This window comes from Microcebus murinus, chromosome 16 (genome assembly GCF_040939455.1).
Source record: "Microcebus murinus isolate Inina chromosome 16, M.murinus_Inina_mat1.0, whole genome shotgun sequence".
NCBI lineage: Eukaryota > Metazoa > Chordata > Mammalia > Primates > Cheirogaleidae > Microcebus > Microcebus murinus.
The window spans coordinates 59,774,992-59,912,985 of NC_134119.1; the positions used below are offsets into that span (position 1 = coordinate 59,774,992).

The following is a 137,994-nucleotide window of genomic DNA, read 5'->3' on the forward strand; positions in this document are numbered from 1 at the left end:
TTCCTTATTTCATACAAGTACAGGGAAAGGGCAGTTCCAAATTGTTTCATCAAATCAGAAATGCCAAGGACACAGATAATTCCAATCTGTTCCCTATGCCAATCTCAGCCTCTTAACACTCTGGTAGCAAAATGGCCAGAGTTCCACGTATCACACAGACATATATCCTGTATCTAAGAAGACCATTTCCTCCTATTTTGTTAGTATAGAAAATTTAACAAGTCCATTTTCAGTGGACTTTCAAAAGTCCACTTTTGCTCAGATCTTCTGTGTCCAGGACTATTATACATATGATAAGATGAAAAGCAAGCTAGGAGAGCAAGCGCCTAGTATTTTATAAACTTAGGTGAGCAGCAGGCAAAGGGAGAATGGTTAACACTAATGGACAGGCAACCAAGTATCTGATAATACAATATGGCATTATTTCTGTAAAATCTCCTCCATTTCTATACTTACATACGTTTTCTCATTCACAATGCTTGAATTTTTCCTTTATAAGAGTCCAATCTTTTTCATTCCAAAAAGTTTTCCAAAGTTTTGTGTTTTGCTTTTGCCTTGCATTAATTTTGTTAGAGCTTCTATGCATACTAGAATTGAATACTTATTCATTCACTCTGTCATTCCTTTGATCAAATATTTACTCAGAATCTGCTAGGAATAAGCAATGTACCAGGTGTTATGTAGTCAGAGTGAATCCCAGTCCTTAATCATTCCTGTTTTCTACACATATTAAAAGTTAGTTTTTGGCTGGGTGTGGTGGCTAATGCCTGTAATGCTAGTACTCTGGGAGGCTGAGGCGGGAGGATTGCTTAAAGTCAGGAGTTCAAGACCAGCCTGAGCAAGAGCAAGACCCCATCTCTACTAAAAATAGAAAGAAACTATCCAGACAACTAAAAATATATATATAAAAAAATTAGCCGGGCATGGTGGCACATGCCTATAGTCCCAGCTACTTGGGAAGCTGAGGTAGAACAATTGCTTGAGCCCAGGAGTTTGAGGTTGCTGTGAGCTAGGTTGAGGTCACAGCACTCTAGCCCAGGCAACAAAGCCAGACTGTCTCAGAAAAAAAAAAAAATTTAGTTTTTCCTCAGAGTATACTTTTGTTCACATACTACAAATATCGACATATGTAGTACTGTCTTTGTCATTCATTCCTAATGGCAATTTGCCTTGACTTTCTTTTTAATATGAAAATTATTTATACTGGTAGCTTTTAAATTTCCTAGTAGAGAAATGGATTTTGGCTAAGGCTGGGTTATTTTCTAACTCTCTATAACACACATCAGATATTATGACATATCTCGTTTTTTAAGGTTTTAATAATCTAAATCTCCCTCCTGACCTCATGGCAACTCACCTTTTTTCTACTGGATTTCTTCATATTATGAATCCCATGATAAAGAAGAGCTACGAATGAAAGCTGTGTAGTTTTAAATTTCTCCAGAAGGAATTATTATACCTAACATTCAAAAAACAACAAAAAGAGAGATAATACAAGATGTTTCTATAGTCACTGCACATATAAGGCCTTCTCATATGACCTCTAATTATGTACAATTATGAAAATAATGAAGAATAATAAAGGCAGCTCTCACTTTGCACACTTTCAATACTAGCTACTGTTCTAAATAATATAAATGTATTTAACCCTCATAATATGCAAGTATTACTAATTTATAAATGAGAAAATATAGATATTGTTAAGTAATTTGCCCTATAAGAAATGAGTTATAATGGTGGAGGTGAATATTTAACCAATTAAACATTAGTTAAATCTTTTCCTATGTTGATTCAGTTCAGGTTAATTATAAGAATCAGCTTGCAAATATTGAACAAGATTTGAGTAGAACAGAAAAATATGCTGCACTTTTAACAGTAATATAGGATTCTTCAAGTACCACTTGTCAGATGAACTGGTAGCTAAGGAAAATTGATGTCACATATATATGGCATTAATATTATGAATCCTCTGATTTCCCCTAAGGGTAATAACTCTGATATTGAAAAAGGTCTGAAAAGTTAATTTATCTAACACATTCACTGCTCTCCTAAGCTTCTCCCCATTATGAATTCCCTAAGGTTGACCTGGCCACTGAAAAGGCCTTCTCACTTTTCTTACATTCATGGAGTTTCCAATTTTTCACCAATTGAACTTATGTCTAATAAATTCAGAAACACAAATAAATGCCTCCTAATTCCTAACATTTATGAGGTTTCTCATCAGTAACATATGTCAAATCAATTCTGGCCTGTAAATAAAGGTCTTTCAGGCCTTATATCTATAGTGTGAATTCTGATATTTAGTAAATTGTTACACTCAAATGCTTTCCATGTTCCTTATAATCATGTTTGTTTTCTTTCAAACTACTATGAATTTTCTGATGTCAACAAAATTCTGAGCCTTCCCACATTTCATTATTCACTCCTCTGTCCTGTATGAATTCTTTGATGTTGAGTAAGGTGTGAACCACGAATAAAGGCCTTACCACATTGCTTACATTTATAGGGTTTCTCACCAGTGTGAATTTTCTGATGTCGACTAAGTTCTGAGCCACGACCAAAAGCCTTCCCACATTCCTTACACTCATAGGGTTTTTCACCACTATGACTTCTCTCATGATGAGTAAGTTCTGATCTTCGGATAAAAGCCTTCCCACATTCCTTACATTTATGGGGTCTCTCACCAGTGTGAACTTTTTGATGTCGAACAAGTTCTGTGCTACAAGTAAAGGCCTTTCCACATTCCTTACATTCATAAGGTTTCTCACCAGCATGAGCTCTCTGATGTCGAGTCAGTTCTGAACCACGAGGAAAGGCCTTCCCACATTCCTTACACTTATAGGGTTTCTCACCAGTATGAACACTCTGATGTCGAATAAGATGTGAATCGGAGATAAACGTTTTCCCGCATTCCTTACATTTATGGGGTTTCTCACCAGTATGAATTCTTTGATGTAGACTCAACTGAGAGGCACAACTATATACTTTCCCACATTCCTTACATTCATAGCGTCTTTCACCAGTATGAATTATCTGATGAAGACTAAGTTGTGTGTCATAACGAAAAGCTTTCCCACATTCCTTACATTTATGGGGTTTCTCACCAGTATGGATTCTCTGATGTCGAAAAAGGTGTGAAGGACGGGTAAAGGCCTTCCCACATTCCTTACACTCATAGTATTTTTTATCGCTATGAATTCTCAGATGTAGATTAAGTTGTGTGGTAGACGGAAAAGCTTTCCCACACTCCTTACATTTATATGGTTTCTCACCTATATGCATCCTTTGATGTTGACTAAGTTGTGAACTAGAATGAAAGGCCTTCCCACATTCCTTACACTCATGAGGTTCCTCAATGCTCTGAGGTTGAGTAATTCCAGAGTCACGAATAAAGGCACATTTCTTATTTTCATTACAGTTTTTGCTTTGATGACGTCTCTGATGCTTAATCAAGTCTGATCTACTATTAAAGATTTTCCCACATTCTCCACACTCAGAATTCTTTTCCTCATTATGAATTTTTTCATGTTGAGTAGGATGTGACTGGCACCTGAAAGTGTTCTTACATTTCTTATAGTCACAGGATTTCTTTCCAGTTTCATTTCTCTGATCTTCTCTATGGGCTGTGCACTGAATCGACGTGGACCTTTCTCCAGAGGTTATTACAGCTTGTCTGAAATGTCCCTTCTGATACTCTTGTTGTCTCTCCACTGGGCATTTGATTTTTCTGTTATTTCTGTTATTTCTGACCTGATGCAATGATTTAATTTCATAACTGTCCTCTTTTGGAGATAAATTCTTGGTTTCTCTTCCAGACTCCCAGTCTGTAAGGTAACAAGAAAGAACACAAGAGGCATTTTCAACATTGCAGGAGAAAAAAGTTTCTAACACACAAATGACAAATTAAAAATTGTGAATAAATTAAACAACTCTTTTTTTTTTATTGAGACAGAGTCTTGCTTTGTTGTCCAGACTAGAGTGAGTGCCATGGCGTCAGCCTAGCTCACAGCAACCTCAAACTCCTGGGCTCAAGCAATCCTGCTGCCTCAGCCTCCCAAGTAGCTGGGACTACAGGCATGTGCCACCATGCCCAGCTAATTTTTTCTCTATATATATTAGTTGGCCAATTAATTTCTTTCTATTTATAGTAGAGACGGGGTCTCATTCTTGCTCAGGCTGGTTTTGAACTCCTGACCTCGAGCAATCGGCCTGCCTTGGCCTCCCAGAGTGCTAGGATTACAGGCGTGAGCCACTGCACCTAGCCAAATTAAACAACTCTTAACACTACACTGCAATTTGGGAAAAAAAAGAAGGGAAGAGGGAATGAGAATAGAGAAAAAGAAAGCACAAAAAGGCAGTGATTTTTCACCTCTGGTGAGAATCAGAATCAGATGGGAAACATTCAAATTACAAAGTCCAGGAAACATCCAAAACTAACTAAATAAAAATCTAAAAGACTAAGACATTTACAACAGCAAATCCTCTTATTTCCATTGTCAAACTTTATGCAGATTTTCACTTCTCCTTTCTACCTGTATTTCCACCATCTTGTCCAAAGTCATCTCTCACCAATACTAACCTAACTGGTCTCTCTTTTTCCACCGTTGCACTCCTAATATTCCATACCCAACACAATAGCCAGCGTGTACTTGTCAAAATAAGTAAGAGCATGTCATTTTTCTGTTCAAAATCCTCCACTGGATCTCCCTCTCATTAAGAGTAAAAGTCAAAGTCCTTAACTGGTCTAAAAGGCCTTCCATAAACTTGTCTTTCTGACCTTGTTTCCTATCTTCTCCCATTAGCTGACTTTCCTCCAGCTCCCTGACTACTGGATGTTCTTCACACTCGCAAAGCACACCCCTCCTTCAGAATCTTTGTTTGCAAGTATCTTCCCTAAGATATTAATATGGCTCATTTAATTACTCCATTCAGACCTTTATTCAAATGCCAACTTACAAGACCACACTTTACAGAATAGGACCCTACTCACTCTACTTACCCTATTTTTCCATAGCACACCTATCATCACATCATCTTATCTATTTTCCCAACATTATAAAAATTTTCAAACATACAGAAAAAGAACTTTCATATTCCCACTACCCAGGTTCTATAACAAACACCTGACTCTATTTGTCTTATCAAATATCTATCCACCAATCAATCCATATTGCAGACATTTGTGTACTTCACTTCTAAACTCAACAGATTATGTTATTCTTTAAGTTATTTACTTTTGTATTGTCTGTCTGCCCTTCACTGATGCCTTCGTAAAGTAAATACTCAAATAACCATGTTTCATGAATGAATAGCCATTGGTACTTTTGTTACTCTCCCTCAATGACTCTCAGGCAACTGGAAGTGTGAGCCTCACTGTCTAAATCAGTGCCCTCCCCCTGCACTATTTGGAAGGTGGCATTTTAGTGACCCCTCCTGCACAATCCGTCATCACAGATGTCTAGAGCCTGATGCTGGTTGCAGCTGAGCCATCACAGCACTGAACCCTACACTTACAAAGTGCTGCATGAGAATAAAATGAAATTTTCTGGTATTGGTAATCTGGGTGAATAAACTTACATCTTAACTCATATACTGGCTTCTTGACTCAATTAACTGATCAGACCCATTTCCTCTTCAGAGCCTTTGCAATACTTGCTCTTCTATCTAGCTTGAAACGTCCTCCCTGCTGGATCTTTATATAATGCCCTTCTCCCCTTTCTTCAGGTATTCTTGTTCCAATGTCACTTCCTCAACACAATCCAATATGCCATAACTAAAGGGAGCACCTGCTTGGCTCTAGCAGACTGTTGCCCTCAGGAATGTGGGCCCAGTGTTCTGACATAGTCTTTTTTTCCTCCTGGAAGAAACTCTAAAGTTGGATTATTGTGTGAAATCTCTGGATTTTTAAATGTTGGCAACCAATACTTCAAATCATGCAGGCCAAACTAAAAAACATAGCTGAGTAGATGTGGCCAACAGGCAATTTATAATCTCAAAACTGAGCATAGGTTTTATAGCCCAAGAGCTTGAGATAGAGACTCTTGTTCTTTGTAATTAAGAGAGAATATGAGGTCACTGGATGCCATGGGGGAGGGTAAAGAATGTTAAAAGCAAACTCTGTGCTTGGCAACTTTGTTACCTGAACAGCACCCCTCCATACTATTAGGATAGACCTTTGCCACCGTTTCTTAAAATGCTGTAAGGCAAAACTTTCAATCTTTCCTACCTCTTCTTTATTTACCATCCTACTCCCATTATAACAGCTGGGAAGTAAATAAAAAATATTTAGGTTGTACAATTTGGAAACATGGCTATTCTTTTGTATATAATAAGGATAAAAATAGTCTACTTTAAGGATATGATAAGCAGCTTTACTGCTATTGCCTTCAAATGTTTTGAGCTAATGCTATTAAAAACAATGTGACCAACAGGGGAAAATTTTAGAAGAAAAAAAGTATATTTCATTCCAAATGAGGACTTTAGAGAGAAGAAGTTTATGGGAAAATATAGAACTACTCAGATTAAAACAAAAGACTTAAAACAAAACAAAACGAGAAACATTTCAAATCAAGAGTCTAACTGGCCCGGGCGTGGTGGCTCACGCCTGTAATCCCAGCACTCTGGGAGGCCGAGGCCAGCAGATTGCTTGAGGTCAGGAGTTCGAAACCAGCCGGAGCGAGACCCCAACTCTACTAAAAATAGAAAGAAATTAATTGACCAACTAAAAACATATATACAAAAAATTAGCCGGACATGGTGGCACATGCCTATAGTCCCACCTACTTGGGAGGCTGAGGCAGTAGGATCACTTGAGTTCAGGAGATTGAGGTTGCTGTGAGCGAGGCTGATACCACAGCACTCACTCTATCCTGGGCAACAAAGCAAGACTCTGTCTCAAAAAAAAAAAAAAAGAGTCTAACTGTACCGCTTAAGGAACCAGATAATGAAGAGCGAACAAAACTCAAAGCTTTGAGAAAGAGGGAAATAATAAAGATTACAGTAGAGATGAACAAAATAGGGAAGAGAAAAACGACAGAAGCAAATCAATGAGACCAAAAGCTGGTTCTTAAAAATCAGGAACAAAAACGTGGATTCACTATTGACCTTACAGAAATAAAAAGGGTTATAAGGAGCTACTATAAACAATACTACATGCCAACAAGTTAGATAACTTAAACAAAGATGAGCAAATTCCTAAAAAGACACAAAACTACCAAAACCGACTCAAGAGAAAATATAACATCTCAATAAACCAATAACAAATAAAGAAACTGAATTCGTAGCCAAAAATCTTCCCACAAAGAAAAGCCCAGGACCAAATGACCTCACTGCTGAATTCTACCATTTAATGAAAACTTAAAACAAATCCTTCACAAACACTTCCAAAAGACAGAAGAGAAAGAAACATTTTCCATCTAATTCTGAGGCCAATTTTACCGACTTCAAAACCAGACAAAGCAAAGATATCACGAGAAAATTACAGACCAATATACCTTATGAATACAGATGCAAAAAACCTCAACAAATAAAACCGAACCAAATCCAGCAACATAGAAAAAGAATTATATAATACAATCAGGTGAAATTCATCCCAGAAACAAAAGATTACTTTAACATTCAAAAACTTATATAGGCTGGGCACAGTGGCTCACGCCTGTAATCCTAGCACTCTGCAAAGCCGAGGCGGGCAGATTGCTCGAGGTCAGGAGTTGGACGCCAGCCTGAGCAAGAGCGAGACCCCATCTCTACTATAAATAGAAAGAAATTAATTGGCCAACTAATATATATAGAAGAAATTAGCGGGGCATAGTGGCACATGCCTGTAGTCCTAGCTACTCAGGAGGCTGAGGCAGCAGGATTGCCTGAGCCCAGGAGTTTGAGGTTGCTGTGAGCTAGGCTGATGCCACGGCACTCACTCTAGCCTGGGCAACACACTGAGACTCTGTCTCAAAAAAAAAAAAAAAAAAACTTATCACTGTGTACATCAAAATTATTACAACAAAGGACAAAAACCACATGATATCTTAATAGTTGGAGAAAAAGTTATTGAAAAAAGTACTCTAAAATCCTTTCATAACAAAAGCACTCAACAAACTAGGAAAAAAAAAGGGAACCTGTATATAAATGTTCATAGCAGCACTATTCCTAACAGCCTAAAAGTAGAAACAACCCATATGCCTTTCAATGATGAAGGGATAAATAAAAATGTGGTATATTTATACCACGAATACTATTTGCCAATATAAAAAATGAGGTACTGATATTTACAATATGAATGAAACTTGAAAACATTCTGCTAAGTGGAAGAACTTACATATTATATGTGGTATCATTAATATAAAATGCCAGAATAGGCACATTTATACAGACAGAAAGTAGATTAGTGGTTGCCTAGGACTGGGTTGTGAGGAGTGACTACTAATGGATATAGGGTTTCATTTTGAGGTGATGAAAATGTTCTAAAATTAGCCTGTTGTGATGGTTGCACAATTTTATAAATATTCTAAAAACCACTGAGGTATGTACTTTAAATGGATGAATTTTACGATATGTGAATTACATCTCAATAAAGCTGTTTTAAAAAGTTAGGACAAAACTGGACCCCAAGTTCAAGTCACAGGGAGGGAGGAAAGCACTTGCTATCTCAAATGAGATGGAAATATGATACAAGGGTAGTCAGAGAGTGGTAAATGGAGTGAAATTTTAGAGCCCTGTGCTGAAACATGCTCAACTTTCTTACCCAGTTATCAGTCCTTATTAGGGTGCTTTCCTACCAACATCTCAGAAGTGTTGCCTTCTCATGGGCCAGCTAGGCAACTTAATACAAGTCACCATAGCCTCCCCAATATGATTCATTCTCACTCACCTGGACACCATTCTTTTGTCTCCTTCCTCTTAACCATCCAGGGTTCTTTCCCCTGCTCCAATAAGGAGATCACACTTGGCTTACTGTCAGAAAGTCCTGCTCAAGAAAAAAAAGGAACAAGGTTATGGTGTAGGTGTCAAAATTAAAATCCAGCCCTGATGATTAAGAAAGAGGGCCAGGCCCAGTGGCTCACGCCTGTAATTGTAGCACTCTGGGAGGCAGAGGTGGGCAGATTGTTCGAGGTCAGGAGTTCAAAACCAGCCTGACCAAGAGTGAGACCCTGTGTCCACTATAACTAGAAAGAAATTAATTGGCCAACTAATATATATATATATACACACAGAAAAAATTAGCCGGGCATGATGGCGTATGCCTGTAGTCCCAGCTACTCGGGACACTGAGGCAGAAGGATCGCTTGAGCCCAGGAGTTTGAGGTTGCTGTGAGCTAGGCTGATGTCACTGCACTAACTCTAACCTGGGCAACAAAGTGACACTCTGTTGAAAGGAAGGAAAGGGAGGGAGGGAGGGAGGGAAAGGAAGGAAAGGAAGGAAAGGAAGGAAAGGAAGGAAAGGAAGGAAAGGAAGGAAGGAAGGAAGGAAGGAAGGAAGGAAGGAAGGAAGGAAGGAAGGAAGGAAGGAAGAAAGGAAGAAAGAAAGAAAGAAAGAAAGAAAGAAAGAAAGAAAGAAAGAAAGAAAGAAAGAAAGAAAGAAAGAAAGAAAGAAAGAAAGAAAGAAAGAAAGAAAGAAAGAAAGAAAAGAAAGAGGAGCAAGTAGATTAAGAACAAATGAGGAAAATAAAGATGTCCAATGGAACAGCCCATTTCCAACTTCACAAAAGACAAACAATTCTTTGGTGAGCAAGAATCTCTAACTCAACCAGGTACTTGAAAAGCACTTATGAAAAAGTCATAATAGGCCGGGTGTGGTGGCTCACGCCTGTAATCCTAGCACTCTGGAAGGTCGAGGAGGGCTGACTGTTCCAGGTGAGGAGTTCGAAACCAGCCTGAGCAAGAGCGAGACCCCATCTCTACTATAAATAGAAAGAAATTAATTGGCCAACTAATATATATAGAAAAAATTAACTGGGCATGGTGGCGCATGCCTGTAGTCCCAGCTACTCAGGAGGCTGAGGCAGGAGGATCACTTGAGCCCAGGAGTTTGAGGTTGCTGTGAGCTAGGCTGACGCCACAGCATTCACTCTAGCCGTGGCAACAAAGCAAGACTCTATCTCAAAAAAAAAAAAAAGAAAAACTCATAATAAAGAACATAAGAATTCCAGAAGGCTAATTCTGAATTTGGGGGTGGGGGGTTAGATAAACAAACTTACCCAGTGAGATCAGGTTATTGTAATTTTCCAACATTACATCTCGGTATAAATCCTTCTGAGTACAGTACAAGGATTCCCACTCCTTTTGAGAGAAGTAAATGGCAACATCTTTGAACTTCAGGCCCTGAAACCACAAGTAAATATACTATTTGTGAAATTAATGGACAAAATCTTAAGACAATAGAAGAGTAAATGGAAAGAGCAATTCAGTAGGGGAGCTTCACTGGGAAAGCAGGTTGTGCTGTACTGTTCAACATGGATGGGTCAGAAAGGAAACAAGGGTGATCACAGTCAAGTGCCCACATGGTTCTTGAGCATGCCTACTCCTGCAGGTTAACTCTGGGCACTTCCACCATCCACCAGGTTTAGAGAGTAAGTCCGGATAAGTGGTGCTTCCCAATTAAATGAAACTGCGCATGTAAGCACATGTAGCACCCTACATCCTATGTTCAGCACAGAATGTTTCTCAATGCTTCCTCCCAATTCGTCCATTCAAGAAATTAAATCATAACCACTTTTCCATGTCTCCACAAATTCTTTTTTTTTTTTTTTTTTTGAGAGTCTCACTTTGTTGCCTAGGCTAGTGTGAGTGCCATGGCGTCAGCCTAGCTCACAGCAACCTCAAACTCGTGGGCTCAGGCAATCTTGCTGCCTTAGCCTCTCCAGTAGCTGGGACTACAGGGATGCACCACCATGCCCGGCTAATTTTTTCTATATATATGTTAGTTGGCTAATTAATTTCTTTCTATTTATAGTAGAGCCAGGGTCTTGCTCTTGCTCAGGCTGGTTTCAAACTCCTGACCTCGAGCAATCTGCCCCCCCTCGGCCTCCCAGAGAGCTAGGATTACAGGCGTGAGCCACTGCGCCTGGCCCACAAATTCTTAAACAGACACCACTTTTACTGGCTGTGTGACACCTCATCTTAAGTATTCAATGTCTTACGTTGCAGCACTAGTCTGGAGGAGTTCTCTAAGACTCTTTTGCAGTTATAACAGTCATTATTTCTCAATGATTTATAAATCTGGCGTATTGTTCCTGTAACCACAAATTTTCCTTAACTATGCTATTCCCCTTGTTACCAAGCTACCAGATCTGATGGAGAAAGCTCCAGACTCACAAAGACAAGCACACCCAACACAAGTTCCAAATGGACCCACTTATTGGTATCCATCTGGCACAGACTCCTTGGGAATATCCAATAATTCCATACACCCCATCTATCATATCCCTATTATATCTCCAGTCCTAAAAACCTTAGAGAGCTAGAGATACTGGCAGATACTGAGACTGAAACAAGTCAACATCAATTACCTTCTTGTCTAATTGGAAAACCCAAATTTGCAACATGTGATTGCCACTAAGCCACTCACACTTCATGAAATCACAGCTCTCAGAAGGGAGATGTAAAATTTCCAGCAAGAGTCAATTTTCCTACTCCACTGGTACTCTTGGTAGAAGGATATGTACTTAAGAAATGCTAAGTGGTTTGCTGTTGAATACCTAAATACTTATTGGAGAACACTTAAGGGACAGCAGCCTTTGGTAGCATCACTGACTGGAATGAGAAGAACTGGGGAGGAAGTTCCTAGACAGAGGTAGGAAAAATATACTTTCAAATCTTCTTAAAAAAAAGAATGCATTCCGAAACTGATCAGCCAATTCTAAAATTTGTATGAAAAAGCTAAAGGCCAGGAATAATTAAAAGACATTCCTAGAGAACAAGATACTATGGTGGAGGGACATGACTTACCAAATATCAAACATTACTACAAAGCTGTCTTTAATTAAGACAATGTGGTTTTAGTGCAGGAATAGACAAATGGATTAGAAAGGAGAGCCCAGAACAGACCAATGTATACATAGGGAAACTTAATTTATGACAGAATTGGGCACTCAAGTACAAAGGGGAAAGGATGACAGTGTAGTAAGGAATTTGGCCTCCAAAGAGAGTCTGGCCTTTGTCCTGGCTCCTGGGAAGTAACCACTAAGCACCTGGAACTTCCTAGGTGATAGGAATGTCTTTGTTACTTATGGTGGACCCCTAAGGCCACATCTGTTAGCTTATGCTAATGCAATGACTCTGGCTATGCCAGAAAGACCAACCATGTAATCTGTCTTGGGGCTTTGGGCTTCCAGGCAAGGAGGGAGGGAAAATGCTGGAAACTGAGTTTAAGCACACAGAAAATGATTCAATTAACCCTTTGCACTCGGATGTCAAGTGTGACTCGACACGGTTAGCATGGGTAGCAGCTCATATGTGGAGCCACACTGGACACGTAGTTTCACCGAGGAGGGAAGGGAGATTTTTGTCTATTTTTCCAGTATCTTGTTTTCATTAGCATGAAAAGACAAGTAAAATGTAAATGCAGAGATGGTACACTAACTTCCAGGGGTAGATTATTATCCACTAACTTAGAGCAACGTTTAGATGGAAAGCTCCATATAATCACACCTCACCTTAACAAAAAGCACAAAGATTGTGTTGTTTGTTCTAACAGAAAAATCAAAGGAGGAAGAAGAGAGACGATTTATATTTGCAAAACATGTGAATGTAAACCAGGTCTTCATGTGGGTGAATGTTTCAAAAAATATCACACCATGAAAAATTATAGAGATTAAAATTACTCTTTGAATGTATCAATAATTTGAAATATTAAAAAAATCCAAATAAATAAGCTTGTATGGAAAGAAACTCCAGTTTTTTTTTTTTGTTTTTTTGTTTTTTTTTTTTTTTTGAGACAGAGTCTCGCTTTGTTGCCCAGGCTAGAGTGAGTGCCGTGGCGTCAGCCTAGCTCACAGCAACCTCAAACTCCTGGGCTCGAGTGATCCTTCTGCCTCAGCTTCCCGGGTAGCTGGGACTACAGGCATGCGCCACCATGCCCGGCTAATTTTTTATATATATATCAGTTGGCCAATTAATTTCTTTCTATTTATAGTAGAGACGGGGTCTCGCTCTTGCTCAGGCTGGTTTCGAACTCCTGACCTTGAGCAATCCGCCCGCCTCGGCCTCCCAAGAGCTAGGATTACAGGCGTGAGCCACAGCGCCCGGCCTGAAACTCCAGTTTTTTATTCTACTGCCACGCTTTGTAAAATCTGGGGTATTTAAAAAATTAAATCCCGAGTAGAATAAAGGAATTGAGAAAAAAACAAGTGAGTGCAAAGGGTTAATCATTCCTATATAATGAAGCCTCAATCAAAACTGTGGACGATTGCTAGGGGCTGATTCTGGTGTTATGCCTTATACTAATCATTCACTATAGGCTGTAATGTACATGTGCTGCATGATGCTGCAGTAGTCAGCATTTTCTTCAGACACGGTTGCTGCCCTGTGACTTGATAAGGGGCCTGAGTTGTTGCACATAAGCAAATGCTTCCAACTCTCACATGGAGGGCCCCTGTGGTAGGAGTCTGGAGGCCATGAGAACAAGAATAAGAAGAACTCTCCCAAGAACTGGCCCCCGATTGATGGTTGGTAGTCAATGACGGGTAAGACTCCCCATGGGGGGGGGGGGCGACCTAAAACAGGCACAACTGTGGGGGCCAGGAAGAAGTCACTGCCTGGGATTGAGACCAAGAAGCATTTCAAATGGCTGCATTGTTTTATGTTGCCTATCTCAGCCTTGGCTTTTGAGCTCTGTCCGGCACCTTAACTTCAGTAACCGTTATAGGTCTGAGACCATGAGAAATTGTTCCCTTCTGATACAACTCTGGAATTGGCTGATATCGCTGCTATGCTCAGATGCTCACGTACAAGGAACTAACCTTGGGTCTGGGGGGTATAAAAATAAAGCGACCGGTGCGTGTCTGTGTCGTTATTTTATGTTCTATGTCACCCCTGTCCTGTAATCGGGCCACAACAGACGCTGAAGCTTGGATGCATGTCCCTGGTTGACAATACTCTATGTATATTGCTACACACCAATACTGGGAGAGTAACATATCCAATGGACAATGGAAGCTTCATGTCTGGAACCTCCCCAGTTGCCACCCTATCCATCTCTTTTCTTTGCTGATTTGAATGTATCTTTTCCCTGTTACAAATGTGACCCTGAATATAATAGCTTTCAGTAAATTTTGTAAGTCTTTCTACTGGATTATTACACCTGAGGGTGGTTTGTGGAAAGCCCTGAATTTGTAGCTAGCTGGTCTGAAGTAAGATTGGTCATGGGAACCTCTGAACTTAGAGCTGATGTCTGAAGTGATGGGCAGCTTTGTGGGAACTATTCCCTCAGTCTGTGCAGTTTGCCTAATGTTTGCAATGAATGGCCTTTTCAATAAATGATCCTGGGATATTAGTTCTCCATATGGAAAAAGTGAAATTAGACCCCTAACATACACCACACCCTAGAATTAATTCCAAATGAATTGAAGAGTTAAACATAAGAGGCAAAACAATATCATTTATAGAAAGCAATAGAGAAAAATCTTTACACTTACAAAATATGAATAAATTAGTAAAGGAAAATAATCTTAAATTTGATGCCATTAAAATTGAGAACTTCTACCATTATTTAAAAGTTACGGGGCGGAGCAAGATGGCGGATGAATAACACCGCCAGACAGAGTGTCTCTGCAGAAAAGACAGATTCTAGCAGAAATTAGAGGAAAGAAGCAAGAAGACGAGCATACAGCGGACAAGGGCCAGAAGGAGGGGTACCTGAGACCCCGGGAGACTCCACGGGAGGAGGCTGCGGAGAACTGGAGGCTGAGACCACCGGAGCAGCCTGGAGACCAGCAGCAAGGGTAGGTGGATTTGCTGTTTCCCCTCCCCTGCATTGGGACTGCTGGTGGGCTCCCCAGCGGGTGGAGAGACCTGCGGACACCAGCCCAGAGACCGCCGCCGCCTGCCAACGGTGAGCCTGTAGCAGACGTGGCACCAGGTTCCCAAGTTCCTCCGGGCACCTCCGGGTGCACAGACCCGAGCCGCGCGGCAGGCGCCATATTGCCTCCTCCTCCCCTTCCCCGACCCTACCCGCGGCTGCCCAGAGAGACAATACAGCCACCAGCCGGAGGCACCTCCAGGGAACGGGACCTTCCCGTTTGGGACCCCGCCCGCCCTCCCAGGTGCTGCTGGCACCGTGTTCCCAGGAGAACGGTGCCAACTCAGAGGGGATTAATAAAATGTGGTATATGTATACCATGGAGTACTATTCAGCTCTAAGAAACAATGGTGATATAGCACATCTTATATTTTCCTGGTTAGAGCTGGAACCCATACTACTAAGTGAAGTATCCCAAGAATGGAGAAACAAGCACCAGATATATTCTCCAACAAACTGGTATTAACTGAGTAGCACCTAAGTGGACACATAGGTACTACAGTAATAGGGTATTGGGCAGGTGGGAGGGGGAGGGGGCGGGTGTATACATACATAATGAATGAGATGTGCACCATCTGGGGATGGTCATGATGGAGACTCAGACTTTTGGGGGGAGGGGGGAAAATGGGCATTTATTGAAACCTTAAAATCTGTACCCCCACAATATGCCGAAATAAAAAATAAATAAATAAAATAAAAACAACAACAACAACAAAAAATTACAAGTCGGTTGGGTGCAGTGGTTCATGCCTGTAATCCTAGCACTCTAGGAGGCTGAGGCGAGCGGATTGCTCGAAGTCAGGAGTTTGAAACCAGCCTGAGCAAGAGTGAGACCCCGTCTCTACTATAAATAGAAAGAAATTAATTGGCCAACTAATATATATAGAAAAAATTAGCTGGGCATGGTGGCGCATGCCTGTAGTCCCAGCTACTCAGGAGGCTGAGGCAGGAGGATCACTTGAGCCCAGGAGTTTGAGGCTGCTGTGAGCTAGGCTGACGCCACAACACTCACTCTAGCCTGGGCAACAAAGCGAGACTCTTTCTCAAAAAAAAAAAAAAAAAAAAAAAAAGAAGTTACAAGTCAAGCCATAAACTAAAAAAGCATGTACAGCACACATAACTGACAAAAGAGGACAATCTACAATATTTAAGAATGCCTATACCTAGCTCTCTGGGAGGCCAAGGCAGGTAGATTGCTCAAGGTCAGGAGTTCAAAACCAACCTGAGCAAGAGCGAGACCCCGTCTCTACTATAAATAGAAAGAAATTAATTGGCCAACTAATATATATAGAAAAAATTAGCCAGGCATAGTGGCACATGCCTATAGTCCCAGCTACTTGGGAGGCTGAGGAAGTAGGATTGCTTGCACCCAGGAGTTTGAGGTTGCTGTGAGCTAGGCTGATGCTATAGCACTCACTCTAGCCTGGGCAACAAAGTGAGACTCTGCCTTAAAAAAAAAAAAAAAAAAAAGAATGCCTACAAAATATTAAAGGGAACAAAAAAACTGGAAATATAAACATCAATAGAAAAATTAGAAAATTACGTAAGTGGTAATTCAGTCAGGCTAAGAAAGCATGAATGCTAATAGGTATGAAAGGGGGTTCAACCTCATTTAGCACCAAAATATGCAAATTTAAAATCAAAATAATGTATCAATTCATACCCACCAAGTGGTTAAAAATTTAAAAGTTTAACAATACCAAGTGTTGGTGAGGAAGTGAAGTTACAGGAATTGTAAATGGGTATAAACACTTTAGAAAACAATTAGGCAGTGTCATGTAAGGTTGAAAATGCACATACCCTGTGTCCTAGCAATTCTATTTCTAGTTACATACTTAGAGAAATTTTTGCACATGACAACAACAGTTAAAGAATGTTCACAATAATGTATGCAATATAAATAAGAAAATACATATACAATGGATGGGTATACAATAGGATAAGTTCACAATTATGAATGAATCTCCTGAACATATGCTGAGAGACTAGCAATGAAGTTGTAGGAGAATCCTAATATGATTTCCTTATATCAAATTTTAAAAAGAAAATAAATACATGTGCTTAAAACTGAAAAGAAAAGCAAAGGAACAAAATTCAGAATAATACTTACCTCTGAAGGTTAAAGGAGACAACTGGATTGGGATGATCACAGCACACTTGGAGTTTCTAACAATAGTTAACACTCTAGTTCTTTTTTTTTATTATTTTTTTAGACGGAACCTCGCTTTGTTGCCCAGGCTAGAGTGAGTGCCATGGCGTCAGCCTAGCTCACAGCAACCTCAAACTCCTGGGCTCAAGCAATCTTCCTGTCTCAGCCTTCCGAGTAGCTGTGACTACAGGCATGCACCACCATGCCTGGCTAATTTTTTCTATATATATTAGTTGGCCAATTAATTTCTTTCTATTTATAGTAGAGACGGGGTCTCGCTCTTGCTCAGGCTGGTTTCGAACTCCTGACGTTGAGCAATTCCACCCACCTTGGCCTCCCAGAGTGTTAGGATTACAGGCGTGAGCCACCGTGCCCGGCCAACACTCTAGTTATTAAACATGGTGTTCAGTCATTCTTTATACCTTATCCACTTTCTATTATTGAATATTTAATAAAAGCAGTTTTAAAAAGACAGAAATTTGTAAGCAAAAAAGCTGCTACATGTGACACTGGAGGGGACAACAAAGAAATTAGTGAGACTGAAGAACCTTATTCTACTCAACTTCCCTGCCAAATCACTGAGGCATGTACACTGTCAAGAATGTTCTGAGAGGGCCGCGAGTTGGCTCACGCCTGTAATCCTAGCTCTCTGGGAGGCCGAGGCGGGCGGATTGTTTCAGCTCAAGAGTTCGAAACCAGCCTGACCAAGAGCGAGACCCCGTCTCTACTATAAATAGAAAGAAATTAACTTGCCAACTAATATATATAGAAAAAATTAGCCGGGCATGGTGGTGCATGCCTGTTGTTCCAGCTACTCGGGAGGCTGAGGCAGGAAGAGTGCTTGAGCCCAGGAGTCTGAGGTTTCTGTGAGCTAGGCTGACGCCACGGCACTCTAGCCAGGGCAACAGAGTGAGACTCTGTTTAGAAAAAAAAAACAGAATGTTCTGAGAATTAACAAAATCCAAAGTGGAAATTCTACATCAGATGAGACAACGTACACAAAACAGACAGCCCTGGGGCTAGTTTAGGACAACTGCTCCATACACGCAGTTTCTTTCTCTTTCCCTTTCTCCAAATCACTAATGTAAACCTTTTGGATGGATTCCTGAAATAAGGTAGTGTCCTGAAAACCAAGAAGTTCTTTCAAGAAAGTGGCAAATGCAACTTACCGCCATGATTTGATGCACAACAATTCTTCTTTCCTCTTCTTCTGGGTTCTTAGAGAAAGAAAAAGGTGGAAAAAGGTTAAGAAACCATAAGACAACAGTCCCTTTCTAAAACCGGAGGAGGCCAAGTCAGAAAAAATCCCTGCCCCACCCCAGGCACTAAGAGGGAGGCCAAAGAAGCCTGCAACCCCATTTTCCTCTGCCATCCTCACAAAGAAAAGCAGGCGACCTTAGGGGCCCAAAAAGGAGTCCTGGGAGAGACTCCCAGATTGTATGTAGCCTTCTTCCTTAAGAGCCCGACTTGGGGAACTTCCAGGCCCAGCATCTTATGCTGAGCCCAAGTCTGTGGCTCCAAGACACAGCCTAAGTGGACCCACTTGTCAAGGTCCCACACTCCTCTGTCCTTTAGGCTGGGGGCATCTCTATAGGAATAGATCCCGGAATGCTATGGGGTGAAAAACACAGAGAAGTGGAATCAGCAGAGGCTCCCCAGCTACAAACTCTAGAACGACCCCTACCCCCCAACACACACCACAGGTAGCTCCCAGGGGAACACAAGTCAAGGCCCTGGAGACTCAGTGGAGGCGGCTGTGTGCATTCCGGCTGGACTTGAAAATGCAATGGGAGCTGCAAAGGCTCGCGACGTGCGCAGCTGGGGTTTTAGCTAGACGACCCGGACCGCGGCAGACCCCGCCCCGAAAAATGTACGAGGGCCTCTCAGCTCTCCCAAAGGCAGAGTCGAGGACAAGCCACATGGGGGACTCTTTTCTAATCTCTGTCAGTCACCCACACACAGCCACAGCGAGTCCCACTGAGCCAGGAAACCCACCACGGCCCCGCAGGCACTGGGCGCCGCACATCCGGCGCCGGGCCCACAATCCACGTCCAGGGAGTGTCCTTGTAAGAAGACACACAGCCCGCTCCCGCGCCACTCTCGCTCGCCGCCCCCGCGCCGCCCGGCCGGAGCGGGCAGAGCCGGCCGGACGCCCCCTCCGGCCCCGGGGCGCAGCCCGCACGCCGCCTTCGCGGCCGCGCGGCGCCGACACGCCCGAGAGCCGCCTGCATTTTAACTCCCGACCAACCCCGGGGCGCCTCCCTGTCCACTTCTGCGGGGTCCCTGCACTCGGGTCTGGCCGAGCGCGGCGCAAACCAGGGAGCCCGCCCGCCCGCACGCCACGTCCCGCTCCGCCGATTACCTCAGGCCGCACACCCGGTGAAGCCCCCTGGGAAGCGCAGTCCCGGGCGGGGGAGAAACACCCAGGCCGGCGCCGGCGCGGCCGTCTTTTCCGCTCAGGGTCGAGTCCGGGTCCAAGCCCTGCCTGAGCAAGTCCGGTCCAGCCCGCCCGGCCGCGCCCGAGCCTCCGCCAGGACCGGCCCAGAGAGTGACCCGCGGCCGCCGAGGGAGGAAAAGGGTGGTGGGCCGTGGGGGTTTCTGGGAAATGCGGCCCAGACGGGGGAGGGGCGGGCGGGCGGGCGGGCGGGCAGCGGCCTGGACTTCCCGCGTCCGCCGCCGCGTCCGCGCGGGGAGGGGCCCGGGACCTCAGAGAACTGCGGCTGGGAGCCAGGGAGAAGGCCGTTCGGAGTTCCCGCCGCCAGGGGCCGCGCACGACGACTCCCTGCCACGTCACGCGCCTCAGCCCTCGGCGCCACAATCCCGTTAACGCCCGGAGGCCAAGTCTGGGCTGGGAATTCCTGTCCCAGTACGGGGATCCGCTGGGAAGTGCGGTCTGCAGTTTCGGGAACGCGGTGACAACCACCACCTTGGGCTCCGGATAGGGAACAAGGGACTGGAGGAGGTTAAAGAGGGATAAGGCGGGGTCTGGGGTGGAAGGAATGGAATATGAGTGTAGTGGGATGCTATTAATATGTCATTACTTTAAGTTTAGGTTGCAGGATATTTAATGACAGAAATATGTTCGAGAAGTACTTTAGCTGGAAAAAGTATTACTAAACTCTATATACTATGTAATACTGTTCAGAATTTTTATAAACAAACACGGAAAGATAGGCACTTGGGTAACAATATCTGTAAAGTTACACTAACATCTGTTAACAGTAGTTGATTCTGGAATATGCAATTGTGAGTGACTTTTTTCTTTTCAGTTTAAGAGTATTATATACCCTTCTGGTTTGGCCATTATCATTTCCTTTATGTGAAACATTACATATTAAATTTTGTCAGCTATAAAATGAATATGTCTAGTTGCTATTATGTGCAACTCTGTAACTACAGTAGAGGAAAAGTAGATTTTTTCCCCTAAAATTTATTTATTTTATTTATTTATTTTTGAGACATTGTGTCACTTTGTTGCCCAGGCTAGAGTGAGTGCCGTCGGGTCAGCCTAGCTCACAGCAACCTCAAACTCCCGGGCTCAAGCAATCCTACTGCCTCAGCCTCCCTAGTAGCTGGGACTACAGGCATGAGCCACCATGCCCAGCTAATTTTTTCTCTCTATATATTAGTTGGCCAATTAATTTCTTTCTATTTATAGTAGAGACAGGGTCTCGCTCTTGCTCAGGCTGGTTTACTCCTGACCTCGAGCAATCTGCCCGCCTTGGCCTCCCAGAGTGCTAGGGTTACAGGCGTGAGCCACCGCGCCCAGCCCCCCTAAAATTTAAATTACTGATTTCTACTAAGAAGTAGAAAACCTGAACAGAATAACCTTAATAAAATTTAAAGATATTTAAAAACATGTACAATTAAAAAGGTACTGTACCCAGATGGTTATAGCTGAGTCTTAGCTAATTTTTAGACTAATAATGATTATTCAATTAATTTATATCCAATTTATGCTCTAATGAATTTTGTCTAGCTAGCATAAAACCCAATAAAGACAGGCCAAAAGATGAGTATTAATCAGTTTCAATTGTGGTTATACATACAAAAATTCCAATAAAAGGCTGATTTAAATAATGCATAAAATTGGCTCATGCCTGTAATCCTAGCACTCTGGGAGGCTGAGGCGGGCAGACTGCTTGAGGTCAGGAGTTCGAAATCAGCCTGAGCAAGAGCGAAACCCGTCTCTACTATAAATAGAAAGAAATTAATTGGCCAACTAATATATATAGAAAAAATTACCTGGGCATGGTGGCGCATGCCTGTAGTCCCAGCTACTCAGGAGGCTGAGTCAGCAGGATTGCTTTAGCCCGGGAGTTTGAGGTTGCTGTGAGCTAGGCTGATGCCATGGCACTCATTCTAGCCTGGGCAACAAAGTGAGACTCTGTCTCAAAAAAAAAAAAAAAAATACCAATAATACATAAAATTTGTACAATGAATTATGTTGACAGATTTTCTAATATTGGAAGAATATTAAGAACTCTAATGATAAAATGCATTGCATCAACAAATTAAAGGAGAAAAAAATTCATCCATCAAATGATGCCAACAAGATGATGTGGTAGACAAAATAATGCCCCTGCCCCGCAAGATGTCCAAATCCTAATCCCCAGAACATGTGAATATATCTTACATGGCAAAAGAGACTTTGTAGGTATGCTTCAATGAAGGATCTTGTGAGATGGGAAGATTCTCCTGGATTATCTGAGTAGGCCTCACAAGGGTCCTTATGGGAGGAAAGTGGGAGGGTCAGAGAAGAGATCTGACAGCAGAAGCAGAGGTTGGAATGATGTGCTTTGAAGATGGAGAAGGGGCTATGAGCAAAGGCATGCTGGCAGCTTTTAGAAGCTGGAAAAGGCAAGGAAATAGATTCTTCCTTAGACCCACAGAGGGAATATAGTTCTACTAACACCTGGATTTTAGCCCTCAGGACCCATTTTGGAGTCTGATGATGAAATCTTCCCTCAGAGCAGGAAAAGGTGGGCATGACCTGTTATTCATCAGAAAGCCATGTCCTTGATAAGTTTGTCCTTCCTCTTTACTTGAGATACTTTTCATCCTCCCCCAGTTAGGATATAGAAATGCTTACATTCCTTCTCCTGAAACTTCCTCTCTTAAAGAAACAAATTCCCTAGTCTGTTCCAGTGGGGTCTTTGGGTACATCCCAAGGAGCTCAGTGCCCTCCCACATTTATTTCTCCTTATGTGGCAGAGTGGAGTCACCCCATAGGCACATTTACTTCAGTTGTTTGAGAAATTTTAAATCTCCAGAAGCACAGAAAGAATCGTATAAAGAACTCCCACATGTGCCTGTCCCCTAGATACACTAATTGTTAACAATTTGCCACTTTGATTTCTCTGTCTCTTTCATTTAAAAATAAATTCAAGTATCATTATATGCACTACTAAATACGTCAGCATGTATCTCTTAAGAACAAGGGTATTCTGTGAGTCCATGGTTGTGATGCTGGCAGAGGCATTATGGGCAAGAAAAGAAAATCTATCCAGAATATTTGTCTATAGTTGTAAGGACGAATCTCTGTCTCATTCATGATAAAAGAGGCCTAATGTAACTGGCCTTCTACCACATGGCCAGCTGGTTCCATAAAGGAATGATGCCACATCAGGGACTCAATGCTGGTGTGTCTGCTGTTGACAAAAATTAAGGGGGAAAGTACTGTGCCAGCTGATTGTTATTATACTTATTAAGAAACAAAATGTTTTCAAACACCCCAAATATTTCTGCTTACATCTCATTGGCCAGATTTATGACACATGGTTCTCCTCACATGGTGGAAGGCAGAAGGGCAAAGAGACAAAAGGGGGGCCAAACTTGCTCTTTTATAAGAGCATTAATCCTACCTGTGAGGATGGAGCTCTCACCACCTAATCATCTCAAAAAGGTCCCACCTCTTAATACTATTACAATGGCAGTTAAATTTCAATGTGAGTTTCGGAGGGAATACACACTCAAACCATAACAATGACTAAAGACTCCCAGGACAGTAGGATAACATTACATCCTTAATGTAAATTTGATGCCCACTTGTACAAGTCTTTGTATAGATATAAGTCCCTCCTATAGCACTTGTATATTCCCAAAGATTAAAGACCAGTGCCTAAGTAGGACAGTGCAGAGGATGATTTATTTATTCCTCTTCCACCTCTAACATCATAGGCAACAGTCACCCCATGGGACATGCCTTGTCATCTGCTGCAAGCTCAAAATAATGAAGGTGGATACCTCCCACCTTCACTTCAATAAAAATCAGACAGGCTCATCAGATGCCTCATATTTCAGATAACACTTATGGCTTATTTTCTGCATTCAATGTTTGTCTCTTTGAGGAATGCCTAGACACAGCAGAAATGGAGCTCGCACTCTGGACACAGGAGATATTATAAAGTTATTATCTAACACGCAAGAAGAAAGTAATATTTCACAAAGGTTCTGAGGCTAATATAACAAATTTGTATGTGACTTTGACCTAATGCATGAAAGGTTATCATCAATGATAAGAAAAAACTCTTTAATAGGGCACCAGACATAGCATGGCCCTCTGCCAAGCACATTTAACAGAAACTATATTGGGAGTATTTCATAAAATGGCTGTTCATGCTGCTGTCAGTTGTTAAATTTAGTTAGAGGAGAAACAGCAGCTGGTTATATGGTAACACTAAAATGTCTTTAGGACACAGTCGTTAATTATGCTCCAGAAGCAGCTGCCGAAGCTTTGGGATGGCTTTTGCACTGGCATTCTACCCAAATCCTTGTGCAGCTGACATTCATCTGTATTTGTATCTAAAGTTATCAGTCAAAATGACATGCCACTGTAGTTAATATTTACATGGCTTATCAAGCTAAGAAAAATGAAACTACTGAGACTGAATTGATGGCATTAAAAATTAAGAATTTTCATAAACATATGCCTCCTATACTGCCCAGCCATCTAATCCTAGGTATTTATCGAAGGGAAATGAAAATACAAAATGTTAATACAAATGTTAATACAAAAACTTGTACATTGATGTTCATGGTAGCCTTATTTAATAGCCTCCAAATTGGAAACAACCCAACTATTCATCAGCAGGTGACTGGATAAACAAATTGTGGTACTATTATTCAGCCACAGCTTGCCTGGATCCAGCGTGGGTAGCATAGTGAGACACTGTCTCTAAAAACAAACAAAAACAAAACACAATCCCCCCCTCAAAAAAACTTCCAAGACATACAACATGGATGATTCTTACAATAGCTGAGCAAACGAAGCCACATACTAAAGATACTGTATGATTCCATTTATATAAAGTTATAGAACAGGCAAAATTAATCTATGGAGAGAGAAATCAGAAGAGTAGTGATTTCAGAATGGGGATGGTAGTTGTTATCTTGGAAGGAGCCAAGGGAACTTTCTAGGGGAATGGAAATATTCCATTTTTTGATCTGAGAGGTGGATACCTGGGTATACATATATGTAAAAATTTATCAAAATGCACATTTATACTTTACCATATGTAAACTTACTTCAGTTTTTAAAAAGAGAAATAGAAGTAGTAAAAGAAAGAAAAAACTTTATAGTCATTAAGGAAGTAGGTGGGGAAATTTCAGAGACATGGGTCAGAAATAGAAGGAAAAGAAGTAATGATGGGCAAACACTTAATATCTGTGGACTAATCAAGGGCCTACAAATATATTTAAGACCCAAAAAAGAGTTTTTTTAGAGCTCTAGTTTCTGTTCTGGCATGTAAAGAGCTTGGACGTCATCACTCTGAACAAATAAGTATAAAGCTGAACAAACTGAAAAAAATCAACAACTCTTCTTAGAACTGTCAGAATAGTGAGGTCCCAGAGCAAACTGCCACCCCTGAAATTGGAGAGACAGAGAAGCAGATATGAGAATTACAACTTACAGGAGCAGGAATCCATGAACAGAAACCTCCCTGGACACCAATACTGAGGTAGGAAAACCTGAACTATCATTGATGAACTGCTGAAGGCTCAGTGTGGACAAGTCTGGTAGTTAAAAACTTTTAGCATTTCTTTTTGATTCTTTATGTCAGAGCCTCCATCCCTTTGCTTACATTATTTGTCCTTACATATTGTCTGCATTTTACACTGGTGTCCTTAACGTGTTAATAAGTTATTTAAAATTTTCCATCTAATTCTAAAATCTATGTCATATCTGATTCTGATGCCTGCATTGTCTCTTCAAACTGTGTTTTTCCTTGCCTTTTAGTATGTCTTCTAATTTTTTATTGAAAGCTGAAGATGATGCATCAGGTAATATAAACTGAGGCAAATAGGCCAGTATGAGATTTTATATTAACCTGGCTAGTAGCTGGATTGGGTTTAATGGCTGTTGTCGCTGTAGATGCCAGAGGCTTTAGTTTCCTCAAGTGTCCTTGGTCTCACCCCTTCCTTCCCTCACATCTTCTGCCATTGTCTTTGGGTTTCCTTGAGATATTCTTAAATAGAGTCTGTGTCTTGTAGCTCTTTTGGTTGTAACTCACTGTCCTATTGTTGATGTTGTGGTATGATGTGGGGAAGGAAAGTATGCTATAACCTTATAATTAAACCTTTTCTTATAGTGGGCCTGAGTCCCTGTAATGTGACCTTCAGAAGTATTTCTCATTCTTTGTTTTCTCTCCCTATTGGTGATACAGGAAGGCTAGAGGGAGTTGGTGTTGGTAAATTGCCCTTTCCTCAAGAAGATAACGCTCTGGTAATGTCATTGACCTAGGAGAGCAGGCCTTTGTTATAGAGAACACTGTATTTCAACAGGTTACTTTTCCCTTCTCCCTGCCAAAAAAATGAGGGAATTTTTCTGGATTTTCACCTTGAGAAACTGATAGGATTCCCAGAGGTAAAACCCATAAAGTACAGAGGCCCCCTCTAAGGCTAGGTCTCCAGTCTCTCACACTCAAGCTAATTCATGCTCACTCTTGAGCAACTCATCAAAATAATCATTTAGGTGTTCACAGCAGTTTACGGCTCCAATGGCTTTTGCTCCACTTAAAGTGATCTCAGCTGTTATCTGTATTTTCCCGTATCTCTGGAATTGAAGGTAGCAGATTGTCCTGTGACCTCAATTCTCTGTTGGGTCTAAGTCATTGATTTTCAGTCCTTTTTCCCCTCCTTGTTGTAAAGATGGGAGTGATGACTGCCAAGCTCTTTAAATGTCAGAGCCCAAACCAGAAGTCCTGGATCTTTAAATATTCAAAATTTAATTAAAAAAAAAAAGCCATAGGCTGGCTGCCACGGCTCATGCCTGTAATCCTAGCTCTCTGGGAGGCCGAGGTGGGAGGATCACTCAAGGTCAGGAGTTCAAAACCAGCCTGAGCAAGAGTGAGACCCTGTCTCTACTAAAAATAGAGAGAAATTAATTGGTCAACGAAAAATATATATAAAAAATTAGCCGAGCATGGTGGCACATGCCTGTAGTCCCAGCTACTCAGGAGGCTGAGGCAGGAGGATCGCTTGAGCCCAGGAGTTTGAGGTTGCTGTGAGTGAGGCTGATGCCATGGCACTCTAGACCAGGCAACACTGAGACACTCTGTCTTAAAAAAAAAAAAAAAGCCATTATAAAAGTCATTATATTTCACATCCTCCACCAGCACTGAATGAGTACTCATTTACTTGCATTTACTTACTCAGAGCTGGATGTTGTAAATTTTGTAACTTCCACCTAGCTCTACAGTTTTATTTGGCCATGCTACTAAGTTTTAGCAGGTAGGATGTGAAGGAAATTAATGTGTACAACTTCAAGTAAAGCAAATTGATCTGATTCCTTGCACCCTTCTCCACTTGGCTCCTTGGGATGTATGTGATGGCATGCCATCCAGGGTAATGTGAATAAGGTCACCACACTAGGGGTGACGGAAAACAAGAAAGAGAACCTGTCCCCCTAGTGGTCTAATTGCAGACTATTAAATGAGAGGATAGAACAATTCGTTTTTATTTTATATTAAGGCACTTTTTTTTGCTATAATCCTATGAAATAAATCTGTATGTCAAAAATTAGCCTTGTTGGCCGGGCGAGGTGGCTCACGCCTGTAATCCTAGCTCTGTGGGAGGCCGAGGCGGGCGGATTGCTCGAGGTCAGGAGTTCGAAACCAGCCTGAGCAAGAGCGAGACCCCGTCTCTACTATAAATAGAAAGAAATTAATTGGCCAACTAAAAATATATATACAAAAAATTAGCCGGGCATGGTGGCGAATGCCTGTAGTCCCAGCTACTTGGGAGGCTGAGGCAGCAGGATTGCTTGAGCCCAGGAGTTTGAGGTTGCTGTGAGCTAGGCTGACGCCATGGCACTCACTCTAGCCTGGGCAACAAAGCGAGACTCTGTCTCAAAAAAAAAAAAAAAAAAAAAAAAAAAAAAAAAATTAGCCTTGTATTTGACAATACTGGAATACGTTAAATCAAGCCCACTTCAATACTCTGTTTTTAGTATTTTCATGGCCTTTTAAAATCCTGTAAGTCAATTTTGCCCGTCTTCTCCACTGCCAAATTTGTTTCTATTTACCCATATATTTAACATTGTCCTTATCCATCTTTCCTTCTTGTTTCTCAAGTCTCCCATCTGGGATGACTTATGTTATAAATAGTATGTCAATGCTTCCCCTCAGCAACCCCTCTTCTCAATGCCTCTTTAGTCCCTGGACATCAAGTTTTTTAATAAACCAAGCCAAATGTCAAAATAGCAGTTCTTAAATAGTCTTGGAGTCCCTAAGGATATCTGAGGCCAAAATTATTCATAATTTATAATTTAATAATGTTAAGACTGTATTTCCCTTTTCATTCTCATTCTCTCAGGAGTATAAGATGGAGTTTCCCAATCTACTTGACATGTGACACTGCTACAGACTGAATATAGAAGCAGAGATGAAAACTTAGCTGTCTTCCATGAACACATTGAGGGTATTTTCAAAATTATATAACGACACTCTTATTAAATATTTTTTGTTTTGTGAACAATTATTTTTCATAAAATATATTATTCATCTTAACATATAATGAGTTTATTAGTTTCAAATGAATTACAAATATTCTCGACAATTTTTGAGTTTGAGAACTGCTGTTGGAAAACGCCCCACTGTTTTAGGTCAGTGGGGAAAAAAGAATCTGAGATGGAAATTTATGGTAGGGTTTACTAGGGAGAGCTCTTGGGAATATCACCAGTAAGAAAATGAGGGAAGGAGACTTGGATGGAAGCAGAAATTGAATCGTGATGCAGTTGCAATTTGTTTCTTGGAGAGCTCTAAAGCTGGCATGATTCTTCAGAGTTGTCCTAAATTGAGGCGGGGCAGGTTGCCTTTAGCGAGCCAGTATAACCTTGCATAAGGCAGCTCCCTTCATCCAAGAGCAATTCCTGTAGAGGAACTTACTGTTAGTTGTCAGTAGTCAAGATTCTCAGTAGTTGGCAGCACATTTGTCTCAATCCTAGTAGTGGAATCTTGACAAGTCTGAAGCATAGCTTACGCTCCAGAGTTCCCCCAGGAATCAGGATGAAATAACCCATGACAGAACTATGCCTACAATCACATCCTTGACTTATTCCTCTTTCTTACCCTGATTCCTCCATGCCCTTATCCTTCTTACTGCGAGCACTTCCTTAATAAATCACTTGCATAGTAATCCTCATCTCAAGGTCTGCTTCGGGGAAACCACCAAAAAGAAAGTCTATTAATAGATCTTGATATCAGTCCCCAAATTTTCTTTAAAATATTTCTCCCCAGTCTCCTGCATTTTTATCAAATGGTCCACCACCCAGCCAGTTGCTCTCCATAAAACCATAGGAGTTATCCTTTATCTCTTTCTTCTACATCTTTCGTAGGAACAATTTTATTGAGTCACCTCCAAAATATATCTCAAATCTATCAATTTGTATTTCTGTGGCTCCAGTCTAAGCCACTATCAATATGTTTTATTCTGTGTCTTCCAAGGTCACTCAAAGAAATCAGATCTTAAGAAGTCTGAAATCTAGAATGGAATCTCTCTGAGCAGTTCCTGTGTGTCCTGGTAAAGAGGAATTTACTTTGATTTGATTAATGATTTTGTCAGATGTTAACTCAGTCACTTATACCTATCTTATTATATCCACCCCTTAGAACATAGGGAAAAATGAATTTATAGTGATCATCTGCTTGCTGACACACGATCAGTAAAATACCCTTCTTAGTCTTCAGATTCACGTTTATTCTCAGGCATTTTATCTCACCCGATAAGCTCAGCCAGTCTTACTTGGGTCAGAGAGAGGCCAAAAAACAAAACAAAACAAAACAACACAAACAAACAAAAAAACCCTAAGGTCCTTATGAAACTTATGCAAAATTTTAAATTTCTCTGCTGATTCCAAAGGTACATACAGAAAGGGGCAGAAAATTTAAAGAATGAAGTATGGGCTAGATAAAGAAATATGGAGAAGAAAATCACAAAGAAAGACAACAGTTTAGGCAAAAAATAACGTCTTATAAATATTTACATAGGGTTTCTTGTGTAGATAACACATGAAATTTGAAAACTATTTTTTTAAAAAAGGTCCACAAATTAGGTATGCTGGCAAAACTGTATTTAACACAAAATCTATTTAAGAAGAGACTATAAAATGACAATATTCATTTAGATATTTAAGTTTTGGTAAACTATAATTTTTGTTTTCATTAAAATTAGCCTCTATTTATTACAAGTCACTGTCAATCTTCAAAGATACCTAATAACAATCAAAATTGATACAGTCATGGTTGTGTTTTTTAACTTTGGTTTCAGAAAAATTTACTGTTGTGAAATCAACTTTGAACAAGTGCAGTTAATGTTCAAACATAAAAGCTAAAGATCCTTTTTGACTAACTCTCAATTCTTATCTTCTTCTTAAAAAGGCATTAGTGATTTTTCTATATATCAAATATTGTAGAGATGACATGATAAAAAATTACCCAAGTCGGGGCTGACTCTTGTATTGTTATAGAGAATGAGACTCATTTAGAGGAACTCCATTATTACTGCTCAGGGTGCACCAACCAAAACTAGATACGTTGTATAAGTCAAGGGGTGTGAAAAGAAAAAAATAGACTGTAGATTAAAACTGAAACAACTTTCTACAATTGTTGTGGCCATCTCAGGAAACAAAATTTCTCATTTTAAAATACCATAATAACAATAACCTTAATGCCTATGCTGGTTGTATGGAAAATCATAGGACAAGAAAACTAATATTTCAAAGTCAATTTCTCAAGTAAATTTTATCCTCTCTCTAAAGAGTCTAAACATATTGCTAACTAGTTAGCTATAAACCTAAAAAATTTGTAGCCAAATAATGCTAGACACACAAAGAGGTAGGGACCATGATTAGACCATCATGCCTTGAACTAGTAAATAAAAATATATTTCATTTGTTACACTGGCATCTGATTCTTAAATGTTTAATAATTAAATATTTATTTGAATCTAGGACATCAATTGAAAGATGAGTCCAATTTTAGAAATGTTAAAATGTAAAAAAAGCACCACAGAATTGATAAAACATGCTAATTTCATGTTATACAGTAAACAGGATTATTGTAATTACTAATTTTCTGGAAATTTTTTTTTTTTTTTTATTTTTTTTATTTTTTTTTGAGACAGAGTCTTGCTTTGTTGCCTAGGCTAGAGTGAGTGCCGTGGCGTCAGCCTAGCTCACAGCAACCTCAAACTCCTGGGCTCAAGCGATCCTTCTGTCTCAGCCTCCCGAGTAGCTGGGACTACAGACATGAGCCACCATGCCCGGCTAATTTTTTCTATATATATTAGTTGGCCAATTAGTTTCTTTCTATTTATAGTAGAGACGGGGTCTCGCTCTTGCTCAGGCTGGTTTCGAACTCCCGACCTCGAGCAATCCACCCGCCTCGGCCTCCCAGAGAGCTAGGATTACAGGCGTGAGCCACCGCGCCCGGCCATTTCTGGAAATTTTTTGATGAAATAGTTTAGCAACTGATATGAGATCAATCAATTGTAACATTTCTTTTTATGGGCATGAACTTCCCCAGGCCCACTATGTTTGAGAAATAACTAGAAAAACATTATTACAACAAGACATTCATATTATCATTGTGTATCATTACCTTTTATGATTTTATATGATACCATTCTTTTTTAAGGCATAAAAATTACAAATAAAGCTAAAGGTCCCCTTTAACCAAAACCCGCAAACTCAATCTCCAGCCAGAGACAACACTATCAATAATTTGGTATGTATCCTTCTATTCCATTTAAATAGTTTTTACAGACATATTTCAATAATAGAAACATTATTCTTCATAAGAAGTGTTCTTCATAAATGCTTTCATCCCAATTTACAAGAATATCATTATACAATATTTCATTTATACCTTGATTTTTTCCACTCAACATTGTTTTAGATAACTATTCATGTTATATAATATGGATCTATTTCATTTCTTTTAACTGCTGTATACTAGTATATCATTTGAATATATCATATTTTATTCATCCATTATCCCACTGGTGAATATTCAGGTTGTTTTCAATTCATATATATATATAAATAATTTTTTCTTTTCCTTTTTATATAGATAGGATCTCACTATATTGTCCAGGCTGTTTCAGACTCCTGAGCTCAAGTGTTTCAGCCTCCCAATTAGTTGGGACTACAGCTACCGGCATGAACCACTGCACCCAGCTACATATATATTTTTGATTTTCTATAGTATATATACCCAGAAGTGGAATTGTAAGGTCTTTTAGTCTTTAAAAGATGCTTCTTTGCCTCAAGGTCACAAACAATACCCTCTATTTTCTCTCAATGGTTTCAGAATTTGGCTTTTCACATTGTCATATTCAAATCCATTAGAATATTATTTCTTTACATGTTGTAAGGTTGTATGTAATTTTATTTTATTTCCCTCAGTATGGAGAGTCAAATACTCCAATAATTTTTATTGACTAGGTCATGTCATTATTTTCCTACTAACTTATGATGATGTCAGGTCTTACACATACCAAGTTGACAGGTCTGTTTCTAAGCACTCTATTCTTTTAACATATGCTTATGTAGCTACTGATGCACTTATACCACACATGTGTTAATGACTTTAACTTTCTGTGTGTAGTATATGGTGAGGGTCTCTCCTCTGTTCTTTTCCGAAATTGGCTCAGCAATCCATATACTTCTATTTCACATAAATTTTAGAATCATTTTGTAAAGATCTTATAACATTATTGTTAGATTTTGTTTCGAACTTCATTCACTCTACAGATTTTTATTTATTTTATATATTTTTTCTTGCTTATTTTTTTAGTGACTTATTTGCTTCAGATCTACAGATTTTTAGAATGGAGATTTTTATGATACCAAGCTTCTTTAACTATTTATATGGTATTTTTCTTCATTTATTTAAGTCTGACAACCTTCAACAAAGTATTACAATTTTTCCATAAAGATTTTATTCATTTTTTTTTAGATTACACCAAGATATTTTAAGTAAAACAATGCTGAATTTAAGACAAGGCCTTCCTTCACTTAGTACACTCGTCGTTTCTCACCTGTATGACCTCTCTTATGTATAGAAAGGGATGCTCTTTGAGAGAATGCTTTCCCACATTCATTACATTCAAAGGGTTTTTCACCAGTATGACTTCTCATATGTATAATAAGTAATGAGCATTGAGAAAAGGCTTTTCCACATTTATTACATTCATAAGGTTTCTCCCCTGTATGACTTCTTACATGAAGAGTAAGAGATGAGATTCGAGAGAAAGCTTTACCACATTCATTACATTTAAATGGTTTCTCTCCAGTGTGAATTTTTTCATGCTCAAGAAGATTTTGTCTCTGACTGAAAGCTTTTCCACACTGATTACAATGATAGGGTTTCTCTCCAGTATGAATTTTCTCATGTTCAGTGAGATTTGATTTCTGACTAAAGGCTTTCCCACACACTGTACATGCATAGGGTTTCTCACCAGTATGAATTCTTTGGTGTCGAATGAGGTTGGACATCTGTATAAAGGCTTTCCCGCACTCACTGCATTCATAAGGTTTCTCTCCAGTATGAATTTTCTGGTGTGTAATAAGATTTTCTTTCCGGCTGAAGGCTTTTCCACATTCATTACATTCATATGGTTTCTCAGCTGTATGATTTCTCATATGTACAGTAAGGGATGAACTTTGAGAGAAAGCTTTCCCACATTCACTACATACATAGGGTTTCTCACCAGTATGACTTCTCATATGTATAATAAATACTGAGCATTGAGAGAAAGCTTTTCCACATTTATTACATTTATAGGGTTTCTCCCCTGTGTGACTTCTCATATGTAGAGTAACAGATGACATTCGAGAAAAAGCTCTACCACATTCATTACATGCATAAGGTTTCTCCCCAGTATGAATTTTCTCATGCTCAATGAGATTTTGCTTCTGGCTGAAGGACTTCCCACATTCCTTACATTCATAGGGTTTTTCTCCAGTGTGAATTCTCTCATGTTCAATAAGATTTGATTTCTGGCTGAAGGCTTTCCAACAATCCTTACATGCATAAGGTTTCTCCCCAGTGTGAATTCTTTGGTGTCTAATAAGGTTTGACATCTGAATGAAAGCTTTTCCACATTCATTACATTTATATGGTTTTTCCCCAGTATGAATTTTCTGATGTGTAATAAGATTTTCCTTCCTGCTGAAGGCTTTTCCACACTCCTTACATTCATAAGGTTTCTCTCCAGCATGAATTCTCTCATGTCTCATGAGGTCAAATTTATGACTGAAGTCTTGTCCACACTGACCACACTTAAAGGGGGATACAACATAGGACGAACAATAGTAAAATGGTTTTTCATAATCATTACATTCATAATTTTTCTCTCTTACACAGCCTTTCTCATAACTATTTAGGCCTAAATTATGTTCCAAACTCTTATCAAGTGAGTCACATTCATAGAAGTTTTGTCTCGAAGTAACAATGTCTGAGCTCAGAGGAAATATTTTTGCAACTTTTTTACATTCAATTACTTTTTCCTTAATCAGGGTTTTCTTGGAGATGGGTGTGAATTTTCTCACAAGTGTTTCCTGTTGCTTCTTGATCTGTTCATCAACTTCCCAAACTTCTAAAATGGAGGACCAAAAATTATTATTTATAAATTTTTCTACCACTATACTATTAATAACATTTCAGAAATTTGCTAGTGTAGGGTTTAATCTTTGATGTTGGCCATAGTCAACCAATATAAAAGAAATCTAACCAAAATGTTTCTAAGGTTTGAGAAGTTAACTACTATAGAAAACATCATAGGCCCAAGTAGCTTTGACTGAATTTAAAAGTGTTCTTGTACATTGTAGAAATCAGCAAAATAAATAATTAAAACAAAACAGTAAACATAAAAATGAGTGGATAGGGAGTCAAATGACTAGAGAATAAAGTTAATATTTGTGATTAAACACACTGGATTGAATGCATATGTTTATTTCTCCTTCTTCCTAAAATTCCTTTAAAATTAATAGTAAAGAATAAAGGATCAAATCCACAAGAAAAAGGATACAGAATTGTAAATAGGTTATCAAGGGATTTCAATAAAACACTCCAAGATGGAAGGCATTTAGGGAACTAATAACTAGATAGCAACACTAAAAAGTTAAAGCAAAAGCCAATATGGGCCTGGCGTGGTGGCTCATGCCTGTAATCCTAGCACTCTGGGAGGCCAAGGTGGGCGGATTGCTCGAGGTCCGGAGTTTGAAACCAGCCTGAGCAAGAGTAGGACCCAGTCTCTACTATAAATAGAAAGAAATTAATTGGCCAACTAATATATATATATATAAAAAAAAAATCAGCCGGGCATGGTGGCGCATGCCTGTAGTCCCAGCTACTCAGGAGGCTGAGGCAGCAGGATCGCTTGAGTCCAGGAGTTTGACACCATGGCACTCACTCTAGCCTGGACAACAAAGCAAGACTCTGTCTCAAAAAAAAAAAAAAAAAAAAAAAGCCAATATGCACCAAAGTGACTTGGCCCAAAATCACTGCAAAAGCTCAAGAATTAGAGGATTCAGGTACTTAAAGATAGGGACAAACATGTACAAGACAAGGATGTTCCCTCTCATCATTGCTTTTCCATGTTGCACTGTAAGTCCTAGCTAATGCAGTAAGATAAAAAAAAAAAAAAAGGAAATAAAAGGTATAAAGATTAGGAAAGAACCAAAAACCTAAAACTGTCTATGTTCACTGATGACACAAACTTTATGTAGAAAATCCAAGAATCAACAACAATTGAACTAATAAGTCAAAGGCTGGCAAGGATGTGGAGCAATAGGAACTTTCATTCATTGTTCGTAGAAACACAAAATGTTACAGCCACTTTGGAAGACAGTTTGGTAGTTTCCTTCAAAATATAAACATACTCATATTGTATCATTCAGCAATCATGCTCCTTGGTATTGACTCCAATGAGTTAAAATCTTATGTTCCTACAAAAACTGTTATAGTAGCTTTATTTATAACTGCCAAAACATGGAAGATATCTTTCAGTAGGTGAATGGATAAATGATGGCACATCTAGACAATGGGATACTAGTCCATGTTACAAACAAATTATCAAGCCATGAAAACACACTGAAGAATCTTAAATCATATTGCTAAGTGAAAGAAGCCAATCGGAAAAGGCTACCCACTATATGATTCCAAACATACTGGAAACAGAAAAACCATGGAGATAGTAAAAACATCAATGGTTGTCAGAAGTTACAGGAGAAGGAGGAATAAATAGGAGGAACACAGATTTAAGGCAATGAAACTATTCTGTATGATACTATTCATGTCAAAACCCATAGAATGTACAACACCAAGAGAGAACCCTAGTGTAAACTATGGACTTTGAGTGGTAATGATGTATCAGGGTAGGTTCCTCGATTTTAACAAATACACCCCTGTGGTGCAAGATGTTGATAGTGGGGGAGGCTGTGCATATGTTGTAGCAGGGGGGTACAAGGGGCCTCTGTACTTTATGCTTGATTATGCTGTGAACCTAAAACTGACCTAAAAAATAAAGCTTATTAATTAAAAAATCTGGGCACAGTGGCCCCACTGGAAGTCCCAGCTACTGGGGTGGCTTGCTCAAATCCAGGAATTTGAGACCAGCCTGAACAGCACAGTGAGACCATGCCTCAAAAACAAAAGAAAACAAAAACAGTAGGGTAAGAGTGGGGCTAAAAAGAAAAGTATTAATTTAAAGCCTGAATAAGGAACAGTTAGACCGTAAGGCAGGTATTATGGATCTGCTTAAGTAACATCTATTCCAATTTCCCACTGTTTCCATCTTGCAAAGGCTAAGGCAGTTAAAACTACATTTCCTAGACATAACTAAATGTAAGGTTCTCATGTGATTCAGATTCACCATGCACTCACACGACATTTTAATTTAGAATTAAATTAGGAGAAGAGAGTGGGCATTTTGCTTATGACATTACAACAATTTGCTTATGACATTATAACAGTAGTGGCAAGGTTCTAGAGCCCACAGCTATAGAAGCATCCTCCTGGTTCAGCCAAAAGCAACTTCTTGATCATACTGGAGAACAAACTCCCCCTAGAAGCTTACTTTTGTGTAGAGCTTTGTGATCAGATTCCTCGAAGCTTACCTTGTAGTTTGTCTCTTCAGTGCTCCCAAAGATTCTGTAAGCCACTTAATATCTTCATATAAATTCCTTCCTTCTTAAATTAGCAGCTAGTATACTCTTCTCTCTACAACTAAACCTTGAACAATATACCACTACCCCAATTCACACAGGAAGTGGCCATGTCTCCACAATGCAAGCAGGAAAAGGACAGCTTACCTTCTAGAGAAAATGAACCAGAGAAGCTCTACACTTAGAAACAAATGAAGCAGATGTAGAGGAAACATCTCATACTAACTAAAAAGGTAAAAATTATGTGAATGTTTATACATTAAATAGTGAAGAGACTTCCAATCCCTATCTGTTGCTTAGCCTCATGAATACTGACACTTACCTCCAGGTAGAAAAGATATAATAAGATTAAAAGATAAAAGACCTATAGATACTGGCATTTGAAACTACACACAAAACCTCTGTGATCTGATTCAATCATTCCATAATACAGTCCACTAGTCAAAACAGCGTAACAAATTTCTTTGTGAAATAGAACATCTTTTTAATTTCCCTTTTATCACTTCATGAGGTAAACAAATGACACTGATGGATTCCTTATTTAAACAAAGATTTTGAGAGTATCATTTAAATTAAAAATACATACAAAACCAACAAAACTGAAAAATAAGGCAGGTAAAACTCTAAGAATGATAAGAAGTTATAGAAGGATATGTAATTAATAGTTATTTTTTGGCTCAGTAATAAATAGTATGCCAACAATCATAACAAAGTAAACAGTGAAATTAAACTAGCCAAAATTTGTGATATAGCTATCTTCAGAAAAAAAGGAAAGGAGAAGTGGTGGTGGTGTTATAACAGTACTAAACCTCATCTTCCATTTAAATCAAGTTGATAAAAATTGGAAAATTATTAAATAGCAGTATATTCAGGGAAGTCTAGCTTCTACCCTTTCCTACACTGATTCCTCCTTTGCCCTACATGTAACCATTTTTATTACTTCTTAAGTTATCCTTCCACTATTTAAAACAACATAAACATATATACACGTACATATACAACATACATTTATTATATATAACATACACACACATATATATCATATATACAGTTGACCCTTGAACACAGAGATTGGGAATGCGACCCCCCCCACATTTGAAAAATCACATATAACATAACTATTAATAGCCTACCGATAACATACAACTAACACATATTTTGTATGTTGTATTATATACTGTATTCTTACAAGAAAGTAAGCTAGAGAAAAAAATATTAAGAAAATAGGCCAGGTGTAGTGGCTCACACCTATAATCCCAGCACTTTAAGAGACCAAGGCAGTAGGATTACTTGAGGCCAGGAGTTGAAAACCAGCTTGAGCAACATAGTAAGATCTCATCTCTACAAAAAAATAGAAAAATTAGCGGGGCCTATTGATGCATGCCAGTAGTCCCAGCTACTTAGGAGGCTGAGGTAAGATTGCTTGGGCCCAGGATTTTGAGGATGCAGTGAGCTATAAGGACGCCACTGCACTATAGCCTGGGCAACACAGTGAGACTCTGTCTCAAAAAAGAAAAAGAAAATGATAAGGAAGAGAATATATGTTTACTATTCCTTAAGTGGAAGTGGATCATCATAGAGATCTTCATTGTCATCATCTTCACAATGAGTAGGCTGAGGAAGAGGAGGGGCTTGATCTTGTCTTAGGGGTGGCAGAGGCAGAAAAAAATCAGCATATAACATGGAGCTCAAACTCATGTTGTTCAAGGGTCAACTTTATTACATACCTTTAAATATATATACCTCCAAAAACACATACACACATTTCTGACTCTTTTTTTATCCTAAAGGTAGCATATTCTAAACACTGTTCTGCACATTGATTTTTTTCACTTATAGATCTTGAATGGAACCACGATTTATAGTTTTCTTTCCAATTCTTAAAGTACTAACTTTGTTCTCTTGTCTAATACTTATATATATACTTAACAAGAAATATACAAAAGCTACAAAAGGAAGCCCTTAGAATGCTCCATTTCTGAAGGATACAAAAGTAGATTATGGAGATCTGAACAAAGACAGAGTAAATTTTTTTTTTTTTGAGACAGAGTCCCATTTTGTTGCCAGGGCTAGAGTGCCCGGCATCAGCCTAGGTCACAGCAACCTCAAACTCCTGAGCTTAAGTGATCCTTCTGCCTCAGTCTCCCGAGTAGCTGGGACTACAGGCATGTGCCACCATGCCTGGCTAATTTTTCTGTATATTTTTAGCTGTCCAATTAATTTCTTTCTATTTTTAGTAGCGATAGGGTCTCGCTCTTGTTCAGGCTGAGCTCAAACTCCTGAGCTCAAACAATCCACCCGCCTTGGCCTCCCAGAGTGCTAGGATTACAGGCATGAGCCACCGTGCCCAGCCTCAGAGTACATTCTTGGATAGAAAACTTTGGCATTATAAGGATGTCAAATCTCTGAAACTTAATCTATACATCTGGCACAATCACATTAAAATTTGTAACAGGTTTATCTCTGGGAGTAGACAGTTAAGTCTAAAATTCATATAGTAAAATGAACACTGAAGAATACCCAGGATAAGTCTAAAAAACAAGCATATGCAACAAAAGAAAGGAAGGGATTTAGTGTCAAGGAAAAGAGGAGACTTGCTTTTCAGTGTATCTTTTGGAGTATTTAGGGTTTTTTTGTTTTGTTTTTTTTTTTTTTTTGAGACAGAGTCTCACTTTGTTGCCCAGGCTAGAGTGAGTGCCGTGGCGTCAGCCTGGCTCACAGCAACCTCAATCTCCAGGGCTCAGCGATCCTCCTGCCTCAGCCTCCCGAGTAGCTGGGACTACAGGCATGCACCACCATGCCCGGCTAATTTTTTGTATAATATTTTTAGTTGGTCAATTAATTTATTTCTATTTTTGGTAGAGACGGGGTCTCGCTCAGGCTGGTTTCGAACTCCTGACCTTGAGCAATCCGCCTGCCTCAGCCTCCCAAAGTGCTAGGATTACAGGCGTGAGCCACCACGCCCGGCCTAGGTTTTTAACTAAGTATGCATATACTATATTTTCAAATAAAGGAATGGAAGGTGGCAATAATCAAGAAGGAGATACCATGAGATTTCTCAGTCAGAAACTTTTAAACTTCTAAGGCATGGGATTGTGAGAGTGGTGAAATACAATGGGAAATAAGACTGTTGTTACCAACTGTAATTTGACGTTTTTCGAAATGGAAGGAAAGAAATTAAAAGGAAGCTAAGTGTGAAATAGATATGTTTTTAAAATACTCCACAACCATGAAATACTGAAGGAAATATAAGAAAAGTATAAGGAAATAAAACCATGATTATAAAAAAAAAGAGAGCCCAAGGATTACCGAGAGGGATAATAAATCCTGAAAGTAAAGCTGCAAATGGATTAGTGAAGGTTATCATCCTGAAATCGGATAGAGCTACTGGCCCTCCAAAATTTGAAAAAGGAAAATATCTGCAATACAGAAAGAATATCTAGAAATGTCACAGTAATCCAAGGCATTGCATACCATTTGTCACTCTAGAAGACTAGGCCTTTAAGAAAATCTTGGAAAACATGAAATGGTCTCAACCCTTCACTGAACAACTGTCACGTGGTTTTCTCAGTGCTGTTTTTCACTTTTTTTTTTGAGACAGAGTCTCACTGTGTTGCCTGGGCTAGAGTGCTGTGGCGTCAGCCTAGCTCACAACAACCTTAAACTCCTGGGCTCAAGCAATCCTTCTGCCTTAGCCTCCCGAGTAGCTGGGACTACAGGCATGCGCCACCATGCCCAGCTAATTTTTTCTATATATTTTTAGTTTGCCAATTAATTTCTTTCTATTTTTAGTAGAGATGGGGTCTCCCTCTTGCTCAGGCTGGTCTCAAACTCTGGACCTTGAGCTATCCTCCCACCTCGGCCTCCCAGAGAGCTAGGATTACAGGCAAGAGCCACCGTGGCCGGCCTGTTTTTCACTTTTTTACCTGGACAGTGCCTCCCAAACATTTCTTCCTCCAACACCCATGGCTCCTCTTCTTGCTCTAATTTAAATATCACATCAGGTTTGGTGACTTGACAGCCTATTATAGGAAACAGCAAAGGACTTGGATGTTAATGCTGGAGACAACCATCCACATCTTGAGCTGAGGCCAAGTTGAGGGCTTATGAAGGAGGAGAATGAACTCACACAATGACACAAAGTAATGAGCCTTTACCCTAAGACTGGAGCACATATAATCATGTGAAGAAAGTAAAGATTCAACTCATCTGGCAAGTTACAGTTTTCACATATTTCTGAAATAGAAAGGAATTCTCTGTTAAATTACAAAGCTACTCTTACCCACTGTGACTAGGTTGCTATAGTTCTCTAGCATCACATCCCGGTACAAGTTCCTCTGAGCAGGTTTCATTTGCTGCCACTCCTCCTGGGTGAAGTCCACAGCAACGTCTTTAAATGTCACTGTGACCTGTAAAAACAGAGGAATTCCTGATTAATTTGAAGTCATCAAAGTTAGGCATTATGAACAAAACACGTAAGAACTTGTTTAGCTAGTATTCAGGGGTCAGAATTCATTAAAAACTATTTATCAGGTATTCGTATCTACCAAGTTTTATATTATACTGTGGGGGAAAATAAACCATAGTAGAAATATACTGTAAGAATATGTTAATTATTGAATTAGTAATCATTATGCAGGAAGCTGCAGACAGTGGTTACTGATTTTTACTGGGCTGCGACAGAGATGAAGAGTTGAAAGACTCAGAGGTAAATGGCTCAGAATCTGCCCAGGTGGTTGTAGGATCTAGGGAGATGGGGAACATGGCATAGAAGAGAAGAAAAATAAGGCAGGAGAAAGGACAGATATGAAAATTTGAACATGCAAAGTTTGAGGGAAATAGACTTCACTAAGATAATCTAGGCAAGTAACTATACAAACAACAACAAAATCAAGAAAAGAGGAGAAAGGAATCAGTATCCAGAGTGGGCATAGTATATAACCTAAATGTTCAATTTTCAACAAAAAATTACCAGACAGGCAAATAGTAAGGAAAGGGAAACCCATACAATAGGGAGAAAGCAGACAACAGAAACTGCTTGTGAGAGGGCCTAGATGTCTGGTTTAACACACTAAAACTTCAAAGCTGCCACTATAGATACAGAACTCAAGGAAGTCATGATTAGGGAAGACATGAGAACAATGTTTCATCAAATAAAGAATACTGATACAGAGATAGAAGTCATAAAAAATTGTGCAATTTTAAAGTACAATAATCAAAGTGAAAAATTCACCAGATGGGCTTAGATCTGAACTGGCAGAAGAAAGCAGCAGCAAACTTGAAGACAGATTGATAGGGATAATGGAATTCAAAGGACAAAGAGAAAAAAGAATAAGGAAAAATAAACAAGTCTCAGAGAAATGTAGAATACCATTAAGTGCACCAATATATAAAAGGGGGAGGATATCAGAAGGAGAAGAGAAAGAAAAAGATTTAAAAGAATTCAAAGAAAAAATGGCTTAATATTTCCCAAACTTGATGAAAAACAATAATCTATACCTCCAATGAACTCCAAGTAAAAGAGACCCACACTCAGATATATCATAGCAAAAATGCTGAACGCTAGAGTCAAAGAGAAAATCCTGAATACAAAGGTGGAATGAAGCAAATGACGGTAGATTCAAGAGAATTTGAACATCAAAAACATGGTGAATAAGAAGGTTAATATAACAAATGTTATAAATATATATTTGCTCTTATTTTCTCTTCTCTGCTTCTTTACTAGATATAACACTATATGCAGTAATAATTATAACAAGTTGAATTTGTTACATGTATAACACTACTAGTACAAAATGGAAGAAGAGGGAATAGAGCTACATAAGCGTAACATTTCTGTAAACAATGCGGTATAACAACTACTTACATAGCATTTACATTGTATTAAGTAATCTAGAGATGATTTAAAGCACACAGGAGGATGTGTGTTGGCTATATGCAAATACTATACCATTTTATATATGGGACTTGAGCATCCATGGATTTTGGTATGGGGGGGGGGAGGCTGGAAACATTCCTCCACAGATACTAATGGATGACTGAACACTTTTGTAGAGGATTTTTCTAACCGCTGTGTATTCTATTCACATATAAATAAGAGCTGTCATAGAATATATTTACATCCAGATTCTAGAATGAGTTTGAGCTTGCATGGCATAGAATGCAAGCAGTCCATTTCTATTTGATAGTCCAGGGGTCTTCAAACTTTTTAAACAGGGGGCCAGTTTACCGGTCCTCAGATGGTTGGAGGGCCATTGGAGAGTGCCATGCACAATCCACACATGGGCACTGTGGACCCGGGACGAGTGGGCTGCTAAGCAGGACAGGCAGCGGCAGCAAAAACACCCGGCGGGCCAGATAAACATCCTCAGCCGGCTACATGTGGCCTGAGGGCTGTAGTTTGAGGACCTCTGGGCCCTCTAAACCAAAATATCTGGCTCTGGTATCTATAAGAAACTGCAGAAACTTTTTGATAGCTATGAGTGTCCCACTTACAGATCACAACTCCTTTGACACAATTTCCAGCTTTTTACTCTGTAAAGAAAATGCATGTGTATACTAATGATGTGGAATTTACTCATAAAAGATGGTCATTAACCTCAAATTCAAAATATGCCTGAAAAATATATCTGCAAATCTGAATTGTCAGTTTCTTTGTGAAATTATTTTTAAATATTTATTGTCCACCTACATTTCTTCCAATTACTTCTTCATGTTCTTCACCCAATTTTCTATTTTCTTAATTATTGGTTTTTAAGAATTGTTCATATTATTTCTGCTATATGTACATTCCAAAAACTGTTCCCAGCTTTGTCTTTTTACAGTTTTCATAGTGGTTTACTTGAAGAAAAAGATTAATTTTATAAACCCAAATCAGGCAACCTTCTCTTTCATCTTCTAAGATACATGTTAAACTGAAAAAGGAGGCCAATGAATACAGAAAACACATCCAAAGACTGTATCAAGCAGTTAAGATTATACAGCTAATAATGATTAACAATACCTATCATTTAAAGAGCACTTACTATGTGCATTAACCCTCTCAACATTCCTATGGGATAAGTACCATTATTATCCCCATTTAGAGATGATACAACTGAGGCACAAAGAGATTAAGGAACTTGTCCATAGTCATGCACTTCTATATATCGCTGAGTCAAGATTTGAATGCAAGTCTGTCCAGGGCCAGAGAACCACCATACCAACAGGAGAAATAACTGGATAAACCACATGATCATATGGTCAAAAGATGTGTGTTTCATGATAGGAAACACATGAGTTCAGGAAAAAAAGGCAGTGAAGTAGAAAGTGTTCAAAACACTGGAGTGTGACTTACTTCAGAAGTAGAAACAAAAAGAATCAAGGGCAGATGAGAATAATTTGGTAAAGACGATGAAAGAACACTGCATCTTCTAAGACATAAAGAAGATGTAAAAGCTATGGATACCAGAACTACAAGACTTTGCCATAGAATATTAGCATAATTTAGCTTAACATGTATTGAAAGCTCAAGTGAAGACAATATATATGTAGGATCATTTGAAAGACATATGTTCCATTTATTCTCCTAGAAAATTTCATCTTTTGATCTTCGGGAAAGACTCATAAAAACTAAGCTTAAAATTATAAGAATTATAGAATTACAGTTGTCCCTCAGTATTCATGGGGGATTGGTTCCAGGACTCTACACAGATACCAAAATCCACAGATGCTCAAGTCCCTTGTATAAAATGATGTAGTATTTGCATATAACCAATGCGCATCCTACCATATACTTTAAATCATTTCTAGATTACTTATAATACCTAATACAATGTAAATAGTTATACTGTATTGTTTAGGGGAAAATGACAAGAAAAAAGTCTGTACATGTTCAGCATAGATGTGACCATCCATTTCAATATTTTTGGTCCCCAGTTGGTTGAATATATGGATGCAGAACCCATGTATATGGAGGGCTGACTGTATTTTAAAATTTCTCTTTGGCTAGGTGCCAATGAAAAGGTTTTTCTTGGCCGGGAGCTGTGGCTCACGCCTGTAATCCTAGCATTCTGGGAGGCCAACACAGGCGGATTGCTCGAGGTCAGGAGTTCAAAATCAGCCTGAGCAAGATTGAGACCCCGTCTCTAGTATAAATAGAAAGAAATTAATTGGCTAACTAATATATATAGAAAAAATTAGCTGGACATGGTGGCACAGGCCTGTAGTCCCAGCTACTCTGGAGGCTGAGGCAGTAGGATTGCTTGAGTCCAGGAGTTTGAGGTTGCTGTGAGCTAGGCTGACGCCACGGCACTCACTCTAGCCTAGGCAACAAAGCAAGACTCTGTCTCAAAAAAAATAAATAAATAAAAAGAAAAGGTTTTTCTTTCCTTAAATAGTTTTAACTTTTTTTCCTCATAAATAGTACAAATTATGAAATAAACTTTTGTGTCCCAGTTTACTCTGACTCTTCAGATCATATTCAAATTTGAACTCAACTTTACTAATTTTTATGTACTTGCCTTTTGCATTGTATAGCCATATCCCAAATTTTCCTTAGTTTTAATTTTCTATCTGTATTTTTCCTCACTTTGATTTTTGTTGATTTGGTTTTTCTAACTTAACTGGTAAGTTATAGTAACACACTGTAACTGTATTTCAAAATAATGCTGAAAACAAATAAATACTTAAAACGTACAAGAGATCTGGTTGTATCCTCTTCTTCCTCAGAAAGGTCATAGTTCTGAGAACACCAAGCTGAAGGAAAAGAAACAGAACAGATTTGCTTCAAGAGTTCCAGAAAAAGAAATACAGATATGTTCAGTACCAGGTGGTTATAAGACCCCATACAGATGAATGATCCTAAGAGCCATGAGAAATGTTAATAACCATCTAGTTACAGAGACACTGAAATGTTAACTAATTTAATTATATGGGGTATGACAGAGATTTCTGAAGGGCTAAGTAGAGGGTACTCAATGAATCTATTGGCAATATAGTATTTTACTAGGGTTTTGCTGTTTTATTCCTAATAAGAAATTTATTTTAAGTACATAATAATAAGCACCAGAAACATTTAAGGATTACGATGGCCTTAAAAATATTTTTAAGTTGGGCAAAGTGGTGCATGTCTCTAGTCTCAGCTACTTGGCAGGCTGAGGTAGGAAGATTGCTCGAATAGAGAAGTTCAAGGCCACAAGATCCCATCTCAAAAAAAACAAAAAGATATTTTTTATCATAAAGAATTTAGAAAAAAACCTTGATCAGAGACTGGTTATAGGCAGTGTGGAATATTCATATGGTAGAATGAGATACAGTCATAACTTTAATGACATTTTTATTACAAACCTGATTTTTTACTCCCCCAAATTCAGGGCCTTCTGGTTAAATATGGATGATAGAATACCTGCATTTATTTCTGCTCTCTCCCAAACCCAACCACAATGTCAGTAAAAGAACCAAGGAAGCTAAAATTCACAAGAACAAAGAATATAGAAGACTTCAGCACATAAGTGATGTCAGCAAAATGTTGGAAGCTATAGAGCAGACAGATGAGTGGTATCTAACTTAACCAGAAACAGCTGAAGCTTAAGTGAGGGTAAAGGGAGGGCAGGAAAGCCATGTCAGGACTCCAGTAAGGCTCAGTAATGGAAGTCCATCTGAAGTCAGGAGTTTACAAGTAGGGCTGAAAAACAGGGAACTGAATGTAAAATGTTTTAAGAAGATGTTAAGACCACATGATACCTTCTTTCACCTCACATTGTATGGTGATATTTCCCTCACAATGGCAACAGAAAATAAAGAGATTTTTTTCTCTAGATATACTGAATGAGATAGGCTATGGATTCAGGCATACCAGACCCAGATAAAGGTGGAGTCAAAGCAATGTAGAGAAAAAGAATGAAGTGAAAGTTCTCATACTGTAAAATAAGTTGCCCCCTCCCCCACCCACTTCCTTTGTTTGCCTCCCAAAATGCAGGAGTTTTGTACTCCTCAAGCAACATTTAGAACTTCTTGCTGGGAAAATTAGCTAGCCCAAAAGAAAATGCCTATAGATCTAGACATTTGGTCAACCTTCAACCTCCAATAAAACACCACATCAGAAAGAAGAACAAGGAGAAGAGTATATTGGCGTGCAGATAACAAGAAAGGAGTTAGGTAGTAAAAGAGAGCTAAATCCTTACCTTCATCGTCAAAAAACAACAGAAAATATCTAAACCTGAGAAATCAAGCATTAACAGTATAAGGATGTCATTCATAAAAACAGCATTCAATACCAGAATATCCAGACAAAAATGTTCAAAGTGGTTGCCTCTGGGGAACAAAAATAGAGGATGAGGAGGGATGGAATAGGAAACTTTTGTTTGTAGTTATATATTAATAACAGCATTTAAAAATATATTTATTCCACAGATGTAGTCAATCGGAAAAAAGAAAAATGAAAAAAAATAAAATAAAATAAAAAAATAAAAATATATTTAAATGTGTCCTTTTAAAAAAATAGAAATATCTAAAAGTTTATTTTAAAGAGTCAAGTTAATAAAATAAAAAACAGGCCGGGCGCTGTGGCTCACGCCTGTAATCCTAGCTCTTGGGAGGCCGAGGCGGGCGGATTGCTCAAGGTCAGGAGTTCAAAACCAGCCTGAGCAAGAGCGAGACCCCGTCTCTACTATAAATAGAAAGAAATTAATTGGCCAACTGATATATATATAAAAAATTAGCCGGGCATGGTGGCGCATGCCTGTAGTCCCAGCTACTCGGGAGGCTGAGGCAGAAGGATCACTCAAGCCCAGGAGTTTGAGGTTGCTGTGAGCTAGGCTGACGCCACGGCACTCACTCTAGCCTGGACAACAAAGTGAGACTCTGTCTCAAAAAAAAAAAAAATAAATAAAAAATAAAAAACAAATATCTACCTCGCACAGTCAATAACACCCATGTGAACTTTCTTGGTGGGAGTACTGAATTTCCTAACTCTTTTATATTGTGCCTAAACATATAGCCTTTTCTCCTAAGCTCTGCCCACCTCTGAGCCACCTCACCTCTCCTTTCCAACATCTGGGTCAAATGCTCCATTGTCACACAGCTATTGCTGATCTCTGAAAGTTGAGAAGTCATTCACACCTTCCCCGCTCTGGATAGAAGGAGAAGCGTCAAGATAAACTCCAGGTGTAGCAACTCCAGGATCCACTCTTTCCCAGGACTCTCCAGCCTCTGAGGCAGGTCTCAGTTCAGAAGGTGTCCTTCCATGATAGATTCTGTTCCTCAGGCTTCTTTCTACTCAAACCAAAGATCTGTTTTATCCTTGTGGAGCCAGGATCTGTAGGGTAGGACATAAATCCAATTTACCTGATGTCTTACTCACTCATTGGCTCCCTGTGGTAACCCCCCAGTGATCATGGGCTTCTGGTATTCATGCCTTTTGTAGGCACCCCACACTGAATAGGTTTGACCCATATAACCAATAGAATATTGCAGAAATGTTGGTGTGTGACTTCTAAGATTAAGTCATAGAAGACATTGAGGCTTCTGTGTTTAACATTTTTGGACCATGTACTTTGAGAGAAGTCAGCTGCCACACCATGAAGACATTCACCTAGCACTACGGAGTGGCCTCCTATCGACTAACTTGCCAGCCATCTTGGAAACAACTTCTCCGGCCCCAGTCCAGCTTTCTGACGACTGCAGCCTTGAGGACATCTTGACTGCAACTTCATGAGATATCCAAGCCAAAATACCCAGCTAAGTCACTCCCCACAGAAACCGTAAAATAATGTTTACTGTTGTTTAAACCACTAAGTTTTCAGGCAATTTATTACACAGTAATAGATAACTAAAACAGCCCCCAAACACTAATTTTCATTGCTTGTAACTCATACTCTCTGAAGTCACTGACCAGAGATGCTAAACACAGAGACTAGCAGAATTCTGGAGGAAAACTCAAGGACTCAGCAATCCATCCCAAGCTGAACAAAGCATTCAACAGAAACACCAAGAGTCTAGAAACAAATGATGTTCACCTATCTGCTCTTCAAATATTCTCTATGAGTAAAAAGGTGTAGGCTCAATGCAGTGAAAGATATAAAGTCAAAAAACACTCAGATTTGCAGCAATTCAAGATGTGGAGCAAAAGAGAGCTTCATTTAAAGTCCAACTATTACATTTCCTATATTAGGTAGCTTGGTAACTGAAGGAGAAAGAGCTGCAATTTAGAATTCCAAGACTCTTCATTTGAAATAAGAATTATGTCCATGTCATAATGATATTGGATGAGTAAAAGAAATGGCTATTAAGTAAGTTAAGATATATTAATTTACCAACTGCTATGAGCCTTTACTGAGCAAAGGGTAAAAAAAGATTCATAAGAAAGGAAATCTTTGCCCTACATGATAGAACAGAAATAATAAAATAGAAAACATTAAATTATAATAAATTTTTTAAAGTGCTATGCTTGGGATATACTCCTAATACCACTCATATAGTTATTATTTTTTTTCATGATGATTACCACCTTCTGACAAACTATGTTGTACAGTCATGCATCACTTAGTGATGGGGATATGTTCTTAGAAATGTGTCATTAGAGAATTTCAATGTTGTACAAACATGATAGAGTGTACTTACACAAACCTAGATGGCACAGACTACTATACATCTAAGCTATATGGTATAGCCTATTGCTCCTAGGCTACAAAACTATACAGCATGTTACTTTACTGCATACTGCAGACAACTGTAACACCACTCTCAGTATTTCTACATCTAAATATATCTAAACATACATAACGTATAATAAAAGTACAGAATAAAAGATAAAAAGTGGGCCGGGCGCGGTGGCTCACGCCTGTAATCCTAGCTCTCTGGGAGGCCGAGGCGGGCGGATTGCTCGAGGTCAGGAGTTCGAAACCAGCCTGAGCAAGAGCGAGACCCCGTCTCTACTATAAATAGAAAGAAACTAATTGGCCAACTAATATATATAGAAAAAATTAGCCGGGCATGGTGGCGCATGTCTGTAGTCCCAGCTACTTGGGAGGCTGAGACAGAAGGATCGCTTGAGCCCAGGAGTTTGAGGTTGCTGTGAGCTAGGCTGACGCCACGGCACTCACTCTAGCCTGGGCAACAAAGTGAGACTCTGTCTCAAAAAAAAAAAAAAAAAAAGATAAAAAGTGGTACGCCTGCATAGGGCACTTACCATGAATGGAGCCTGCAAGACTGAAACTGGGTGAGTCAGTGAGTGAGTAGTGAGTGAATGTAAAGCCTAGGACATTACGATACACTACTGGAGACTTTATAAACACTATACACACTTAAGCTATGCTAAATTTATAAAAATATATTTTTCACTCTTTAATAATAAATTAGCCTTAGCTTACTGTAACTTTTATACTTTATAAACTTTTAAATTTTTGATTATTTTGTGATAACAGAGCTAAAACACACTGTAAAGCTGTACAAAAATATTTTCTTTGTTATATCCTTATTATATAAGCTTTCTTCAATTTAAGTTTTTTTTAGTTTTAAACATTTTTGTTAAAAACTAAGACACACATGCATACATATTAGTGTAGGTCCATACAGTGTGAGGATGACCAATACCACTGTCTTTAACCTCCATATCTTGTCTCCGCTGTAACATCTCTTAGTACAGTGCATTACTCACATATTTGCAGTGATGCTAGTATAAACAAACCTACTTTGTTGCCAGTCATGTAAAAGTGTAGCATGTAAAATTATGTACAGTACATAATACTTAAAAATGATAATACAGCCTGGTGTGGTGCTCACTCCTGTAATTCGAGTACTCTGAGTGACCGAGGCAGGAGATCACTTGAGTTCAGGAGTTTGAGACCGCCCTGAGCAAGAGCAACGTTAACTGTAAAACATTCTCAGGCAGGCCTTTCAGGAGGTATTCCAGAAGACAGTGTTATTGTCATAGAATATGATAGTTCTATGCAGTTTATTGTCCCTGAAAACCTTCCCGTGGACAAGATATGGGAGGATATGTGTAGGTTATGTGCAAATACTACTATACCATTTTACATAAGGGACTTGAGCATCTGTGGATTTTAGTATCTGTGAAGGGTCCTGGCACCAAGGGACAACTATATATAGAACAAATGAGCTACCACTACTAATTTGGGGATTTAAAACTAGAAGAAAGTAATACATTAGACAAGAATAACATAGAAATTAGTGTGTAGTTTGCAGTTCAAGTGTTTTAAAGTCTTATTCATGTTTGGATTTTGTTAAATATGCATGTTAAAAATTCAAGAATAAAAGCAGAAATCAAATTAGCAGAGAAAGAAAAAGGGATAAAGTGAACCTGCACAAAGGTATAATATATATATTAAAAGGTATAATGTATACAACTATTATATATCAATAAAAGTTTCATTAAAAAGGTATAAGATCACGCCTGTAATCCTAGCACTCTGGGAGGCCGAGGTGGGCGGATTGCTCAAGGCTGGGAGTTCGAAACCAGCCTGAGCGAGACCCCGTCTCTACTAAAAATAGAAAGAAATGAATTGACCAACTAAAAATATATATACAAAAAATTAGCCGGGCATGGTGGTGCATGCCTGTAGTCCCAGCTACTTGGGAGGCTGAGGCAGGAGGATCACTTGAGCCCAGGAGTTTGAGGTTGCTGTGAGCTAGGCTGACGCCACGGCACTCACTCTAGCCTGGGCAACAAAGTGAGACCCTGTCTCAAAAAAAAAAAGGTATAAGAGGAGGAGGGGTGGCAAGGGCAATATATGTAACCTTAACAACATTTTTACCCCCATAATATGATGAAATAAGAATTTTAAAAAGGTGTAAGAAATAAAAAGTAATAGAAAATAAAACATTTTATCACCAATCACGATAAATGCAACTAAATTAAACTCACCTATTAAAATAAGTCAAGCAGGATAAAAGGGTAACAAACCCAGGAATATGCTCTTTATAAAAACAGATCTGAAACATAAAGACACAAAGGAAAGTGGTTAGAAAATTAAATTATTGACAAATACACTAACAAAACCTGAAAAGCAATATTATCAGACAAAAGAGAACTTGGACTAAAAGGCACTCAGGAGGATAAAGAGGCATGTTTCTTAGTGTGGTAGATTGGAATTTTGGTCCCAATTCCTCACCCCACTCTAATAGGTTTATATTAACACATTAACACTCATTGCCAGGTAACTTTGCCTTGCCCTTCAACTGTGGATATAATTGATATTAGCCATGTGATTTGTTCTGGTTAACATAATATTAATCTATTTGAAAGCAGAGGTTTTAAGGGTGTTTGCATGATCTGTCCTGTGCTCTGTTGATCCATTATTAAGAAAATGCCCTGGTAATTACTGTCCTTTTGGCTTCAGCCCCTGAAAGAACACATGCCAAGCAGATCTAACTCATCCTGCAGCCCAACCACTCAGCCAAGCCCAGCCTAGAACAGTTGAACACAGGGAACCTGTAAACCTATGAACATGATAAATACTTGCCCTTGTATGCCACTAAGCTTAGGGGTGATTTGTTAAACATCGTTATTATCATGGCAATAGCTAACTAATACACATAATAAAAGAAGCAAGCCATAAAATATTAATGGACCTTATGAAGGTCACGAAGGAAAACTGGAAAGCTACAGAACAGGACCAAGGACTGTTGGAGGGGAAGGAGGCAGCAAAGGAGACTAAGGAGGGGTGGTGAAAACGGAAGAATGACTAAAAAAATAGAATTTTTTAAAAGTGGTTACCTATTATACCAAATGCTACAGAGAAATCTACTCAAGAAAAGAACCATTATATTTATCACAAACACGCATACTTCGCCACGCTCACACTCACAACACAACACTCTTAATCACAATCACACACATATCACACACCTCACCACAGTCATCACCAAAAACATCACCGTGACACAAACACCCACATCACAATCACTCCCTCACAATTACTCACGGCGTCACAATCACACACCCGCACTAACTCCCACCACAGTTTTTGCTCCAACAACTCACCAGTAGCGTACTCGCACCCGGAGCCCTGGCCCGTGCCGCTACTCCGGACACTCTGGGCCTAAGACGCTCCGTCCCATCAGCCGCCGCGGCCGGTACGGTCCAGAGTCCAGACTGGACGAGTCCCTCCCTCACCCCTCGCTACGGGGACCCGGCAGCATCACCTGCCGGAAACGCCAGCATGTGCAGCCAGCTCGCAGTTCCTGAGAGGCTGGGAGAAGGTGACCGGGAGATAACAACTCCACGGACGCCGGTAACACCGAACCATCCCTCGGCGCCCACGACGTTCCAGAGCACAACACCTCCCAGAAGGCCTCGCGGCCCCACTCAACTTCCGGCCGGAAGCAGTCGGCGTTTCCTACGTGAGGGAGCTGGGGTGCGCGGGTCTGCCGCGCGACGGCGACACGCGCCTCTGAGCCTCAGCTGGACGTTGAGAGTTGCTGGAGCAGGCGTTTCGGGTGGGCACAGTGGGGCGCTGACGAAATCGGCTCGGGTTCTTCCGCGGACCACATTTCCCAGAGGGCCTGGTGTCCTCTTTTCTCGCAGGAACTCGAATGTTTCGTCACGCCTGGCGGGACTGTTAGATCAGAAAGGTGAGAGGTTCTGGTTCCCCGGGTAACCGGCTCGGTCTGCAGGTTCCCATCCCGAAAGACCGGAAAGGCCTTAGGTGAGAATACCGAAGGCCAGCAGGGAGCTGGGGCTTCCGACCCTCGCGGGCAGAGGGGCGTGCAGAGGGGAGGTTGTGGAATTGTTTGTGAGACAGATTGTGACACCGAGGTTTTACGTGCCTGTAATTGTGGGGATGCCTGTCATTGTGGGGTTGGGACTGTGTGTGTCTGTCTTGTGACTGTGTGCGACACTGTAGGATGCCAGCGACTGTAATTGTGTATCCCGTGATATATGTGATTGTAACTGTATTACCGTGTGTGTCCCCTTGGTTTAAGTATGACGGTGCCTAAATGTACATAGCACTGTGTGTGGGGTTGTGGGGCTCCTGGCAGCTGTGTCATTTGTGACTCCAGAACTATGTCCCTAGGAAACCTCTCTGATCCAGTCAGATTCTAGCCCTAGACAGCAGTGAACTCAGCCTTCCCCTGATTTTCATGAATTGGACAGGATGCCTCATTCTCCTCTGATCTCCATTCGTGTGTGTGGTGGGTAATGGGGCTGGAGCTGGGGCTGACCTCTGACCTGACCAATTTAGGTACTAAGAAAAACCTGCTGTCTCACAATTATTTTCCTCTTCCACTTCCATGATTCTCCAGTTGAGTCCCTCAGATGAGAATAAAAGAATGCACGATGAACTTCTACAAGCAATATCGAAGGTGTGTTGGAGTTTCTTCTTTGCTTTTTATCTGAAAATTCTTGCTTAATAAAGATATGTCATTAGATTATAGGTCCCTATAATTTCCCCATTGCCAAAAAGGATTATTGAGCTTGGTATTCAAGCCCAATACCCTCCATATACCTAATGTTCAACTATTTGAAAAATGGTTCCACTTCTGCTTGCTAAATTTTCTTCTTTTTATTTTATTTTATTTTATTTTATTATTTTTTTAATTTTTTATTTTTTTTTTGAGACAGAGTCTCGCTTGTTGCCCAGGCTATAGTGAGTACCGTGGCGTCAGCCTAGCTCACAGCAACTTCAAACTCCTGGGCTCAAGTAATCCTTCTGCCTCAGCCTCCCGAGTAGCTGGGACTACAGGCATGTGCCACCATGCCCGGCTAATTTATATATATATATATTAGTTGGCCAATTAATTTCTTTCTATTTATAGTAGAGACAGGGTCTCGCTCTTGCTCAGGCTGGTTTCAAACTCCTGACCTCGAGCAATCCGCCCGCCTTGGCCTCCCAGAGTGCTAGGAATACAGGCGTGAGCCACCGCGCCCGGCCCAGAATTTTCTTCTTTTTAAATATGATTTGAAAATAGAAGCATGATTATTTTAGAGATTTCCAAAACATGGAATTACCAAGAAAAAATAGAATTTCACCTTTCAAATAACTAGTATTAATGTATTTTCATTATTTTTCCAAAATCAAATTTTACTTCATTTACCATTTTATAGCCTACATTTTCACTAAACAGTATCATAAATATTCTCCTGTGTCATCAAATGGTCTTGGTAAATACAATTTTTCAAAGATACATATTTCTTTGTATTAGAGAGCTATGGGTTATACTTTTCTTCAGATCATATGTGTCAGACTTTAAAATCCTTATTTAAATATATATTTATGGCATGGCGTGGTGGCTCATGCCAGTAATCCTAGCACCCTGGAAGGCTGAGGCAGGAGGATCATTTCAGCTCAGGAGTTCAAGACCAGCCTGAGCAAAAGAAAGACTCTGTCTCTAGTAAAAATAGAAAAAATTAGCTGGGCACAGTGGTGTGTGCCTGTAGTCCCAGCTACTCAGGAGGCTGAGGCAGGATTGCTTGAGCCCAAGAGTTTGAGGTTGCTGTGAGCTGGGCTGATGCCACGTGGCATTCTAGCCTGGGCAACAGAATGAGACTCTGTCTCAAAAAGAAAAAAAAAAGAAAAGAAAAAAAAATTTTTTCATACATACAACCTCCCCCCCTAGGTTTGAATTTGAATTTCTATGGTTAATAATGAGATCGAACACCATTCCATATGTTTATTGGCCATTAGGGTGTCTTTTTTAACATGTCTATTCAAATCTTTACCTGTTTTTCTCTTGGAATATCTCTTGTTGATTCATAGGAGTTATTTATATAATCTGTATGGGCCCTCTATTGATTTTCCTACTATTTGGATTGTTTTATCACTTCCTTTAACATGACTTTATAAAGAGAAGTTCTAATTTTAACGAAGTTGAGTTTATCAGTTTTTTTCCTTTCTGGTTAGTGGTGTTTTGTATCTTATTTAAGAAATCCTTACTTGTCCCAAGATCATGCAAATGTTCTCCTATATTTATTAAAGCTATAAAATTTGCTTTCCTGTTTAGATAGTTAGTCCACTTGTAACTGGCCTTTTATTTGCTGTGTGGTAGGGGTTAGGCTTTTCCCACCTTATTAATACCCAGTTTTCTCAGTACCATAATATTGATACTGGTCTTTACTGGTCTTCACATATATCCCATGTCTCTATGTGCAGGGATATATTTATGAGCTCTTTTTTTTGTTTCATTGATCTATTTATATATTCCTGTGCTACTATCACAAAGTCTTGATTAATTTAGCTGTTTTCCTTTGGAGGTAATCTATCTTTTCTTTCTCTGGCTATTTTAAGGACTTTCTCTCTGTTTTTGGTTCTGTGTAATTTTAGTGTAAGATATATAAATATGCTTCTCTTTTTATTTATCGGCTTGGGATTTTTAGGAGTCTTTTAATTTGTATATAGGGGTCTACTGTTAGTTCAGGAAAATCCTTAGTTATTATCTCTTCAAAGAACCCATGTCTCATTCTTTCTCTTTCTTCTTCTCAAATTCTAACTAAACATAGGTTAAAATTTCTAGTTCTGGCCAGGTGCGGTGGCTCACGCCTGTAATCCTAGCACTCTGGGAGGCCGAGGCGGGCGTATTGCTCGAGGTCAGGAGTTCAAAACCAGCCTGAGCAAGAGCAAGACCCCGTCTCTACTATAAATAGAAAGAAATTAATTGGCCAGCTAATATATATAGAAAAAATTAGCCGGGCATGGTGGCGCATGCCTATAGTCCCAGCTACTTGGGAGGCTGAGGCAGAAGGATTGCTTGAGCCCAGGAGTTTGAGGTTGCTGTGAGCTAACGCCATGGCACTCACTCTAGCCTGGGCAACAAAGCAAGACTCTGTCTCAAAAAAAAAAAAAATTTCTAGTTCTTTTTTTTTTCTCTTAGTTCCTTTTTGGTTTTTACAGTTGATACTTACAGCTCAAGTCAAAGCAATATTAAACAAAAGAACTTTACCTCATCTCAGGAGGGGGCAGTGGGCATGGCAACTAGAGTTTTTGAATTCTTCCCTCCAGTAGTAGTAAAAATGTCTTTATTTGATTTGTGTTTCAGCACTTCTAATCTTGGGAAACTCACAAAATTATAAGGTTATCCATTCACCATATGATTGTATTATCTGAAAATGATAGAGTCCATATTAGGGTAGAGGACTCAAAATAGGAATCTTTTTTTCTCAAGGTATAAATTTGGAACTCTAGGTGGGCTTACTCTCAATTTTTAAAATGTATGTGTTTGATACAGATGCAAAGAGAATCAGAATAAGAATAATTCTTCTTACATCTATTCAGTGTAAGGCCTTTTTATCTGAATTTCTTTATAAGAGAATTGAGTCTTCTCAATCTTGTCTCCTGTGCTAAAGCCCAAATAGAATATCTAGTTCCTCTGTCCTATCCACTTCTAATTACACTTACCATTTCTACAGTAAATATTGCTGCACAATATTAAGGGCATTTCTAGGGAAGTAGTATACTGCAGTGGCATTTAAATTTTAAAAGGAGTAAAATGAATTTTGTTATCAGAAGCTAACCTAAAAACAAAAAACAAGGATATGCACCATTATTGATGTTATTTAACATTGTTTTGGAGATATTAACTAAACAGGAAAAAAACAGGTTAAAAATTAGAAAAGAGGATATAAGATTATCACTTGTAACACATGATTGGCTGTGTACCTGGAAAAGCAAATCTAACCAGCACTTTGAAATAAACAAGACTCTTTATGAAGTAAGCAAAATAAATTCCTTTTTTTACCCTCATAATGTCTACTCTCAACCATCTCTGTGGGCTAAATTTTGTTGCCCTGGATAAAAACTTATGCAGACTCTATAATTGTTTTGCTCGCTCTTTGGTATCCTTTGATTGTTTTCAGTCACAAGATCAGTCTCATTTTACTAATTACAACCTCTACTTCAGTGGGATAATACATAAGTTTTATTCAAAGCCTCTTCTTTGAGCTCAGGCTTCCTTCAAACTATAATCTTGGAATGTGAAAGGGAGGCATATTAAACTTCACAATTTCCTTATCCTGAGCTTTTCTTTCTCCCACCCAATAGGCAGTCTCTGGTCCTATGAGATTAGAACAGAGGCAGAGAAAAGGAGGTAAGGAAAAGGAAAGTCTTTCTTGACTTGTTTTGGTGTTGGTCTCCCTTTCCTTGATGGATGTTTAACACTCCTTTTCTTTTTTTTTTTTTTTTTTTTTTTTTGAGACAGAGTTTCGCTTTGTTGTCCAGGCTAGAGTGAGTGCCATGGCGTCAGCCTAGCTCACAGCAACCTCAAACTCCTGGGCTCGAACGATCCTTCTGCCTCAGCCTCCCGAGTAGCTGGGACTACAGGCATGCGCCACCATGCCCGGCTAATTTTTTATATATACATCAGTTGGCCAATTAATTTCTTTCTATTTATAGTAGAGACGGGGTCTCGCTCTTGCTCAGGCTGGTTTTGAACTCCTGACCTTGAGCAATCCGCCCGCCTCAGCCTCCCAGAGAGCTAGGATTACAGGCGTGAGCCACCGCGCCCGGCTAACACTCCTTTTCTAATAGGGTTTTTTTATGGGTTTCTAAGAGAAGTCCCTATTGGAAACTTGTAATTGTTTTTTCTGTGATACAGGCAGCACATCTCCTTGAAATGGCTACTTATAATACCTGTCATGTACTTTGGCATTCTGTGATTCACTTCTTTGTTGAGGTCTTTTTGTCCCTTCATTGGGTCCACGTGTGGTCCAGGGAGAGGAATAGGTACTGTCTTAGTGCCCTCTAAACTCCAGAGAATACAGCAAAAATTCTCGCAAAGAATCTCATCATTCCACTTTGGACTCTGGAATCTAAAGGGGCTCTCTTGCTTGGCATCATTTCTCCTATCAGATGGTAATGCGTGTCCTTTTCCAAACAACAACCAATTCTTGGACACCTATGAGTGTCCTACGATTCAATTGAATTCTGACACTACCTAAAGTTAACACAAACCCTACAAGTTAAAGGACCTCAGTCCCACAAGACTGCCCCTACTTGCGATGCCAGCCACAAGTCTTGGTTATCCCCAAGGCACTGAACTTCTGCCCAGCTGACCACAGATTGAGAGGTTCCCATGACTCTCCCTCAGGTTCAATAATTCATTAGAACAACTCACAGAACTCAGGAAAGCAGTATACTTATGATTATCATTTTATTATAAAGGGCAACTAAGGAGCAGCAAAATGGAAGAGATGCATGGGACAAGGTATGGGGAGGGGAGTGCATATCTCGGAAGGATCTTAAGGATTTTGCCTAACAAAATGTCTGAAATACAAGGTTTATTCAGTAATATTTATATTATAGAAATTTCTGCCACCATAAAATTGTAAAAGTTAAAGAATTTGTTAATAGCAAATAATTCTTCTAACAGTCTTAAAAAAACTACAGTTTTCCAAAAATTTGAGTATGTTCTTGTCTAAAATACTGGTATTTTAAATTAATGTTTGAGCAGTTTTGCATTTTAAAAATTGAAGAAATGTTAAAAGACTTGTGAAAAATGACAAGGCATTGTGCCACTACCCAATCCCACTTCCTTTAGGTGGCTACTCTGAACTCTTTTTGCTGTTTCTCTTGGCATTTTTCTTATATTTCAAATTATTATTCCTGTATTGCTATTTTTGATAGACATTTTTGGTGACTTCCTGGCAGATAAATGTGGATTGAGATTTCCCATACCACAGTCCTCATTTTCTTACCCTGCAATAGAGTTATATCACAATTAAAAAAAAAAAAATCATTGCTATCCTTGTGATTAGGACCTTGTAGCTATTGTTAATATAAGCCACTTAGTACACTAGAACCTGGATTCTTTCTAGTACGATTTGTATTTATCTGAGAATTAATTGCCTTGTTTCATCATTTTCCTGCTTTCATGTATGTGTTGATAATTTTTTTCAAATTCTCCAACATTGCTGTCAGTTGCTTGTCAATATTTTCCATGTGATCAAATATGTTAGCTTCTTATTTTTCCTTGGAGACTTCTTTCCTGTAGTCCTCTGTTCTTCTGTTCCTAGATGCTGCTCTCTAAATCTGCTGCCAGACACTATACTGGGACTTGGCTTTTACAATTATACTGGGACTTTGTTCACCATTCCCGTGTTAGTTTCCAGTTTCTGAATATAACATCTTTTCTTTTTCCTAATTTACTCCCTACTTTTGATGGAACACATAGTCCAGTAGCTTCCTAAGAAGAGCTACATCAGAGATGATTTTATCATCCCCTGCAGATCTAGAGTCATTTTGACTTAATCTTCATACTAGCTTAGTAATTTGACCAGACATAGAATTCTAGATCAGAATTTATTTTCCTTTGTAATATTAAAGTAATTGCTTGTTTTCTTATTTTTAATGATGCTGTTGAAAATTCTATCTCCATTCTGATTCCTGAACATTTTTATATGATCTGTGTTTTCCTGGAGCTTTTAGAAAGTTCTGTTTTCCCCTAATATTCTGAAATGTTACTCTAAAATATCTTGTAAGATATTTTTGAAAGTCTATCACATTTTTCCTTTTCTTGGGGCTTAAAGGGAAAAAAGGAATAGAGAAGGAGCTCACTCCTTGACCTGAGTGCTTGCTGCTTCATATCATTGGAAATGTTCAATCTATTTGTACATTCCTAGACATACCCATCCGTGTACAGGAGATATGTCTTCTACTGATATGATAAGAGTCCCACCCTTCAGTTTGTTTACTCTGTCCTTTCCTACAGGGCTTTCTTCCATCTCTTCTACTACCATCCTTTTCTTTACTCCTTCATTATGAAAGCATGTTTGTTGTTTCAGGTGTCAGTGATGTTCAGGGATGTGTCCATAGACTTCTCTCAGGAGGAATGGGAATGTCTGGACTCTCGTCAGATGAATTTATACAAAGAAGTGATGTTGGAGAATTTCAGCAACCTAGTTTCAGTGGGTAAGAATAACTATCCCCCCAAATTCAAAATCTGCCCTTGGGAATGTCTTCCTTCTCCATTTTGAATATTCACTTCAAGTAACCAGCTGAATTTGTACTCCCTGTTCCTCAAGGAATGATTTGAGCTGGAATGGGATGGAAGAGTTGGAAATAGGCAGCTCGAGTGGGCTGTGAATGAAGCATCATCTTCTCCATCTTTCTCTGGGCCTTCCTGTAGTGGCATCTCTTCCTTGATCACCAAGGAACTGATCTGATTTCTGGGACACTCACAGCATAACCATGTCCCATGTCTTTTCTTGTGAGCAGGACTTTCAAATTCTAAGCCAGCTGTGATCTCTTTATTGGAACAAGGAAAAGAGCCATGGATGGTTGAGAGAGAACTGACCAGAGGCCTCTGTTCAGGTAAGTAATAGATGATAGGGCAAGAGCAGAGCCATTACCTCTGAGATATTATCAGGAAGCTCTCTTCAAAGGCCCAAGACCTCTTCCATGTGAGCTACCATGCTTTTTTTCCTCTTGTACTTTCTTGCCAGTCCAATATAGTATATTGATATTAATTTCCTTCATTTGCAAAGCAGTTATTTTACCTACATTTTCTATTTCATTCCTTCTTAGGATACACTGCATTTAGACTTGTGTAACAGTTGATATCCCACCCTAAAGAAATACATGTGTATTTTTCTTTCCCTGTATTAATTTTCATTTTATCTGCTTTCCAATTATTTAACTTCTTGACCAGTTTGTCCTAGATTTAGCAATTCATTCTTTTGTTTGTCAACATTTGATTATTTGTCAACATTTTTTACTTTTTGAAAAATTCAAATATAACATACATACAGAAAACTACATGATTTTACAGCATGATGAATTGTGTGAAGTGAATGTATCCACGTAACCACCACTCAGGAAAAGAAATAGAACATTACTAGTGCCTCAGAACTCTTTCTTTGCCCCTTCCTAATCACTAGTCTCTTTTTTTCTCCTCCAAAGTAAACACCATCCTAGCAGCATGGATTAGTTTTGTCTGTTTTTGATCTTTATGTAAATAGAATCATATGGTATTTAGTCTGTTGCCTTTGGCTTTTTTGGTTGAGCATTGTGTTTATTTGATATATTAATGGTGTTATATTGTTTGTTTGTTTTGAGACTGAGTCTCTGTTGCCTGGCCTAGAGTGCCATGGTGTCAGACCAGCTCACAGCAAACTCAAACTCCTGGGCTCAAGTGATCCTCCTGCCTCAGCCTCCCGAGTAACTGGGACTACAGGCACAGGCACAGGCCACCACATCCAGCTAATTTTTTGTTTCTATTTTTAGTTGCATGGCTCATTTTTCTATTTTTAGTAGAGATGGGGTCTCACTCTTGCTCAGGGTGGTCTTGAACTCCTGACCTCTCTTTGTTAAGCTTTAACTATAATTTTACTGCGGATTCATGAAGAGTAAACATGTATAATCTGCCATTTTTATCAGAAATTATGCCCCTTTTTAATTAAAAGTACAATCATTGCTTATTACTCATAGATTCTGTATTTGCAAATTTACCTGCTCACTAAAATTTATTTATAACTTGCAGAGCTTTAGTGGACATATGTAGAGTTCAAGAAATTTGAGTGTCCTAATACACATATTCCCAGTTGAGATCAAAAAAGGTGTTGCTCTGCCTTCTTGTTTTAGCTTTCATACTGTAAAAAAGTATTGTTTTTATAGTCTATTTAGGGGCACATTTTTTGCATTTTTGGGCTTTTCTTAATAATTCATTGTTAAAATGCCCCGCCCCGCCCCCCCCATAGTGCTAAAGTGCTGCCTAGTATCCCTGAGCACATGAAGACTCTGATGTGCCTTATGGAGAAAACACATGTGTTAGATAAACTTTATTCAGGCGAGAGTTATAGTGCTGTTGGCTGTGGGTTCAGTGGTAATCAATCAATAATACATATTAAAGAAAGTGTCTTTAAACAAACATATCTACCGCATTATATATTGATTAACTGACAAAAGCAGTAGTTCAGTGTTGACTAATTCAGTGTTCATGGTGAAGTCATAGAACATAACTACTATGAATAACAAGAACTAAACATATATTTTAAATTTGTTTTTATTTTTTCTATGAACAAGCTATTTTTTATTGTATAAATTTAAATGTACAACATGTTTCGATACACATATACATACTGAAGTAATTACTGGTCAAGCAAATAATTTCATATAACTACAACTGTTCTTCCTTTATTTATGGTAAGAATACCTAAAAGCTACTCTTCTGGCAAATTCCTAGTGTACAATACAATATTACTAACTATAGCCCTCCTGTACATTAGATCTCTAACAAAGTTTAAAAAAAATGTTATTGATAATTATACATATTTATGGGGTACGTGTGATATTTTGATACATACATACAATGTATAAGGATCAAATCACGGTATTTAGGTTATCTATCACCTCAACCATTTATCAATTCTTTGTGTTGGGAACATTTCAAATCTTTTCCTAGCTTTTTTGAAATGTTAACTATAGTTACCCTACTGTGCTTTCAAACACTAGAACTTACTCCTACCTAGCTGTATGTTAGTACCTGATTAACCAACTTCTCTTCATTCCCACCCCCCTTCTCAGCCTTTGGTAACTATGATTCTACTTTCTACTTCCATGAAATTAGCTTTTTTGCCTCCTACATGAGTTGGAACATGCAATATTTGTCTTTTTGTGCTTGGCTTATTTCATTTAACATAATGACTTCCAGTTCCATCATGATGCTGCAGATGACAGGATTTCATTCTTTTTTGTGGCTAAATAATACTCCATTGTGTATATATACCACATTTTCTTTATTCATTCATCTGTTAACAGACACTTAAGTTGATTCTGTGTCTTGGCTATTGTGAATAGTGCTGTAATAAACATGGGGGTGCAGATATTCCATTTATATACTGATCTCCTTTCCTTTGGATAAATAAACATTAGTGAGATTGCTGGATCAACAGTCCTTTGATGTAGGTCTGACAATTATCCACAAATTGCAAAACATACAGTATGGTGCTCTGTATATGTGGGTATATATTTATATACATGTATATGACTGGAATCACTGTATAATATCAAGGATGACCCTTATCACTCTGTATTCACCAAAGGTGATTCTGATCTACACCAAAATTTGAGAATGATAGAGGTTATCTATTAATATTAATACTTACCTAATCACCATCCTCACATTCTTCTATTACCTGTCTACTGTCTGCTTTTTTCCTGTCAGTTTTACAAATTGCTTAGCCATATTTGAGAATCGCCTAAGCATTTAATTTCCTGCATATTATTTTCAATTTAATCCTTCCATATCTTTTTTGGGTAACTTCCCAGCGTAGAAAAAATGAGTGAATTTGCCTTTTTATTTTCTTTCAGATCTGGAATCAATGTGTGAGACCAAGATATTATCCCTAAAGAAAAGACATTTCAGACAAGTAATACTTACCCATAAAGACATGCCCACTTTTATTCAACCCACCTTTCTCACTCTACATCAAAAAACAAATAATGAAGAGAAACCCTGTGAATGTAAGATATGTGGAAAGACCTTTAATCAGAACTCACAATTTATGCAACATCAGAGAATTCATTATGGTGAAAAACCCTATGAATGTAAGGAGTGTGGAAAATCCTTTAGTCGTGGCTCACTTGTTATTAGGCATCAGAGGATTCACACTGGTGAAAAACCCTATGAATGTAAGGAATGCGGCAAGGCTTTTAGTTGTAGTTCATATTTTTCTCAACATCAGAGGATTCACACTGGTGAGAAACCCTATCAATGCAAAGAATGTGGAAAAGCCTTTAATTATTACTCAAACCTTAATCATCATCAAAGAATTCACACTGGTGAGAAACCCTATGAATGTAAAGTATGTGGGAAAGCCTTTACTAAAAGTTCGCAACTTTTTCCACATCTGAGAATTCACACCGGTGAGAAACCTTATGAATGTACGGAATGTGGGAAAGCCTTTACTCAACACTCGAGGCTTATTCAGCATCAGAGAATGCATACTGGTGAGAAACCTTATGAATGTAAGGAATGTGGAAAGGCCTTTAGTAGTGCCTCAACACTTACTAACCATTGCAGAATTCATGCTGGCAAGAAACTCTATCAATGTAAAGAATGTGGTAAGGCCTTTATCCAGAGCTCAGAACTTATTCAACATCAGAGAATCCATACAGATGAAAAACCATATGAATGTAATGAATGTGGGAAGGCCTTCAATAAAGGTTCAAACCTTACTAGACATCAGAAAATTCATACTGGTGAGAAACCCTTTGACTGTAAGGAATGTGGAAAGGCATTTGGTAGTCGCTCAGACCTCATTCGCCATGAGGGAATTCATACTGGTTGAATGAAAGAAAGGTTCTTTTGTTTACCTTTATGATATTTTTTTAAAACAGGTAATTAACTCAGGATATGCAAGATCAAAGTTTCTCCTGTGTACTAGTTTTTTAGGGCTGCTGTAACAAAGTACCAAATACCAATTACTTGGTAGCTTAAAACAAAAGAAATTTATTGTCTCAGTTTTGGAGCCTGGAAACCCAAAATCAAGTTTGTTGACAGGGTTGGTTCCTTCTGAGGACTGCAAGGGAGAATCTGTTCCATGCCTTTCTCCTGACATCTGGTGACAGCCATCAGTCATTGGTATTCCTTGACTTTTAGTTACATCATTCCAACCTCTGCCTCCTCCTTCACATTGCATTCTCTTTGTGTATCTCTGTCTCTTCTCCTTTTATATGGATCAGTTTGTGGATTAGGGTCATCTAATGACCTCATCTTAATTATATCTGCAAAGACTCTATTTCCAATTAAGATCATATTCACAAGTACCAGGGGTTAGGGTGTATCATTTTAGTGGGGACACAGTTCAACCTATTACACCCTGTTAACACTTTTGTCTAATATACTTATAAATTTTATATATAACATTAATCAGATATATTTTAAAATGTAAATCTAAGGTCTAAATTCTAAACTTCCCTTTCCTCAAAAAAGAAAGATTCTATCTCAGAACTATTCAGTAATTCCTTCATCCCTGTTTGTTCTCCTGCCTTCTTTATATTAGCTTATGTGTTAGGGTCATCTTTTCTATTGCTGTGACCTATATAGATCTGTACTTCTGCCAATACTCCACTATAAATTGTGTTACATAGACTCTTAGTTCTTGGCAGAATTGTAACTTTGTTTTCGAAGGCAGCTGTATTTTTTTCTTTTGTATAATTAATGTTTTCTTATTGTAAAGAGAGAAAACAGAAAAGCACAAAAATAAAAAAGATTGTGTAATCCTACCAGAGGTGACTACTTTCAAATTTTTACAAATCTTTTCCTGACATTTTAAAAGCGTAATCATAATATGCATGCTGTACTATAACATACTTTTATCATGCCAAAATATACTATGATTACTGTTTAAGTAGGTATAGATCTTTATCATTATTTTAAATGGTGTCATAATATTGTTTTCTATGGTCAACTATAATTTTGCTAAATAACTACTAACAAACATTATGGTTCCCTTGGAAGCTTTGCAATTGTAAAAGTTGCCCTCTAAATGAAACTTTAATGCTTCTTTGTTTGCTTTTCTTTTAAAACATTAGATTTCAATAATGTGGTGCTAGAGCCTACTAGTATGTATTTTAAAAAACTCTGCAGGCCGGGTGCAGTGTTTCACGTCTGTAATCCTAGCACTCTGGGAGGCCAAGGTGGGTGGATCACTCAAGGTCAGGAGTTCAAGACCAGCCTGAGCAAGAGCAAGACCCCCATCTCTGCTAAAAATAGAAAGAAATTAACTGGCTAATTAAAAATATATAGAAAAAATCTGGCCAGGTGAGGTGGCTCACGCCTATAATCCTAGCACTCTGGGAGAATGAGACAGGCGGATTGCTCGAGGTCAAGAGTTCAAAACCTGCCTGAGCAAGAGCGAGACCCCATCTCTACTATAAATAGAAAGAAATTAGAAATTAATTGGAAGAATTAAGAAAAAGAAATTAATTGGCCAACTAATATATATAGAAAAAATTAGCCGGGCATGGTGGTGCATGCCTGTAGACACAGCTACTCAGGAAGCTGAGGCAGAAGGACTGCTTAAGCCCAGGAGTTTGAGGTAGCTGTGAGCTAGGCTGATACCATGGCACTCTAACCTGGGCAACAGAGTGAGAGACTGTCTCAAAAAAAAAAACCTCCCTGCAAAGTATCTTGCCCAAAATATTTATTAACTATAAAGAAAGAAATAGTAACTTTACAGTGGAGAAATCTGGCAGTGAGCTCCTTAACCAAGTGCTCAAGGTTAACATCATCAGTAAGATATAACAATAGCAAGAGAACAACCCAATGTAAAAAAATCTCAAGGATTTGAATAGAGATTTCTCAAATGACAACATACAAATGGCCACCAGGTAAAAAACATGTTTAACATCATTAGTCATCAGAGAAATGCCAATTAAAACCACAATGAGGAATCACTTCCCACCTGTTAGAATGACTATTATGAAAAGACAAAAGATAGGTATTGGTAAAGATGTGGAGAAAAGAGAACCACTGTACATTGTTGGGGGGAATGTAAATTAGTAAACCATTATGGAAAACTGTATGGAGGTTCCTCATAGAACTAGAACTACCATATGATCCAGCAATCCCACCTCTGGTTATATAGTCAAAGTATATGAAATCAGTATGTCAAAGAGATATCTGCACTCCCATGTTCACTGCAGCTTCACTCACTATAGCCAAGATTTGGAAACAACCTATGGGGTCACTGGACAGATGAATGGATAAAAAAAATGTGATGTATATATATGATGGAATACTACTCAGCATTGAAAAAGTACATCCTGTCATTTGTGATAACATGGATGAACATGGAGGACATTATGCTAAGTGAAATAAGCCAGGCACAGAAAGACAAGTACTGCATGATGTCAGTTACATGGGGAATCTAAAAAAGTTGAACTTGGCCGGGTGCGGTGGCTCACGCTTGTAATCCTAGCACTCTGGGAGGCTGAGGGGGGAGGATCGCTCAAGGTAAGGAGTTCAAAACCAGCCTGAGCAATAGCAAGACCCCATCTCTACTAAAAAAATTAATAAATAAATAAAAATTAATTGGACAACTAAAAAAATAAAAATAAATTAGCCAGGGACGGTGGCACATGTCTGTAGTCCCAGCTACTTGGGAGGCTGAGGCAGAAGGATTGCTTGAGCCCAGGAGTTTGAGGTTGCTGTGAGCTAGGCTGACACCACGGCACTCTACCCTGGGCAAAGAGTGAGACTCTGTCTCAAAATAAAGTAAAATAAAATAAAATTTAAAAAAATTAAAGTTGAACCCTTGGAAGTGGAAAGTAGAAAGGTGATTATCAGGGGCTGGAATTGGGGGGAACAGATGTTGGTTAAAGGGTACAAAGTTTCATTTAGGATGAATTAGTTCTAGAGATCCATATTACAACATAGTGACTACTGTTAATAATGATGTATTAAATACTTGAAGATTTCTAAGAGATTAGATCTTGAATGTTCTCACCATGCAAGAATAAGGTAGGTGACAGATATATTAATTACTTAATGACTTAATGACTTAGTCATTTCACAGTGTATACATATATCAAAACATCACATTGTATATACCATTATATAATTTTTGTCAAGCATATGAAATATAAAGGCTGGGGAAGGGGGAAAGACATAAACATGTATCCTCTGATATGACACACTGAAGAAGCATACATCACTTCTGTGGTATTTCTGAATTTATGCATAACCTCAAAATAATTAGAGAAGACATTGGAATCAAACCCAAATTGAGGGATATTCCTCAAAATAACTGGCCATTATTTTTCAAAAATGTCTCTAACTCATGAAAGACAACAAAAACTGAGGAACTATTACAGATTGGAGGAGACTAAAGAGAACAAGTAAATGCAGTGCAATAACAAGCAAATGCAATGTAAATCCTGGACTAGATCTTGTACTAGACAAAGAACATTTGTGGGAAAATGGTGAAATTCAAATAAGGACTATAGTTTAATTATGAGTATTATATCAATGTTAATTTCCTGTTTTGGTAATTGTACTGTGGTTATATAATATATAAAATTATATAGAACTTATATATATAATAAAATTTTGTATTGTATAGAATTATACATAAGTTTTATTATATAAATAATATATAATATATATTGTATAAAATACATATTTATATAATATATATGTATATATAATTTTATATAATACATAAAAATATATAAAACATAAAATATATAATGTTAACATTCAGGGAAGCTGGGTGAAGGCTATATGAGAACTCTCTTTTGTAACTTTTCTGTAAGTCTAAAATTATTTCAAAATAAATAAAAACAAGGCTTTTCTCTACTTGAGAGTTTCTCAAAGTCTTTTTGCTCTTCAGATCTATATACTTTCTTTTACTCTGGTGATATCCCCAGGACTGAGCTGGGGGAAAGGCAATTAAACCAAGCCAGCATGACATCTTGTCAGAAAACAGAGACGTTTCCAAGGCTTCATGCATTCTGAAATGTTTTCTTTCCCCTTTTATTTTATGTTTTTCAAATTACAAAAGCAATATATATTGTTAACAATTGAAAACAATACAATGATATATAAATTAAACAACTTATTACTCTTCTCTTCCAAGGTAACCATGTTAATGAACACCTTGGTCTATATCTCTCCATACTTTTCTCTTTGTTCATATACATGTACACATGCATATGTACAGATACAGACCTTTTAATTTAAAAAAAAATAGAATCATATTATTATGCAATTTTCCCTTTTCACTTAATATATACCATGAACATCCCACAAATTAGTAGAATTGTAGTTCTCCTCTCCCCATCCAAATTTCTTTACTTACACATTTGTGATATACTTGGTTCAGTCATTTATACATTTTTCTTTTTGGCTTTCCTTTTCCCTCTCCCTCTAACTCCCCCATAACCTATCTGCATCACCCACCTCCCTCAAACCCGATGCATATTCTTCTATACTTTTATCCATGCATATAAAAGCATACATAAACATATATGGATACATGTTTATCACCCATAAACAGACATTTTGCTAATGATTTATAAAAATGAGGTCATATTTTACACACTTAATATTTATCTTGCTTTTTTCACTCAAGAAAATATTGTGGAATTCCATTCATGCCCACTAGCATAGTTTTAATTTGTCCACTTTAATGGCTATATAAACATTCTATGAAATGGGTACACTGTAGTTCTTTCTCCAATTTCCCTATTCATGGGTATGTTATTTTCTTTGATTCTCGTTTTTTGTTTTGTTTTTTCCATTAGGAACAATTTTATAATAAATGTCCATGTTCATCTGTTCTTTATAAATGGGGTTTTTATTAATATACTTCTAAGAAGATTCTTCAAAGTGGCACAAGTTTTTAAAGTTTTAATAGATGTTACCAGATTGCTTTTCAAAAGAGTGATTTGAATTACTATTCAAAATGTATGTTTCCACCAACAGTGTGTAAAAATACCCTTCGTTCTCACAACAAAATCACTTTTGGTTGTCATATATTAGTTTAATTTATATTTTATTAGATTAGAAATGTTTACAAATTCTACTAAATACTTTCTCAGCATCTATTGACAGTTCATATGATTCCTAAGCTATTGATTTTTTATTGGCATATTTCCTATTTCCGAACTTCGCATTCTTTCCATAACTCTTACTTGGTCATAATAGTATGTCATTATTTAGATATATTCCTGAATTCTATTTGCTATTATTTTAATTATAATTTTTATTTCTATATTCACGAACAACTCATCTGGAAGAAAACTCATCTAGAGTTTTCTTTTTTGCAACTATCTTTATTTGGTTCTGGTGTTAAACTTATTCTGACTTCATAAAATAAATGGGAAGTACAGTTTGTGGACTATATTATATCCATTTAATAAATAACACTGTTATTACTTGTTCATTAAAAAAGTAGATAGAACTAATCATAAAATCATCTGGGCCTGGAGCATTTTTCCATTATAGATCTTCGATCACTTTTTCAAATTCTTCAATGGTAACTGTTTTGTCAAGTTTTCTACTTCCTATTGTAATTTTTATAACTTAAAGTTTGCTGGAAAAGCATCCATTTCCTCTGTCTAAAAAATGTTGATCTAGAGTTGTATGAGGTATTTTTACTATCATTTTTTAAATCATGTCTATATCTGTGGTTATGTCTCCTTTCTCATTCTGGATCAGGCAGTCTAGCACAGAGGCAAATCTTGAAAAATACTGATTCTAAGCGGTCATTTTCTTTCTTTTCTTTTCCTTCATTTTTTTTAACTGAATGATTAAGTCTACCAATCATTTCTTTTTTTATATGGATGACATGCCAACTCAAGAACACAGTTATTTTTTCCCCAAACACTGGAATAACAAAAAACCCAAAGAAATTTATAGAGAATAAAAATGGATATTGCTTAACTTGCAAAAAAGAAATCAATCCTTGATTGTTCCAGCATGAAACACTTCCAAATTATAAGACCTGTATAAAAAGTATTGTATCTCTTCTACTAATTTGCTGCAAGACATCTTAAGCAAGACTAAGAAAATGTGAATAATGGATAATATTAATACACAAGGGCAACTCTACTTTTTGTCAAATAGTCAATGTGCTGAGTAATCAGGTTTACAGTGTTTGGTTTACCCAATATCAGGTTGTTAAACTATTTCTTAGCTTTGCATTTTTAACATAAATAACTATGTTTTTGGTAAGGTTTTTGGCTGGCTTATAAAAGAACATTAAAAAACATTGTTTTATTATTCCAAAAAGGGCTCAATATCACCTGCTATACAGCCACTAACATTTATTTCAAAAAGGTGGAAGAAATGTAACTGGTACAATAAAGTTCTTTTTAAAATAGTGGGCCTTGTTATTTTTTGTACTGTTATGACATCAAAAGACAATAGTGATATTTAGAGAGGAAAAGTTTGGTGAATGGCATTCTACATCCTATGCAATGTATGTGTTTGATACAATTTATGATACAGTCACATTTACCATTCCAGAATACAAATAGTGCTGATTGTGTGGCTCACTGTGGATACTATAGTACACCTTTAAGTATTTTGTATTCTGTTGTCATTCTGTTTAACATATTTTAAACTTTTATATGCCAGACCATCTTCATGTTTTTTTTTTTTTTTTTTTTTTTTTTTTTTTTTTTTTTTTTGAGACAGAGTCTCGCTTTGTTGCCCAGGCTAGAGTGAGTGCCGTGGCATCAGCCTAGCTCACAGCAACCTCAAACTCCTGGGCTCAAGCAATCCTTCTGCCTCAGCCTCCCAAGTAGCTGGGACTACAGGCATGCGCCACCATGCCCGGCTAATTTTTTGTATGTATATATATTAGTTGGCAAGTTAATTTCTTTCTATTTATAGTAGAGACGGGGTCTCGCTCTTGCTCAGGCTGGTTTCGAACTCCTGACCTCGAGCAATCCACCCGCCTCGGCCTCCCAGAGAGCTAGGATTACAGGCGTGAGCCACCGCGCCCGGCCTATCTTCATGTTTTATAAAGTATTTTCCACAAGTTTTTTCTATAAAAGTTTGCATCACAATTGGAGCATGACTCCTGTTAAAACACTTTGTCCAAATTCATTAAATCAATACGATTTCTTCTAAGGATGAATTCCCCTTTGTATAATGAAACTGGACATCTTGCTCATGGTTTTCCCACAATTATTAGGTTTTCATTCCTGTAGGCATTTTTCCTAGCATGAATTTTCTGATGTCTACTGAGGTTTGGCTTCTGGTAGAAAGCTTTGCCACATTCATTGCATCCATAAGGTTTTTCTCCTGTATGAGTTCTCCAATGTTTATTGAGGCATGACTTCTGGCTGAAAGATTTTCCACATTCTCTGCAACGATAGGGTCTTTCTCCTGTGTGCATTTTTCGATGTACATTGAGGTATGACTTCTCACCAAATGACTTCCCACATTCACTGCACACAAACGGTCTCTCTCCTGTATGCGTCCTCTGATGTTCTGTGCGATGTGACTTCTGGGTGAAGGCTTTTCCACAGAAAAAACATTCAAAGGGTCTTACCCCAGTGTGAATTCTCTGGTGTTTAATCAGTGTTGACTTATGTGAAAAGGCTTTCCCACAGTCAGTGCATCCATAAGGCTTCTCCCCAGTGTGACTTCTCTGATGCCGAATGAATTCAGACTTGTAGCAGAAGGCTTTCCCACACTCGCTACAGACATGGGGTTTTTCCGTAGGTGGAACCCTCTTCCGTTTATATACAAAAGAATTGGTTAATGCTGGTTTACAAGTAAGTGCTGGGTTATGGCTGAAACCTTTCTTACTGTGATGGCATTCCCAGGGTTTTTCTCCATTAGGTCTTCTATCATGGTTTATACACTGCAACAATTTCCCATATCCGTAACACTCATCTTGCTTTTTTGCACAGTTTCTCTTAAAACCAATTGAGTCTAAATTATGGTTTAAATTTATTCCACAAGGGTCCCAGTTATTGTGGCTTTGAATTGAAGAAAAAAGATCAGTGCTCAGAAGTGATATTTTTCCAAACTTATTACATTCACAGCTTTTTTCCTTGGGCAGTGTTTTCTTGCTGATGAATGCACCTTGCTTCAAAAACATGTCTTGCCGTCTTTTCCTCTGGACACTAACTTGCCATATATCCTCTGGAGAAAGTACAGTGAATCATTCCTTATGAAACTTTATGCCACTTGAGAAATGCCCTCAAAATGTAAAGGGTGCACAGTATATGAATAGAAATCATGAAACCATAATCAAAATGCACGAAAGAGCATTCTGTGAATAGAAAAGATTCAGAACACTGCCACAAATGAAATGAAATATATTGTAGAATACAGAGAGAATTAATTTCAAATAAGATGGGATTATATCATAGAGCAGGGGTTGGCAAATTTGCTCTTAAAGGGCGCAAGAGTAAATATTTTAGGCTTTGTTGACCATATGGTCTTTGTCACAATTACGCATCTCTTCTACTGTAGCATGAAAGCATGAACAATATGTAAACATAAGGGTATGGCTATGTTCTAATAAAACTTTATTCACAAAAATAGGTGGCCAATCTGAAGGCCATAGTTTGCTGATCCCTGTTATGGAAGAAAGACATTTAAATGTTATATAGCACTTTGCTATTCAACATGTGGGGCTTCAATGAGCAACTTTGGCTTTATCTGGCAGCTTGTTAGATATGCAGAATTTCAGGCCCCAGCCCCGACCTACTAAATCAGAATCTGCATTTTAACAAGGTGCCCACGTGATTCTTAACACATTAGAATTTGACAAACATTGATATAGCAGTTATCAGAGAGTTTATCATGTTGGTCTAGTAATTACTTATAATATAAATGGAAAAGAGCTCTAAGGTGAACTAATCACAGAATGAAATCAACAAAGCTAACTGGGACTAAAGCAGTTCTTAACTTGATGGACAGAAATCAGAGGAGTTGTGAACTTTGATAGGAAAAAATTACATCTTTATTTTCACTAAGCTTTCTCTGCAATGGAGCATTTCCTTTATTATGAATATAAACAACAAAACAGAAACTAGGAAAGGACAACAGAAACAGGAGAATAGGTGTTTATTTGCAAGAATACCTGATTGTGAAAGATTCTGTAGAAAGGGAAATGGACCAAGCACATAAGGGCAGAGATGAGATTTAAAGGAAAGGCAGGAAGAACACCCAGATATGGGGAAGGCATGCATGCAGGATGAAGCATGATCAAGAAGGCTAAAGTTTTCAGAGAAATGTCAAAGCTTTTAAGAGAAGGACCCTGAATAAAATGTCAAAGGTGCCAGTCTCCATAGTACCCCTTTTGCTAGATTTCTCACACTTACCCCAACAGTGGCAGCCTGGGCATGCTACCTCACAAATCCATGGGGCTTCTTCCTGCTCCAGCCTGAGGATCACATCTGGTTTGGTGCCTTCATAACCTGTTCCAGGGAAATGATCCAGGCCTTGGGCTGAGCTCCTTGGTCTTCAGGGCCTCTCAGGCAGCTTTAAAGGCTGCACAACAAACATTATACTTGGGAAGGGACTATAGACACATCTTGTCCAGAACCAAATGGAATTAGTAAACCAAGACCACTGAAACTCAATCCAAAACCACTGAGGCAACACAGTGTAAGGGTTAGGAATGCATTCTGTGCAGCCAGACTGCTAGGATTCAAATCCTGGCTCTTCTATGTAGTAGGTGGGTGACTCTGGGCAAGTTACTTCACCTTTCTATGCCTCAATTTCCCAATGTATAAAATAGTGGTACAAGTGAGTTAATATTTTAAAGGTGACTAAAATAGTTTCTGGCACATAGAAAGTGCTAGATAGTTATTAAATAAATTAGGTACTTTGTAGGCTCTTGCTACTTTTAAATTGCTTTTAGCAACTGAGAAAGGAAAGATGGTCATTCAAGCATAATCTGAATCACATGGGAAAGCTAGTCTTACCCACTGAGACAAGGTTGCTGTAGGTCTCCAGCATCACATCCCGGTACAGGGCCCTCTGAGCAGGATTCAGCCGGTGCCACTCCTCTTGGGTGAAGCCCACAACCACGTCTTTGAATGACACAGGTGTGTGTTGAAACTGAAATGACATTGAGTCATGTGGAAAAAAATGTTGGTGGGGCATTGGTACTGATTTTTACAATGTTCACAGGTCAGACTTTACCATGATCATTTATCTATCTGGGATGCCTTTTACATTCTTGGCTTTGTGTTGCATATGGTGGGAAAAATGAAAACCATGTTGGAAGCCACCTACCATTGTCATTCATATTTTTTTTTTTTTTTTTTTTTTTTTTTTTGAGACAGAGTCTCGCTTTGTTGTCCAGGCTAGAGTGAGTGCCGTGGCGTCAGCCTAGCTCACAGCAACCTCAAACTCCTGGGCTCGAGTGATCCTTCTGCCTCAGCCTCCCGAGTAGCTGGGACTACAGGCATGCGCCACCATGCCCGGCTAATTTTTTTATATATATATCAGTTGGCCAATTGATTTCTTTCTATTTATAGTAGAGACGGGGTCTCGCTCTTGCTCAGGCTGGTTTTGAACTCCTGACCTTGAGCAATCCGCCCGCCTCGGCCTCCCAAGAGCTAGGATTACAGGCGTGAGCCACAGCGCCCGGCCTGTCATTCATATTTTGAATCAACAAACATTGAAGACCCATAATGTGTCTGCCCCAGTGTTGGTTGCTGGTGTCACAATCCAGAAGGGTTCGTAACCTTAAGGAGCTCACTGGCACAGGGAGAGCAACAAGTAAAGCCATCAGGGTGACAATGTCACAAGAGCTGTGATGGCAGAACATTTAGACACATGTGGAGACAAATGGTCCATTAAATTTTTCAGGGTCTGATCAGGCTTCAGAGCTCAAGGATATGTGGAGCTGAGTCTTTTCTGCAGAAGATGGAAATACTGCATTCCTTGCAGGGTAGCAGTGTGAACAAAGTCATGGAGGCAAAACAGTGATTTTAAAGGAGGCAAGTTACTCAGTAACAAGAGAAAAGTATACAGAGGTCTGTTAGGATGATGGGAAAGCTATCAAGGGAGAAGTGTATGCAGAAGCATATTCTAGAAGGCATGAGGTAAGTTTCTTGCATTCTATGTGAAGTAGTATAATGGCAATTCTAAGTAGATTGTGAAAAGTAAAAGATGCATATTATATACCTAGAGTAAACACTAAAATCATAAGGCAAAGAGGTATACCTGAAGTAAATAAACAGAATTTTAAAAAAATTCAATTCATCCACATAAACACACAAAAGAGAGAAAAGAAGAAATAGAGGAACAAAAGCAGATGGAACAAACAGAAAGCAGACACTAAAATGATAGATATAAATCCAACCATACCAATCATTCTATTAAATGTAATTTATGTATTTATTGTTATTTTCTTTAGAGACAAAGTCTCACTGTGTTGCCCACGCTGAGTCTGTTTTCCTGAGAACTCAGCTTATGACAAAGTGTACATAACATTTTTTTTCTAGGACAGTTTTCCCAAGAAGGGAAAAGGACTACTTAATACCATACTTACCTGGTTCTCAATCATCTTCTGCTGTTCTTGGAAAAAGAGACGAGAGCTCTGAAGGCAGAGATTGGGGAAGGGAGGGTAGAGAAAGAGAGAAAACAAAACAGATCTGTGAGGGATTAGCCCTGTCTTGGAACTTGCAAATTCCCTATGTAAATCTTATATCAAAAATCCATGCTTTAAATCACCGTGGTAGAAGAACAAATGGTACCATTCAACTTAGACCATGAATACAGACCTTCCAGGAAGTAAAAGTTGCTGCCAAGAAATAACTGAAAGTTTCAAAAAAACAAATACCCTTAAAACTTAAATAATAAGACCCAAGTATATACTGAACAAGGGCTTCTATAACTGTTAGGAAAATGCTACAAAGAACCAAAAGCAAAATAAAATAATGGTATAACATTAGTAAAATATACTCAGTCTGTGATCACAAATACTTACTGAAAGGCTAAACCTTATTATCCATCCAACAGGAGTGTTCTCATTAAAAAATAATTTTCAACAGATGAAAACAACTATGTTACTTTTAACCAAGATGTTTAAGAAATAACTGTATGACTTAAATTATAAAAGAAAAAAATTAAATCCTGGTATTAGTTTGGTTCAAAAGTAATTGTGTGGTTTTAGCACTGTTGAAATCTGCCATTTGATATTGGAATACCTTCTTAAATGTGGTTATGTTATAAATCATTTTAATGTGCATTTCTCGCTTTATGTTTTTTTGCTAATGACTTATTTCTTGTTATTTATTATATATGTATTTTAGACTATGGAAATGAAGTTAGACAAAAAGCAAATTTGAGCGATTTTCTTATTCTAGTTCAAAAATGGGTCATAAAGCAGCGGAGACAACTCGCAACATCAATAAGGCATTTGGCCTAGGAACTGCTAACGAATGCACAGTGCAGTGGGGGTTCAAGAAGTTTTGCAAAGGAGACAAGAGCCTTGGAGATGAGGAGCACAGTGGTCATCGGAAGTTGACAACAACCAATTGAGAGCAATCATGGAAGCTGAGCTTCTTACAAATACAGGAGAAGCTGCCAAAGAACTCAACCATTCTATGGTTGTGTAGATGGGTCATTTTTGTCACATGATGTGACAACTCCTTCTCTGTAACTAGTCAATCTCCTAAGATGTTTTCCTTATGATTCAGAAAGTCTGAGCTTTAGCTTATGGTCTAATCTAACATTTTTTTTTTTTTTTTTTTTTTTTTTTGAGACAGAGTCTCACTTTGTTGTCCAGGCTAGAGTGAGTGCCATGGCGTCAGCCTAGCTCACAGCAACCTCAAACTCCTGGGCTCAAGCGATCCTCCTGCCTCAGCCTCCCAAGTAGCTGGGACTACAGGCATGCGCCACCATGCCCGGCTAATTTTTTATATATATATCAGTTGGCCAATTAATTTCTTTCTATTTATAGTAGAGACGGGGTCTCGCTCTTGCTCAGGCTGGTTTTGAACTCCTGACCTTGAGTAATCCGCCCGCCTCGGCCTCCCAAGAGCTAGGATTACAGGCGTGAGCCACAGCGCCCGGCCCTAATCTAACATTTTAAACAGATTTGTAAGTTTCCAATGTGCATCCCCTATCTTCTATGTAAATAGGACACATTACTACATTTATGCTAATAAACACATGGAGGATAAGGGAAAGCTTCTACCATAATGTTGAAAGAATAATGCAATTAGAGGCTGGGTGTGGTGGCTCACGCCTGTAATCCTAGCACTCTGGGAGGCCAAGGCAGGCAGATTGCTCAAGGTCAGGAGTTCAAAACCAGCCTGAGCAAGAGCGAGACCCTGTCTCTACTATAAATAGAAAGAAATTAATTGGCCAACTAATATATATAGAAAAAATTAGCCGGGCATGGTGGCGCATGTCTGTAGTCTCAGCCACTTGGGAGGCTGAGGCAGTAGGATTGCTTGAGCCCAGGAGTTTGAGGTTGCTGTGAGCTAGGCTGACGCCATGGCACTCACTCTAGCCTGGGCAACAAAGTGAGACTTTGTCTCAAAAAAAAAAAAAATGCACTTAGAAAATCACCATTTGGTAACCATTAATAGTAGTAATTGATTCAGACAAAAATCATTAATGGATACTAACACTAGTAGATGAAAGTGTGAGGTTATTTACCTAGTCTCAAAATCTCTCTCCACAGAGATTTATAATAACATAACTTTATAGTGGAGAACCCTGGTGGACATAACCAAGTGATCAAAGGTAATATCACCATCAGTGTGACAAACATGTACCTCCTGATATAGTACATTGAGAAGGCCACAACATCACTTCTATAGTATTCCTGTCGAAAATGTACAACATGACTCTAATCATGAGGAAAAATCAGAAAAACTCAAATTGAGGGACACACTATAAAAATAACTGGCCTGTACTTCTCATAAATGTCAAGGCCAAAAGAGGTTAAAAATGACTGAGAAATTATTCCGAATTAAAGGAATTTAAAGACACATGACAACTAAACGCAACATGTAATACTAGATTAGAAACATGGGCCAGAAAAAAGAATTGCCATAAAGGACATTACTGGGAGAAGTGGAGAAATCTAAACAAGGTCTGTGGATTAGATAATATCAGTTTAAAATTAACTTTCCTGATTTTCATAATTATATTGTGGTCACACAAGAAAATATCCTTGTGCCTAAGAAATATATGTTAGAGGTAAAGGATTATTGTGTCTCCAACTTACTATCATATGGTTCAGAATAAAAAATAAATTTGTACATATACAAAGAAAAAAATTATTTGCACACATAGCAAAATGTTAAAAATTGAGGAATCTGGGTGAATGACTTAATAGGAATTTTTATATTATTCTTGTGACTTTTCTAAATCTGAAATTATTTAAAAACAAAAACAGGCTGGGTACAGTGGCTCATGCCTCTGATCCTAGCACTCTGGGAGGCCAAAGAGTGTGGATCGCTTAAGGTCATGAGTTCGAAACCAGCCTGAGCAAGAGCGAGATCCTGTCTCTACTAAAAATAGAAAGAAATTAATTGGCCAACTAAAAATATATAGAAAAAAATTAGCCAGGCATAGTGGTGTATGTCTGTAGTCCCAGCTACTCGGGAGGCTGAGGCAGAAGATTCGCTTGAGCCCAGGAATTTGGGGTTGCTGTGTGCAAGGCTAACACCACAGCACTCTAGCCTGGGCAACAGAGTGAGACTCTATCTCAAAAAAAACCAAAAAAACAAAAACAAGGGAAAAAATCCCTTATTTTTGTGAAAAGATAAGCATGTTGGGAAGAACTGTGAGCTGAAGAAAGAGGTTAGCTGCCTTCCCAGATATATCAGGATGGCCAAGCCAGGACTTTAGGTTCAAATTTTGTCTGGTGTTTGTTTGGTTTCAGAATTTCAGACAACTGTTCTCATGGTATGAATCTCTTGGCATCACATTATTTATATGATTCAAATTGAATCATATCAAATTCAATGAATATGAATCAGTTAAATGCATTCATATTAATTGGAATATATGGAATATATGATTTAATTCAAATTCAGTTATAGGAAAAACTAATTTATTGTATTAGAGCCAAGTTACCTCTGGGGTGGCTGTGAATATTGGCCGGTAAGGAAGCCTTCCAGGTGATGCAAGTGATAAATATCTTGATCTAGGCTGTGCTTACATGATTCTGTAATGTAAAAATTCATTGAGCTGTATCCTTAAGATAAGCACACTTAACTGTGTGTTATACCTCAATTTTTAAATAAAGAACATTTAATGATCTGAAAACATGTCTGTTATATAAATGAAATGAAATTACTCGCATCAAATTTAAAATTTGAAAATTTTGTTCAGACAGAGCTATATCCTGGCTCTCCCCTTGGGATGCCCCTCCCAATGAATATTCCATTAAATTAGAGTTCAAAAACAGGCAAAAACTAATCTGTGATGTTAGAAGCTGGGAGAATGGTTCCCCTTGGCAGGGTAATGACACGAGGGCTTTCATGGTGCTACAGTGGTGTTTTCTGATCTGAGTGCATTACCAGGGGTGTTCCCTTTGTGCTATATATTTATGTACATTTGGTAAGTATCTTATATCTCAATAAAAGGCTTAGGTTAAAAATAATTTTTAAAGACAAATTATTTGTTCCCAAACCTGGCACTGAGCACAGTGTAGGTGATGAAGGAAAGTGGCTTGGAGAAAGAAGAAATGCTCAAATTCCTTACTCTGGCTTATGATTTCAGTATGCAAAGCAGTTACCTGTCTTTGATTCTGTGCAATTAAAAATCAGGACTAAAACTTGACTTGTATGGATTCTGAAAGATGTTACCTGCCTTAGCTGTTGGCTTCCTTTGTTTCTTAAGATTATATAAGTATCAAATATAATAATTCTAAAAACAGTTAAAATATTTTTTCAGTATTGCATCTTTTTATTAGGCTAATGGTCAAAGATCTTATTTCCAATTTATTTGCAATCTTAGCCATTTTTATGACTATTCAACTTTAATTTCAGTGAAAAACAGTTTCTAAAAATAGGTTTAAGTTTCCTCTTCCTTTGATAATGTTTTTAAGTTAAGCGTACAAAGAAGTATTTTCCAAACACTCTCAGTTTGCTCTTTCAGCTAAATCTTTTACATTATTATTTTAGATACTTACTCAGTAAACTCTTTGTTTTCTAACCACAGGCAAGGGTCACATCCATCCTAGCTGCCATGGAACCAGAATGGATTTCCAGAAACCAGGCTCACTCTTGGGATACTGTCAAAGATGAGCATGTCATTACCTTTGCCAGAAAGACCCTTAAAGGAAACATGAGAAGTATACATTAGATCCTTGATAAGAGCAATGGAAGCCACATCTTTAATAACATGTTACCTTAGATAAGTTCAGCATATGATGCTTTCAAATAATTTTCATTATTTTGCAGAAAAACAAAAAAGGGGAGATTTTCGAAAGAGTTTTGAGGTGGGCCTTGGCGAAGATAAACTGGCTACTTACAGGTAGGGAGCATCACCTGGGTGAAATGTGTTCCCATTATGCAGGGTTGCAGCATCAAATCCCTAACTTTCCCATGCTCAACCTCTGAATTTCATGAGCCTCCTCAACACCAAGCATCCTAATCATAGCCATAGATGGTGTCACCAATCACAGTCCCCCCCAATCTCCAACCTGCAGAGGTTTTCATAGTCACTGATATCCTCATATGTCCAGATCTGACCACCAAAGGCTACTGGCCAGTAACTACAAAGCTTCCTGATTCAATCTGATTGCTAAACAGTGAATTACACAACTCCCAATCAAGAACCAACACTTGACCCTTCCCTTCCCTTCCCTTCCTTCCCTTCCCTTCCTTTAAAAAAAAAAAAAAAAGAACCAACACTTATCTCCAATGATATCCCAACGACTGGGGAGCAGTTGTGGACCCCACAGTCCCATCCCTACCCATAACAGACATTCCCAATAAATGAACCTCATTGATGCCTCTATTTCCCATTCTCTCATCTAGAAAAGTCCAATCATTAAAACTCTCAGATACTCCATCGATGATCTGAAGGAAATCTCGATCACTGAGGGACCAAATTGAACCCCAAAGTTTCCACAATCATCAAGTCCAGTATCGAAACTATTACCGCCCACAGAACTTACAACCCCCAATCACTGAGCCCTAATGCTCTCCAAATCAGCGTGGTTGAAGAACCTCACCTGGCCCAGACCCATTAAGACCACTATAAGTGACGCCCACGCACCCCGCCAATCAAGACATTTCACAGAACTCTCATTTATTAACTCCCACACACTCCCAATCCATCTTCTTCACAAAAACCCCGCCACTGACTCCCACGAACCTCTGCTCGCCAACACGGAGCCCCTACAAATCTCAGACGCCCATTCACTTAACCCTTCAGTCGCCTCGTTGTTGACCCTTGCGAGCATCCATAACTGACCCAGTCGGGCCACCGTAGTCGCCCGGACACCATCTTCCACAGGCTTCAAGGTTCGAACATTTCTCAAATCAACCCTTCCCTTTTATCCTGTCTCCGCGCCCTCAACCCGAAATTGATCGCCCGACCACAAAGCCTCACCGCGGTACAGGTTCTTCCTATTCCGAGGCCCGGTGCGCAGACTCAGTTGCGACTTTAAGTCTGTCAGCCGCCACCCAGCTAAATTCCACGAAACAGGATTTGGTTTTTTTAGTGCTTTTATGGGAGGTATGATGGCCGCGCCCGCTTGACAACCTCTGGCTGGGAGCGGCCATGTTTAAAGCTGTGCCGTACAACGGATGACCAAACCTTTTGCTGGACCAGCGGGTTAGACTATTTCAGGGCAGAGAGAAGCAAGTGTCCCTGCGTCCCTAAACACAGCTGTCGCCGCTGCGCTTACTATCTCAGACGCTCAAACCTCCTGTGACCAATGTGGCAGCGCCCGAACCTCGAAGCTGAGCTTCCTTTGTCTCCAGCCGCCCGGCAAGATGGCGGCGCACATTTTTACCGCTTCTTACGTGCAATGGGCGCGGCCTCTCCTAGGCGGCGCTCCTGTACCGCAAAGGAAAACTTTTTCTGAGGCAGCTGTAAGAGTTACAGAGAACCGACTTGACATGAGGAATGGTGTGACTCTACCAAAAATAAGAAATTAATTGGCCAACTAAAAGCATATATATAAAATATTAGCTGAGCATGGTGGCACGTGCCTGTAGTCCCAGCTACTCAGGAGACTGAGGCAGAGGGATTGCTTGAGCCTAGGTTTGAGGTTGCTGAGCTAGGCAGGCGCCACAACACCCACTCTAGCCAGGGCAACAGAGTGAGACTCTGCCTCAAAAATAAAAATAAATAAATAAATAACTTAACTTTATACCATATGTAACTACACAAAAGAAAAACGAACTAAACCTAGAGTTGTTAGAAGGAAAGAAATAATAAAGGGTTAGAGCAGAGATAAGCAAAATAGAAAATAAAAAAAGTCATCAAATCCAGAAGTTAGTTCTTCAAAAATATCAAAAAAATCTACACACTTTGAATTAGATTGACTATAAAAAAAGAGAGAAGACTCAAGTTACTAAATTCAGAAATGAAAGTGGAGGCATTACTACCAATTTTACAGAAATAAAAAGGATTTTAAGAGAACACCATGAACAATTGTAAAGTTAACAGATTTGATAATCTTGATGAAATGGGCGAACTCCTAGGAACACACAAACTACAAAACCCAACTGAAAAGGAAAGGGAAAATCTTAATAGACTTATTGTATAACAAGAAAATTAATCAGAATCTAATTTAAATACCTCTCAAAATAACAAAAAAAATCCAGGATCAGATGACTTCACTGGTAAATTCTACCAACCATTTAAAGAAGAATTAACACAAACACTCCTCGAATTCTTCCAAAAAATTTAAGAGGAAGGAACACTTACTCTTGGTATGGAGGTATGGAACATACCAAGCCAGACAAAGACACTACAAGAAACTAAAACTACAAGCCAATATTACTTATGACTATAGGTCAATACAGACGCAAAGATCCTCAATTAAATAAATACTAGCAAACTGAGAGACATATTAAAAATATTATATACCAGACGGGCGAGGTGGCTCACACCTGTAATCCTAGCACTCTGGGAGGCAAAGGCCGGAGGATTGCTCAAGGTCAGGAGTTCGAAACCAGCCTGAGCAAGAGCGAGACCCCATCTCTACTAAAAATACAAAGAAATTAATTGGCCAATTAAAAAAACATAGAAAAAATTAGCTGGGCATAGTGGCACATGCCTGTAGTCCCAGCTACTCAGGAGACTGAGGCAGAGGATTGCTTGAGCCGGGAAGTTTGAGGTTGCTGTGAGCGAGGCTGATGCCATGACACTCTAGTGCGGTGGCTCAAGCCTGTAATCCTAGCACTCTGGGAGGCCGAGGTGGGCGGATTGCTCGAGGTCAGGAGTTCGAAACCAGCCTGAGCAAGAGGAAGACCCCGTCTCTACTATAAATAGAAAGAAATTAATTGGCCAACTAATATATATATATATAAAAAAATTAGCCGGCATGGTGGTGCATGCCTGTAGTCCCAGCTACTCGGGAGGCTGAGGCAGAAGGATTGCTTGAGCCCAGGAGTTTGAGGTTGCTGTGAGCTAGGCTGATGCTACGGCACTCACTCTAGCCTGGGCAACAAGCGAGACTCTGTCTCAAAAAAAAAAAAAAAAATTATATACCATGACCAAAAGGAATTTATTCATATGAGGCTGTTTCAATATATGAAAATTAATGTAATACATCACATAAATAGAATAAAGTGAAAAAATACATGATTATTTTAATTGATGCAGAAAAATTGTAAGAGCTGAAACTGTAAATCTCTTAGAACAAAAGATAGTCATAAATCTTTGTGACCTTGGATTAATGGTTTCTTGGATATGATACCAAAAACACAAGTAACAAAAGAAAAAATAGATAAATTGGACTTCATCAAAACTAAAAACTTTTTTTCTTCAAAGGGCCCCATTAGGAAATTGTTTTACTTTTACAATTTACAAAATGGGAGAAAATGTTTGCAAATAGTATATCTGTTAAGGTACTTGTATTCAGAATATATAAAGAATTCTTACAATTCAACAATAAAAGATAATCCAAATTTAAAAATTGAAAATGTATTTGAATAGACATTTCCCCAAAGAAGATATACAATGTCCAATAACCACATGAAATGATCCTCAACACCATCAGTCATTAGGGAAATGCAAATAAAAACCGTAAGTAGTACCACTTCACACCCACTATCCTTTGTACCCACTTGCCAGTCTATAATCCATGGAGTATAGTCCTGTTCAAGTACTGGCTCCCTGGTGAATACAGCCCACCTCAGAGCTATTTATGAAAATTCGATTTATGTGGCACAATGATATTCCCTATCTTAGGGAGTATGAGAAAAGAATATAAGCTGAGCACTTAATTCCTTAACCATTTTAAGACACTGAGCTGTAGCTAAGATCACATACATATCTCAAAGATATTAATGAGGAAATAGGGAAGAAGAGGGCTTTAATTTTTATTTACTGTGTTAACTTTCAGTCCACTGTGTTGGAGTGTGTTAGGCAAGCACTTTCCCTTATTTTGCCATCCTGTTTCCTGTTGATACTTTCAATCATTCAGGTACCTAGGTCTGAGGCCTCTCTTAAGTTCAGACAGTGGCAGTGGTAGACAATTTCTTTGATATTCTTTTTTTTTTTTTTTTTTTTTGAGACAGAGTCTCACTCTGTTACCTGGGCTAGAGTGCCATGGCATCAGCCTGGCTCACAGCAACCTCAAACTCCCAGGCTCAAGCAAATCCTTCTGCCTCAACCTCCTGAGTAGCTGGGACTACAGGCATGTGCCACCATACTCAGCTAATTTTTTCTATGTATTTTTAGTTGGCCAATTAATTTCTTTGTATTTTTAGTAGAGATGGGGTCTCGCTCTTGCTCAGGCTGGTTTCGAACTCCTGACCTTGTGCAATCCTCCGGCCTTGGCCTCCCAGAGTGCTAGGATTACATGTGTGGGCCACCGTGCCCGGCCACTTTGATATTCTTAATTGCTCATGTTTTTCATTTGACTTGTAAATCAGAAAAATATAATAAATTTTAAACTATGAAAAATTCTACTAGATACTGATTATAACCACAGGCGTCGTTAATTTAAGCATACATCTCTTAATCCAGTGTTACTGTGTATCTTTGTTCCTGTATGCTAGCTACTTAGCTATCTAAAGTAAATTTGTGTCTACCCCATTTGTACTATAATGGCCTCACACTATTTTCCTTCTCCCATTTCCTTTCATATCCCCAATGTATTTTATAAAATAATAGCAACCATTAAATACTGCTAGGAATTTAATATTATGATAAATTCATGTAATAGTTCTAAGACAAAGACATCCTTTAACATCTGAGAAAAGTGAGTTCAGCAAGGATACTAATTGGCCCACAAAAATTCTAGACTCTTCATTTAAGTATAACAGAAAATTATGAATAAGTAATACATCATGGTACATATAGAATGGGGCCCAGCAAATATTAAGAAGGATGATGGGAAAATTAAATAGGCTTATAAAATTCATTTATAAATAAAAACAGTCATTCTCAAAACACTCAGACATAGTTTTAAAATTATTAACAGTAGTTGCCTCTGGAAGTAGATTATATGTGAACTTCTTTCTGAAGAAAATGATGAATATGGGAACACCAGTGACATGCCTTGGGCATAGTAAGGAAATAACAAAAGCAAGCATCATTTAAATGTTCTTTTTCTTTAATTATGAAGTTTAAATATACAGAAAGATACAGGGAATAAGAACTGACCCATATACCCACAACAAGCTTTACCAAATTATAAGAGTTGGCTACACACTATTGGATTATTTTTAAAAGAAATACATAATTAAAGGTATTTACCTTTGTATTCTTTCCCCAAATTCATTTTTCTTCCTCCCTAGAGGTCACCACTATTTTAAATTTCATGATTATTTCCATGAATGCTTTTATACTCTTTCTATATAGCATCTACCAATGGACAATATAAAAACATGGATTGCATGTTTTTAAACTTTATAGAAATAAATGGCACTATAGTATACTCTGTAGTTCAATTTCATTAATAGTACTTTAGAGATTTATCTATGTTGGTAGAAGTATCTCTAGTTATTCCTTTTAATTTGCATTCTAGCTTTTATTCAGACTAATAGTTATTTAGATTGTGTTCAACTTTTCATTCTCACAAAGAATACTGCAATGGACCATAATGTACATCTGTCTGAAACATGAAGAGAGACTATATAGAGGCTTATGTGTGGAATTGCTGGATCAAAGAATAGACATGTCTGCGTGTGGTCGCTCAAGCCTGTACTACCAGCATTTTAGAAGGCTGAGGCAGGACTGCTTGAGATCAGGAGTTTAAGACCAGCCTGGGCAATATAGCAATACCCCATCTCTGCAGAAAATTTAAAAAATTAGCTAGGCATGGTGGTGTATGCTTGTAGCATCAGCTACTTGGGAGGCTGAGGAAGGAGGATTGTTTAAAGCCCAGAAGTTTGAGGCTGCAGTGAGCTATGATAACACCACTGCACTCCAGCCTGGGCAAGATATGGATAGCCTGTCTCTAAAATAAATAAATAAACAAATAAATAAAGAATGAAAATAAAAGTATTCATACCTTCAACTTTCCTAGATATTGCTGAATTATGCCTAATATGACTACTTCCAATAAACTATATGAATGTTCCCATTGCTCCATATCTTTCCAGTAATTGGCACTATGATGATTTTGCCAATAGTTTGTTTTTGTTAAACTTCCCTTACTATTAGTGATGCATACAATTTTTCTATTAATCCCAAATCCAACCTTTCTCTCCTGGTATGAGTCATAACTATATGGAAAGTTTCTACAAATATATTAGATTCAATAATTTTTTTTGCTGCTTTTAAGAATTTACACTTCATAAATGAATTTCAGAACAAACTTGTGAAATTAAAGTGCAAAATGGTCCACTGAAGAATTCTGGTTGGAAATGCAGTGAACTTGTATATTAGGAAGAATTGCCAACTTATTGAGTTCTTCAGTCTAGGATATATGATGCTCCTAGATCTAGTTATTCTTCCATTTTCTGGGTTTAGAAAATATATCACTTTGTGTTTTATTGATTTAACTGTCTCAGCCTCTGGAATTTAACTCCATGAGAATGTAGTCTTTGTATTGCCCATTGTTGGCTCATACCTAAAACAGTGTCTGGCAAATAGTACCTACTCAATATTCACCAATGAATGAAAACCTGTATCTATGGTTTTCCTAGCTCAATCCCCTTTTGATTTCAATTTTACAACCATTGGATAAAAAAACTTAAGAAACTTTACATTTTTTTCTATAGTATGGAACAATTTACATGATCTCAAAATTACCTGAATTCACCTCCATGATTACCTAGGTATGGTGCCTATTTATGGAATCTTATACATTTGTATGTTAATTGGTTTTTTAGTTAGTTGTGATCATTTCTTTTCTTTTCTTTTTCTTTTTTTTTTTTTGAGACAGAGTCTCATTTTGTTGCCCAGGCTAGAATGAGTGCCATGGTGTCAGCCTAGTTCACAACAACCTCAAACTCCTGGGCTCAAGCAATCCTTCTGCCTCAGCCTCTTGAGTAGCTGGGACTACAGGCATGTGCCACCATGCCCAGCTAATTTTTTCTATATATGTTAGTTGGCCAATTAATTTCTATTTATTGTAGAGACGGGGTCTCGCTCGTGCTCAGGCTGGTTTTGAACTCCTGACCTCGAGCAATCTGCCCGCCTTGGCCTCCCAGAGTGCTGGGATTACAGGCGTGAGCCACCGTGCCCAGCCAATTGTGATCATTTCTATTCCTCCCTTGACCTAAACGTAAGTTTTGTGTCCTTCCCAGTAAATTGTATTGTCCTTATTTTAACTGGTTTATCCAATTCATTCTCCTCCAAAACTTCCTAAAACTGGTAATAAGTGTTATGGTTCTACTACCTATGTCTACATCAATTACTCACCTAGAGTACTAAGACTCCCACCAGATTCTAAAATAATTAGGTTTTCCCAGTTCTGATCTGGTGCTTCCCTGGGATGCTTTCCATTACCCAATAAAGAATCTTGTTTTCGCTGTGAGGAATAAATGAGTTAATACATGTTGAGTATGTAGGACAGTGAATGGTGAAGAGTAGGCACTCTATACATGTTAGCTATTATTATTTATTGACTATCTGCTATATGTGATATACTATGTGAAGTACTTTACATGCAAATTTCTCATTTAATATGCATCAATCTACAACAGACATTATTTCATTTAATAATCACATCTACAGTAGAGTATTCTTTATTATCCCTATTTTAAGAATTAAAGAAAACCCTGAGGCTTAGATAAGTCAAGCAAGTTGCTCAAAGTCACATAATGCCAAAGTAATGGTAGAGCTATGGTTTTCCAGAGACTAGCTCTCAGTACTGGGAAGTGCCTAGTACCCAAAGAAGGAGACTGGAATAAAATAAGGCTGAATGGTGTGTAAGAACCACATACAGAGAGCCTCACAGACAATTTTAAAGGCTTTGGATGTTAGTCTGAGAACAATTGCAAGCAAAAGTTTTAACTGGAGACAGTAATGTGCATATTCTTATATTTTAAAAAGGTCAGTTGGAGTGCATTGTGGGAAGTGGATTTAAGGGTAGCAAAAATGCATATAAGAAGACCTGTTAGAAAGCTTTATCAGTGATCTAGTTTAGAAGATTCATAGACTAGGGTGACAACATTAAAAATAGAGAAGAGTATAAATTCCAAAAATATTTAGGAGATAGGATCTACAGGACATGGTGATTGACTGGATTGGGTGGTGACAGTGACTCCCCAATGTGAATTCTCTGATGATGAGCAAGGTGTGCATGTTGCCTGAAGGTTTTCTTGCATTCCTTGCATTCATAGGGTCTCTCTCCAGTATGTATTCTCTGATGTTGGGCCAGGGATCCACAGTAACTAAAAGCCTTTCCACAAACATTACATTCATAAGGTTTTTCTCCGGTATGAACTCTCTGATGTTGAGTAAGGGATGAGTCATTGCTAAAAGCCTTCCCACATTTAATACATTCATAGGGTTTCTCTCCAGTATGAACTCTTTGATGTTGAGCAAGGTAAGCAATCTGGCTGAATGCTTTCCTACATTCCTGACATTTATATGGTTTTTCTCCAGTATGAATTCTCTGATGTTGAGCAAGGTGTGAATTCTGGCTGAAGGCCTTCCCACATTCCTTACACTCATAGGGTCTCTCCCCAGTATGTATTCTCTGATGTACAGTAAGGTATGCACGAAGGCTAAATGCTTTCCCACAGACATTACATTCATAAGGTTTTTCTCCAGTATGAACTCTCTGGTGTTGAGCAATGGATGATCTATTGCTAAATGCTTTCCCACATTCAATACATTCATAGGGTTTCTCTCCAGTATGCACTCTCTGATGTTGAGCAAGGTAGGCAAACTGGCTGAAGGCTTTCCTACATACCTTACATTCATAAGGTTTTTCTCCAGTATGAACTCTCAGATGTTGAACTAGATGTGCATTCTGACTGAAGGCTTTCCTACATTCCTTACATTCATAGGGTTTCTCTCCAGTATGAATCCGTTGATGTTGAACAAGATTTGATCTCTGGCTGAAAGCTTTTCCACATTCCACACATTTATAGGGTTTTTCTCCAGTATGAATTCTTTGATGAAGAGTAAGGGATGAACTCTGGCTGAAGACTTTTTCACAGGCATAACATTTCAAAAGTTTCTTCTCTGCACAGACACTCTTGGGCTTAATGGCCATTAAATTCTTTTTAAAGATTTTCTTATGAGTGTCATGTTTATATACTTTCTCCTCTTGGGGGATGATCTGTTGTGTATGAAGCAGTGTGTTCTGATGATGAAAACTTCCCCAAGATTTGTTATATTCTTGTTCTCTTTCAACAAGGGCTTCTTCATGAATGATTATCTCTTCCTTGAAACATGCCTTCTGATTCCCTGGTTGCTTCTCAAAATGGCCCTCACATTTCCACTCTTCTCTCAAACTGGAGTACTCAAGGCCATAGCTTGTAAGTTTTTCTATTATCTTCTGGGATTGTTGTTCTTCAAAAAGGTCCTGCTTTGGGGTTAATTCTTCAGTCTCACATATAGGTTCCCAGTCTGAAAAGTAATAATAAGAAAAAAATGTCTCCTCTATGTACCAAATGTACCAAATGTACCAAAAATACATTTATGAAAGTATATCTGTAAAGTAAAATATTTTACTTAAAAGCAAAGAAACACACAAGAACATTGGCTTTTGTACTTTTGAAGTGTGCAAGAACAGAAACTGAAACTGAATTGAATCATTCCTCCTCATATAGAAACTTGAGGATAAATGATTAAAATTATAAGAAAATCAGTAAGATAAATCTCAGGGGAAGAAGGAATTATGGATGTGGCTGGACCCAGTTATAATTTTATGCCAGTATGAAGAATACACATACTGAAATTGTCTCCATTCTTATAGCTACTTTGTTCAAGAACATTTATTGAACAAATATTTAACTTGTGCCAGGTACAGTTCTAGATGCTTTCAATATCATAAAGTAAAGATCTTTACCTTCATGGATCTTATTTTTTTAGAAGAGACAGAAAATAAATGATAAATAAGTAAATGTTATTATATATTATTAGGTACTAAGAACTTCAGAAAAAGAAAAGCAGGGAAAGGGATATCAGGTATACTGGCAAAATCAAAGATAGGAATCATTAAAAAGTTAACAAAAGATTTGAAGGAAGGGAAGGAGTCAGTCATACAGATTTCTGGGAAAAAAGCATTCGTGGCAGAAGAAACAGCTAGTTTAAAGGCCCAACAGAAGAAGCATGTCCACTATGTTTGGGGAATAGTAAGAGGGCCAGTGTGGATAGAGAGGAGTGAGTACTAGAAGATGAAGTCAGATGGTAAAGGGTAACCAGGTTAAGTTTTATAGGGATTCTAAAGAATTTGGCTCTGATTCTGAGTGGGATGGAGAGCCACTGAAGTGTTTTGAGTAGAGGAGTGATATCTGATTGTTATTTTATCAAAACACTGAAAGGTGGGAAACAAAGGAAGAAGCAATTATCATATATGATTTATTATTATATTAATAGTAATCTAGGTGAAGAATGACAGTGAATCAGACCAGGAGACAGCAAGAGAGGTATAGTGAGGTGGTCAGATCCTAGGTGTATTTTATAGGTAACTCTGTGAGAATATCCTGAAAGATTGGATGTGGAATGTGATAGAGGTAAAATAAGCATTCCTTCAAAGTTTATGGTCTGAGCACTGCAAGGGTAAAACAGCCATCAACAGAGGTGGGAAGGCCAATGGTAGAAGAGGTTTGGGTGGCTAGGTATGAAAAATCTGGAGTTCAGTTTTGAGCATATTAAATTTAAGTCATCATTTAGACTTTGAAAAGGAGATACTGAGTAGGCAGCTGCCCATGTGACACTGGAGTTTAAGAGAGGACTGAATTAGAGATTTAAAACTGGGAGCTGTCAGCATATAGATAGTATTTAAAGAGAATATATTACCAAGAGAATGAATGTAGATTAAAAAAAAAAGAATAAGAAAGAGCAAGAAATGAATGCTAGAGCACTCCAACATTAAGATCTTTGGCAAGAGAGAAGAAATAAGCAAAAGAGATTAAGGAGAAAATGTAAAGAAAAAGAAATCAAGGCTGATAACCACATATTAAAGGTTATAACAAAAATCAACTTGTTTAATGATTATTATTTTTCTTTCTTTTTTTTTTTTTTTTTTTTTTTTGAGACAGAGTCTCACTTTGTTGTCCAGGCTAGAGTGAGTGCCGTGGCGTCAGCCTAGCTCACAGCAACCTCAAACTCCTGGGCTTGAGTGATCCTTCTGCCTCAGCCTCCCGAGTAGCTGGGACTACAGGCATGCGCCACTATGCCCGGCTAATTTTTTATATATATATATATCAGTTGGCCAATTAATTTCTTTCTGTTTATAGTAGAGACGGGGTCTCGCTCTTGTTCAGGCTGGTTTTGAACTCCTGACCTTGAGCAATCCGCCCGCCTCGGCCTCCCAAGAGCTAGGATTACAGGCGTGAGCCACAGCGCCCGGCCTTTCTTTCTTTTTTATTAGATCTTACTTGATAGAAATATGATCATTATTTTAAAGCCTGTTAATGACAGAATAGTCAGATACAAAAATGACAATAAATCCCAAGTAGAGCAGCCAAAATGAAATTTACATTTAGATACATCATTGTGAAAATATAGATTAACAAGGGCAAGGAGAAAGAACTTCTTAAAAGTTGCAAGGAAGAATATATTAATGAAAACTGACTTCTCAACAGCAACAGAAGCCAGAAAAGTACTGAATGATATCTTTAAAGTTCTGATAAAAATAATAACTGTCAATCCATAACTGTATATACAGAAAAAGGTTCCTGGATGCATGTTAGCAAAATAAAAATATAAAACAAATGAACAAAGCAATAACAACAATAATAAAACAGTTTATATGAATAGTATATCTCTAAGTATTTGTGAAGAATTTATATCAGGAAAAAGTTCTGAGACGGAGAACAAAAACAATGACAAACATCAATAAATCTAAACAACACTTACTAAACAAAATAATAGTCTAACTGTATAACTTCATAAAACAAAATAATAGTTTATGAAATTAAAAGAAACAAGGAGGTAGGCCGGGCGCGGTGGCTCATGCCTGTAATATTAGCTCTCTGGGAGGCCGAGGAGGTGAGGCGGGCGGATTGCTCGAGGTCAGGAGTTCGAAACCAGCCTGAACAAGAGCGAGATCCCATCTCTACTATAAATAGAAAGAAATTAATTGGCCAACTAATATATATAGGAAAAATTAGCCGCATGGTGGTGCATGCCTGTAGTCCCAGCTACTCGGGAGGCTGAGGCAGCAGGATTGCTTGAGCCCAGGAGTTTGAGGTTGCTATGAGCTAGGCTGACACCACCGCACTCACTCTAGCCTGGGCAACAAAGTGAGACTCTGTCTCAAAATAAATAAATAAAAAGGAAACAAGGGCCGGGCGCGGTGGCTCACGCCTGTAATCCTAGCTCTCTGGGAGGCAGAGGCAGGCGGATTGCTCAAGGTCAGGAGTTCAAAACCAGCCTGAGCAAGAGCGAGACCCCGTCTCTACTATAAATAGAAAGAAACTAATTGGCCAACTGATATATATAGAAAAAATTAGCCGGGCATGGTGGCGCATGCCTGTAGTCCCAGCTACTCGGGAGGCTGAGACAGAAGGATCGCTCGAGCCCAGGAGTTTGAGGTTGCTGTGAGCTAGGCTGACGCCACGGCACTCACTCTAGCCTGGGCAACAAATCGAGACTCTGTCTCAAAAAAAAAAAAAAGGAAACAAGGAGGACCTGAAATGAGGATAAGTGAAGTTAAGACAGTCTAAGGTTCTTGTATTATTAAGGGAGGAAAATAAACATAAGGATCAACTTTAGATTTCATTAAGGTGATTATAAATGCTAAATTTTCTAAATAAATCAGCACAGAACAAAAATAGATTTTAACGTTCAAATTAGCAGATGGAGAGAAATCAGGGAACAAGGAAAAATTGTAAAAGCAGAATTTATAAAAGAAAGCTGTCTTCTTGCTAGTTTCACCGGGATGGCCTCCCAAAACCGCGACCCGGCTGCCCAACGGCTGCCGCCACATCGGGGCAGCCCATAAAGGAGCCGAGACTAGCGGGGGAGCCGCCCAGGGCTCCGTGGGCAAAACGTTACAGCAGGAGCTGTAAGGTGACAAAGGAATTTCTGCCTTTCTTGAATCAGACCACCTTTTCAAATGGGTAGGGACCATCCATGGAGCAGCTGGCACCGTATATGAAGACCTGAGGTATAAGCTCTCCCTAGAGTTTCCCAGTGGTTACTCTTACAACGCACCCACGGTGAAGTTCCTCACACCCTGCTACCACCCCAATGTGGACACCCAGGGTAACATCTGCTGGACATCCTGAAGGACAAGTGGTCTGCCCTATATGATGTCAGGACCATCCTGCTTTCCATTCAGAGCCTGCTAGGAGAACCCAACATTGATAGTCCTTTGAATATACATGCTGCCGAGCTCTGGAAAAACCCCACAGCTTTTAAGAAGTACCTGCAGGAAACCTACTCAAAGCAGGTGTCCAGCCAGGAGCCCTGACAAGGGCTATCCGGACTCTCCCTGTGTTGTCTTTTTTTTTTCCTTAGATGGTCTGTCCTTTCCAAGATGTCTGTATAGGACTCTGTATCTTGAGCTGTGTTGTTATTGTTTTGTTTCTGATTTTTAAATTAAGTCTCTGGTTTAGCCCTTGTGATGTATATTAAATAAATACATTTTGGTTGGTTTTTATAAAAAAAAAATATATATATATATAAAAGAAAATAAATAAATTAAACTCTATTAGTAATATCAAAAAATTTGATGACAATTTAACTAAAAGATAAAGATTATCAGACTAGACTTTTAAAAATGCATTTAGATGTATACTGTTTATAAGAGAAACACATAGAAAATCAGACAGTAGAAGAGTAGAAAAAAGTACACCAAGTAAATATTAACAAAAGAAGGCTAACATAGCTATATGAAGGCCGGGCGCTGTGGCTCACGCCTGTAATCCTAGCTCTTGGGAGGCCGAGGCGGGCGGATTGCTCAAGGTCAGGAGTTCAAAACCAGCCTGAGCAAGAGCGAGACCCCGTCTCTACTATAAATAGAAAGAAATTAATTGGCCAACTGATATATATATATAAAATTAGCCGGGCATGGTGGCGCATGCCTGTAGTCCCAGCTACTCGGGAGGCTGAGGCAGAAGGATCACTCGAGCCCAGGAGTTTGAGGTTGCTGTGAGCTAGGCTGACGCCACGGCACTCACTCTAGCCTGGGCAACAAAGCGAGACTCTGTCTCAAAAAAAAAAAAAAAACAAAAAAAACATAGCTATATGAAGGAAACATTTTTACTTAATCAGATTATCACTAGATTTAAAGAAGATAACAACACAAGGAACAATTCACTAGAAAGTTGAAAACAATTCCAAAAACATAGACGAAATAAAATACCTTCAAAATATAAAAAAAAGTTGTTAGAATTACAAGACAAAATTTATGTATTTATTACCAGAGAACAAGTTTTTAACACATCTCCTAGTAATTAGCTGCTAAAAGGTTTTTTTTTTTTTTTTTTTTTTTTTTTGAGACAGAGTCTCACTTTGTTGCCCAGGCTACAGTGAGTGCCGTGGCATCAGCCTAGCTCATAGCAACCTCAAACTCCTGGGCTCAAGCGATCCTTCTGCCTCAGCCTCCCAAGTAGCTGGGACTACAGGCATGTGCCACCATGCCCGGCTAATTTTTTGTATATATATTTTTAGTTGGTCAATTAATTTCTTTCTATTTTTAGTAGAGATGAAGTCTCACTCAGGCTGGTTTTGAACTCCTGACCTCGAGCAATCCACCCTCCTCAGCCTCCCATTAAAAGCTATTTAAAAAAAAATCAATAATGAAAATCAACAGAAAATTTGACTAGCACAGTTAATGAGCTTATTCCAACAAACACATATCAAATACTCTACTCAACAACCAGAAAATATACATTATTTTCAAGGACACATAGAATATTTACCAAACTAGCTCCTAAGACATAAAGCAAGTTTTAAAAAATTTCAAACAATGTGTATTAAACAGACCACATTCTCTAATAACAATGCAATTAATATCAAACAAAAATCTTAAATTTAGAACTTAAAACTTCCAAATAATTCATGAGTCAAGAAGAAATCAATGAGAATTAGAAAAGCTTAGATATGCATGAAAATAAAATAATACATATCAAAACATGGGATATATTGCTAACATATCCTTATGTTATTTTAGAAATAAAATGCTTATTATAGGAAAGAAAAGCCTCGAAAACAATGAATTATCTAACTTTAAAAATTAAAAAAAGAGGTTAGGATAAATAAATGTATGAGGAATTAAAAAATAAAAAAGAGAAATACATGAAACTTTAGAAAGACAAATTATAGAGGATGAATGAAGTGAAAAATGTCTGAAAATACTAAAAACTGATAAACTCTTGAAAAAATTTATTCTCCATTTTTGAAAGAAAAAGGGGTCATAATTATGTATACTACCAACTAAATAAGAGAAAATGATGCACAACTTCATCCAATAAATTTGAAAACTTACATGAAAACTATACATTTCTTAGAGAAAAAACTATAATTGACTATAGGTGAATTATAGAATTTATATATTCTAAAACCAAGAATTTCAGAATATACCATATTGAATTATTAGGTTAAAATCTTTTCACAAAGAAAATCCCAGACTAAGATGAACAAAGTTCTACGAAACATTAAAAAAACAAATAATTTTGATTTTATATAAATTCTTCTAAAGAAGAAAAAAGGAGTTTATGAGAGTAATATAACCTTGTTTGCAAAATCTGACAAGAGTAAACAAAGGGAAAACTGAAGGCCAAACTAAGTGATAAATACAGACACAAAACACCCAAACAAAATATACTGGCAGATAGCAATTAGCAATAAATGGAAAAGATATAAAGGTGGGTTTTTCTCAGGAACACAATGATGGTTTAACATTATATTAATTCACTGCATTAACAGATGAAAAACTAAAACCATTTAATCATTGTGTCTTGATATTTGTTAAAATTCAAAAGCTTTTCACAGTTAAAACTAACAAACACGAGCCGGGCGCGGTGGCTCACGCCTGTAATCCTAGCACTCTGGGAGGCTGAGGCGGGCGGATTGCTCGAGGTCAGGAGTTCGAAACCAGCCTGAGCAAGAGCGAGACCCTGTCTCTACTATAAATAGAAAGAAATTAATTGGCCAACTAATATATATATAAAATTAGCCGGGCATGGTGGTGCATGCCTGTAGTCCCAGCTACTCGGAAGGCTGAGGCAGCAGGATTACTTGAGCCCAGGAGTTTGAGGTTGCTGTGAGCTAGGCTGACGCCACGGCACTCACTCTAGCCTGTGCAACAAGTGAGACTCTGTCTCAAAAAAAAAACAAAAAAAACTAACAAACATGAATGAAAGGGTATTTACCAAAACCTTTTAAACATCAGAATTATTAATAACAAAATATTAAAATATTCTTATTGAGACCAGAAGTGGACAAGAATGCCTGCTATCCCTACTTTGATTCATATTATACTGGTGATAAAAGACAGGGCAACAGAAAAAATGAAATTAAAAGTATAAAAATTATGACCAGATGTGGTGGCCCATTCCTGTAATCCCAGCACTCTAGGAGGCCAAGGCAGGAGGACTGCTTGAGGGGAGGAGTTTGAGACCAGCTGAGCAACAGTAAGACCCTGTCTCTATCAAAAATAGAAAAATTAAAGGCCGGGCGCGGTGGCTCACGCCTGTAATCCTAGCACTTTGGGAGGCCGAGGCGGGCGGATTGCTCAAGGTCAGGAGTTCGAAACCAGCCTGAGCGAGACCCCGTCTCTACCAAAAATAGAAAGAAATTAATTGACCAACTAAAAATATATATACAAAAAAAAAAAAAAATTAGCCGGGCATGGTGGCACATGCCTGTAGTCCCAGCTACTCGGGAGGCTGAGGCAGAAGGATCGCTGAGCCCCGGAGATTGAGGTTGCTGTGAGCCAGGCTGATGCCACGGCACTCACTCTAGCCTGGGCAACAAAGTGAGACTCTGTCTCAAAAAAAAAAAAAAACAAAAACAAAAAAACAAAAAAAAACAAAAAAAAAAAAAAGAAAAATTAGCTAGGCATGGTGGCTCGTGCCTGTAGTCCCAGCTACTTGGTAGGCTGAGGCAGGAGGGTAACTTGAGCCCAGGAATTTGAGGTTGCAGTGAGCTATGATGATGCCAATGTACTCTACACAGGGAGATAGAGCAAGACTATCTCAAAAAAAAGCGTAAGAATTTAAAATGAAGAAATTGCCATTATCCAGAATATGTCTACCCACACAGAAAATCCAAGGAAATCTCCATATTACTAGTATTAACAGGATAGTTTGGCAAGGTTGCCAGATATAAGGTCAATGTATAAAGTTAATTTCATTTTTATATATGAACAAACAGAAAATACAGATAACAGCACAGTAACAAAACTAAGATGTTTGGAATTAATCTAATAGAAGATATGGATTAACCTTTATGGAGAAAAATTAGCCTTTATGATGGAAATAACACTGAAAAAAACCCCTAAACAGAGAGCTATACCATGGTAATAAATAGAAAAATTTCCAAAATCTAGTATAGAATAAGTTAGTGTGAATCAAAAGTCAATAGCTTTTTGTTGTTTCCTGGTAGAAATTGTAAAGGATATTACAAAGGATACAGATGATGAGATGCATAAGGAGAGGTATGGGGGAAGGGTCAGGAGCTTCCATGCCCTCCCCTGGCAAACCACACTCCAGGAACCTCCAAGTGTTCAGCTATCTAGAAATTCTTTGAACCCAGTCCTTTTGGGATTTTATGGAAATGTCATTATATAGGCATGAGTGATGAAATCACTGCCCATTAGTGAACAACTTAACCTTCAGGCGCACCCAATCCATTCCCCTGTGGTTAGGGGTTGGGGTTGAAAGTCCCAACCCTGCAGTTATGCCTTAGTCTTTCTAGTGAACAGCCCTCATCCTGAAGCTACCTAGGAGCTGCTAGCCATCAGCCATTAGCATGCTCATGAGTTGTGACAAAGATCCAATAGAGCTCATATCCAAGCCAAGGTCTCTTGGGTGTGAGTCTTCAGGGCAGCTGTCCTCATCTTGGCACAAGTAAACTCTTTTTTTTTTGAGACAGAGTCTTATTTTGTTGCCCAGGCTAGAGTGAGTGTTGTGGCATCAGCCTAGCTCACAGCAAACTCCTGGGCTCTAGCAATCCTGCTGTCTCAGCCTCCGAGTAGCTGGGACTACAGGCATGTACCACTATGCCTGGCTAATTTTTTCTATATATATTAGTTGGCCAATTAATTTATTTCTATTTTTAGTAGAGAAGGGGTCTCACTCTTGCTCAGGCTGGTTTCGAACTCCTAACCTTGAGCAATCCACCCGCCTTGGCCTCCCAGAGTGCTAGGATTACAGGCACAAGCCATCCCACCCGGCCCACAAGTAAACTCTTTAAAATTATGTTTCGTATCTCAGATTCTTCCTTTCGGTCTTTAAAATTATATTTTGTACCTCAGTTTCTTCCTTTAGGTCAACATGTCATAGCAGTGGCATTTATAATAGCATAAAACTCGTACAACTCAAATGACCATCAGTGGATAAATCGTAGTTTACACAATGGAATGATATATTACATTTCATTAGTTAAAAAAAAAAAATCAATAAACTATCAGAAATATAATTTTGAGTTAAAAAAAGGTTACAGAATTCACATGCACAATATATTTCCATCCATAAAAAAATGAGAATATGCATAAACATTTTGTTAATATGTATATATATACATACACCCACATACATAAAATCAAAATATATATAATCTCACAATGATAAAGAAAAATCAGGAAATGATATGAAACACTGTAGGATAATGGTTACACCAGTGAGGAGTCTGGGGTGAGCAATGCATAGGCCACTGTGTATCATTAGGCAGGGGCCCTCAAGACATTGACAATTTTCTATTTCTTAGCTTAAGAAATAGGTACATCGGTTTTTGTTCTATTATTATTTAAGTTACATATATATGCTAATCTATGTTTATATTTATGATTTATTTAATAATAATTAATAAATAAAATATAATCATATATTCTTTGACATTACAGTTTTATATCAAATATTTCCTTAGAACAAACACATGAAGATTGGGAAGAGGCAGTGTGAAGGGGCAGGTAGGCGAGGGAGTGGTGTTTACAGAGATGTTTACAAGGACAGAACGTTAGTCTATTTTACCTTAATGCTTCCTATGTCAACCCATACCGCAAAGGTAAAACTCTTACTCTTCTTCCTCAAATGTCTTCTAGCTGCTGATCTGTTTTTGTTAAAGACCATTGTCTTCCCAGTCATCTTTTGAGCTTCCTTTATGTCAGCTTTTCATCACACATGCCATTTATAGCTATGTTGCACCTCTGCTGCTTAGCCTATCAATTGTTTGATTCTATCTATACAAGTATAACACCTTAGCACCTTGCAAGTACCCTATTTAAAGTAAAAATTCAATAAATGTTGATTAAAGGAATGAAAGATAAATGAACTAACCATTCAGACAAAAATGAGGTATTTGGAGGTATATTGCTACTAATAGCAGCTAACAACTATTGAGTTCATACTATGAGATGGAACTGTTCAAAGCACTTGAAAAGTATTATCCCATTTTACAGATGATAAAACAAAAGCACAGAGAAGTTAAGTCACTTTCCTAAAATTTCACTGTCCATAAGTATCAGGATTTCAACCTAGTATTTCATTTATAGCTGTCTGTAGAGCTCAAAAGTTTATAAGACTAGGAAAGGTTTAAAAAAAAAAATTAGAAGAGGTTTATGAAACTGAGAAGGAATGGGACTCAGAGAATAGATAAATGAGTTATTAGAAAGGAGAGGGCAAAGTGTGAGAAGGAAGATAATTAAGAATAACAACTGTGGAGAACATCCTAAAAGACTTCTACAATATTTGAGAAGAACGTGCTCACAAAGAAGAGTGAAGAGGTGATACCTTTGAGTTAAGATGAGCTGTTACCTGCAAAGGGTTTTTGCCTGCCTATTTCCTCTTCACTAACCTGAGAACAAGCTTTTTGTCAGCTCTCTCTTGACCATCCAGGGCTCTTTTCCTTGTTCCAACAACAGTATCACACTTGGCTTGGAAAAGCAAAGTCCTGCATATAAAAAAGAAGTAGAATTTGGTCATGCTGTTAATATCCCAAAAATCACATGAAATCCTTTGATCATCAGGGAAGAGGGAGCTTACAGGAAGCCCAAGAAAAATGTGTAAAGTACATGTATTCAGAAGGATAGGGAATGGCCAGGCGAGGTGGCTCACGCCTGTAAACCTAGCACTCTGGGAGGCCAAGGCAGGTGGATTGCTCCAGGTCAGGAGTTCAAAACCAGCCTGAGCAAGAGCGAGACCCCGTCTCTACTATAAATATAAAGAAATTAATTGGCCAACTAATATATATAGAAAAAATCAGCTGGGCATGGTGGTGCATGCTTGTAGTCCCATCTACTGGGGAGGCTGAGGCAGGAGGATTGCTTGAGCCCAGGGGTTTGAGGTTGCTGTGAGCTAGGCTGACGCCACAGCACTCACCCTAGCCTGGGCAACAAAGCTAGACTCTGTCTCAAAAAAAAAAAAAAAAAAAAAAAAAAAGAAGGATAGGGATGATGAAGCTTCAGGCACAGGTCAATAATAGACTTGTCTACTGCCAACTCCGTGAGTATTAAATCATTTGTCTGGCACAGGCAACAGACAATCAGTCAAGCTTTGCAGATGCTAACCAAAATTTCACAGCAGTGGTAGCAAAGAGCATCCTATGAGTAAGTAGAAGCTCAAATTTTTCAATTAATTAATTTATTTTTAACTTTAATTTTTCTAGACTTTACCCTAAGAAGCTCAATATTCCAGAGGAAGATATCCTTACCCAGTGAGACCAAGATCTTATAGTTCTCCAACATCACATTACTATACAGATGCTTTTGAGAAGAATCCAGACAATCCCACTCCTCTTGGGAGAAGTCTACAGCCACATCTCTAAAGCTCACCAACTCCTGAAATGAAATAAATGAAATGAAGTAATCTCATCTCTTACTATACTCACCTCATTTACTCTGTCCTAGGAATACGGGACTCTCCCTGACATTGTATCCTCAAATATGTCAACCATGTCACCCTCAGGGACTTTGTACTTCTCAGATCATTCTATATAAAACGGCAATGCTCTTACCCCAATTCCTTATTCCCCTAACCCTGATTTATTTTTCTTCACAGCACTTTATTATTTTGTTATTTATTCCCTACTCCTTCACCACCCCACAACTAATATGTAAGCCCCATGAGGGCAGAATATGCTTTTGCTTTGGCCACTTCTATATTCCCAGTTACAGAACAGTATCTGGCTTATATAAGTCAATCAAATAGTCATTGCCTTAAATTGAACTAATGAACAAATGGTTTGAAAAAATTTCAGGTACCTATAAGGGTATTGAAAACGACCACAGAAAGTGCTTGTTACAGCTCTGAAAACTGTGCCAGGTCAAGCAGAGCAAATCATCAATTTCATTAAAATTCAAATACTTTAATCCAGAGTTCTTAAAATTTTGTGTAAAGAAATGGGTGTTTCATTCATAATATTGCTGCCACCTAAGGGGTTAGGCAAAGTTCTTAAGAACTTGGAGCTATGCTGGGATTAAGTGGATTTTGGGTTTGTGACCACCTGCTGATGAAACTAACATACATTGTATGTGTGTGTGTGTGTGTGTGTGTATTTTTGATTAAATTTAATTTTCTACAAAATTAAAAGATTTGACTCTATCAAGGTAATGAAAGATATAATTGTAAGGCTGGTGGCCGGCTCCCTCCCCTCCCTAAATCAAAAAACAAAAGGCTCATGAGACCAGACCAGCCAAGGACAAAACTGCCAGAGACAAAACTGCCAGACCCCGCAGAGAGTAACCACACCCAGATGTCCACCTGGATAAGAAAGTTTCTGCTCCTGGATTTCACAAATACCTCCAGTCCCTCCTATTTCTCAATGACCACCCAAGGTCACAATGGAAAAAGCCCAGCTCTTCCTGCCAAAAGTCCCTAGCCAGTCTCAAAGGGTATAAAAGGCCTCAGCCCCTTCAAACAAAGACAACTTCTGGGACCCCCTCTCTTGGGACTCCAGAACCTCATCCAGGAGTGTATAATAAAGCCACATGGCCGGGCGCGGTGGCTCACGCCTGTAATCCTAGCTCTCTGGGAGGCTGAGGCGGGCAGATTGCTCAAGGTCAGGAGTTCAAAACCAGCCTGAGCAAGAGCGAGACCCCGTCTCTACTATAAATAGAAATAAATTAATTGGCCAACTGATATGTATATAAAAAATTAGCCGGGCATGGTGGCGCATGCCTGTAGTCCCAGCTACTTGGGAGGCTGAGGCAGAAGGATCGCTCGAGCCCAGGAGTGTGAGGTTGCTGTGAGCTAGGCTGATGCCACGGCACTCACTCTAGCCTGGACAACAAAGTGAGACTCTGTCTCAAAAAAAAAAAAAAAAAAAAAAAAATAAAGCCACATGGTTTGGCCCCCACTCTTTCTGTCTCTCTCTGTCTTTTCTTCTCACTGCCGCTGAAAAACCTTACAGTAACTTTTTTTTTGCTTTTGACACAATTTTGTCATGATTAAAGAAACTGCCTCCACAGAAGCAAAATTCTTGAAGCGTTTTTCAACACTCAGTAATATTTTTCTTATTTAATTATATCAAGTAGTATGTAAATCTCTCTTCTGCTTCTAGTAACAGTTTGGTTTGTATGGTATATACATATACGCTTCCTAAAATGTTTTCCTTAGCTTATATAAATATATATAATAAATGTATAAAAATTTATATATGACATAAACATATTTTCACTGATTCTTTGATATAAGTTAATTTACACGGTAAACAAAAATAAGCACAATGTCAATATAAGAAGCTTAAATTCTAACCTTAAAATACTGGATCCCTAACAAATGAAATACTTGGTTTCAAAATTCATTCATAATTATTATCAAACCAGTCTGAAGCAAAACAACAATTCTTCACCTTTTTGCCCTTATAGCAACACGGCTTCCAGCTGAGAGGAATACTTCTCCTGAAGCCTTGTCATTTTTTAACTGTTTTATTTCCCAAGTTCCTTGTACCACAGCACCAGGAAGTGAAGCAGGTGACCTCTTTGCTCCTCACACTTGTTTCCAGGCGATTTCCTTCTACCTCCTCCCACCCAGTTTTAAATCTTATGAAATCAGACTATACCAATCACAATCTCTCCTTGTTTTAGTTATTTACCAATTCCTGGTAGATAACCAATTCTCTGTCATTCCTTGAACCCTTTAGCGCATGGCTCATTGTCATTCTCTCCAATGTCCCTCCTAGTATAATCTTCAGTTATTTCAATATCCATATAAGTAATAATCCCAACAACTTGGACTCTTACCCCTTCTCCTTCAATAATTTTGTCCTCCACACTTTTATAGTCATTCACTTCCATAGTCATGACCCAGACATTGTTATTACCAGTAAGTGCCAACTCTGTGATACCCCAATCAGGATAATTCTCTGACCCCACCTACAATTAATTGGTCTCACCATGTTCTCACTGTTCCTCATCCCCACATCCTCACTTCCTAACACCACCATTCATTATAATCACCCCCTGCATATGTCCTTAACTTCCTTGCCCCTCACTCAACTGTACTCACTTGGTTAAAAACCACAACCATTTCTCAGCTTACTCTATGCCTGTACCATGCACAGCTGAACTATGCTGGAGAAACGCATAACAACATACCTGGTACATAGCTTTAAGAAGTCTAAAAGCCATTCTTTCTTCCTCCTGGCTCTTCTCTTGGGAAATGGCAGTGTCCTCAGATGACTGAGATAGAGAAGAGAACATGAGAAACTAGGCTCTCCTTGCAGCATCCAGAATCACCAGTCTAAACTTTTTAGGCTTCTCTTTCCCCATGTTGCAATCTTCCCTCCGATAGAGAAAGCATAATGGAGACCTAGGAATGTTTGCATACGATTTAATCCATGTTTAAGTCACTTCCTAATTCATTAATAGATTTTGTAGATTTTACAAATAAAGACTCACAACTAATAAATAAGAGGACCAAGATCAAATAAAGGTCTGCCTGACTCCACAGTCCTCCTCTTCAATAGATCAGTGACTCTGAATCTTGGTGGCACAATGACAGTACTTGGCTAGCTTTAAAAACTGGGTGGCACACAATCTCACTCAGTCCCCACACATACCCAGTGTCTTAAAAACTACAGTGCCAACAACCGTCTTACACACATTACAGTTAGATGCCATGGGTAAAGACTGTCTCACACGGACGCTCTTTCCCATGCCCCTAAGATTCAAACACTAGCGTATCACAACCCACACCCTCACTCACATCCCAGTCACAAAGAGGCCGCAGGTGCCGGTAAAAGGGGGCAGGTACCCGCCCACTCACGCGCCCACTCACAGTCTCACACTCTTCGGCACCATTGACTCACTTGCACCCACAGTCACACAGATCCGACGTGGACTGGCACGGCTGGTGACAGTCTCACACCGTACGGTACTAGCCACTGTCTCACACGTAGGGTCACACAGAGGGCCGAGGGACCGGCGTTCGAGAGCCACCGCTCAGTTCACTACCTACCTGCAGAACTGAACTGCGGAAAGACCCCATTCCAGCTCGGAAGACTCGAGGAATTTCCACTCGGGCCTCACCTCGCCACCCTAAGAACTGGAAGAACCCAGCCCCAGAGGGCGGGCACAGAAGCGCCGCCGCCACCGCCTCGGCCTCCGGAGGACACAAAGGGGCCGCCGGGCCAGCTCCCGCGGGGGCCGCTGGGAAACGTAGTCCGGAGCAGAAGAGGCCGCGGCGCCGCGGGCTGTGACAGCCCTGGAGCAGGTCTGCTCCGGGTGCGTAACGCCGGCGTCTCCACACCGAGCCCTTTCACGCTAGCCTCTGCCAGGTCTTCCAAAGCAGAGCCCGAAAGGCTCGATTCCTTTCAGTTCTGAGCCTGGGTCAGCCACGGGGACTGGGCCCGGCGTCGCTAGGCCGACTGCGATTGAACTGCGCAGGCACAAGTGCGCGGCCCACCACCTCCCTCAGCAACCGGGACTGGGAACTTAGAGCCGCGGGTTAGCCGCGGGGGAAGGGTTTGTGTGTGGGAACGCGCCGTTGCGCGCGCGTCTACACAAAGTCGGTGGACGTCAAGTGCCTGTGTTCGTGCTGGGACACCCGAAAATAGTTGGGGGAGTCAGGCAGGTGGAGTGTGCGGGCACATGACGCTTCTGCCTAGTCTCCCACTTCCCGCACCCTAAGGTGTTATTGCTGCGGGGGTGGTCACCTGGAAGAGGGGAGAAGTAGTTTAGGGCAGATAGTGTCGCCCTTTGCATGTGGTTCCTGTGTTTTTGATGCGATGGTGGGTGCGAATGTGTCTCCTCTTCCTAAAATGGGTCTTCTGCCAGATATGTTCAAGATTCCCTTCCTTCGTATATTCAGATACAAATGTCACATCTCCAAAGAGGACCTCTCTGATCCCACCTCTTTTTCTGGCACTCCATAGCTCCTTAGTGTGACTCTATACTTCCTTAGGCCACATGGCACTTATATTTTAAGTTATTTGTTTATCGTTAGTCCACAACAAGTTTCTGTCACCTGATTGTGATTTTGCGTGTGGGTGGGTTTGGCTTTTTTCCGTTGACAGAAACAATAGCAAGATAAAAGGTTTCTATCAATAATCAAATACAAATGATCTAAATACCTAATTAAAAGGCAATGAGTGTCAGATTTACTAAAAAGCATGACTCAACCATATGATGCTGTCAATGGCAAAAAGCCAAACTCTGTAAAATAATTTTTTTTTTTTTTTTTTGAGACAGAGTCTCACTTTGTTGCCCAGGCTAGAGTGAGTGCCCTGGCGTCAGCCTGGCTCACAGCAACCTCAAACTCCTGGGCTCAGCAACCCTACTGCCTCAGCTTCCCGAGTAGCTGGGACTACAGGCATGCACCACCATGCCTGGCTAATTTTTTGTATATATATTTTTAGTTGGTCAATTAATTTCTTTCTATTTTTGGTAGAGACGGGGTCTCGCTCAGGCTGGTTTCGAACTCCTGACCTTGAGCAATCCGCCGCCTCAGCCTCCCAAAGTGCTAGGATTACAGGCGTGAGCCACCACGCCAGGCCAAACTCTGTAAAATAATTTTAAAGAGATTTATTCTGAGCCAAATTTGAGGACCATGACCCGGAGCCACTGCCAAGAGGCCTTGGGCAAGTGGACTCAGTGTGACTGGGTTACAGTTTTTTTTATTATTATTTTTTATTTTGGCATATTATGGGGGTACAGATTTTAAGGTTTCAATAAATGTCCATTTCCCCCTCCCCCCACAAGTCTGAGTCTCCAGCATGACCATCTCCCAGATGGTGCACATCTCACTCATTATATATGTATATACCCCCCTCCCCCCTCCCTACAGTTTGTTTTTTAGACATTTCAGGAAGTGGGGGGGTGTTCCAGGTAAAGTCATCCAACAATACATGGAGGCATACATTGGTTTGGCCCAAAAAGTGGGACATCTCGAAGGGGGGGGTGGTGCTTACAGGTTATAGGTGGGTTTAAAGATTCTTTGGCTTGTGATTGGTTAAAAACATTAAGCTTTGTCAAAAGGCTTGGAATGTTTTAACATAAGGAGGTATTCTCAGAGATAAGCCACCTAACTTAGTGTAAATTGAGGACCTGTAGGTTTTTCTTGCATACCCTTAGGCCTGTTAATGGGTTACAAAGCAAGTCCCCAAGAAGGGTGGGGGACATGATGAGGCATGTCTGACCTCCCTCCTCCTGGCAGAGAATTTAATTTTAAGATATTCCTTTTGGCCACGAGGGGGTCCATTCAGTCAGCTGGTGGGGGTGAAGTTAAAGTTTTATTTTACTTCACAATGCCTATGGGAAATTCACTTTAAATATGATACCAATAAGTTAAAAGTATAAGTATGGAAAAAGATACACAATGCTAATGCTGATCAGAAGAAAGCTGTAATGACCTGAGATTTGGCAATAGATTCTTGAATATGACACTAAAAGCATGAGCAACAAAAGAAAAAATAGACTTTATTAAAATTAAAAACTTTGTGGAATCAAAGGACATTGTCAAGAAAGTGAAAAGACAACTTACAGAATAGGAGAACTTATTTGTAAATCATATGTTTAATAAGGGTTTAATATCCAGAATATATAAAGAACTGCTGAAAACTCAACAATAAAATGAGAAACCCAGTTAAAAAATGAGCAAAATTTTGACAAAGTTATTCATTTGCAGATCAAAAATAAATAAATAAATAAATAAATGAGCAAATAAAGAACTTTAATAAACATTTCTTCAAAGATTTATTAAATACAAATTACCAATAGGCATATGAAGAGATGCTCAACATCATTATTAAATAGGAAAATGCAAACCAAAACCAAGATACCACTTCACACCTACTAGGATGGCTATTATCCAAATAAGTAAAAATAACAAGTGTTGGTGAGGATGTGGAGAATCCTTGCACAATATTTTTGTGAATCTAAAATGGTGCAGAAGCTATGGAAAACCAGTTTGACACTTCCTCAAAAATCTAAGCATGTAATTACCATGTGACCCAGCAATTTCACTCTTAGTTATATACCCAAATCAATTGAAAGCAGGAACTTGAACAGATACTTGTGTGCCAATGATCATTGCAGTATTATTCAAAGTAGCCAAAAAGTGGAAACAAGCTATGCGTTAATTAACAGTGGATAAACAAAATGTGGTATATACATACATGTAATAGTATTCAGCCGTAGAAAAGAATGAAATTCTAATACATGCTATGACACAGATGAACTTTGAAAATATGATGCAAGGGGAAATAACAAGTCACAAAAGGACAAACATTGTTTGATTCGCCTTACATGAAATATCTGGATTAGGCAAATTCATAAAGACAGAAGAGATTAAAGATTACCAGGGTTTGGGGTAAAGAAGGAATAGGGAATTATTGCTCAGTGATTACAAAGTTTCTGTTTAGGGTGATAAAGAAGTTTTGGAAAGAGATAGTGGAGGTAATTGTACAACATTGTGAATATTCTTAAGGCCACTGAATTGTACACTTAAAAATTGTAAATAGTATTTAGTATTCTATTATTTTCTTTCCATCCTACCAGTCACCACAGCCCCAGCCCGGTCGCCCCCTCAATCCCGTGCCCAATTGCACCTCTGCAGCCGCCTGATTTCTTAGGCCAGAGCCTCAGTTCAATCTGGCGACTGCGCATGCGCGAGTCGAGTCGTCATACAGACAGCTGCTGTTGCCTCAAAGACAGCGGCTGTTGCCTAGAGGCCTTTGCCAGAGGTTCCCGCTTTCTGTGGCCAGGCTTGTCTTCTCCCGCAGTCCGCGATGGTCCCACATTCCTAGGAGGGGAGGACGAGGGCCCACCAGGCTGAACGAAGAACTCTCCCTCGAGGCAGCCGGCAAGCACCTCGGGAACGATCTTTGGATCCATCGATCGCTGTCTCACACCCGCCTTGCGGGTATGGACGTGAGTCTCCCTGAAACTTGTTGCCCCTGCGGACGGGAAGGCTGGACTGCCCGGGTACCCCTGGGAGGCTCTGGACGCCTCAGGAAATGCCCGGGTGCCAGTGTGTGAGGGCTTCTGGCCCCAGTGGGTTTGTGTGTGTGTGTAGTAATTTAATTGAAAAAAAAGAGGAAACACTCAGTGTCTTAGATAAAAATTTTGAGAGGTCTAATGCCTTTTTCTTTCCTCCTGTAATTCCTCTCTTGCAGAAAAGTAGAGCTGAGGAAGTAAGAGCCTCGAGACACCAGCCTTCCTTGCAACTCTCCCACAGACCAAGCCAGATGGTCTGCTCCAAGTCCAAACACCTGCATGAAAAAGAAGGTAAGAGAGATTAAAACAATTCTGTCCCTTATTATAAAAAAGAAAGGTTAAGGTCCTTGCTTTGAGAGGCTGGATTCTTCTCCAAATTCACAGTAGCCCCCCTGAGGAGCACTCTGGACTGGAGTTACTGTAGGTTCTAAAGTATATTTGGCTCACGTAGGGTTCCTAATGGAACATCTGTGTTAGGGAGAAATGAAGGAATTCTTGATATTTGGGCTTCCTTTCTTCTCAGACAGCCTTCTCTAGGGGATGACTGAGGTCTAAACTTCTGATTTGATCTAAACTTCTGATCAAGTCTTTAAATTATGGCTCAAATGTGAACTGTCACACTCCTAAAAACTGAGCTTCACACAAATTAACTCTTTCGATGCTCAACAAAACCCTAGGAGGTAATTATTATTGTCTCTTTTTTTTTTTTTGAGACAGAGTCTCACTTTGTTGCCCAGGCTAGAGTGAGTGCCGTGGCGTCAGCCTGGCTCACAGCAACCTCAGTCTCTGGGGCTCAGCGATCCTACTGCCTCAGCCTCCCGAGTAGCTGGGACTACAGGCATGCGCCACCATGCCCGGCTAATTTTTTGTATATATATTTTTAGTTGGTCAATTAATTTCTTTCTATTTTTGGTAGAGACGGGGTCTCGCTCAGGCTGGTTTCGAACTCCTGACCTTGAGCAATCCGCCCGCCTCGGCCTCCCAAAGTGCTAGGATTACAGGCGTGAGCCACCACGCCCGGCCTATTGTCTCTTTATTAAGAGTATTAAGACCAAAGGCACAGAGAGTTTAAATAACTAGTCAGAGATGACAAGCTTCTATGGATGGGTCTGTTTAGAATCCAGGCGGCCTGGCCACACTACTCTTCCTATCAATCACGCTCACAATCCCAGGTCAGTCAGTTCAATGGCACTGTCACAGTCACAGTCACGAAGTCCAGAAAGAACAGACACAAGCACACTGTCTCTGACAAAATTGCTGGGTCAGAATCAAACTGTCCCAGGAACATACAACGGTCACCCAAAAAGTAGCAGATTCCCACGACCTCAAATTCAAATGTCACTGGTCTTCAGAGTCTCTAGGCCCCATAAACTGCAAACCCCAAATTCCACGGTCGAAGTCTCTCTCATACACAGTGTCACTCTCCCCTCTTCTGACTGCTGCCAAGAGCTTGAGCTCGAGGTGACCGGCCCCCACCGGCACCTCCGATCTTTCCACCACCTTCACCCCGGTGTAGTCCAGTCCCGGGTGGAGACCCGACCAGATGGCTTCTTCGCCGACCAGGCATCCTAACCCTGCGAACCTGAAGATCCAGCCAACCCTAAGAAGGAAGGGGTGCCCTTTTTGCGGGGTGGGGGTGGGCGGAACCAAAAAACCAACTCAACAAAAACAAAAACAAAAAAAAACAAAGAAAAAAAGTAGTCTGGGGCCGCGAAGGCCTCTGGGAAATGTAGTCCGGAGCAAGAAATCAGCGGAACTGTTCGGAGTCTCCTCAGTAGCAAGTTGCACTCCCGGCTTCTGCGTGCGGGGCGCAGGGGAGGCCGCGCCGGCAGAACCCGGGGCCGAGCCTCCCGCGGAGGCCGTGCGCCCTCACGCCGGTGCTCGGCGTTCTCGCCGCTCGCCTCAGGAGAGCCGTCCTGCCGGTGAGCCGCGGGGGCCTCTGGGAGTGCTGCCTCGCGGCTGGCGGACCGAGGCTCGGGGCCGCCCTCGGCCGCGCGCCTGTCTCAGCCCCCACCGGCTGCGCTGCCGGGCTCGCTGGGGTGTGGAATCGGGGCCTGCGTCCTCGGGCTCGGTGGTGAGTCCTCGGGAAGCCGCGAACTCCGAGCCCGGGACTCTTTGTGCTGGGTGGGAGTCGGGGCCTGCAGACCCCGAGCCCGGATCTTTGGGAGAGGACGCGGGGCGGGGCGGGGCCTGCCCCCGGGGTTCCCAGTGGGACTGGCGTGGGAGTGACTGCGAGAGTCTGGCGGGATGTGACCGCAATCTGCCAGGCATTTGCCTGGCTGAATGTGGCCGTGGGACCGTGTGTGCAAGCGGATTTTGTGCAGGCGCTTTCCCTTTTCTCTTTCAATATGAGCGTGGGTGCAAACACGCGTGACTGTGGGATCCTGAATGAATGAGAAACGCCGAGGGTGGAAGATAGGGTGTCTTGGTGGGTGTAGATGTGTGAGACTGTTTGTACTAGTGCTGCATTTCTTCGGTAATGGTATATTTTTGTATGAAACATCAATAGCCCCAACATGTTAATATCTATTTTTAATTTTATTGTTGTGTATTAGCCACGTTGTTTTGTGTGCATACTAAATTCATTCTCCTTGCGCCCCTACTCCTTTCCCCAAATCGCAAAATACAGAAAGGCTCAAAGAACAAAGATCATTTATAATTCTACCAGCCATTCAACCACTGTCAAAATTTACTTCCCATCTTTTCACCCCTCCCTTTGTGAATTCATACACATACATTCATGTGTTCTTATTTATGTACATAATGGCTTTAAAATTGCAACCACACTATACGTACAGTTTTGTAACCTACCTTTCTCATTTCACAATACATGTTTAATATCTTTCCACCTAAACAGTTAGAAATCTATGCCATCATTTTAAAGTTTTTCGTAGTATGCATTTACCCCTATTGATGGGTAATTTGGTTCTTTTCAAATTCTTGCAATTATAAACAGTATGTTTATCAACAACTATTTGGCACATATTATAATGCAGTTTTCTTACTTTTTTTGAGGAGAGGGCAGGCTCCTAGAAATAGAATTGATAGGTCAAAATGTATGCTCTTATTAAAGGCTCCCTAAATCTGTCTAAATATTCTCCTGTAAGGTTCCAATAGTCTACGGGATTATTAACATACTATAAGACTACGTATATCCATAAACCCTTTCTAACAGTGGATATCATAAATATTAGTAATCTTTAACCTCATGGCAATAAAATAATTTTTAAAAAATATGCAGTTATGGCGGGGCGCTGTGGCTCACACCTATAATCCTAGCACTCTGGGAGGGCAAGGCGGGCGGATTGCTCAAGGTCAGGAGTTTGAAACCAGCCTGAGCAAGAGCGAGACCCTGTCTCTACTATAAATAGAAAGAAATTAATTGGCCAGCTAATATATATAGAGAAAAAATTAGCTGGGCATGGTGGCACATGCCTGTAGTCCCAGCTACTGGGGAGGCTGAGGCAGAAGGATCGCTTGAGCCCAGGAGTTTGAGGTTGCTGTGAGCTAGGCTGACGCCTTGGCACTCACCCTAGCCTGGGCAACAAAGTGAGACTCTGTCTCAAAAAAAAGAAAAAAAATATGCAGTTGTTTTATTAGTACTGAAGTCAAGAATTAAAAAAAATCTCTTTTGTGAATTATATGTTTTCTAAAGTAGTATTCTATTTTTAGATTTCTTTTCCAGAGTTCTTCATGTATTGAGGATTCATTCTGGCCATTTACTGAATGCTGTCTGTATAATAGGCACAGTTCTAGGTGCTTGGGATATAGCAGTGAACAAAAGAAACAAACCCCCTGCTATCATGGTACTTACATTGTTGTGGGCCAGATAATAAACAAGGTAAGTAAATTAAATATGAAACATATTAAATGGTGACAAATACTAAGGGAAAAAGTAAAGCAGGAGGATATTTAGAATAAGAGGTGGGAGTTAGAGTTTTTGATGCAGTAGCCAGGGAAAACATCCTAAAAAGATAGTAATAAAGAAATGAAGAAAATAAAGGAGCTAGTTGCACATATAAGTGAGGGAACATTATTCCAGGCAGAAGGAACAACAGTTGTAAAGGTTCTGAGGTGGTACCATGACTTAAAATGAGAGGCTGGTGTGGTTGAAGTATAGTAAATGTGGGGAAGAGTAGTGGGAGATGAGAGGAGAAAGGTGAGTGGAGAGGAGGAAGGCAGATCAGGTTGGGCTTTGTGGCTTATAGTAATAATTTGGCTTTTATTCTGAGTGAGATGAGAAGCTGCTGGAGATTTTTGAGCATGGGAGTAATATTATCTACTTACAATTTAAGGGAATATCTTTGGCTGCTCTGATGAGAATGAATTATGGGAGAAAGAATGGGAAAAGGGAGGTGGTCAAAGGAAGAAGCAGAGAGAACAATTATAAAACTATAGTTGTGTCACAATTGTGTAACGATTGGGATACGTTCTGAAGAATGTGTGGTTAGATAATTTTGTCCTTTTGTGTGAACATGATAGAGTGTACTTACACAAACCTAGATAGTGTAGCCTACTATACGCCTAGGCTTTATGGTATAATCTATTGCTCCTAGGCTACAAACCTGCGCAGCTTGTTACTGTACTAGATACTGTAGGCAACTGTAACACAATGCTAAGTGTTTGTGTATATAAACATATCTAAACACAGAAAAGTACACTAAAAATATAGTATAAAAGATAAAAAATGGTACACCCCTATAGAGCACTTTATTATGAATGGAGCTTATAGGACTGAAAGTTGCTCTGGGTGAGTCAATGAGTTAGTGGTGAGTGATTATAAAGGCCTAGAACATTACTGTACACTGCTGTAGATTTATATATTCTGTATACTTAGGGTATACTAAATTTATAAAAAATAAATAATAAGCTTACTGTAACTTTTTTTTTTCATATATAAACACAAGTGTAATAACTTTTTAAGTTTATAAACTTTTAAATTCTTTTATCTTTTTGACTCTTTTGTAATAATACTTAGCTTAAAATACAAACACATTGTACACCTGTGCAAAAATGTTTTCTTAATATTTTCTTTATATCTTTATTCTATTAGCTTTTTTCTGTTTTAGTTTTTTTTATTTTTTTACTTTTTATACTTTTTGTTAAAAACTAAGACACAAACACATACATTAGCCTATACCTACACACAGACAGGATCATCAATATCATTCTTCCACCTCTACATCTTGTTTCACTAAAGGTCTTCAGGGGCAATAACACACATGGAGCTGTTGTGTCCCATGATAATAATGCCTTCTTTTAAAATACCTCCTGAAGGACCTGCCTGAGGCTGTTTTATAGTTAACTTTTTTTTTTTTTTTTTGAGACAGGGTCTCACTGTGTTGCCCGGGCTAAAGTGCAGTGGCTTCATCTTAGCTCACTGCAACCTCAAACTTGAGGGCTCAAGCAATCCTCCTGCTTTGGCCTCCCAAAGTGCTAGGACTATACTGCACCTGGCCAAATTGTTTTTGTTTTTTTTTTTGTTTTTTTTTTTTTGAGACAGAGTCTCGCTTTGTTGCCCAGGCTAGAGTGAGTGCCGTGGCGTCAGCCTAGCTCACAGCAACCTCAAACTCCTGGGCTCAAGCAATCCTCCTGCCTCAGCCTCCCGAGTAGCTGGAACTACAGGCATGCGCCACCATGCCCGGCTAATTTTTTATATATATATCAGTTGGCCAATTAATTTCTTTCTATTTATGGTAGAGACGGGGTCTCGCTCTTGCTCAGGCTGGTTTTGAACTCCTGACCTTGAGCAATCCGCCCGCCTCGGCCTCCCAGAGTGCTAGGATTACAGGCATGAGCCACAGCGCCCGGCCTGTTTTTGTTTTTAATAAGTAGAAGAAGTATACTCTAAAGTAACTAGAAAGTATAATATGGTAAATACATAGAACAATAACATAGTTTTTTATTATTATTATCAAATATTTGCTGTATACATTGTGTATGCTATACTTTTATACTACTGGCAGCACAATAGGTTTATTTACACCAGCGTCTCCACAAACACATGGGTAATGCGTTGTGCTATGATATTGTGATTGCTATGACATCACTAGGCAATAGGGATTTTTCAGCTCTGTTATAGTCATATGAGACTACCATTGTTTATGTGGTCTGTTGTTGACTGAATTGTTATTATGCAGTGCATGACCATATTGCTACAATCTAGGGAAAAGATGTAGGTGACCTGGACCAGAATAGTAAAAATGGTGAGAAGGAATCATGTACTGGATATAATTTATAGTTAGAGCTGCCATGATTTTCTGACAGACTGAGGTGGATTGTGGGTGTGACAAGATGACATAATATTTTTTATTTGAGTAACTTAAGAATGGAGTTATCATTAACTGAGAAGGGAAACAATGTAGGAAAAATTGCCATTTTGCATGTAAAGAGATAAATTTCAGTTGAAATATAGTATGTGAAGTATGAGATGCCCATTAGACATTCAAGTAAACATACCAAGTCAGCAGTTGGATATAAGTCTGAAGTTCAAAAGAGAAGTCTAAGATCTAGGATAGAGACATATATTTGGGAATTATCAGCATATAGATGGTATTTAATGCATGAGACTGAATGAGATCACTTAGAGGGTAGGGTAGATAGAAAAAGGTAGAGGCAAAGGACTGATCTCTGAGCCACTCTCACATTACAATGTCTAGGAAATAAGGAAGAATCAGCCAAAGAGACTGAAAGGGAAAACCTAGAAAGGCTGGAGGAAAACTAGGTGAGTGTGATATCCTGAAAACCAAGGGAAGAGTATGTTTTAACAAGAACTGTGTCAGATGCTACTGATGGGCCAAGAAAAGTGACTGAGAGGCCGGGCACGGTGGCTCACACCTGTAATCCTAGCTCTCTGGGAGGCCGAGGCGGGCGGATTGCTCGAGGCCAGGAGTTTGAAACCAGCCTGAGCAAGAGCCAGACCCTGTCTCTACTATAAATAGAAAGAAATTAATTGGCCAACTAATATGTATAGAAAAAATTAGCCGGGCATGGTGGCGCATGCCTGTAGTCCCAGCTACTCGGGAGGCTGAGACAGGAGGATCGCTTGAGCCCAGGAGTTTGAGGTTGCTGTGAGCTAGGCTCATGCCATGGCCCTCAGTCTAGCCTGGGCAACAAAGTGAGATGCTGTCTCAAAAAAAAGAAAACAGTATGATACTGGCATAAAGACAAACATAGACTAATAAAACAGAGAGTCCAGACATACATTTATACATCTGTAGTTAACTGATCTTTGAGGAGGGTACCAAGAATACACAGTGGGTAAAGATAGTCTTCAACAAAGATGTTGAGAAAAGTGGTTATATATCCACATGCAAAAGAATGAAATTGGGCCTTTATCTTATACCATGCACACAAAAAAATCAACTAAAAATAGATTAAAGACTTAAATGTTAGGCCTGAAAGTGTAACTCTCTTAGACGAAAACACGGAGTAAAATCTTTATTACTTGATTTGTTCATGATTCATGGATATGACTTCAAAGGCACAGGAAGAAAAAATGAAAATAAACAAGTAGAACGACATCAAACTAAGAATTTGTGCACAGAAAAGGAAATAATTTATAGAGAAAAAAAGTTAACCTATGGAAAGAGAAATTTTTTATAAACCATATATCTGAAAAGGAGTTAATATCCAAAATATATAAGGAACCCCTACAACTCAATGGATAACAAAACTAATAACTGAATTTAAAAATGGGCTGAAGGCTTGAATAGACATTTCTATGAAGAATACATACAAATGGCCAGCAGGTATATGAAAAAGTGCTCCACAACATTAATTATTAAGGAAAATACTAATGAAAACCACAATGAGATATCATGTCACAGCTGTCAAGATGGCTATTAGCAAAAACAAACAAAAAAAAGAACAAAAAAACCCAAAAAGACAAGTATTGGTGAGGATGTGGAGAAATTGGAACTCTTGCACACTGTTAGTGGGAATGTAAAATGGTGCAGCCATTATAGAAAACAGTATGGAGTTTCCTCAAAAAATAAAATAGAACTGCCACATGATCCATCATGCTCCTTGCTGAGTATATATCCAAAATAACTGAATTCAGGATCTTGAAGACATAGTAGCACTACTGAGTTCGTTGCAGCACTATTTGCAGTAGCCAAGATATGGAAACACTGTCAATGTCCATGGACAGATGAATGGATAAAGAAAATGTGGTATGTATATAGAATGGAATATTATTCAGATTTTAAAAAGAAGGAATTTCTGCAGTATACAACAACAGGAATGAAACTTGAGGACTTTATGCTAAGTGAAATAATGCAGTCACAGAAAGATAACTACTGCATGATTTCACATATATGAGGTATTTAAAATAGTCAAATTCATAGAATCAAAGAGTGGAATGGTGGTTGCCAGAGGTTGGGGAGAGGGGAAAATGGGGAGTTATACTAATCACTGGGCATAATGTTTCAATTAAGCAAGATTAACAAACTCTAGAGAGCTGCTGCTATATAACACTGTACTCATAGTCAACAATAATGTATTACGCACTTAAAAATTGAGTAAGAGGGTAGATTTCATGTTGTTTCTGGGGAAATAAATTGAAAATGAAAGAAGAATAAAGATTTCCCTCAGACAAAACTAGGAGAATTCATTTACAGCAGAAATGCTAAATTTAGGAAGTCTTTTAGGTAGAATATAAAGTGAGTTAGAAACTTGTATCTGCACAGAGAAATGAAGAGAGAAATGAAGGAATAAATAAAGGATGAAATAAAATTTTTAAATTTCTTGTTTTTAATTGCTCTAAAAGTTAAGTGATTGCCTAAAGTAAAAAATTTTACCTGTTTTGTTTATTCTACAGATAACAGTAAAATATATAATAAGTTTAGCACTAAGGATGGGAGGGAGGTATTTGGAATATACTGTTGTAAGGCCTTTTACTGCAAGTGAAGCAGTGTTGTACTTTTTTTTTTTTTTTTTTTTTTTTTTTTTTTTTTTTGAGACAGAGTCTTGCTTGTTGACCAGGCTAGAGTGAGTGCCGTGGCGTCAGCCTAGCTCACAGCAACCTCAAACTCCTGGGCTCAAGCAATCCTACTGCCTCAGCCTCCCTAGTAGCTGGGACTACAGGCATGCGCCACCATGCCCGGCTAATTATATATATATATTAGTTGGCCAATTAATTTCTTTCTATTTATAGTAGAGACGGGGTCTTGCTCTTGCTCAGGCTGGTTTCGAACTCCTGACCTCGAGCAATCCGCCCACCTCCGCCTCCCAGAGTGCTAGGATTACAGGCGTGAGCCACCGCGCCCGGCTTGTACTTTTTTTTTTTTTTAAGGTAAACTCAGATTAATAAGAAATAGTATTTAAGACCCTAGGGAACCCCTAATTTTTTTAAAAAGTGGTATCAACAATAATTCAATAGAGGAGATAAAATAGAATAATAAAAAATGTTCAGTTAAACCAAACCAAGGAAGAAGGGGTGGGGAATGGAACAAAGGAGTAAATAGACTACAGCTAGGAAGATGGTAGGTCTTAATCCAACCATATCAATAATCAATTTAAATATCATTGTTCTAAACACCAATTATAAAGATAGAACTCATCATACTGGATAAAAGAGCAATATTTATCTTAATGCTATCTAGAAGAAACCCATTTTAAGTATAAAGATAGATACATTAAAAGTGAATGATAGAGAAAAAACACCACAGAAATACTGATCAAAAGAAAGATGGAAAACCATTTTAATATTAGACAAAGTAGACTTTAGACCAAGGAATATCGTCAGGGATAGAGACATTACGTGATAATCAAGGGTTCCTTCTCCACTGTAGTATTACTCAGATCTATTGCAATGGTATGTATTTTTTTCATTAAATTTGTATTTTTGGCAAAACTGTGAATTTATTTTAAAGAATAAAATAGTGCTACTAAGCTTATAATTATAACATTCGTAAGCAACTGTACCTGATTTCTTTTTTTTCCACCATTCCTAATTCCTGTCCCTAGAGGGACCTACTTTCAACTCTTAACTGTAACTACTTGTATTTATTCCACTTTTCTAAATCATATACTTATCCTGTTATTATTTAACATTTTTCAGTTTTAGATTTTTTTTTTACTATAGAAAGTAAGGATTTAATTCTCTTAACATCAATACCTCTGATACCACATTACCCACAAAAATTTTCCCTCCTGCCTCAAAATCTAATTATGTCAACTTTTAAATTAAATTCTTATTTAATTGCTACTTAATTATTTCTTTTTAAACTGTCTCAATACATTAAAATACTTTAAGTGTTTTGTCAGTTTCATAATTTTCTTGGGTGTATACTTTCATGAAACTATATGTATTTTCTGTTAGAGAGCTACTGATAGATTCATGGGGCGTCTCTCACATATGCACTTGTATTCCTGTCTACCCTACGCATAGATTCCACATGGTCATCCTTATACCTACACCTATCACCACCTCTGTGGTGTGAATATTCTTGGCCTTTTTGATGGATCCAAGTATCATTCTGCTACAAAGTGACCTTGTGGGTACAAGTTTTTGAAACTACAAGATAAGCTTGTTCTAATGACTTGTATTCTCTTCTCCAGTTCTATCTCCTCAGACCCTGTCCCTTCCCAGAGAGAAGAGGAGATGACTGAGTCCCAGGTAAATATTAAATAGTGTATTTGCTTCCTACCTTATTCTACAGTGCAATTTAAGGGTATTGTAGTAAGCCATACAGTAAATTAGAAAGGCCTATTTACAGAGAACATTTTCAGAGGAAATGAAATTGGAAAATCGAAACTAAGGAAGAGTTAAAATGTGGGTTTTTTAAATGAAACATGTTCATTTGGAGAGATTCAAGTTGGGCTTCAAACTTAAAATTTAATTTTTATTGGTAAAGCAAACCAGAGCAGAAATTTCTGCCAAAATTTGTTAAATAATTTTTATATAAAGATAAAAAAATTTCTTAACAAAAATAAGCTTTTCTTTGGCACCTAGGTCAATGAAAACCTTATAGTGTGACTTCTTGTAATTGATAAACCTAGCTTGTTTAATAGTCTGTTTTGATAAAGGATAAAACAAAGAGTATTTGTCAAAATAGCCCAGTATTAGAAAAAAAACCCAAAAGGAATAAATTATAGTATTTCCCATGGTGGCGTACTACATAACAATGAATAAGAACAAGATGATGGCTACACACAGCATGGATGGGTCACACATAGAGTGAAAGAAGCCAGAAACAACAAAGTATGTACCATATGGTTCCATTTATATGAAGTTGAAACTGGAAAAACTAATATATTGTGATAGAAGTCAGAGTGATGGTTACCTCTCAAGAGGGTGTTTACTAGGAAAATGAATGAGGCAATCTGGAGTGCTGAAAATGTTCTGTGTTTTGACTTGGCTGGTAGGTATACATGTCTATAAATGTATAAAATGTATAAAAATGTAGCTCATTACAACGAGGAATTATCCAGCTCTAAATATCAATAGTGCTGAGGTTGAGAAACCTTAAGTAGTCAAGATAGTATGTCAGGTGAAAAGAAAGAAAGATAGATTAATGGAAAAGAATATAGCTCAAAAAGAGACTCACACAAATACAACCATTTTATATTTATCAAAGATGCAAAATCAATTCAATGAATTATGACCTTTTTAGCAAATAATGTTGGAACTAGTCATCTATATATGAAAACCTTGACAAATCTCCTAATTTATATAAAAATTACCTCAAAATGTATTATAGATCTAAATTTCAAATATAAAACAATAACAATTTTTAAAGAAAATGTAGGAGAAAATCATAATGACCTGGGATTATGTTATGGCTGCTTTTTCACTCCTGAGCTTGGTAGTGAAGAAAGGAATGAATAATCACTCAAAACACACAGTGTTTAGAGAGAAGGGGAGAGGCCAAAATCTAAAGGAGAAAATGGCCTTCTCGGCTATCTTCCTCCCCGTATTTATTTTATTTTTTTTTTTTTTTTTGAGACAGAGTCTCACTTGTTGCCCAGGCTAGAGTGAGTGCCGTGGCGTCAGCCTAGCTCACAGCAACCTCAAACTCCTGGGCTCGAGCGATCCTTCTGCCTCAGCCTCCCGAGTAGCTGGGACTACAGGCATGCGCCACCATGCCCGGCTAATTTTTTTATATATATATCAGTTGGCCAATTAATTTCTTTCTATTTTATAGTAGAGACGGGGTCTCGCTCTTGCTCAGGCTGGTTTTGAACTCCTGACCTTGAGCAATCCGCCCGCCTCGGCCTCCCAAGAGCTAGGATTACAGGCGTGAGCCACCGCGCCCGGCCCTCCCCGTATTTATTTACAAAGGGTAAGGACGTTTTGTAATATCTTTCACAGCTTCTATACAGGTCAGCTGATCTTTTCAGAACAAACAAGCAGCTTTGGGCATGTGTTTTCACCTGACCTTTCATTCACCTTGCTCGTGTTCTTTCCATCAATCCATCCTTTCTTCTAGACCCATACCCTACAGATCTCGTAAAGGTAAAGAGTGGAATGATAGTAGAGGCTGGGAAGGGTGGATGACTTAGAGGGCAGATGAAGAGAGGTAGATGAAAGGGTACAAATAGAGGGTATAAGTTGTATCATTCAACAGCAGAGAGGAATGAATATTGTTAACAATAATAAATTATGTATTTCAAGGTGGCTAGAATAGAGGACTTGAAGTGTTCCCAACACATGGAAATAATCAAAGTGGTGGACACTTGAAATACCCTAAATTCCATGACTTGATTATTAAACATTTTAGGCATGTATCAAAATATCACATATACCCCATGAGTATATAAAATGTTATATATCAATAAAATAAAATACCTGGCCGGGCATGGTGGCTCACGCCTGTAATTCTAGCACCCTGGGAGGCTGAGGCGGATGGATTGCTCGAGGTCAGGAGTTCGAAACCAGCCTGAGCAAGAGCAAAACCCAGTCTCTACTATAAATACAAAGAAATTAATTGGCCAACTAATATATAATTAGTTGGGCATGATGGAGCATGCCTGTAGTCCTAGCTACTCGGGAGGCTGAGGCAGTAGAATTGCTTGAGCCCAGGAGTTTGAGGTTGCTGTGAGCTAGGCTGACGCCATGGCACTCACTCTAGCCTGGGCAACAAAGCGAGACTCTGTCTCAAAAATAAATAAATAAATAAATAAAATACCTATTTTAGCAAGCCAAAAATTGGGACAATAAGGAATAGATATTGAAGTAGAAGAGTAATAGTGTGTGTAATAATATTGCATTGTTTGGGATTTCCTTTTTTTAAATCAATATTTGCTTTAGGTTTCCTTTTGAATTATTCATTTCATTCTGATTTTAAAAATTTCAGCCATAGACAGATACATACTGTTTTAACTGTCAGCTTGTTTTAATAGCTTTTCCTAATTTTGGATGTTTGTTTTTCTTCATTAAACTTAATAAACATTTGCCTAATTCATTATTCTTAAAAATATCTTTTAAATATGGATATTTATGTATATAAGTTTTAGAATTCTCATTTTTAAGATAATTTCTGCATTCACATTTACTAGATTATTTTTCTTAAGCCTTTTCTTCACATTTATTTTAATGATTTCCTTTTGGATTCTCTCACTCTTGAGCTGTGTACAATTAGGATTTTCTTGCAAAATCTTTCATGTTGGTTTCTAAAATTTATTTACTAGTTTAATGATCTGACTTCCTGAGGAAAATGCAGCTTTCTGAGGAAAAATCTAAGGCTGAGGTAGACCCAGGAAGAATGTATCTTATGTGCCAATGTCCTTCACTGTGATTGGTGAAACCAGGGTTAGCTTGTCATATCATGTTTTCTCCTCAGCCCCACTTTCCCACCAAGTGTTTATCCATGCATATTTTTATCTTCTCCCAGGTGTAAGGGAAAACCTTAAAACCCCACTGGATTTCAGGGAATTTTTTTTTTGCCCAACACTTTACCTTTGGCTTCTTGTTTATTTCAAATGCTATGATCTTCAGCAGGAAAGGGTTCCAGGACGTATCTACCATCAGTCCCACAGCTTTTTCTGAATGCTTCGTGTTAATGGATATTCATGTTCATTGGATCCTGATAGGACCTAGAAATAAATTCTTAGAAACATTAATTGTGAATTAACTATTGTAGACTTCCTTTTATCTTACCCCATCTCTGGTAGAAAATCCTCAAAAATAGGAAAGGTGGATTTCTCACATTTTTCCAGTGCTGTTGACTATTTTTTTCTTATGTTCATATTCTTTTGGGCATTTCAGTTTTGAACTAGTAATGGTGCCTTAGATTTCTGTATTCAAATCACATTGCTTTCAAGAATTTTTTCACCAGTTTCTCATTTCTGAATCTCTTTCTATAGCTTTCTTCATATATAGTTCCAGTTATAATTCTAATTTTGATCATTAAAAAATAAATCTCCATCAAGGCCTCTTTTCTTTGTTGTTATATGTAGGATTCCCATCTTTAGCCCTCTTTTTTCTATATGTGTAAGCTCTTTGAGCAGTCATATACCATTTTCATGGCTGCAGACACATACTGTAGGCTAATGACTTCCAGTGTAGATTTCTCTTGATCTCATGAACAATATGTCCAACTGCTACATCAACGGATATCTTTAGTTGGATGTCCTACCATACTCCAAGTTTTGCCTATCATTCTCTCCCTGTTTCTGCTTCTACCCAATTCCTGCTTTCATTTTTTCCTGCCTTTGTTATCTTAGGAGTTCCCTAACCAATTAACCTGAGTAAAGTTTTATTTTTCTCTTTCTTTTACACTCAGTATAAATTGGTGCCCAAGATCTCCTCTTTAACCCATGGTAGTTATTAAAGATATATGCTTGCTAAATTAGTGAATGAATATAAATTGACAGAATGTTGCTAATATGATGTTTTTCTTTTTTTCAAAAATGATAAAACCAGGTAAAGTTTTTTAATAACCTCTAAGTAATATAAGAACAAGGTTCTGTATGTTTTGTCTACATCAACTAAGATGGGTAACTTCAAATTGAGTAGGAGTGTATTGTTACAGGAAACAGTGACATTCAAAGATGTGGCTATTGACTTCACCCAGGAGGAGTGGAAGCAATTGGATCCTGCTCAGAGGAACCTGTATCGGAATGTAATGCTAGAAAACTATAACAACTTAATCACAGTAGGTAAGAGTAATTTACTATATAATTCAAACTCTGGAAATAAAGTGCATTTTTTCTTCAGTGTTTCTGAAATGTGTGGAACTTTTGTTTTTATTTATTTATTTATTTATTTTTTGAGACAGAGTCTCGCTTTGTTGCCCAAGCTAGAGTGAGTGCCATGGCAGGCGTCAGCCTAGCTCACAGCAACCTCAAATTCCTGGGCTCAAGTAGTTCTACTGCCTCAGCCTCCCAAGTAGCTGGGACTACAGGCATGTGCCACCATGCCTGGCTAATTTTTTTCTATGTATATTAGCTGGCCAATTAATTTCTTTCTATTTATAGTAGCAACAGGGTCTCGCTCTTGCTCAGGCTGGTTTCAAACTCCTGACCTTGAGCAATCCGCCTGCCTCGCCCTCCCAGAGTGCTAGGATTACAGGCGTGAGCCACCGTGCCCAGCCTGTGTGGAACTTTTAAATGCAAGAGTGAGTTTAGCCTTGAGAGGCCTCTGCTCACGTCAATGTCCATGCTGCAGCTTTCAGAGCAGAGGTCATCCTTGGTTATATTTCAGTAGGCAGCACCCCCAGAAACCACATTTTCTTGTCCTTCAGAAAGCCTGATTTCCCTTATGCAGCCTCAATTCTTGGGTGGATCTTTGTTCCTAGTAAGTACATTTGCCCAAATCTGTGTCACTTCTCTTTGCTAGGCTGTCCATTCACCAAACCTGATGTAATTTTCAAATTGGAGCAAGAAGAAGAACCATGGGTGCTAGAGGAAGAAGTATTGAGGAGACACTGTCCAGGTTAGTGGAAGGGAAATTGACAGGTAAGGAGGGGTCAGGACTCTATTAATGGTTAATCAATGAGTAGTTTATCCATCTGAGATGTTCTTGAAAGATATTTTCCTGAAGCATATAGACGTCTATAGTGACAATTGGTGTGAACTCTTTTTTTTTTTTTTTTTTTTTGAGACAGAGTCTCACTCTGTTGCCCGAGCTAGAGTGCCATGGCATCAGCCTAGCTCACAGCAACCTCAAACTCCTGGGCTCAAACAATCCTTTTGCCTCAGCCTCCCGAGTAACTGGGACTACAGGCATGCGCCACCATACCCGGCTAATTTTCTATATATATTTTTTACTTGGCCAATTAATTTCTTTCTATTTTTTTAGTAGAGGCAGTGTCTCGCTCTTGCTCAGGCTGGTCCTGAACTCTTGACTCTTGACCTCTACCTTTCTGCCTAGGCCTCCCAGAGAGCTAGGATTACAGATGTGAGCTACCTCCCCCAGCCAGTGTATACTCTTTATATGCCTAATATGTCACTTCGGAGGTCTGGTTGGCTTTCTTACCTATGTGCTGGGTACCAAATTTTCTTATTAGTTTTCAGCCTTACTTTGATAATCATTCTATTATTAGCATGTTCAGTCTCTCTACCCACCTTTATACACAGGATCCTTTCCTTTTATATACAGACATTCATGGATTTGCAGTTGTTCTAATAAACCTTGTTGACATTTCTAGTCCTTTACTTTCTCTTTTTTTTTTTTGAGACAGAGTCTCACTTTGTTGCCCAGGCTAGAGTGAGTGCCATGGCGTCAGCCTAGCTCACAGCAACCTCAATCTCCTGGGCTAAAGTGATCCTACTGCCTCAGCCTCCCGAGTAGCTGGGACTACAGGCATGTGCCACCATACCCGGCTAATTTTTTGTATATATATTTTTAGTTGGTCGATTAATTTCTTTCTATTTTTGATAGAGACGGGGTCTCACTCAAGCTGGTTTCCAACTCCTGACCTGGAGCGATCCGTCCACCACAGCCTCCCAGAGTGCTAGGATTATAGGCGTGAGCCACCACACCTGGCCTTTTTTCTTCCATTCTAAATGCCTTAGCATTATATTTTATACGCATAGTCACACTTCCTACTGTATTTTTAGCTTTTGCTCGCATACTTCAGTAATCACTACCACCCTTTTCCTTCAATAAAAGTTTTACATAAGTGCTGATCTTTTATTAGCTCCCATTTTCTGCTATATTTTTCATGTATATATTCATGTGTATGTGTGATGTATGTATGTGTATATACATATACATCCATATATACATACATCCATACACATATTACATCCATATACATATATTTCTAATTTGATAAAATATTTTTTGCTCTCCAGGAGACTGTAATAATTTATATTTCTATCAACAGTCTGTTAGCATGTTTTTAAATCTTTGCCAATATGCTAGATGAAAAATTATAACCAATTATAGTTTGAATTAACATTTACTTTGAGTGAAAGCAAGCATCTTTTCATATGTTTAAAATCTATATTTCTTTTTTTATGAACAGTTTTTTTCTTTTGCCTTTTTTTCCATTGAGTCTTTATTTGTATGAACTCAACACATTATGGTGATTGGCCTTTTACCTGCCATATGTTTTTGTTGTATTTTTTCCCAAAGAAGTCATTCCTTTTTGAAGTACTTTTTGCCATCTTGACTTTTTTTAATGTTCATATAATTAAAACAATCTTTTCCTATATATTATATAATTTTTTCCTTTCATATATATAGGTGAATTATATTTATGTATTTCTTAATAATGACTCATCCTTTCATGTTTGCTAAAAATTTAAATAATTGTTTCAACTCTTTAAGGCTTTGATGGAAATATTATGCTGGTTTCATAAATAGAATTTGGAAGCTTTCCTTCATGTTCTAGAACACTTATATAGCAGTGGTGTTATAACTCCCTTAAAAATTTGGTAGATATTTCCTGTTGAACTATTTAGACCTTGTGGATTTTTGAGGGAAGTTTCCTTGGCAACTGTTTTCATTGTTTCTTTTATAACTGTTCTATGTAGATATTTGTTTCTCTTTTGGCATTACTTTTTCACAACAGGTTATATTTTTCTAGGAGATTATCCACTTAATCTTACTTTTTAAATTAATTTTCACAGAGTTGACCAAATAATGGCCATCAATATTTAAATTTGCTCTGTATCTGCAAAAATTTCCCACATATTGATGTGCCTTCTATAAAATTGCATAACTCTGAATCTTACATCCTTACCACAACAGAGTTCTTCCTAAAACAACATATGTTGTAGTTTTCCTTTCAGATCTAGCTTCTCAGACATTTTAGGATATCAAATATTTTGTAACCACTCTACACTCCCAAATTTTCACATTGTAAACATTGGTTTATTAATTCTGACCTTCAGGGTACGATATCTCTTTTGACATTGTCAACTGCTTGCTATTCTCAAATCAGCATGAACAGCTGTCCTCTTTTGGAATCCTTCTTCCTGTGTTCTAGTCTTCACTGTATTTGTCATCACTAATTCATTTCTTATAATTGGGTTTACAGCTACCTCCTCAGATCATTGAAGAATCAATGACTTTTCATTCTCCTTGTTTATAGCAAGGAAAAGATATCACAGACTTTTAAAATCCACCATCTTGAAACATAAGTCATTATAGTCACTTTTGATATTTTAATCTTGCCTTTGAAATTCTCTTCGGCTTGATATATAATGATGACCTGATGTTACCTTCTCCCTCACCATCTTTTGCTTAATTGCTTTTCTCTTTTTCACTATAACTGAAATGATCAAAGAGCTTAGCATTCTCCCTTGTTTTCTACATTTATAACCTGCAACCAAGTCTCTAACTTTACCTGTTTACAGGACAGCTTCACAGGAATTTTTCCCTCACTTCATTCTCAATCTAAGAGAAAGGAAGGAAAAATCTCCATTTTCTCATTGGAGGTAAGCAGCAATAGGAGACTTCATGTTTCCTCCTTCAGTATGTAGACTTTCACTTATTCTCCCTATATTTGGGCCAGTTTGTTCTCACTATATTCTTCTACCTGGTGTCCCTGACTCTAGAGCCTCGAGAGTAGTCTAGAGACTAGAGTCTAGAAACTCGAGAGTAGTCTCCCATCTTCTCTAGAGTAGAGGAGTTAGTGATAGGCACCTCATTATACAATGCAGACATCTGTTTGCCATATAGACTTCCAATCTTTCTCTTATTTTTAACTCCTCCATCATTCCCACCTTTCATGGTACATGATTTCTGTAATTCCTGAGCCTTTCTTTAGTTATGTAGTAGGAATTCGGTTTTGTTTTTTGACATCTTCCTCTGCAGGCACTTGTGTTTCAGCTTTCTAGGTTGTCATGTCATGTAATAGTCCTTAATCTTCTTCCATCTGCTACAATTATGTTTACATCTATTGTCTATTATTATCTCTTATGGTCTTTGCTTTTGTTAGTTTATACCTTTTAAAGTATCCCATATTAGTGTGATTTTCGGTGGAGTCAGATAAACTCATGTATTTATTATGCTGTTTAACTTCAGTTTCTTACTGTTTTTCTTACTCTGCTTAGTATATTTGCTGCCTATCCTATCAACCTAGGTGGGCACCTCCAGTCTTATGTTCCAATCCTTTCATTCAGTTTTTACCTTTCCATTATTTTTTCTCATTTCATTGATTACTACAGTGTTTAGAACAATTTTATATGTTTTCCTTTTTGAATATATAACACATGCTGCTCATAGCATAAAATTTTTTTTTATAGCATAAAAATTTTAAGTTGAAAAGTAATTCTTCTTCTCTTACTCATTTCCCCTCCATGATGACAACCCTAGTGTGTCATTTTCCTTTGCACTATGACTTGTATTTTCAAATGTTTTTATTGAAACTTTAAATTGATTGATTAACTTGTGAATACCATCTTTATGCTGCTGAATGTTGTTTTCCAAAATGTGTTATGCCTTTTGTCTTAGTTTACTAGGGCTGCTGACTAAGGCTCATGACTTGATTTTTCCATTAGACAGTTTTATTGTTGACAAATACTTATTTTATCTTTCTTTTCCAATTTATTATTCCTCTGATTTATTTCTTTCATTTAATTGCACTACCCTCCACTGTAATAATAGTGGCAATAGTACTCATCTTTTCTTATTCCTGACTTTAATGTGAATGCTTCTGTTTTTTTCCCCTTAAGATAGTGCGGGTGTTTGGATTGTACTGTACTTTATTCTCAAGTTAAGTGAATGTCTTGTCTATTCCTATTTTGTAAAGGATTTTTAAATGAAAATAGATACTGAGTTTTTTCATCTTTTTCATATGTATGGAAATGATTGCTTGATTTTTAATTTTTTACCCATTAATATATTTCTCTTTATATAATATATTTTCTAATTTTAATACATATTCCTGGAAAAAATCTACTCAGGTATGTTTGCTGTGCTTCTGGGACACTTTTTTCTTCTGGGTCATTTTGATGTTTTACATATATTATTTTCATTGGGTAAATGAAATTGGTCAATAGTTTGCTTTATTTGTTTGTCCTCTTTTTCAGGTTCTGGTGTTAATATTATGTTTGTTTCAAACAGAAAATATTCTCCTCTCTTTTTTCTTTTATAGCATTTTGCATAATGTTAGTTGTTCCTTAAATCTTTGTTAGAATTCCCATGTGAATCTCTTTGGATCTTTTTGTTTTGTTTTAGGGAGTCGGTTTTAATATCTTTCTGTTCATTTTATGGAAATTTGTCTTGATAAGTTTTCTGCATTTCTATAGTCAGTGTTGTTAATTTGCATTTTCCAGAAAAGCATTCATGTCAGTTTATAAAAATGTATTTCAATAGAGTACTGCAAAATGATCTTATGATGTTTTATCTTCCCATTTTTTATTTTTTTCTGTGCCATTATTTCTTAACTTTATTTGTACATTCTGCATCCCCCTAAAAGTTATTCTGCATTTACCTAATAGTTATTTTTTTGTCTTTCAGATACCTTATAAGAGCAATCAAAGCTATTTTTATTTATATCTGCCTCTACTTATATTTTCTTTCCTGGAATTTTCTTCTCAAAAATTAGGAGATAGGAGATACATAAATTTGAAATTTGTTTAACAATGGGAGAGTAGGTCTTAAAGCAAGAATCAATCCCTTAATAGAATTTTGTTTTTAATTTTCTTGGTTTTATGATATTGGAAAAAAGTTCACAAGTGATATTTGTTTGCAATCTATTTTAGGAGAAATATGGGGAATTGATGAGAATCAGAAAAACCAGAACAGACTTTTGAGACAAGTTGAAGGTAAATTCAAGAAAACACTGACTGAAGAAAAAGTCAATAAATGTCATAAGAGATTTGTAAATGTATTTCCTCTGAACTCAGATTTTGTTCCTTCTGGACAGAATCTCTATGAATATAACTTATTTGGAAAGTGTTTAGAACATAATTTTGACTGCTATAATGTGGAATGCCTTATAAGAAAGAAACATTGTGAATATATCGAACCTGTGAAATCATATGGTAATAGCTCATCCGATCTTGGAGTAACCCCATTTAAGTGTAATCATTGTGGAAAAGGCTTCAATCAAACATTGGACCTCATCAGACACCTGAGAATTCATACTGGAGAAAAGCTCTATGAATGTAATAACTGTAGAAAAGCCTTCAGCCACAAGGAGAAACTCATTAAACATTATCAAATTCATAGTCAGGAGCAGTCTTTTGAATGTAATGAATGTGGGAAAGCTTTCATTAAAATGTCAAATCTCATTAGACATCAAAGAATTCATACTGGAGAGAAACCATATTCATGTAAGGAATGTGGGAAATCCTTCAGCCAGAAATCAAATCTCATTGATCATGAAAAAATTCATACTGGAGAGAAACCTTATGAATGTAATGAATGTGGAAAAGCATTCAGCCAGAAACAAAGCCTTATTGCACATCAGAAAGTTCATACTGGGGAGAAACCTTATGCATGTAATGAATGTGGTAAGGCATTTCCTCGAATTGCATCCCTTGCTCTTCATATGAGAAGTCATACAGGGGAAAAACCTTATAAATGTGATAAATGTGGCAAAGCCTTCTCTCAGTTTTCCATGCTTATTATACATGTTCGAATTCATACAGGTGAGAAACCTTATGAATGTAATGAATGTGGAAAAGCCTTCTCTCAAAGCTCAGCCCTTACTGTACATTTGAGAAGTCACACTGGTGAGAAACCCTACGAATGTAACGAATGTAGAAAAGCCTTCAGCCATAAGAAAAACTTCATTACACACCAGAAAATTCATACTAGAGAGAAACCTTATGAATGTAATGAATGTGGGAAGGCTTTCATTCAAATGTCAAATCTTGTTAGACACCAGAGAATTCATACTGGGGAAAAACCCTATATATGTAAGGAATGTGGAAAAGCCTTTAGCCAGAAATCAAATCTCATTGCTCATGAAAAAATTCATTCTGGAGAAAAACCCTATGAATGCAATGAATGTGGTAAAGCCTTCAGCCAAAAGCAAAATTTTATTACACATCAGAAAGTTCATACTGGAGAGAAACCTTATGATTGTAATGAGTGTGGTAAAGCCTTCTCTCAAATTGCATCCCTTACTCTTCATTTGAGAAGTCACACAGGGGAAAAGCCTTATGAATGTGATAAATGTGGAAAAGCCTTCTCTCAGTGCTCACTGCTTAATTTACATATGAGAAGTCATACAGGTGAGAAGCCCTATGTATGTAATGAATGTGGAAAAGCCTTCTCTCAAAGAACTTCCCTTATTGTGCACATGAGAGGTCATACAGGTGAGAAACCCTATGAATGTAATAAATGTGGAAAAGCCTTCTCTCAAAGCTCATCCCTTACTATACATATACGAGGCCATACAGGTGAGAAACCCTTTGACTGTACTAAGTGTGGAAAAGCATTCTCTCAAATCTCATCTCTTACACTGCATATGAGAAAACATACAGGTGAAAAGCCTTATCACTGTAATGAGTGTGGCAAGGCTTTCAGCCAAAAATCACACCTTGTTAGACACCAGAGAATTCATACTCATTAGAAATTATGTGACTATTGTGAATATGAGAAAGCCTTTGGAAGGGATTAACACCTCATTGCACATTACACAAATGGTTCTAGAGCAGAAAACCATGAATGTCAGAAAGCTGTCTGAAGAAGTCACAAACTTTCAAAACAGAATTCTTATCAGGTTGACAAATTGCGTAATGAAAAAGCTGATTATCTAAAACCTTAAGCAGACATTTAACTTATCCATAATATTTAATAGGAATTCTCATTAAAATCTGAAACAAGATATCTGCTATCAGCATATCAACATAATACTTGAACTCCCAGCCAATGTCTTAAGTAAGAAAGAGAAGACTGGGAAAAAAGAGGAACTCTTAAAATAACCTTCTATATAAGAAATAGTTAATTCAAAAATGTGTAGATAGAAAATATCTAAGAATAAACACAATGATTTATGAGACATATAAATAAAATTATAAATCATCTTGAAGGGCACAGAAGAACATTATGTCCCAAAAGACTTGACTTTGTAAAAATCTAAGTTCTCTCCCAAATCTATAAGTTTAATCTACTTACTCTTAAAATTTATATAAGTTATATTTTAAGGGACTTCACAAACTGATTTATAAATTTTATATGGAAAAGTAGAAGACACAAATAGCTAAAACATTTGAAAAAGCAAAACAAATAGGGAAGACACTCTATTATATATCATCATATACTTATTTAAAGATGTCATTTAAACTTATTGAGAGAATAAATTAATCAGTAGAAACAATAAATATTGAATATTGATACAAAAATCAAAGAAGATATGGGAATGTTGTGTGTGATAATGCTATTGAAGTAATTGTGGAATTAATGGCATATTCAATAAATGAAAGGTCCATATGAGAAAAAAGTTAGTTGTCTACCTTACACCATATACAAAAATAAGACCCAAATATATTGATGACCAGAGTATCAAAAGCAAAATTCTCACACTATTATGAAAATAGTATATATTTATTAGAGTAACAGATTTTCTTAAAAACACATAAATGTGGAACAATCGATTCTATTGTGTTTTGGCCTCATAGGCACCCACATATGTGTGCAAAGAGATACATGTAACTGTTCACTGCATCATGGTTTGTCTAAGTTGGATGTAACAAATTTCCATCAATAGAGGCATAGATCAATATAATGTGATTTTGTTCTCTGATAGAATACAGTATTTAGAAAACAAAATTTACATACTGTTACATGGATAGATCGCATCATATAATACTGAGAGAAAAACAATGCACAATGAAATATTGTATAGCATTTGTATAATTTAATAAGATGGTACAAAGAACAGTATGATGTATTGGACATCCATATATGACATTGGTTGCCTTTTGGGATGCTGGAAAGATTTGCTGAGAGTTGTTATATTTACCTGTAATATTTATTTAATAAAAAAAGAAAGCAAATATGACAATGGTGATAATTCTGGTTGTCAAAATTATATTGGTTTTTCAAAATCCTTTCTTGCCTACATTTATTTTACTAGTTTCTCTAAAATAAGAATCAAGTGGTTAGGGAAACCTGGGGGGTTGGGGAAAGCCACAGTTTAAAAATGCATACTTATTCTTGATTGATAATAACATTTATAAAATAAATTCTCTTTACCATACACAAAACACGCCTGACAAGGTATTATTTTTTTTTTTTACCTTCTCTTCAAAATGTTAATTGGGATAATGAAAATCAGTACATAGCATTTGTTTTAGGCCAACTTTCAAATTTCTAAATAATTTTTATCTTAAACACAAGTTTTTCCCCTAGTTGAAAGCAGTGGGGAAAAAGAATTATTTATTTGTTGGGATAATTGACTCTCCACTTAGAAAAAAAATCAGCCTACATTTGGATTGGGTTTCAGGTGAGGGAAAGAAAACATTCATATACATTGTGAAATGTGGTTAGCAGTCTAATATGTCAAGCCAAGGATAGTTACCAGCATTAGAGTGGGGGCAATTTAAATCTAACAAAGCTTTCTTTGATTTCTAGATCCTTAAATGGGGATGCAGATGCTAGTGATTTTATGTGTGCCAGGTAAGAGCCCAGTGGATGTGAAAAGCTCACTTTTTCCTGTTCAACAAATGGTTTATGGTGAGGCCTTTGAAACATTTATGGTGACTCATTTTTTTTCTGTGAATAGTCCATTCTTATAGTTTGTTTTTTCTCCTGCACCTTTTTTTTTTTTTTGAGACAGAGTCTGGCTTTGTTGTCCAGGCTAGAGTGAGTGCCATGGCGTCAGCCTAGCTCACAGCAACCTCAAACTCCTGGGCTCAAGCGATCCTTCTGCCTCAGCCTCCCGAGTAGCTGGGACTACAGGCATGTGCCACCATGCCCGGCTAATTTTTTATATATATATCAGTTGGCCAATTAATTTCTTTCTATTTATAGTAGAGGCGGGGTCTTGCTCTTTCTCAGGCTGGTTTTGAACTCCTGACCTTGAGCAATCCACCCGCCTCGGCCTCCCAGAGAGCTAGGATTACAGGCGTGAGCCACCACGCCCGGCCTCTCCTGCACCTTTAAAACATGTTTTTTTTTTGTTTTTTTTTTATTTTGGCATATTATGGGGGTACAGATTTTAAGGTTTCAATAAATGCCCATTTCCCCCCTCCCCCCAAAAGTCTGAGTCTCCATCATGACCATCCCCCAGATGGTGCACATCTCACTCATTATGTATGTATATACCCACCCCCCTCCCCCTCCCCCCTGCCACCTGCCCAATACCCTATTACTGTAGTACCTATGTGTCCACTTAGGTGCTAGTCAGTTAATACCAGTTTTCTGGAGAATATATCTGGTGCTTGTTTTTCCATTCTTGGGATACTAAAACATGTTTTAATTAAGACATAATTACAGATTTATAGGAAGTTATAGAAATAATACCCCATAGTACTAGTTTGTGTACCCTCCATCTAGTTTCTCCTAATGGTAACATCTTACATAACAATAGTAAAATATCAAATTTGACATTGGTAAAATCCATAGGTATTATCAGATTTCACCAGTTTTATATGCCCTTGTAGAGGTGTGTCTGTATAATTCTATACAATTTTATCTCACATGTAGATAAAGAAAGCAGGACAGTTAGGACATAAGGGATGAAAAATTACCCTTTGGGTTCAATGTATACCATTCTGGTGATAGGTACACTAAAAGCTCACATTTCACCATAGTACCATATATACATGTAACAAAACTGTACTTGTATCCCCTAAATATATTGAAATAATAAAAAAAATACATATAAAAATAATGTGAGTTTACATAGACTATGAAGTTTAGTAGCAGAACCCAAGACAAGAGGATGTCTCAACACAGACTTTCCAGGAACTGTTCTGTATCCTGATCATGGTGGTGGCTACAGGAATCTATACCTGAAGTCAAATTGCATAGACTTATACATGATGTGCACGTACACACTAGTAAAAATGAGATAACTTGTGTAGCCTGGTTAACAGTATTGTACAATATAAATGTTCTACTTTTGAGGCTTGCAAGGCCTTTTATACTGTTCCACAATCACACTGTAATCAGATTACGGCTTTGTCATGTGAGAAAACCTATATTTTATCCAATCTAATCTACACATCATTCGATCTAAATACATGTAATCCTGCTTTGTCCCAATAACTAGATTCAGGAATCCTATACACTCACCAGCTTTTTTTTTTTTTTTTTTTTTGAGACGGAGTCTCTTTGTTGCCCAGGTTAGAGTGCCCTGGCATCAGCCTAGCTCACAGCAACCTCAAACTCCTGGGCTCAAGTGATCCTCCTACCTCAGCCTCCCTAGTAGCTGGGACTACAGGCATGCACCATCATGCCCAGCTAATTTTTTGTATGTATATTTTTAGTTGGTCAATTAATTTCTATTTTTAGTAGAGCCGGTCTCACTCAGGCTGGTTTCGAACTCCTGACCTTGAGCAATCCACTCGCCTCCCTTGGCCTCCCAGACTGCTAGGATTACAGACGTGAGCCACCGAGCCTGGCCACCAGACAGCCTTTTAATATCCACACGGGCTGCTGGAGCTGCCACAGCTATAGGTCTTGCTCCCAGGAAGCCACTGCCTTTGCCACAGGGGAGCAGCAGTTGTGAGCATTAGCGCTGTTGTTGTATGCGCAGCCTCTTCTGTGAGGGCCTGCCAGGGGGTCCCTCATCAGGATGACTCACCCGGCCTGACGTTTTTAATTTCACGGGGTCGCAGAGGAGACTCCCCGCAAGGCAAAATACTCAACAGCACCGCCTGCCTCCCGACCCTCGTGGCTCGAGTAGTGTTCTGACCGTGCTGTGTGGTTATTGCCAATGCGACGTCTATGTGGAGAGGTTCAAAATTCGTGGATATATTGTCCCCAAAGTTCTAGAGAAGAATCCTGATTAAAGTCAGAAGTTTGAGCACCTAGATGTCTACAGAAGCTACGGGAATGAACAAAGTCGTCCGTGTTTAGAGGGATGGAGGTTTGGTGGTTGTGAAGTCATTTCAGGTTTTTCTTGAGAGATGTGAATGCGTAGGAAACCCTTGGCTTCAAAGATAAAAGACTCAAAAATGTCTGA

General features: G+C 38.5%; 6 protein-coding genes and 1 pseudogene across 16 annotated transcripts; 3 read left to right on the forward strand and 4 right to left on the reverse strand.

Moving 5' to 3' along the window:
- Positions 1 to 256: 256 nt before the first annotated feature.
- LOC105876867 (uncharacterized) lies at positions 257 to 25,605 on the reverse strand. Its single transcript, XM_075993436.1, has 6 exons — positions 25,578 to 25,605; positions 19,525 to 20,147; positions 18,332 to 18,379; positions 10,194 to 10,317; positions 8,867 to 8,962; positions 257 to 3,824 (listed from the first exon to the last, which is right to left on the reverse strand). The coding sequence occupies exons 1-6, from the start codon at positions 25,603 to 25,605 to the stop codon at positions 2,416 to 2,418; spliced, it is 2,328 nt and encodes a 775-aa protein (XP_075849551.1). The 3' UTR covers positions 257 to 2,415.
- Positions 25,606 to 31,102: 5,497 nt separating this feature from the next.
- On the reverse strand, positions 31,103 to 52,975 carry ZNF568 (zinc finger protein 568). 3 transcript variants are annotated; one of them, XM_012774862.3, is made up of 7 exons: positions 52,814 to 52,975; positions 51,695 to 51,762; positions 47,850 to 48,127; positions 45,509 to 45,567; positions 41,114 to 41,240; positions 40,758 to 40,853; positions 31,103 to 34,262 (listed from the first exon to the last, which is right to left on the reverse strand). In XM_012774862.3, the coding sequence occupies exons 3-7, from the start codon at positions 47,923 to 47,925 to the stop codon at positions 32,680 to 32,682; spliced, it is 1,941 nt and encodes a 646-aa protein (XP_012630316.2). In that variant the 5' UTR covers positions 47,926 to 48,127; positions 51,695 to 51,762; positions 52,814 to 52,975; the 3' UTR covers positions 31,103 to 32,679. The 3 variants fall into 3 exon arrangements, with proteins under 3 accessions (XP_012630316.2, XP_012630319.1, XP_075849158.1); XM_012774865.3 differs by lacking the exon at positions 47,850 to 48,127; XM_075993043.1 differs by lacking the exon at positions 45,509 to 45,567.
- Positions 52,976 to 53,135: 160 nt separating this feature from the next.
- ZNF829 (zinc finger protein 829) lies at positions 53,136 to 65,697 on the forward strand. Of its 4 annotated transcripts, XM_075993044.1 has the most exons (6): positions 53,476 to 53,549; positions 53,847 to 53,964; positions 54,076 to 54,135; positions 60,545 to 60,671; positions 60,978 to 61,073; positions 64,071 to 65,697. In XM_075993044.1, the coding sequence occupies exons 3-6, from the start codon at positions 54,103 to 54,105 to the stop codon at positions 65,048 to 65,050; spliced, it is 1,236 nt and encodes a 411-aa protein (XP_075849159.1). In that variant the 5' UTR covers positions 53,476 to 53,549; positions 53,847 to 53,964; positions 54,076 to 54,102; the 3' UTR covers positions 65,051 to 65,697. The 4 variants fall into 4 exon arrangements, with proteins under 4 accessions (XP_012630328.2, XP_012630327.2, XP_075849159.1 ...); XM_012774874.2 differs by lacking the exon at positions 53,847 to 53,964 and having other exon boundaries at positions 53,136 to 53,477; XM_012774873.3 differs by lacking the exons at positions 53,476 to 53,549; positions 53,847 to 53,964 and adding an exon at positions 53,136 to 53,403.
- A 6,524-nt stretch (positions 65,698 to 72,221) lies between these two features.
- ZNF793 (zinc finger protein 793) lies at positions 72,222 to 83,306 on the reverse strand. 3 transcript variants are annotated; one of them, XM_020283466.2, is made up of 6 exons: positions 83,069 to 83,306; positions 81,344 to 81,486; positions 76,739 to 76,786; positions 75,162 to 75,297; positions 74,556 to 74,651; positions 72,222 to 73,368 (listed from the first exon to the last, which is right to left on the reverse strand). In XM_020283466.2, the coding sequence occupies exons 3-6, from the start codon at positions 76,751 to 76,753 to the stop codon at positions 72,386 to 72,388; spliced, it is 1,230 nt and encodes a 409-aa protein (XP_020139055.2). In that variant the 5' UTR covers positions 76,754 to 76,786; positions 81,344 to 81,486; positions 83,069 to 83,306; the 3' UTR covers positions 72,222 to 72,385. The 3 variants fall into 3 exon arrangements, with proteins under 3 accessions (XP_020139055.2, XP_012630314.2, XP_020139056.2); XM_012774860.3 differs by lacking the exon at positions 83,069 to 83,306 and adding an exon at positions 82,771 to 83,056; XM_020283467.2 differs by lacking the exon at positions 83,069 to 83,306 and adding an exon at positions 82,534 to 83,056.
- Positions 83,307 to 88,689: 5,383 nt separating this feature from the next.
- Positions 88,690 to 106,985, reverse strand: ZNF570 (zinc finger protein 570). 2 transcript variants are annotated; one of them, XM_012774856.3, is made up of 5 exons: positions 106,533 to 106,985; positions 105,671 to 105,754; positions 102,787 to 102,913; positions 101,932 to 102,027; positions 88,690 to 91,368 (listed from the first exon to the last, which is right to left on the reverse strand). In XM_012774856.3, exons 1-5 carry the CDS (start codon positions 106,560 to 106,562, stop codon positions 90,011 to 90,013), a joined length of 1,695 nt encoding a protein of 564 aa, XP_012630310.2. In that variant the 5' UTR covers positions 106,563 to 106,985; the 3' UTR covers positions 88,690 to 90,010. The 2 variants fall into 2 exon arrangements, with proteins under 2 accessions (XP_012630310.2, XP_012630311.1); XM_012774857.3 differs by having other exon boundaries at positions 105,671 to 105,884.
- On the forward strand, positions 94,850 to 95,404 carry LOC105876863 (ubiquitin-conjugating enzyme E2 C-like; annotated as a pseudogene).
- A 5,241-nt stretch (positions 106,986 to 112,226) lies between the features above and the next one.
- Positions 112,227 to 134,877, forward strand: ZNF569 (zinc finger protein 569). Of its 3 annotated transcripts, none has more exons than XM_012774836.3 (6): positions 112,227 to 112,583; positions 114,182 to 114,350; positions 121,073 to 121,130; positions 125,488 to 125,614; positions 126,294 to 126,389; positions 131,615 to 134,877. In XM_012774836.3, exons 3-6 carry the CDS (start codon positions 121,116 to 121,118, stop codon positions 133,432 to 133,434), a joined length of 2,058 nt encoding a protein of 685 aa, XP_012630290.1. In that variant the 5' UTR covers positions 112,227 to 112,583; positions 114,182 to 114,350; positions 121,073 to 121,115; the 3' UTR covers positions 133,435 to 134,877. The 3 variants fall into 3 exon arrangements, with proteins under 3 accessions (XP_012630290.1, XP_012630292.1, XP_020139052.1); XM_012774838.3 differs by having other exon boundaries at positions 112,227 to 112,431; XM_020283463.2 differs by lacking the exon at positions 112,227 to 112,583 and having other exon boundaries at positions 114,214 to 114,350; positions 125,472 to 125,614.
- The last annotated feature ends 3,117 nt before the right edge of the window (positions 134,878 to 137,994 follow it).

Bases quoted from the DNA above. Each gene is read 5' to 3' on its own strand.
- ZNF568 (XM_012774862.3), bottom strand. From the start codon at position 47,925: ATGACTTCTCAACTTTCAGAGATCAGCAATAGCTGTGTGACAATGGAG. The intron at 41,241-45,508 runs GTACGTTTTAAG...CTGTTTTTACAG, and splicing joins AGGATACAACCAGATCTCTT to GTCACAGTGACATTTAAAGA. The intron at 40,854-41,113 runs GTAAGAGTAGCT...TTCCTATAATAG, and splicing joins TAGCAACCTAGTCACAGTGG to GCTGTCAAGTCACCAAACCT.
- LOC105876867 (XM_075993436.1), bottom strand. From the start codon at position 25,605: ATGGCAGAAGATGTGAGGGAAGGAAGGG. The intron at 18,380-19,524 runs GTAATCGGCGGA...TCTTTCTCTAAG, and splicing joins CACCGGGTGTGCGGCCTGAG to AACCCAGAAGAAGAGGAAAG. The intron at 10,318-18,331 runs GTAAGTTGCATT...TTGTGGTTTCAG, and splicing joins TTGTGCATCAAATCATGGCG to GGCCTGAAGTTCAAAGATGT.
- ZNF570 (XM_012774856.3), bottom strand. From the start codon at position 106,562: ATGGGGTCTTTCCGCAGTTCAGTTCTGCAG. The intron at 102,914-105,670 runs GTATGTTGTTAT...ATTTCATTTCAG, and splicing joins TTCTTAAAGCTATGTACCAG to GAGTTGGTGAGCTTTAGAGA. The intron at 102,028-102,786 runs GTAAGGATATCT...TTTTATATGCAG, and splicing joins TAAGATCTTGGTCTCACTGG to GACTTTGCTTTTCCAAGCCA.
- ZNF793 (XM_020283466.2), bottom strand. The intron at 74,652-75,161 runs GTAAGACTAGCT...TCCCTGGAACAG, and splicing joins CAGCAACCTTGTCTCAGTGG to GTTATGAAGGCACCAAACCA. The intron at 73,369-74,555 runs GTAAGTGTGAGA...TACTTTCTCCAG, and splicing joins CCCAGGCTGCCACTGTTGGG to AGGATATATGGCAAGTTAGT.
- ZNF569 (XM_012774836.3), top strand. The intron at 125,615-126,293 runs GTAAGAGTAATT...TCTCTTTGCTAG, and splicing joins TAACAACTTAATCACAGTAG to GCTGTCCATTCACCAAACCT. The intron at 126,390-131,614 runs GTTAGTGGAAGG...AATCTATTTTAG, and splicing joins ATTGAGGAGACACTGTCCAG to GAGAAATATGGGGAATTGAT.
- ZNF829 (XM_012774874.2), top strand. From the start codon at position 54,103: ATGCACGATGAACTTCTACAAGCAATATCGAAG. The intron at 54,136-60,544 runs GTGTGTTGGAGT...TTGTTGTTTCAG, and splicing joins TTCTACAAGCAATATCGAAG to GTGTCAGTGATGTTCAGGGA. The intron at 60,672-60,977 runs GTAAGAATAACT...TCTTGTGAGCAG, and splicing joins CAGCAACCTAGTTTCAGTGG to GACTTTCAAATTCTAAGCCA.